At 39.7% G+C, this 121,896-nt stretch overlaps 4 protein-coding genes, 1 long non-coding RNA gene and 1 other non-coding gene across 14 annotated transcripts; 2 read left to right on the top strand and 4 right to left on the bottom strand.

The window, feature by feature from the left end:
* The first annotated feature begins 9,838 nt into the window (after positions 1–9,838).
* Positions 9,839–65,292, top strand: SGK3 (serum/glucocorticoid regulated kinase family member 3). 5 transcript variants are annotated; one of them, XM_071420436.1, is made up of 17 exons: positions 9,839–10,241; positions 39,309–39,513; positions 44,320–44,403; positions 46,300–46,372; positions 49,158–49,233; positions 54,951–55,038; positions 56,900–56,949; positions 58,001–58,058; positions 58,845–58,928; positions 59,026–59,157; positions 60,383–60,495; positions 60,706–60,742; positions 60,848–60,934; positions 61,697–61,792; positions 62,613–62,768; positions 63,819–63,908; positions 64,365–65,292. In XM_071420436.1, exons 2-17 carry the CDS (start codon positions 39,436–39,438, stop codon positions 64,533–64,535), a joined length of 1,473 nt encoding a protein of 490 aa, XP_071276537.1. In that variant the 5' UTR covers positions 9,839–10,241; positions 39,309–39,435; the 3' UTR covers positions 64,536–65,292. The 5 variants fall into 5 exon arrangements, with proteins under 5 accessions (XP_071276537.1, XP_071276547.1, XP_071276563.1 ...); XM_071420446.1 differs by lacking the exon at positions 9,839–10,241 and adding an exon at positions 31,873–32,231; XM_071420462.1 differs by lacking the exon at positions 9,839–10,241 and adding an exon at positions 32,263–32,387.
* A 1,157-nt stretch (positions 65,293–66,449) lies between these two features.
* LOC139586849 (uncharacterized) lies at positions 66,450–83,389 on the bottom strand. Of its 3 annotated transcripts, none has more exons than XR_011678037.1 (5): positions 83,232–83,389; positions 81,638–81,748; positions 80,736–80,828; positions 71,086–80,323; positions 66,450–69,438 (listed from the first exon to the last, which is right to left on the bottom strand). It is a non-coding gene; the product is annotated as an uncharacterized lncRNA (long non-coding RNA). The 3 variants fall into 3 exon arrangements; XR_011678036.1 differs by having other exon boundaries at positions 66,450–73,850; positions 75,631–80,323; positions 83,232–83,386; XR_011678038.1 differs by having other exon boundaries at positions 66,450–71,270; positions 73,652–80,323; positions 83,232–83,386.
* On the top strand, positions 69,432–78,916 carry MCMDC2 (minichromosome maintenance domain containing 2). The gene is made up of 14 exons (XM_071420502.1): positions 69,432–69,531; positions 69,618–69,748; positions 69,840–69,899; positions 70,217–70,412; positions 71,404–71,526; positions 71,691–71,798; positions 73,050–73,178; positions 73,699–73,930; positions 75,581–75,786; positions 76,098–76,264; positions 76,597–76,773; positions 77,509–77,651; positions 78,166–78,275; positions 78,750–78,916. The coding sequence occupies exons 1-14, from the start codon at positions 69,432–69,434 to the stop codon at positions 78,914–78,916; spliced, it is 2,049 nt and encodes a 682-aa protein (XP_071276603.1).
* LOC139587575 (small nucleolar RNA SNORD87) lies at positions 80,394–80,472 on the bottom strand. The gene has a single exon (XR_011678447.1). It is a non-coding gene; the product is annotated as a small nucleolar RNA SNORD87 (small nucleolar RNA).
* A 2,656-nt stretch (positions 83,390–86,045) lies between the features above and the next one.
* TCF24 (transcription factor 24) lies at positions 86,046–98,152 on the bottom strand. The gene is made up of 4 exons (XM_071420498.1): positions 91,731–98,152; positions 90,677–90,768; positions 89,330–89,782; positions 86,046–86,345 (listed from the first exon to the last, which is right to left on the bottom strand). The coding sequence occupies exons 3-4, from the start codon at positions 89,756–89,758 to the stop codon at positions 86,232–86,234; spliced, it is 543 nt and encodes a 180-aa protein (XP_071276599.1). The 5' UTR covers positions 89,759–89,782; positions 90,677–90,768; positions 91,731–98,152; the 3' UTR covers positions 86,046–86,231.
* Positions 98,153–98,292: 140 nt separating this feature from the next.
* PPP1R42 (protein phosphatase 1 regulatory subunit 42) lies at positions 98,293–120,284 on the bottom strand. Of its 3 annotated transcripts, XM_071420477.1 has the most exons (9): positions 120,058–120,284; positions 118,043–118,253; positions 116,642–116,808; positions 116,067–116,205; positions 113,307–113,423; positions 108,149–108,266; positions 106,728–106,856; positions 105,389–105,549; positions 98,293–98,539 (listed from the first exon to the last, which is right to left on the bottom strand). In XM_071420477.1, the coding sequence occupies exons 2-9, from the start codon at positions 118,169–118,171 to the stop codon at positions 98,507–98,509; spliced, it is 993 nt and encodes a 330-aa protein (XP_071276578.1). In that variant the 5' UTR covers positions 118,172–118,253; positions 120,058–120,284; the 3' UTR covers positions 98,293–98,506. The 3 variants fall into 3 exon arrangements, 2 of the variants coding, with proteins under 2 accessions (XP_071276578.1, XP_071276586.1); XM_071420485.1 differs by lacking the exon at positions 116,642–116,808 and having other exon boundaries at positions 118,098–118,253; XR_011678031.1 differs by lacking the exons at positions 98,293–98,539; positions 108,149–108,266 and having other exon boundaries at positions 105,412–105,549.
* Positions 120,285–121,896: the final 1,612 nt, after the last annotated feature.

Below are 121,896 nucleotides of genomic sequence, written 5' to 3' on the forward strand. Positions count from 1 at the left end.
AACGAAAAGCAGTGGGTCCGGCTGCATCCTTGTTTGCTCCACCGCAGCAAACAAGCAGGTGGGGCTTTGCTTACGCACTGATAATTCATTTGCATAGCGAGCGTGGTGGTTCACAAGACAGGTGCTGGTCTCGAAGAACATTTTGTGCTGGAGAATGACAGGACACCGAGATTTGCACATTGAGAGAACGTGAGTGCCTGTTCTGAGCTCCGGAACTCTTCAGAGGAGTGGATCAACTGCAGAGGAAAGATCCTCCTTGCGGTACGACTTTACTGTGGAGCACTGCATAAGGATGATTCAGAGCATAAAATTTTAAGGAGAGGTTTTTCAAATAAAATCGTACTAAGGGCAAGCTCACTACTTAGATTAAGAGCAAGAGAAAGCTCATTCACAGGTAGAAAGTTGGAGAGAGATTCTGTTGATATAGAGTATGCCAGGCATCCTATGGGGAAGGCTTCCTAGATTTAAATCAGGGCAAATCTAGATGAGTATAAAATAAAATGTCAAACAAGTTGCACAACTTGATGAAATAACAAGAGAGTGAAAGAAAGACAACTTCAATATAGCATCTTTGGAACTCTCCACATTTCTAGGTATTATTGAATGTGAGGGAAGTAAAAATCAAAAATCATTCAGAAAAAAATCTGAGGTTACATGTGCCCAAGCCATCTCGATCCAAGGAACAGCAAAGAGAAGAAAAATCACTTCAGTTAAACAATTACCTTGACTCCAAAACACAAAAAAACCACCAAAAGCCACATGGCAAAAATGTCCATTAAATCAAATTACCAAATAGAAAGCAGGATGGGGGAAAAAAAGTCCAATGATGCCAAAGCAGAAAGATGTAATAAAGGGGATATAAGGAGAACACTGCAAGTGCATTATTTCTGTTGGAATGTTTGACAATGCCAGCCCAATATGGTCACCTATTTTCTCTCAGTGAGGGCAGAGCACATACAGGAGAAGAAGTGATAGCTGTCTGATCTTGGCATTCATGAGTTTTTGTATCCTCTCACATTGCAGTTTACAATCAAGCTGGCAGAAAACATACTGATCCGATACTGCTGTGCTAGATAGAAAAGCCACAATTATAGCAAACTTACGTAACCACAGCATATGCAGAGCAGCTGGTCACTACCAAATTGCAAAACCATATCAAAATGAGGTTATGCAGGCATCTGTCCTCAGTCTGTTCATTAATTACATGCAAGATTATACTTATCAAACTTGTGGGAAACACCGAGCTGGAAAGAGTCGCAAGCAATTTGAGGGAGAAATGTATAGTTTAAAATTCTCTTGACAAGCCAGTGAAATAAATAAGATTGGAAATCAGCATATATAATTTTTTATTCTCACTTATAATCACAGGATAAAGGAGTACATTTATTGGAAACATTTTTCAGAAAGGATCAGGGCATGCAGTGAATCACAAACTGATTGTGAATCACAAACTGATTGTGAATCAGCCACGTCATATTGTTATGAAAAAGCAAAGCCTTTTAAAGGATTCAGTGAATGAGTGTCACAGGGATACAAAAGGATCAACATGGCAACCTGCAGCAAGCACAGTCTGTGTTAGTACCTAATTTCAAGAAACATGAGAACCAACAGGGAAAGGTCTAAGCTAAATCAACAATAAAATAATCATGATCTAGAAAAAATAAGGCTGAGAGAAAGAATGGAGGTTGTCATGTAAGCAAGCAAGAGCAAGGTGACTGAGGCAGGTAACACACAAACTGTGAATCAAGATCTCAGTAAAGAATGATGATACAGACATAGAGAAAATCAGAAAAATATGATAGAGATAATATGGCTTCATAAAAAATAGTCTGCTCTACTCACAACCCTTTCCTAGCTTTCTGTTTGTGAATATGATTGATAAATCCACTCCTCTGATGGATAAGCTTTGTTCACCTCCTGTTTACACCAGTAGCAGCCAGCCCAGCACTCAAGGTGAAATTTTGGGGAGTGCCCTTGACGAAGACAAACAAAACCATGTTACATTGAAAAGTAGAAAAAAAGCAAAATGATAGTTAGAGAAAAAGAGACTGAGGGATTACCTTCTGATATATGGGTTAGCAGAGCTGAAAGGTTTAGCTAGTGCTATAGTAACCTACAGAAGAATATTTGACTGAAGCTGTTACCCCTCCAAGAGCATTATTCCCAACTTGGCTCTTACAAAGCACTTCACTGGCTCTCTGTAGTGTGGGAAAAAGAAATGCATGTGGAACCTCTGATACAGGGGGACACCTAAGCTGTCTGGCAAAGTGGGAAACACCAGCTCCTCAGAAAGGGAATCCCAACAATCCCTTTTCCTTGCTGCACACTACCAGACCCCTCAAAGAAGGCCTTCCGCAGGTAAACCTACTACAGTTGCCAGAATAAGACAGAGAAGAAAGTAGAGGATTATGTAACTGCACCCAAAACATTGTCTCTCAAGTCTAGGTGTAGAAAGACAAATAGATCTTTAGGAACAGATAGGATCTGAAAATTCTCTGAAGTGGAGAACCAATTTTACCACTGGTTTAATACTGATTTAGGTTTATCTAATCCCTACTTTAATTATTGTGCCTCAGTCACTCCCTAGACTCCAGACTCTTTACAAACAGACTTTTTGTAAGCAGCCATCTCCTATTGTATGCCAAAGCATTTCTCATAAACTTCCAGCAGTTCCCACCAACAAATAAGCTACCTGAGCTGCAGAAAGCTACTGGTGTTTGAAATATGCTCTACTGACAGCAGATCCATGGACTGTTGGTAAGAACACCTGGGATGCTTTCTGGGTCTTCCCTGCTGGAGCTTGCAAAAGTTGATTACAAAGTGGATGCTTTTAGACTAGCGTTACAGCACACTGAAGACCCCAGAGTATTGTAGATATCTCTTACTCACTTGCACAGTTCAACTACCCTTTCATGGTATGCCCACTAAATTTCACTATGCTTATGTCTGTATGCAAGATTTAAAAAAAAAATAAAAATAAAAAATTAGTTACTTCAGTTCTTTCCGATTTTGCCCTATGGTAGAGATGTCATCAATTTCCTTAGTCTGGTTGCATTTGAATCGCATTACAGGGCAGAAAAGTTCATAGAACAGAAGACAGTAGAGATAAGACAGCAGAACAACAAAACCGAAGGAAAACAAACATTTTATTTCATTTTTAAGTTGTACTCTTGCTATCAGCAGAGCTGGAAAGACTGCCTGTTAATGATGAGTAAGCATTAAGTAACAACACTTCCAGTTGACACATATATAAAAGAATTCACATATAGAAACTTTAGTAACCCTTGCACATCACTTGGAGATGAATTACAGCTCCCTTACAGTCTTGTAATCTTGCCCACTCAAAGGGCTTATTCTCTTCTTTTAAAGGTTTTAGACCCTAACTCCTATACACATAGGAACACCTCCATGAATTTGTGGTAGGTTTTGAGATTTTGTATCTGTGAAAGCTATTGACTCATTGTTGCTACTTCCTGATAACTCATGGGAAACACATGAGGCAGGGGGTTTTCATGTTCCCCAAAAGGGCAACCACAGCTAGGACAGAAAGGAAAAAGGAGAAGAAACAAAAAAAAAAAACAACCATTTCATTAAATGAATTTGTTTTTTTCTAAGCAGGATATTTTCTTGAACTGAAACTTTGGTAAGTTAATTCAATTTAATCTTCTTGGAAACTTACATTGTTATATCACATGACACTTGTTTCCCCCCTATACCACTAAGATTTAGTCCCAATTCCCTTTTATACAACTGTGTTAAGAAGCAAAAGTAGACTTAGGGTCTCTAATTTATCATCTGCTTAATTTTTACTTTTTTTATTGGGTAAGATGATTATATGTCCTCTCTCTCTCTTTTTTTTTTTTTTTCTGTATTCTTTAGATTTCTATTTGGAGGGATCTTGATATAACAATTATGTTTCACCTTTTCAATACCTACCATACTGTCCTTTTTTCTTGTATCTTTTTGTAGAGAAATAGCTTATAATTCTTGTCTGGATGTTTAAGAATTGTTATTTAATATATTTAAAATAAATAGTTTCAAATTAAAAAAACTATTTTAAATTTAAAAATAATTTTAAAGAGCTTTTCACAGACTTGAAAAATATACTGTCTTCCATTATTTTAGCTAATTGTGCTTGCAGAGGTTGACTCTTAGATGCTGTAGCCAACACCACTGATGTTTCATATGATAAACAGTTCACAGCAGCAGGGATCCTGAATGCAAAAAACTTGCTCTGCTCTGTATGCAAAAATTTAACTGGATTGTGGTGTGCATGGGATGGGTGTTACAGTGCATCCAGCAAGAAAAGCTGAAGGGCAGCTAACCTTCTGGTCTAACTAACTTTGAACTTTACAGAGATCACACTAAAGTATGAAATAGCAACACAATATGTCACAACAGTTGAGTAAGAGGATATGATTGAGGAATAACAAATTTTGGTTTTGGAAGAAGGGAAAGAAAATAAAGTGTGATTACTACCTACCTAGACAGAGGATATGATGCTTAATTGCACACCTCTCACCATTCCAGGGAAAGAACTGCACTTACTCACTGGAAAGTTGCCCCTAGTTAGGGGAAAAGCAACAGTGCTTGCATGTCCTGAAGTATCACCCACAAACTTGCCAACATCTTGCACCAATGTTCATCATGTCTCAGGATCAAACAGCAAATTTTTTATTTAATTATTTAATAACATTTAATAACCATTATTTAATAATAGCTAGGACTAGGAAATATGTCTCTGTTTACACTCATCTGAATATCTGCCCATGAACTCCAATTCTGCAAAATCCGATCTAGATTTACTCACGACACTGACAAGTACAAACTAAAGTATAAAACTCCAAGCATGCAATAGTGGAAGAAACATAACAAACATAAAGTGGTGGCTATGAGAAGAGTGACTCTGTACCTGTTGTGACTTGGGTGTTGATGTAGAAGCCTAAATGGCAATGCTTTGGAGAAGATGATTTTTCCTTGAAGGCACAATGAGAGATAGGGACCCCCAGGTGTGATTTGGTAACTAAGTTCTTGGAACTCAATAAAGCATTTAAGTTTCTTTTTATTTGACATTTGTGTTAAACTTTCATCTCAATTGCTGTGGTCCATGTTTCAAATGTTCAATAAAATTTGTTATACTACCTTATTGGAGGAAAGCATTTTCAGCACTATACCTTGTAAATCTCTAAGCTAATTAGAAATATGAACTGTTAGCTAACCTCCTGAAGATGAACTTTATAATTCCTTCAGGAACTTGCTCTGAAAAGATGGGAATTTACATGCCTGAAGATAGGAGCCTGTTCATGAGCATGGATTCAGTGGCAGATGAAGCCATGTCACAACAAGCCTTTCTCGTGATACGTAATCATTGATTTATTGCCTGGTTAGTATATGGTTGTGGGGGATCTACCCAGCCTGAGCATGTACTGTCAGGTCTGCTGAACAGAAAGCCAAGGTAAAAGGTCACCTTATTTAACTCTGCTCTCTACTTCAAAACTTTTTAAACTTCTTTTATTCCACTTGTCCTTAGTCAATCTCTCTTTCTTTCATCCCTACTTTGGCTCATAGCCCATAGTGCTAGAGAGCTTGCTACAAGTCTACATCAGCTAACAACCATTTGTCTTTGCAATTCCCCTCTGAAGTTCAGCCTGTGCTATTACCTGGCTTCTTCATGTGGGAGGAGGCAGCAGTAGGATGTATGAAGGCAGAGTTGCTACAGGGAAAGAAGTGCAAAGGGATGAAAGGTGGAGACATGCAAATAGCTGAAGTAAGAAGGAAAATGAAAGAAAGTATGGCAAGAAGGCAGAAGTCCTGGTGACCTCACAAAAGATGTTTCTCCCCTTTGTTTGGCCTCTCATAATAAGATGACAATGCATCATATCCACAACAACTGAGTTTATTCAAAGGGTTTATTCTGACCTCAGTCTGTGCACCAGACTGTTGATATAGACAGTTTTGTTATGCTTTAAAAGCAGAATACCATCATCATAATCTGTTTTTCTACTGTTTTCTCCTTCTGTTTTGGTGGTGCTTTTAGGTGTGCTGTTCAGACATTGACCTGAGTGTAGTTAAACAAATCAACCTGTCTGGAAGGATATGCATAAGAGAAGAAAACAAACAATGGAGCAGACATGAGGAAACAAATGAGGCACATCTATTAGCTTTGTTTGCTCAGCAGCAAGCCTGAGACTGGTCTTTTAAAGATTTTCTAAGTTTAGTGCTTCCTAGTATAGAGGACATGGCATTAGGGACCTTGAGGGTGTACTTGTGTCCTCACAGTGGAATATCAGAGCAGGAGGAAAAAGCCATTCTTATGGGAAAACTAAGATGGAAGAAAAGGTTGGCTTTAGTGGCAAGTCACTTTTTCCTTTGTTTCCTTTTTTTAAAGAGGCTTTTACTGTATGTGAACTCTGCTTACATTGAAGTGGAGATGGTTAAGATTCTCTTTGATATTTAAGTTTCCTGCTGTGTCTGTACAGGAGTGCAATAGCCTGACTAGTAACAGAAAAGTCTCTGGAAGAGAGAAATAAACTTGGAAAGAGCATGAACTTGCAGTTGCTAAGGAACTCCACCACCATGGCTGCATCTGCTCATTGTGGTCTAGACTGGAAACTTTTCCCCAGGCTGTCAGCATGGCAACCCATCACCTGCAAGAGGACCATGTCTTTCCCCAGGTGCCTAGTTTGTGCCAATGTGAAGCAGGAAAAAGATAAATTATATCAGGCCAAAGAATTATTTGTAGTGTTTTTACACACACATGCACACAAAAAGGACTAGAAGAGACTTCCAGCACTTCAGACTCCTCAACTGATAAAATATTCTATTTACAGCTGACCTTTTGTGTTCCTCTGTGCTATCTCTGTGTTCTTTTAAGTGCCAGGAAAACTCTAGAAATAGTTTCTTGTTATTGTTAGTTAACTGAAGTGGATTTCACTCAAAATGGATAGTTTTAAAAATTTTTAATTTCTGGTAAGGAATAAACAATACAAGTGTGCCTGGTTAGACCTTTGGAAATAGGAATTCTGTAGGCATTTTATGAAGAGTTTAAGAAGCTAAATATGTTGAGATAATACATCAGGTTGTAGGGTACTTTGGGGTGGAACAGATTTTTCCTTCTTAGGAAGGGGAAAGAACATTTTTTGTTCTTAGTTTTGTCCTGATGTGGGAGAAGATCTTTCAAGACTTTTTCCTCATTCAGATTCTTTAGGAGTCAAGGGGAAGGAGGTAATGGTTACATCTATTATTCAGTACTGTCTCTGCTAATTTAATCCAATGCAGAAATAGGGTTCTGATACTGACAGATAAATTCCTGAAAATATAGGCCTTACAGGAAATGTTTAGTTTTGTTAATCAAACCCCTTCTCCAGAGTAATAATATAGCTAGAATCACTCATCACTTTTTAGCATTACTTCTGCATAACAGGGATGGGTCTCTTGAATGGGTCAAACTGCATAATCTTTTTGTCTGGAGATTTGCCTTTTGGAAGTTGTCCTGAAAATAGTTTTCTGTTTGACTGTATTCTAAATAATTACACATGCAAGATTATTATCAAGGACACCCACATGTGCTAACATTAAATGTGTGCAAGCCTTATGAGAAACAAGGTTGGGATGATCACAGAAACACAGAATCATGGAATAATTCAGGCTGGAAGGGACCTCTAAAGGCCATCTAGTCCAAACTGCCTGCAAAGAGCAGGGACATCTTCAGCTCAATCAGATTGCTTAAAGCCCCATCCAACCTGAACTTGAATGTTTCTACTGATGGGGAATCTACCACTCACAAACAGGCAGCCTGTTCCAGTGTTTCACCACTGCATTGTAAAATTTCTCTTCCTTATATCTAATCTAAACTTACCCTCTTTCAGTTTAAAGCCATTATCCCCTGTCCTATCGCTTCCTGCCTTTGTAAAAAGTACTCTCTTCAGCTCCCTTGTAGCTCCCCTTTAGGTACTGGAAGGTGCTATAAGGTCAACAACCTTCCTATAAGAACCCCAACTCTCAGCCTGTCTTCATAGGAGATGTGCTCCAGCCCTCTGAGCATCTTTAAGGACCTCCTTTGTCTGGACAAAGACTTGTTGCAACAGGTCCATATCTTTCCTGCGTTGGGGACCCCAGAGCTGGGTGCAGCACTGCAGGTGGGATCTCATCACAGCAAAGAAGTGGGCAGAATCCCTTCCCTCAATCTGCTGGCCCTGATGCTTTTGATGCAGCCCAGGATACAGTCAGCTTTCTGAACCACAGGCACATATTGCTGGGTCACATCCAGCTTTTCATCCACCCCAAGTCCTTCTCCACAGGTCTGCTCTCCATCCACTCATCCCCCACTTGTACTGATACCAAGGATTGCCCCAGGTATAGTGTCTTGCACTTGCTGAACCTCATGAGATTCCCATGGGCTCACTTCTGGAGCATGTCCAGGTCCATCTGGATGGCACCCTGTCCTTCAGGCCTGTCCACAGCACCACTTGGCTGGGTGTCAGCTGCAAAGTCACTGAGAGTGCACTCGATCCCTTTGTCCATGCCATTGGTGAGGACATTGAAGAGCATTGGTCCCAGTATGAATCCCTGAGGGACATCATTTGCCACTGATCTTCCCCTGGAGGTTGAACCATTGACCACTACCCTTGGGATGCAATGAATTTTAGGTGCAGTCGGGTGACTGGAGACAATGATGGGTTAAAACAGTATTTCCACTAAAACATGGTAGCAAAATCCCTGGATGAAGAGAGAAGTTTGCATGAAAACATGACCATCTTGGCAAGAACTGCTTATACCTAACTTTCCTCAAAGATGTGTACTTTTAGGTCTTTTAGGTGTACTTTTTCATCTCACTCCTTTGCTTCACTGAAAGCTGGGAAGGAAGGAACTATCCAAACTGTACTGAAGGGACATTGTAATTTAGGGATCATTCTTTCAAGATGTACTATGACAACAGATTAACTATACCAGACCATCACATTAAGTTCATTATCTGAGATTCACTTTTGTCCATACTATAGTGTCTGTCTTTCCAGCATCTCAGGATGCAAGAGGTGTTGCTGTCCTCAGCAGTCTCTTTCCTTCCTCTTACTTCCACTCAAAAAAATTCACTGGTGCCCTGGTTGTCCTTGGAAAAATCTCCCTCATCTCACATCATCTCACTGAGGCCTTCCTGGAAATTCCCATCATTTTGTGAAGTGTCTGAGCTGGTGCCATCTCCTAAGGTGTGCCATGTAGGGACCTCAGTTGGCCATACCCAGGACCATGAATCTGACAGAAGTGTTTTGAGGCTGGATTGCACAAATTAAGGGTGAGGTGAGTTTTGCTGTGCTGCATCCTGTGGTAACTTGTGGAGAAGAAAGTGTGCCAGGAAGCATAGAGCAGCAGCCAAAAGAGAGATAACAAATGTTGCTTGAGACAAACTGATAACTATTTTTACCACATCCTGCTGTGAGAAATGAGCACAAGGTGATTATTGAGAAAAAAGGAAAAATAATGCCTACAGAACAGAGTGGGAGGATGCTTCTGTACCCTAGCTGATGTCTCCTATGTCCCTCTCCTCCATACAGACCGATTGATCTACTTTTGCCGCCCAGGTGGATAAAATATCAGCATCTAAAATCATCGTTGCTTTCTGTGCCAGGGTGTGAGAGCTCTGCAGCGGACGGAGCGGCCCGGTGCTCGGCAGGCTCCGTGCATGTCCCCGTGGGGCACAGTCCCTGCCGGCGGCCTGGCAGCACCGTCGGCTCCCGGAGCCCGCTGGGTGCCGCCTGTGGGCAGGACGGCGTCGCCCTGGATTAGCTCCCGGTTTAGGGGGAGGATCGCGGTAATCCGCGCCTGGATCGCACATCCCGCGCTAGCCGGCAGCCGCAGGCTCTGCGGTCCCTCGGGCAGCGGCAGCCGCGGGGCCCCGGGCGGGAGCGGGGCCGGCTGCGCGTCCCCGCCTGACCCCGGCCGCCGCCGCCGCCCGGGGGGCGCTGCTCGGGGCGGGCCGGCGGCGGGGGCGGCACCGACAGCGACACCGACAGCGACAGCGGCCCCGCCTGCGCCGGCGGGGAGCGACGGTGGCCCGTGGCCGCCCCGGGGTGGGCGCAGCCCCGTGAGGGGAGCCCGTCATCCCGCGGCCGCGGCGGGAGGAGCGCGGCTGACGCGGCAGGGAGGAGGAAGCGGCAACTCCAGCGGGCGGACGAGCGGACGGACGGACGGACATCCCCGGCCCGCCCCAGCCGGCGGAGGGACGGAGGGTCGGAGGGAGGCAGGTACGCGGGATGCAGCCGTCCGGGGGTCCGTGACCCCTCCACGGCCGGGATAGAGGGAGCCCGTCCGGAGCCGCGGAGGTTCCGCGGCCGCGGGGACACGGGACTCATCCGGGGACACGGGACTCACCCGGGGCACGGGACTCGGGGACGTTTCGCTTCCCTTTTGTTGCCGCCCGCACCGCCCCACACGGCCGGCGGTCCCGAGCAGTGTTCGGCGCGGCCCTGGCCGGGTCCTGCGGAGGGGCCGGGGCTGGAAGCGCTCCCGCAGGAAAGCGCCGCTCCGCGTGGGCGTGCGGCTCCAGCCAGCGGCTGGGATCCGCTCACGGACAGGGGGCAAAGTGCTCGCAGGCGAGTAAACAAACAAACATGCAGAAACTTCTGCTCCCCCCGCCCCCGCCGCTGTAATTTTAGATATTGTATTTGCAAAGAAGTTTTAAAGTCATTTAGTATTTCACATTCTCCTCTCTTTTTTTTTTTTTTTTTTTTTTTTTTTTTAATTCCCACCCTTCTCCAGCAGTGTAACTGGCTCCTGCTAGTACTCTTGCCCTAATGTTTTTACTGCGTGTATATGTAGTTTTACACACTATGCTTTATTTTGCATGGCTGGCTCGGTGTGGGAGGGTTTACTTTCTGGGTTGCAACTACGGACACGACCAAACTCCATTTCAGTTCTGCTTCTTAGCTCCATAAGGACAGTAAAGCTATGCTGGAATCAGACATTTAAGACATGAAGAATGGCTGGGCATTTACATTTAGAGCAGGTGGAAGAGCCCTTTTCCAGATTCCTTTACCTCTGCCCCAGCAGGATGAGGAAACCCTGGTTAGCTTTGCTTTGTGCCTTGCAGAGGCAAAGCAGTGAATGCGGTTTGGGTCTGCAATCCCTCTGTCTTGTGGTCTCTGTGCCAGAGAGGCAAGGGCTGGAATTGTCTCTTTACTCGTTTAAACACTCTCAGCATGAGAGAAGGTTGGAGGCAGGGAGAGAATTAAAATAATGCTTCCTCCTCCTGTGCAGAAGTTGCAAAGTATTAGTGCTCCCTGCACAGATGTTTTATGGGAAGGTAAAATTCTGACTCAGACTTGAGGGATTTGAATTAAGGAGAGAAGTGGTCGAGCTTGAGGGAGTATCCAGTAATATTCACTTGCATGACTTTGTAACTTGCAGGATATCTGCCTCCGTGCTTCTGTGAGCATTGGTCAGAGCTCCTCGGCTTCCCCTTGCTGAAACTTACATGCTCCTGCAAAGCTTTTCTTTTTAAATCTGAATTCTGTCAGGCTCTTTCCCTTAATTTTTGAGATTGTATGAAGAGCAGAAGAGCTTTCAACTGTGCACTAGTTGGCAGCAAAAACCAGTTAGTGATCTCTGTATTTCTCTCCAGTAAGTGCTGCAGCCTCTTTATTATGTGCTCTAAGCATTGAAATAGCATTGACATTTATACTGGACACTCAAAATAGATGTTGACAGCCCTTGCATTTAATTTCTTTCATGCTAATCTAATAAATTCAGTATCTATTGTAATCTTCAAAGAGGATTAAACATTTCCTGAGGGAAAGTTATGCGGACTGGTGAATACATGGGCTGCATCCAGAGTGCTGCAAGATGTGTAATTCATTGGTTGTGTTGTTCTGAGGGGATCTTCATTCTGATAATCAACAACCCATAGGAGTTGTTGCTTTTTATGATCAGTGTGTGCATTCTCATTCTCCAGGGACAGGTATCTTTCTAAGAAGCCTGACAAATGATGTTCAAGTCTCATTGAACAGAAGTCTTCAAAAGACTTATGGGGATACAGTAGTTGGGTGGTTCCTAGTCCACTCTGCTTATAAAATAATGTATTGCAGGGAGCTAATAGTTCAAGTTTTAAGATGTGAGCACTTTAAAATCACTACTCTGTTCATTTTTTGACTTGTTTAAAGTCAATCCACAAGTAGGTGGATAATTTGACTGTAATGGCATGTGTTTAAAATAGTGATGGGTGGTTTTTAATATGCAGAGTTGCTTCAGCCTAGCTAGCTGGAGTAGCTGCAAGCCTCCAAAGCTGACTTGACCCAGCAACAAAATATTTCAGTAGGGTATGCTGAGGGCCAAAAATAAAGTATATTAAATAAAATGACCCAGGTATTAGCAAATAAAACTAGATGAAAAGCATCTCTTGTTTCTCTTGGGATCTAGGGTTTATGATGGAAATCATCTGTCAATCTGAAATGCCATGCATGCTAATTGCAGGTTCATGTTAATCATCACTGTATAAGAGGGTATGTCAAATCCTATTTTCCTTCCTATCCATACAGGATAAGCTGCTAATAAGCTGTGATCCTTCAGCCACATCCACACATCACTTCTCTCCTGGGTTGTCCTCCCTATATCCCAGATCATTCTCCAGATGGTTTCAGTTTTATAATTTGCATGCAAGTAACTAGGGCTTTTTTGTCCCATGGCTACAAGCCATTTCATACACAAATACCCTGCATTTCTGCATGGAAATAGAGCTCAGATTACACATATTTGCAGTTCCAAATTATGTTTTTGTTTTGGTTGTCTAAGTTGTCATTAAGAAGAATGTTATTTTGAAGGAATGTGCGCTTCCCAAAAGGAAAGTCATTGTTGGTTGGTTTTGTGACTTCATTTTTGGACATCTCTAAGTCATTGAAGAGTTACTCTGCTATGATTTTTTTTTTTTTTCTGTAGACCAAGGAACTAGAAACTACTGTAAATAATGTATGTACTTATATAGACTGAGCCATAGTAAAGCAATATGTTGTTTTTATTTGAAGTTAGCTCTTTGAGTGTTTGTATTGAAGGATTCGTTTTGTTTTAGTTTAAGTAGTATCCATATGCTAAAATGTCCTATAAAGAAAACACACTTTCCAAAGTAGAACTGAAGGGCTTCCACGTGCTGTGAGAACATTATAAAATATGTTAATCAGGTTCCTGCTTGCATTCCTAATTCTCAAACAGAATTTATTCCCCCAAAGTCTTCCAAACCACCTAACACTGTGTCTGCCTGACTCTTAAAGTGCCTTAAACATATTGGATCTCCCCTTTGAGCAGAAAGTTCTTAAGCATCTTATCTAGAGCTGCTGTAGTTGAGCATCAAAGCCCTGAGGAGATGAAGAAAGTAGGGCACTGGCAGGCAATTGTAAACACACGCGCTGATGGATCCGCCGTGTCTCGAAATGCAGCCGTGTGTTTCCTCTTGGGAGCACTGCCCTAAGAGGAGCCAGTGCTCAGCCTTCCCTGGGAGCTGCTGCTGCTGGGATTTGTCCGAGCAGCAGGCTGTGTTCTGGTAGGTGAAACCTGGGCTCCTGGTCCCTGTGCCTGAGGGGTTCAAACCCACATCTTCCGTTCTGAAGAAAAGTGAAGTTAAATCAAATTCTTCTTCCCAACCTCTGCAGCTGTTGGAGAGGCTGAAGGAGGCAAGCAGAAGGGGACACTTGGCTCCTTGTGTTCAGCCTAGGCCATCTGCTGGAAGATGCAGCAGGGTGCCCAAGGCTGGTACGAGGGAGCAGCAGAACCTTGACTGTGTCACAATGGAGCGTGTCCTGCTGGGAGGAGGGCTGGGATCTGGTGGTAGCTTGCTGATGATGATTATCAGAGGTGAGCATTTCCATGACATCCTCTGTGTTTGAAGAGAGGATCACCACTTGAGTAATTTCTCTAGGAGAGAAGTGGGCCCAGGAGAACAGGCTCAGAGGTCTGGAGTGGGTGGTGACAGCTGGTTGTAGTCCCAATTTAGAAGTTCCAACCTGCAAGCTGAAGTAGGGAAAGTGTCCAGTGTTTCCATCCAGAAAGCCCCATTTCCAGTGCAGGAATCCCCATCCGGGCCCAGCACTGTCACAAATGTCTCCCTGCCAGTTTTATATTATGCAGGTGTTCAGGTGGTGTTTTTCATGTTCTGTGTCACAGATTTGTGTGTTGGTGTCCTGACCTGTAACTCCATTCCCTTGCCCAGTTCTATGTTAGGATTCTTTCTCCCTGCTCTTTAGCAAAGGAAGAAGTAAGGTTGTATCTTCATGTGATCTTTTCACTCCAGTTTCTCAGACACCCTGTGAGCATCACCTGAGGAGGAGAGGGAACTTCCTTATTCCCTCATATTTGAAATGCTTTGCTTTGCAACTACAGTTTTTCTGTGGCTTAGGGCAGGAAAGCACCTGGGGGTTCGGGGAGTGTGGGTAAGCAAGATTGATGTCTAAATTTATTTCCCAGCTCCTTTATTCAAAGAGATGTCACATCTTACTTCTTGGCAGTCTTGTTTGAAACAGTGAGGGCAACTGGCAAGCTGCTAGTGCTGAGTGTCTTGCCAAATACTATTGCAAAATACTGCCAGTGCAGAAGTTGCATAGCTTTACAGACTGTTATGTTTCTCTGGGAGTAAACCAAAGGGGTACCAACTTCTGATCCTTTGCCTCTGAAGAGAAGCAGGACCAACATGTTTCCATTGCCTTATGAGGCACCATCATGCTACTTTGCTGCTGCTGTCTCTTCCAGCCCTTGGGATTAGTTTTCTTTCAATGGTACTTCTCCATCTCTTGCTCACTGTTGTGAAATAACCGAGGAAACAGAACTATTGAAAACATCTTCACTATATTGTTAGTTGCAAAGTATTTTGGAACAGACATTGGACCAAGGAAAGCTCTGCCTCCCATCCTGGACTCAATGTTGCAAATGCAGCAGGTGCATCAGAATAGATTTGCTGTGCTCCACGGAGTTATACCCCCTATGTGAGTGTTTTTTGAAGAGCCATGCAACTGAAGTAAATCCCAACTATTTATCTATAATATAGGATGCACGATCTGATATCTGAATATATGCAAACTGTGTGCCAATTATTGAGACCTTGTAACTTTGCTGTTAAAACAAGGCACGAGTTGGAAACACACATCTATTTTTCAGTAACTATCTTGATAGCTATTTTAGAGCTTTGCATAATTAATCTGTGCTCAAATTGGTATTTTAGTGAGAAAATGGGCATCTGTGAAGATTATTGTCCCATGGTATTGTACATAATATTGCATTTCAGTGATATTTCTGAATTCAGCTAGGAAGATAAGCTGGAGGGGTAAGTGCTGCTCATGGCTAAACATCTTAAATCATGCTTCTATTCTGGTTAGAAGGAACCTTGGAAGGTGGTGAGTTAACTCCTCACCCTGAGTGTTCAGACAGGGCTGCTCAGGGCTGTGTTTGCCTGGGTTTTGAAAGCCTCCAAAGACAGAGGCTCCACAGCCCCCCTGGACACCCTGTCCTAGTGGTCAGTTATCCTTGTGGGGATTTTCCTTCTCATGCAATGCACCAGCAAGTCTGGCTTCTTCTCCAAGACACTGGGAGGCTGCTGTTAGGTGCCCCTCAAGCCTCTTCTCAAGGTTCACAAAACAAGTCCAGTTGCCTCCAACTCACCTAGAGAATAAGCTGCAGCCCTTGACTGGCTGTGTTTTGGCCTCTTCCATACCCTGTGTAGTTCCTGCTTAGGTGAAGGAATGTTGGATGCATTAGGATGCAAGTGTACCTGGTCTGCATGACTCTGAACTACTGTGTGTTTATATTATAATAGTTTAGGTTTAGATTTTTGTTTGTTTGTTTGTAAATTCCTAGTGTTAGGTATTTATGAACTGGGATCACTATCAAACCCTAAAATATGTTTTATACTAAATTTAGTAAATAAGTAAGGACTGAGCATTCAGAAAATGAATGCTTTTAGTCAGCCATGGTAGAATTTCCAGTTTATGGTATGTGTTTTCCTTTAATGCTGGAAAGAGTATAGAAGAGGGACAGGAGGTAATTAAAGAAGAAAATAACTCCTGTACTCCCTTTGGATGGGACTTTGCATACTTTGCAAAAGCAAGATGCATAAAGTCTACAAGTTTGGAATGCTGCCAAAAATTACAAAACTGAGAAAACTTAGGGCAATTCAGAAATAAAAACTACCTGGCAAAAGTACCCAGACTATCAAATGCCTTGAAGACAAGTGCATCAAAGAACTAGGAGACTTCTGCTTCCTTCCTGCCATAGCAGTGGCGCAACTTGAATTTATTAAAGTGGGGGGGGTGGGGGAGAAAAAAAAAAGCTATGTTTTCATTAAAAGATAAGTAAAAAGAGAATGTAGCATTAAGGACTATATAGCAATGTTTTATGAGAGGTAAGAAGTGAAACAGAAGGGGGTTATTTGGGGTCATAGTGGATCCTGATAGCCTAGAATCCAATTATCCAATTAGCCTCCTGATTTTTTCTTTTTTTTCAAATACTAGACCCTCCTGTTTCATTTAAGCAATAAATGTAAAGCTGTTAATTTAATCTCCCAGTACTCATGGTAAATATCTTGTAAATAATTAACTTTCATCGATTGCTCTTTAAAAGGGGTCATGGATTTTTCAGACTAGTGAAAAAGCAGCATTTTAATATTTTAATTTCTAAATTTCATCTTCCCAAATCAGCCTTTGGTAAGAGAATATCTCTTGGTTTGGGAGTTTTTGGGACTAACAATTCTTTCCTGCAATCCTTCTGTTTTCAGAGCCCTGATAATAAACAGATAGAGTTTCTCTGTCAGGGAACCCCAAAACTGTCCTTTAGTTGTGTCCCTTGAAAATAATGTGACACTTTGAGCAGTGACAAAAACCAGACAATTACTGTGCTCTGGTGAGAGAATGTATGCTACAAAATTTTCAGCTGTCTTGGTGTAAAGTGTTTGTATCAAGAATGAACAGTGCTGTTTGCAATGAGGTTTTACATCTTGTGTGTGTGTCCACACACATTATATGTAACTCCAAAGGCATATGCCACATAGGTTGATTTAACTTCACTTTTCTTCAGAATTTTTTGGAGGTTGGCTGCCTCTTTGGTGCTCTTTTCATGTTAACTAATAGGTTATGTGGTGGATGAATAGGATTCTTTATAGAATTATCTAAAACCAGGCACTGATTTATTTGAAAACAAAGGGTTTCTTTAGAGCTAAGTTTAAGCTGGCATTGCCATGAATCCTAGAATTATTCTACATTTAAATGAGGGAACAGTGATGCACTTGTACTTGGGCTTTGAACAGCACAGAGCTGTTGACCAGAGACTTGGAGACTGCTGAGCAAATCTGTTTAGGTTCCTTTGCCCAAGTTTCCAAGCCTACTCTTCTCTCCTTACAGATGATGAGAAGCAAAGCTAAAAAGACACTATAAGTTGCATTGATCAATTTGTTTGGAGGAAGGCAAGTTGTTTGCTGGTGTGTGACCAAAAAATGTATAAAATCCTGCCCTGTAGCAATCTGAACACGTACTTTTTCTCTGTTTTGCTTTGGGGTGTGTGGGGTCTAGAGCACAGCAGTTAAACAATACCTCACTTGTTTATGAAAAACCTTGGGAAGAAGGGGTGAGAAAGAAGAAAATATTTACAGTAGCTTTCTACCCAATTAAAATCAGAAGGCAGACTAAAAAGGAAAGAGTTCATCTATGGTCCAAGCCAATTAAAAGTAAATTTTGCTGCTTGGATGTTAATTTACACATCCAAGGCAATATAAATTTAAACTAGAAACTTGACTTAACCTCGCCAGTTCAGATGAACTTCAGATTTATTACTCATTTAGTTTTGGTCATAGCATCTGGGTGTTTAAGCACATTTTATGTGAATTGACATTAGAAATTCATGAACTGCCTTAAAATGTTAAATCTGTGGAGTACTTCACCAGAATGTGTAAATAATGCCTGTCTGCAACACAAGCTGGCTCAGATCCTCAGTTAAGATATTCTTATGTTTTATGCCCTCAGCCATTTATCCCCTTGTTTAATTATCTGGGAATAAAACCAGATTTCTGTAGCTTCTCTCATGTATTAAAAGGTATCTTGAATTTCTCTGCAAATGCTTTAATTGTATTTGTTGATATTAGTTGAGATTGTTAGTGGTGTTTTACACATAAAATGTGGGTTTATTTATAAAGAATGGAAATAGAGGTAGAAGGAGGAATCTCATAACCTTTACAGGGTTTTACTCAAAAATTAAACTGCAGACTTGTCAATGCATGCACAAATCAGTTTACTGTTTTACATAGGAGCGTCACTTGAAATGACCTGAAAGCAATTTCATCATCAACCACCCAATCAAATCCTGGATAATTATTCAGGGAACCATGTTGGATTTGTGATGTGCCCAGAGTTAGAAAAAAGACAGTCCTTGAGAAGGAATCTGAAGGGGCGGAATATTTCAGAAGCTACAGAGCATGAGGAACAGAGGACAGCCTTGAAGCTCAGAATCTAAACAGAGACAGGGGACACACACAGACATGTGCACAATTTGACAGTTCTTTAGGAAAAGAAAGTTTATGAAATGAAAATATGTTGATATTAGGAAGTGACAAGGAGAAGCTAGAACATTCTTTGTCTTGGTTACTGCTCTATGACTCTGCAGCTGGAAAAGATTGACGACTTGGGTGCTTGGCCCTTTGTTTTGGTTTTGCTGTTTTAATTTATGAGTCAGAAAGCCCCTAGATATAGGTCCTCATTTAAAGAAAAGAAAGAAAAATAAGACAGATTATTAGCAATGTTATTTCAAAGCAAATGCAGTTGCTAAGTTAAAATATTGTGATAGTTGTGGCAGTGTATTTACAGATCTACCCAAGTTGTCCATATGTCACATCAGATGTCAGTAAATCGTCAATATGTTGTCTCAAATCAGTCAGTGCCTGGTGTCTAGAGAGTGAACACTGTCACTCCAGTCATGCTTGTTGCTGCAAAGCATTTAGATCAATTTAACAGTGGAGGAGAGCACTGTTGTTCTGCTCTGCTGTGGCTGGTGTGTCCTGCTTTGGTCTCTGCCACATAGGTGTCATTGGTCCCTGGATTCCTCTGGCTTGGCTTCAGATGAGTCTCTCTCACATTATTAGTTCTGTTCAGGAGCGAGCTTTTGGAGTACATCCCTGGTGCTTCACTCTGCTGGGGGATCCTGGGGAGCATGAGCTGGATTCCTTTCAGGTGAAATAAGATTGGAAGATGTTCTTCCAGCCTGCTCTTAGCACTGAACCAGGCACAGGACCAGGCTAAAACTGGGTTGAAGCAAAACACACAGCCTGCCATGCCAACATGGGTCATGTGGTGCTGCATCTTCAGCATCTCTGGATATGCTTTTCTTCCACTGCATTATTTGCTAAGGTAGACATTGAAACAAAATCTGCAGCAAGAGTAGATGCAAGCACCTGGAGGCCATCTTTTCTCTTGACTTCAGCTGCATCCTTGTAAGTCATTGCTCATAAAAGTATAACACACCTCTGAAATGACTCTCCCTGCAAATGGCAGTCTTGTTTTTAATCTTCGTTTTTCCCAGCTTCCCTTCCTGTCACCTGACTTCCCTCAGTGCTTCTCTCTGTGTTTCTAAACAACTTTTTCCTCCCCTCACTTCTGGTTTGCCACCATGGCATTCCTCAACCATTGCTCCCAGCCATAAGGTCTCAGTCTCAAGTGGTCCCTGCCCCAAAGATGCAATCTGTGTTTTATGAAGAAGTGTTTGCTTCAGCTCTTTTTAAAGCTCTTTCCTGGTGAAATATCTTCCATTGCTTCACTACCTTTCCAATAGTTTTTTCATGTTCTTGTCTCTCCTCATCCAGTGCTTATTAACCTGAACCTTTTCTGTGCTCTTTCTAAGCTCATTAGGACTTGTCCTGAAGAGACAATTCCCTTCTCTTTGAAGCAGTCTTCCAAGGTAACAGCCACCCCTCAAGTGGGTTCCCCCCACCCCATCCCACCCCACACTAGCTTGTTCATTCCACTTCCCCATAAGCCACATTTTCCAGACCAGTTTTCATTCTTATTTCTGTTCCCCAGACCCACACAGGTAGGACAACCATGCCCTCGGTATTCAGACAAAAACAGAGTGAAGTAGAATGACTTTTCTGAGTTCAGCAGATTATGCTCAGGCTTTCTACTCTTTTTTTATATCTCACAGCAATATTTGTCTTAGAACAGCATGACATTTGTCTTTATGACCTGCTGTAGTCTGAGGCCTTGTTTCCCATCCTGTATTTCCATATTAGATGTTTCCTGCCTGTGGGCAATATTTTGCATATAACCTGCTACATTTCACTCCATTCTTCAAGATCACTACCCTGTCCTGATGATGATATATTTAACCTCTGTTTCTCACATCTAGAATTAATATTTATTCTTCCTGCTTCTGTAACCTGGTTGTTAAAATATTTCAAGGCAGTTTCAAAGCTTTTCTAAAGGGAAGGTGTGACATCTGTGATTTCTCTTCTACCTCTCTGGAAGGCTGTCAGAGGAAGTTAGCAATCTGATTTAACAAATCTCTTTTGTCTATTACTTAGGATTATCTTCCAGGTGCTGCTAATTGATCTGTTTTGGATTGTTTTCCCCAGGAATTTGAAGCTAAACTGACTCACTGGGTCTTTAATATTCTTACCTGGTATTTGTTGCTTTGGTTTGTTTACTTGGGGTTTTTTCCATTGTGCAGATGTGCACACACTTCCATTCACATTCTCTGTCTCTCTCCTGTTCTTCCTGAAACCTTACCTGTCATTACTGTTATTTATGCCAATCACTGCTTGCATTTGACCCCCTTGGTGTAGACTGATGTCCTAGACATGATGGTCTTCTGGGTGTCATCTCTCATCAGCTTTTCTCTCTGTAGGGCCAGAAGGTTTTTCTTGCTCTTAGGCTATAAACATATTGATAATAAGGATCTCTTTTTGTTGCTAGTATTTTTTTTTGCATTATAATTCTACCTTAACCATGTTGATTCTCATAACTATGTACTTTTGCAGATTTTATATTTATTGCTAGCAATTTGACAATGTTTTTACATTCTGTACCTGTCTCGACAAATAAATCTTGTGCTGCTTTTGTTTATTTTTACAGGGTACAAGCACAGATTATCATGTTGTATTGTTTTGTAGAGGAATTGCTGCTTCTTTCTTGTCTCCCCCCTTGGTGTCTCTTGTGTTCACATTCTCTTAGCTTCATTATTGGGCTCTACCACCTCCCATTTAATGACATTTAGTCAACTTTTCTTCTGAACTGGTTGCTTTCCATTTGTCTAGAAACAAATCTAAAGGATCCACTGCCTTTTTTAAATGTAAAAAAAAATCTAATTTTGAATAAAAGAACTTTAAGTCTAAACTAAACTAAAGTGCTGTCAATTCACAGGCCTTTGCTCCTTATGCCATGTGACTGCTGAGATACCACATGGTAGTAGATTCCCTGTTCAGGCTCTTTGGTTTTACTTCCAAGTTGCTAGCTGTTTGATGTGTAGATTTGAGATATCAAACAAATAACCCTGGTGCTGTAGGTGGTTTTTAATGGCTTTGTTGTTGTTTAAACTGATTAGCCCTGTCAGTGCAAATGGCTTGTTTTTGCAAGGCTTCAGATTCTGCTGGCTGTCATTGTACTTGTTGTCTGTCATTGTGCTGTGACAATGGATCTACCATAGTGGGAAACCTCAATTTAAAGCCTAAGGAGAGTGTATCCTTTCAGATTTACAGAATGACAGAATGGTTTGGATTGGAAGGGACCTCAAAGATCATCTAGTCTCCATTTCTGGTCTGTAATGTCAGCCCATTCATGGGATGGTCCAGATTTTGTTTCACAAGTTGTTGACACTGTACAGAGGTCAGATGGTGGATCCAGACTCTTCCAACCATGGATTTCTCTCCATGGCTCATTACAGCAGTGACAGTAGAACATTTTAACTGAACCATTCCATCAGGATGAGCGGCTGCTTGCTGTGGGTGACCTCAGCAATGAACCGAAATACCTCCCCTTGCTGTTTTGAATAGGGAATGCTGTGCTGCATTCAACTCCCAGGAGACAAATGAACCTTTGGGTGTTCACCCTTGGTGACAGCAGTGATGCTAAAGGATTACCATTGACTTGTTTCACATCCAGGGTGAGTGGCAAAGGCACCCACCCTGCTGTGGGAAGCCCGTCAGTTTGGAACTTCCTCTGAATTAAGCTGTGACATGTGCTGCCACCCTTGGAAAAGAATAGGATCTGGTTAAAATGTAAGACAAATTATGTGTTCAGAAGATACTAACAATTATTCTATGGAATAATCTTTTGTTAGTATCTGATTTACTTACTTTTTTAGTAAATTTGTCCCCGCTGTCCTCCCCCACCATATAAATTTGGGGTTTTTTGGTGGGTGGTTTCTTTCTTTTCAAAGAAAATCTCAAAATAATAACTATTATTTTAGTTATAAAGTAAAGGAGTGTGAGTTCTGCATGTTTTCCTCTCTCCTTCCAGACACTACAGGAGGTCATGGTCTCCCCTCTCAACTTTCCTGGACACACAGTAAAACAAAACTGAATATAATCCCATGTAAATTAAATAAGTAATCCCAACATCTTGTTTTCATACTTCCACAATTCTAATGGCCATACAAGTATAGTTTGGCTCTATCTGTCCACCATGGTAGGCATATTAATGCTTTCAAATTTTCTTTTATGTGAAATGTCCAAAATGTATTTTTCTTTAGTGTTTGATGTTTTATTTGTTCACTTTTTGTGTCACTCAACCACTGGTCCTTTTGTTAGTTGATAGAAGTTCTACTGCCTCTTGTTTATCCAGTAAATTGCTGTGACTTGTGTGACTTGGGACATCCTTCCAATAAAACAGATTTGAAAACGTGGTACAAGTTTAACTATGCAGGTTCATGTTATGGTTCAACCCCAGGAGGCAACAGCCCCTCGCTCACTCCACCGTCCTGGTGGGATGCAGGGGAGAATTGGAAAAAGGTACAGCCCACAGGTTGAGGTGAGAAAAGTTTAAGAATTTAAATAAATAAATAAATAAATAAATAAATAAATAAATAATAATAATAATAATAATAATAAATAATGGAGAAAATGGCAATAGCGGAATAAAACCCAAGAGAAAGAAGTGACGGACAATACAATTGCTCACCACACCCTGATGCCCAGCCCATCCCTGATCAGGGATTGGTGGCTCCTGGCCAACTCCCCTGGTTTGTATGCTGAGTGTGATGTTCTAAGGTATGGAATATCCCTTTGGCCAGTTCAGGTCAGCTGTCCCAGCTGTGATCCCTCCCAGATTCTTGTGCACCTGCTCAGTGGCAGAGGATGGGAACCTGAAAAGCCCTTGACTTAGGGTAAACACTGCTTAGCAACAACTAAAACATCAATGTGTTATCAACACTGTTCTCATACTGCATCCAAAACACAGCACTGTACCAACTAATAGAAAGAAAATGAACTCTCTCCCAGCTGAAACCAGGACAGTTCATAATGTATGCAATAAAGTGTATATGAAAAACTTTGTTTAGCATTATGTGTATAGGAAAGCTGGAAATAGGAGTCAGCAGTAGAAACAGCCAACCTCCTTACTGTGACTTTAAAAAAATCCTGATTACTTCTGCATTTCTCTTCTCAAAATTAGTCATCATTCCTGTAAGAGTGAGAAATAAACAATGGTTGTATTTTCTGACTTTGGACTCTCTTCTACATCAATCAGGGGAGGTAGATGGGTGAAGGATGAAGATGTCCACAATTATCCTGACTTTATTTTAACAGAGGTGTGTGGTGAGGACCCCTTGGCTGGATGTTCCCGGCTCCCCAGGGGAGGTGACCGCAGGTTCCGAGGTTCCCTGAGGTTCTGGTGTGGCAACAGCTGCTTTCGGGAAGGCATGAGTTGGTGACAAACAAATCAAAAAAAAGAGCAGCGTAGGCCTGGGAGAACCACAATTACATAAAGGTGAACAATGAAACATTATTTCTCAAGTGGGTATTTTGAAGGGCTGTTACCGCAACACTTTTTAAATAAATGCAAGGTACATTTGAATCGGAAGCAATTTGGTGTAGCAAACTGCTACTGACTCATCCCAGACCTGAGGGAAAACAGAGCTGCTGTGACATGGAGAGATTTTTGAGTGCTTGTATGGGATGTGCTTCAGACCATCTAAGAGAGAGAGATATTAGTACCCTCCTCCAACACTGCTTCTGTTAGCATCCACTAGCATGGTGCATATTCCAGTTAGGAGATCCTCACTGGCACTGCAATTGCATCCAAACAGAGATTGATTGTTGGTAGCTTCTTGAATGCTATACAGATTCCATACATAGCCCATATTTTAATACCAATGCAAAACCAATGTATTTATCAAGAGCTACAGTGCAGGAGATGTATGTCTTGAGTTCTCATGACTTTACAAAATCTTTTATCTTCTTTCTAGAAAAAAAAAATTTTCTTCAATTCAAAGATTTATAAAAACATTTTATGAACCAGGTTGACACAAAGATTGCCATGTAATTAGAAAACTCTGACATTCTGCTCTTTTGTGTTCTTGTGCAAACTTAGAATTGTGCTGTCATCTACAAAAGCTACTTTAATTTGTACAGCATTGTTGGAGAAAACTGTAGTTGGAATAAGACTTGCTCTTGATACATCCAAGAGTGGCTTGGATTGTGTGCAGGGACATTTTCATGTGAAACATTTAAGTAATTTGAACAATGACTTCAAGAAAATACCATATTTTTAAAATAATCTGGTTCTTACTGTCCCTTTTAAAATGGCTGTATGTACACGAAAGCTAAATGTCAATAGATACAATTTTGTGGTAATTTCTCCTACCTAGTAGTCAAGCTCCATGCTGTAATCTACAATATCTTGCCTCATTCCATGTGGTCCCTACCCTGCAACACCACAACACCTAACATCAAAAAATTGTTGACCTCAAATATTAAATACTGCCAATGTTCCTTTTTAAAGCTGCAAAATGGAACAGTGTCTTGAATTAGTATTGAGATTAGATGGATTTATTTACTTGTTGCTTATGCTCCACACTTAGATTTACAATATTCCATTACCTGGCTTCTGCTAGATTGCCATGTTATAAAAAAAAAGGTAAGTTAAAGAAAAAATTAATTTACTGGAGTCCAGAAGATGATCATCTGTACCTACTTCTTGTTGTATTGATTTTACCTGGTATAAGAGGACCATATGCATATTTAAGTAAAATATTGCTGATGTGTCTTTATATAAATCCTTTCTGAAACTCATTTAAAAGTTCAGACTCACATGTACCTTCAAACACTGACCCATAGTTCCCATGACAGAAAATGTGAAAATGAAAATGTTCTTGGAGAACAAAAATCAGACTCTCTGGCTGGTGGATGAATGTACATCTACTCCATGGGTCAGGAATAGCATTGGAAATCTGGAAAACCTGGGAAATGACTAGGTAAATAAGTAAGCAAAGTAAGGTCAGCAAATAATAAACTCTTGAAACAGATTTGTCTTAAATCTGTGTCCTTTTTGGATTTTAAGATACATCTTCCTGCTTTGGTAGGTTGGGTTTTTTGCATTGTTGCTACCTTTTTTCTACTCTGAGTTGGTGCATAACAGTGCTTTAGTGGAATTGATGTGTCTTTTGCCATAAACAGTTTGTTGGAAATATTAATAGAATAGCAAAAACAAATCTGGCCGATTCTGTAGATCCTAGGCTGCCTTTAAAATGTTTTCCTTTTTGGAAAAAGCCTGTGAGCCTTTTGTGAGGGGACGTACACACCCCAAACCAAAGCCCTTGTTCAGTTTCTTTTGACTAGAATACCAGTAAATAGCTTGGAAATGCAAACGGGGTGCTTGTGTTCTTGCTCATCTCTACAATTTGAGGAAGAGCTCTTGACATTCTGGGTAGACCCCACCTACATAACATTGTGTGCCAGAGAACTTGTTTACCAAAGCATGTTTGTTCACCCCAGCCTGTATTTGCAATTCTAGGAGAACGTGCTGTAGCTGGGATTCAGGAGGCTGAAATAAGAAACATCCATACAGAATTACCACTTAGAGAGATTTTTTTTTCTTTTATACATAGCTTTGCTATACCTTCCTGCACAAACCGCTCAGATCTCCTGGAAACTCAGAGACTTGACCTATTTTATAGAACTGTATTTATAAATGGAATTCCAAAGAGTCTTTGTTGAGAGCAAAATGCGGGTCATACAGTGCTGTTAGTTGGGAGGGGCTTTTGACAATTTATACTTTATGGGCTGTATTTGATAACTTCAGCTTCACAGTGTTTACCAGTGCAGTAATTTTTTACTGTTTTTAATGCATGTCTGCTGAAACTAGTCCCAGAACATGTCAGCATGTACCAATAAGCTGGATATGTGACATGTCAAGCACATGTGTTGCTATATGCATATAAAGCAGCTGGGTATCTTTGTCCTTTTGTTATCTATATATTCCCTTTTGTTATGTGTGTATTCACCCTTGGTGGGAAGCCAGGTCCAATGTGCTTCTCTTTTTCCTCATATTCTTGGAACCCATGTAAATCTTTTGTGCTTCCATGTGAGCAAGTGGAGGTGGCTTGAGGCAGCATCCACACTGTGGGTCTCTGAGATAATTGATACCTAAGGTAAACTAGGCTATCAGGAACTCAGCATTCACACTGTTCTTCTTCTGGGAGCTGAACTGGTTTGTGGAGGTTTCACCTGGGCACGCTTGCAGTGAGTGAGGGCAGCTGCAGGGCGAAAGGAGATACAGGGACCATGTGCCTTCTGATAGTTCTGCTTCTCCTAAGGACACAGCTATGGTTGGGTAATATCTCCTGGTTGAACCCTGCCAGCTCTTGGAGTGATAAGTGAACAGGATGTAAACAGCAGGGTTTCGGTCAGACAGTTCATGTGTACGGAATTCACCATTCACTTTAAATGCCTTACATGCTAAGCAATTTTCAGAAACTAATCATTGAAAAAAGTGAAAATAACCTGAGAAAAAGTACTCCATATACAGTAGCAATAATACATTTTGGTGTGTGCATGAGGAAAGTACTTGAGGATGAAATCAGGAAAACAGAGATATATGTATTGAAATTGCAGATATGGTATTTCACTGCCCAATTTTGCATTTTTACTTTGAAATTCCATCATTCATTTATGCTATTGGCAGAATGCTTGCTTGTGTACTAGTGTTCCTTTAGTATGCTTCAGTTGATTTAAGCCAGTTTTCTTCTGAGCTTCTGTGAAGAATTTCTTTGATGTGGTGCTGCTGTCATTTTTCTGGTTCATGTTATACACACTCTGTGATGTTCACGAAATGATGCAGTTTATTACGGTTTGTCTATAGTTTTCCATCATTTTGATTTGTGGTGTTTGCTATGCTGAGGAAGAGTCCATGTGGTGTTGTTGCAGATCGTGGTTTGGATGTTCATTAACCTCTGTGCTCCAGGACATTCTTCTTGTAATACTCATGGATCATCATCTTTGTGTCTGGAGTGCTGGAAAACTGGCAGTTCACTATGTCACTATGAATGAAACCTCCTTTTACTTGCCAAATTCTTATGCTTTGTCAAAAGATAATACTAAATCTCTCAGCCGTGTTTAGGAGGCTTGGGGTGGTTTCTGGTGGGTTGGTTAGTTTGCTTGGGAGAAGGGGTTGAAGTATATGTTTGCAGTGAATCAGTCTTTTAAGTATTCATTTCATTCCTTCAGATTGAAAGACTGTCATTTGAAGACATTCTGTAGCTGATCTAGCGTACAAAAAGAAAGTAGGGAAAAAACCATTTCCTCTGTGCAGCTCATGTAAAACTGAACCATTACTCAGACTCCTCTAATAAGCACATCCATGCAACTGTGAAAATGAGTTAAATGAAATCTATTAATATGCATACATTCATTAAGTGTTACAAAACCAGCTTTGGTAAAGAACAGTTACCTGGTGATACTGTTGCTTGCACCTGCATTGTGAGCTTTAAATCTTGCCAGCTGGCGTTTCTTCCACAGTTTTAACTCTCAGGCTTTCAGCTGGTTCACTTTCCCACCCAGTGGCTTCTTTTGCCTGATGTTGTCCATGTAGCCTGTGTTTCCTGGTAATCTCATGAGCCCAGAGAGTCTCTCAGGATGCTGTTTTCTCCAGTACACAGCTCTCAGGTGCCACGCTTTGCAGGGCTGAAGGCCGGGTCCCCACTGGCCCATGCCCAAACCTCTTCTGTTCCTAATCAGGCAGTGGGGTATGAGCATGGCCTAATTAGCTGCCAGACAAGATGGCTGGAAAGCAGTGTGAGAGTAACCCATAGAACAGGGCAGGTGCATATCTGTCTTCATGCATTTATGGGGTCTTTGTGGCAGCCAGAATCCCTGGTGTTAGACAGCATTTGCCTGTGTCTTTGTGAGGCCCATCCATTGCAGCCCGAGGCCTTTCTGAAGGGCAATGTCCTCAGACTGCTCAGTGCTGTGCAGGTGGGTACAGCCTGCTGGAACTTGGGCTCTTTGATTAAAACAATTGGCACATGTGATGTTAACTGCAGTGGCCATGAGTTGTTTCCTGAATGAAGTCTAAGTCCAGGGCTTGATGGGCTAAAGGCTAACAATAATTATTTAAAAGATTGTTTCATATCTATTACCGTATCATGTTTGGAGGGTTTTGAACAGACACATTTGGTTTAACTGGAGTTAACAGTTGGCAAGGTACTGCCACAGAAGAAGCTTTAATTCCAGACACCATCTCATCTTTGTGTCCAAATCTCTTGACTATTAACAGTCTGTTCTGGGGCAAGGAGGTTGTGTTTTCCTTTGTGTGAGGATACAAAGCTTGGTGTTAACCGAGATAGGCTTAGATATTCCTTTGAAGATGCAAGAACTGAAATGGAGAGCTGTGGTGTTAATGCTTGAAGCTGATAGTGAAGTAATGATTTTGTTGCTCAATGACCTGCTGTCTTTTAGAAGTAACTAAAATTCTTGGACTACGCTTGTCAAGTGGTTTAGGCTGTGCTTTTTGTGTGAATATTTGAATGCATACAAAAGTTTCACATGGTATATTCAAATGGAACAGTATTCACTAGCAAAACTCCTGGCTGCATTTAAACAAGTCATCTGTATTCCTGCTTGTCTTTGTCTTAAAATGTTTTTTTATGCTCTGGTTTCTTCTATATAGGTCTCTTGATGTTATAAAATGAGACTTGATCTTTGGTCAGGGACAAGGTTTTCATACTAATTTAAGGACATTTGCAGTAAAACCAGAATTTAATAGTTCATATTGTTGCTTCCTGCTCTTCCTGGGCTTGGGGTAACATGTTAAAGGTACTCTGCATTCCTGTGACCTCTCACATTTGCTGTGGGTTGAGATGGGTCCTTCATTTCTCTTCTCTCATATTTTCCACCCCCACCACCCAATCACTGATATTCCTTGAGCAAAGGCTTAAAATAGTTGGGATGGCAGCACACTACATGGATTTGTAACATTCCTTAGAAGCAAAGTACTGCAAAGCGGTGGAAATGAGGTTCTTTGTGTGTATTACTGCCCAGAAAACATAAATGGGGAATGCAAGGGAGTTCCTGGGGACAAAAATGTCAGAGTGAATGCTGACCTTTAACTTCACTAAAAGGCAAGCTGAGTTCCATGCATTTCTCTGTGTGCTATGCAGTTAACCACCAGGTATCCACCTTAACATTAGAATATTAGCCTTTAAAAGCTCATCAAGCAAATCTGTAAATTACAATTTATTTAAATTTTAGGACCTTAACAGTGTTTTGCATAGCATGATGCACTAGACAGATGAATGTACTGTGGAATTCGTTCAGGCAAATTACAATTTAAGGATATGTACCGTGTTGCTAATCTCTAATTACCTACTCCAGAATAGGGAGAAGAACTGCATAAAATTAACTGCTCGACAGCCCAGTCTTCAGAGGGATGTTCAGTGTGAGGAAGGACAAAAAGCTGCTCTTTAGTCAAAAGTTTAGGGCTTAGACTGTGAGACAGAGTTAAATTATCTCCAAGCCAGGGTCATCTTCTCACCTTTCCTGGGTTGAGGCTGTACTGTAAATCAGTCCAATAGCTCCATTTAACTGATCTGCTGACAAGTGAATGATTAACTGAAAACTATCAAGCAGACAGAAGCAGAACACTGCTCAACAACTGCAAAGTAAAATAGCTCTTGAATACAGATTACCTGACTAAATTATTTGCCAATGAGTTATTCTAGCTGACTGAAGTTCAGAAGCATTCTGGTCTGGGGCTCACCATGAGAAGTCCTAACAAAGCCTCTTTAAATCCTCTCCGTGAATGCAGAGGCAAATACCTTGGCAGATCCAAAGGAGCAGAGAAGGCTGTTGCTACAATGCCAAGTCTCAATATCTAGCAGTACCTATCCAAAACCACAAAACTCCAAAATCAGGAAAGGGCAGGTTAGGATGGTAAAATTCCTCATTTCTTCCTGTGTGGACTCTACTGAAATGGAAGCTTGTGATCCAGTTGAGTTGTAGCTTGTGTGGACACAGCTACAACACACTAATCCAAACACTGACGTATTTTAAAAACTGCCAGACTGCTTCTCTGATTTGTTTTTGGAGAATGCTTGGATCACTGTCAGTGCCTGACACATGAGTGTAGTATTATGCAGGAATACTTCAGCAGCAGCACTGTTCAGAAACAGGATCTCCTGAATTGCTGCTTGCCAGATACTTGCCAATACCTGTGACTGTTGAAATGAGCACCGTCATGTCCTGTCAGGCCCAAATACAAGTCTTGTGAAGGCAGGCCTGTAGAACATGGGGCTTCTCCATAATCAATGGAACAGTTCCTCATGACAGCTTGTGGGGTTTTGGGGACACCCTTGTGTTACAGTGGTAATACAGTGGAGTGGGCTGCAGTATTTTCACACTTGTGTTCATTCTCTACATTGCCTTTGAAATCCCAAGAAACATTTCAGGTATTTATAGGGAGGAAGCTAAAATGGCATAGGCTGTTAACTCATGCTGAGTGTTACCATTTGCATTAGATATTCCCTGCCTCTTAAGCCTTCTCTGAATGTTTGAAAGCATAGCAGATCCTCAGTAAACATGAGGCTTTACGTTAATGGGTGTGGTGGTCTTTTCTGTTAAACAGAATCCATGCTAACTCCTGTTTGTCTCACACTTTTAGATCTCGTTAACAAAATAAAGTGAGGAGTGATACTGTCATTAGAGGAGCTTTTTCCCCCCCCCCCCCTATAATTTTTATTTTTATAACTGTTTTATGGCCTCAATTTGCTCAGAAGAACTTAGCAAGTTACAGATCATTTTAAGACATCTGGTTGAATTTTAGTGGGGGTGTTGAAACTTACCCCTGAAATTTCAGAGGTTGCAGAAATAGTTCCCTAAACAGTGCTAGATATCATACAAACCTATCTCATTTCCCCTGTGTTATTTCAAACCTGTCTCATTTCTGTGGGCTCTTGCCCATACAGCAGGAGAGCCGTCATTACAGCGGCTGGTTGGCTTAATGACGGCCTTGCCGGTGGATTGTGGGCACCCCTGGGCACACTGAAGAGTTAAACTGACACCCCTCGTGTGCGCAGGGGTGTTTTAAAGTTATTTTTACCCGAGCGTTGCTGTTTTTCCAGAGTTTCTGTGGGGAGCCGCCCAGCAGAAGCAGGAATATCCCCCTAGGGGCTGGGGAGGGGAGAGGGGACTGAAGCCTTGGGATTAGGGGAAGTAAAAACTTGCCCCTAAAACAAAATATGGTTTTAAAAGTGTTTTATTTTAGTGTGGCTATATGGATATAGGGCGGGAGGGGGAGAGGATCTCGCCTCCCGGCCCCGTCCCACAGCTCGGGGCAGGCCGGGCTCCGCGCTCCGCGGAGCGCTGCGCGGGCGGGCGGGCAGCCTGGCGCCGCGGGCGGGGAGGGGCGGGAGGCGGCAAGGAGAGAGGGAGGGGGAGAGAGAGAGAGAGAGAGAGGGAGGGCGGCCGCAGCCTCGGCGCCCAGGCGGAGCCGCCTTTCCCTTTCCCTTTCGCCGCCGAGCCCCGAGCGCGTTACCCTGCGGGGGCGGGCGATGGCTGCGCGGGGCAGCGGCGGCGGGCGCTGGGCCGGGAGCCGGAGGAACAACGCCTGAACTTCCTAGAAGTCGAGGAGCCCAGAAATAGTTGCTGGGGTGAAGGCGAGAGACGCTGGATTTCCTTCCCGAGGTCCTCGCGGTGCGGCGAAGCCGGTGGCTGCGCCCGTGAGGAGGAGGAGGAGGAGGAGGAGGGGGAGGAAGAGCAGCAGCATCAGGAGGAGGTAGAGGAGGAGGAGGAGGAGGTAGGTGCGGGTCCGTGGTACCCAGGGAGGGGAACCGGAGCGGCCTCGGCGCCGTCGTTCTCCTCCTTCTCCGAGTGGTTCGCAGCCAGGACGTGCTGCTGTTTCGGAAGAGCAGCACTGAAGCGTCTTAGGCAACGCTGCTTTGTCGAAATTCAGGTACCCTTGAGGAATTCAATTTTGTGGAGGTTAATTAAAAGGCTGTTGTACAGTATTATGGCTAAAGCTCTTTTGACAGCTCGTCCTTTCTTTTTTTTTTTTTTTTTGTGTGTGTTTATGTGTGTTTTCCTCCTCTAGCAGCTCATAAAGGTGTTACTGCTGTTTCTGAACGTGCAGTAGTTTTGCAGAATGGAATGCGCCTTTCTTGTTCCCCATTAAACTTAGGATACGTTGTCATGTGGGTAGTGCATTTCATCACAGCACAGCAGTGTCACCTGAATGGCCTTACGGTTCTTCTTGCACTGAAGGATTCTGTGAATATCACTTGCTGCAGTGTCCTTGTAGCTAAGGTTTGTTTATAACTTTTTTCAGACATTCCAAGTGGTTTTATAGACACACACAGAATGAGACTGTATTTTTAAGGTTTGATCTTACTCTATTTTGGAGTCTTCTAACATTAGTGTTGTTTCAGTCTCAGTGTCTAAATATAGTTCTGACCTTTTTTTTTTCTTCACCTGCACATCAGTCTCTTCAATGACTGTAATATGAACTAATGGTAAAAACAGAAGCTGCATATGGAGGAGTATTTTCCTGAAGGCTTTATGATACTTTAGATTTCAGGAAAAATTGTTACTAGCTTTTGGAAAGCATGTTGGAAAGTTCAGTGTTGTTAAGGTAATCTCCATGCATGGTATTTCTTGTAACATAAAGCTAGAAAACTGACCTATTTCTTAAAGGATACTTTGAGATTCTCGTTTAGATCAGAAATGCAGCACAATTGACTTGCCCATGTCAGTGAGAAGTACTGGTTGTTTTAAAAACCTTGGCAAAGCTGAAGAAGTAGGCACTAGTGATTACATGATAATGTAACATAATAATAATAACAACATAATGTGTTAAAATTGCTTTCCAGCCTCAAATTCCCACCTGTGATGTAAATTACAGCCTCACCACATCTGATGCTATTGCACTAAATTCTGTTTTCTGTACATAAGCCACTAATCTGTGAATCCTTATGAACTGAACCTTCTCATTCTCGGTGCAGTGCAGAAATATGTGAGAGTTCAGTGTATGCTCTCACCTGTGGGAGTCTGTAGACTGTCCCTGAAGAATGGATGTAGAATACTTGTGGTTGCACTGATGTAACACAATGAATCAACTGGTGGTGAACTGGATGGGCAGTTTGTATATTGCTAAAGGGTCTTTCTCCTGCTTGCTTTTTATATTCCAGTGTTTAATTTGTTGCCTTTTTATTATCCAACAGATTTATAGTTCTAGGCAGCCATCAGTTCTGTAAAGCCCAGACTTCAAAAGTGATTTCTGGATTGTGGCCTGTAACTTGGATTTACATATCCATTATGTTATTATCCAGCTATATTCTGTTATATGGATTTTACCTTTTGCTGATTACAGTACATAAAACCCTGGAACTCTCTCCATGTTCCATGTGTTAGCACTAACATCCCTCTTAAACAGATTGGAATTCTGTATTTATGTAGTGAAACTGAGGGAGAGCCATTGGTGACTTCTGTTGAAGGTCATGTAAGAACATGTCCAGTATATCTGGAATTGAAGTGTGGTGTTCTCTCATTTCATTTTCATCCAGAGGGGTACAGTGAGGCTGGATTGTTTGCCTGGTGTTTACTGAAGTCTGACTGCCCTCTTATGTAGAGCCGACTATGTTGCAGGTGGCTGCTGTCAGCTGTCTGTAAGAGCTCTTCAAAGTAGTTTATGGTGCTGTTGCTGCAACTCCTGAGCTGTGCTATCCTTAGGCATCTACATTTAAAATTTAATTGGACCTGGTGTATAGGCAGACTGAGAAAGCACACCAAGAAATGTGCAGGTAGCAAGTGTGGATTTTTTTAATATATATTCTGTTGTTTGTGTAAGTTGTACCATCTGAGACACAGTGATCCTTGTGGGTACTATGGACACAGGCTAAATGGAATTACTGGAGAATGGAATTACTAAGGAGATGTGTTCAGGATTAAAAGACAGCTTCCTCTTACGGGCAGTATTTGTTCTTAAGACCTGTTTTATTACTCAGGGTTTGCTTACCACAGCAGAGAACCTGTGTTCCATCATGTAATAAATATGAATGCAAATAGGTCTAATCCAAGCCATGAATCTTGTTATAGACCAGTTAAGAGTAATTTATGGGAGCTTCTTTTGGGAGGTGGGGCAGAAGGGATGTTCTTGGGTGCAGTACAGTCATGGGAAGGTAATGTTTGCCTGACTTCTTCAAAGTAAATTTGATAGAGACAGAAAGAGGGTAATTACTTATTTCATTCCTTTGGCTGCATTTTCACTTCACTTGCAGTCCTTTCCTGTAACTAGAAAGATTCAGTTGAATTGGACTTTGCCCATGTTGCTGCAGAGGAGTGGTGCTACTAGAAATTTTTAAAACTGTTAGGTAGTGGGTGGATGTGTAAACAGGGAGCTTTTTCCTTTATAGTAGTGGCTGAGTTCTCAACTCTCTCAAATTATACTCTAGAAAGGATTGTGGAGTTAAGCCAGGGATTGACTAGAGTATTTTGGTTAGTGCTATGTTTTTTAATTCAGGTGAAGTCTTGCTAGAGGTCTACCATGGTGTCTAGTGTTACTGTATTAAAAATTGTATGTAATGTGATATTTAAAAGGATGTATTTTTGTGAATGAAACCTGTTTTCTCCAGAACCTTGTTATTAAACAGCTTCTGGCCATCCCTTTCTCTTTAGAGATTAGCAATCTGTGTTTTGCCTTTGACTTTTTATGAACCACTTGACTTCACATGCAGTGCCTCATCCTGTATTTCTGTTGCACTGGATTCTGAATATCTTGTCTCCCATTTCCTGTGTGTCAGCTGCTCTCTGGTAACAAGAATGGGACACTATTTCTCCATAGAGAAGTTGAGAAAAAGTTGACTTTCTGGGTTTTCTACAAGATTGTGTAAGGCCCAGTGATATGTTGAGCCATTATCAGTGCATTTGTGGAGAAGACTGAGGAAGTGATGAAAAGCATGCCAAAGGTGATACTTTTTCTAAAGTTAGAAGAAATAGGGTAGTGTTAATAGTGAATCATAGGAGTGCCTCCTGTGCCTTGCTTTCAGTTTTTTTATATGCAGACTCCTTCTGTAATTGGAATCACAGGTGAGATTTTCAGCAGCTGGCTTAATGATGGTTCAGTCCCAAACTAAGTCCTTCAGGGCAGATGATTAGTGTATAGGGAAGTGCCTATATGCTGTTCCAGTGGATATGGATCCTGGTGATGCCTCCAAACATGCTTGCAGGGAGAGTCTCTTGGGGGTTTTGTCTGTTCTTGTCCCTGCTTCCCTTGTCTTACTCAAAGAGTGAGTGTAATTTGCCCTGGCCTTAGAGGTATTTAAGGCAATGTGGCAGCAGCTGGAGAGGCACCAGATGAGTACACAATTACCTGATCTAGCCTTGGATATTCTAGGCAGAGGTTGAAGCATAAGCACCCAGGAAAAGGATCTTTTGATTATAGTGCTACCATCGTTAGGCCATTACCATTTTAAAAAGAAGAGAAAATGTTTCAGTCCAGAATAAAACAGTCTGATTAAACTTCAGAAACCTTTTCTAATACAGTTTGCTTATGCAGAAGAGAGTAAAAGGAGGATGCCACGCACTGCTAAACTATGTTGTATTTGCCTGTTGCATGCAGCTATGAGGAAGCTGTACTGAATATTTTATAGTCAGGTATTCATTTGTGGGTGTCGTAGATTTGTGTATGCTCTCATGGTGTCAGGGTTCTGCTATTGCCATGCTCTTTCTTTACTGCAGGCAAGGGTCAGCCTGAAAATTGATGTTGTTGTGGCTTCCTGCAGGAAACAGTGAAAATACTGCTGGCTTGTATAAATCCATGGAGAGAATGGACAGTGTAGCTGTTGATAGGCTTGAAACTGTGCCAGGAGGACTGGTGACTTCTGATCTACTCTTAACTTTTTCTGTGCTTTCTCCTGTTCCAGGCCTCCGTAAGCCTGTTTAAGTTTCAGCTTTTTCTGGACAACACTGGTTTCAGCATTAATCTGTCTTGCAGGTTATCTACATTATCTACATCTTTCACTAGTGGCCAAGTTTGATTTGAGGGGACTTACTTTGATATGTGGTTTTCTGAAGTTCCCTTCCCCTTTGGTCTGTTATCAAAGTTGAGCCAAGAGGCTGCTTGTTTTTAGTTCCAGGAAATGCTGCAACCAGAGGTAGAGATCCTCTGCTGACTGTATCTGTTAAACTCACTTGTACCTGGCATCCTTTAAAATTCTGCAATTTCCACTTTTGAAGCTGTGGATTAAAATGTCTCTACTGTTTTCTCTCCATTACTACTTCATGTAGTTATCACAGCATTAGTGATTTTACCTGCTGTTTAAACTACAGCTGTGTTCTTAACTGCAGGGTGGTAAAGATTAAGGCAAGTCTGTCCCTATTTCTGTAGTCAGACCTACAGATGTAAGAAGCTCTCAAGAGCTGATATGCTCAAGGCAAATAGAAATTGAAAGAAAGCTCTGATCCTCTGGAGCTTAGTGGCAGAGTGAAAATGCAGTTCTTCCAAGTTTGTCAGTTCAGCTTAGTGTTGGTGACCCAGGCACGGCTCAGAGGAGATGCCTCAGGGAAAGAAAATAATCACAGCCAGTGATCTTCCAGGCAGCTTAAAGAACAAAATGTGAACATTACAGTTTTGGTTTCTCAGATGATTTATTTTTCATCTCCCCAGTAAGATGAATAAATTCTTCCTGAATTAATCTGGTTGACACTTCCTCCTTTTGTTTTTCAGAGGTCTTTCAGCTTCAGATATGAAATAAAGCTCAGTCTTCCAAGACTACAGCTTTTAATCCATACAGCTCCTGTACTGGCATTTAAAACTCTGACACTAAAAATAAGAAACTGAAGGGATGAGAGAAATACAGCCTGTATTGTGAAATTGAGTACAGGCATCTTGGAAACCTTTGTAACAAACATTGGTTTATAAGAGGAGAAGGACAGTGAGTGATATTAATCAGGGAACACCTAATCCATTTTAAAGCTTTACTTGTTTTTCTGTGATGAGCAGTAAGACAGATAAAACACAGGGGCTTATGCTCAGTTCCTGACACTGGACCTGAAGTAGATAAAGGTTGACACAAGTGCTTAGTAAAGTCTAAGCTTAGTGAAACACTTACTGGAAGTGGTGCCTGTTGACTGTTTTAGTGGACCTGTTATGATGGGGAAGAGCTCAGTTAACCTTTACATCTCAGTTTTAGTGTGTGGCAATGGGAAAGCACTCTTAATCTCATGCTGGTATAAAATTGTGGAAGGTGTGCCTTGCAACAAAGCTTTTAACAGTAGCTTTCCAAAGGAAAAGGGAAACCAATTTGAAACCCATGGTCTGTGTAACTGTGTTGAATGAACTGTGTTGTAGTCAAATAAAGGTGGGGAGAAACTTAACCCTGCTCAACACTGTAATTACCTAATTGGTGAAGTAGGGAACAATCAAATTAAAGTAAATGCAGTTTACTAAAAATAATTTTCTGAATATCTTGCAGTATGGGATGATCTGTCACTTAGCTGTGATTATAGTGGTTGTAAACATTCCTTTTTGTTCAGGTCATCAGATAGATCTTTGAAAATTAACTTAATTTTAAATGGCAAAAAAAGAAATAACAACATGAAGTTTGATGATCTGGCTTTTGAGAGCAAGAAAAATAGTGAGTTGACTGACTGAGACTAGTTGAGTATCGAGAATAAATCTTTTCACTGGATTCCAGGAGCTTTGGCCTTTGTGCCAACATAAATATGGGTGTCTCTCTAATAGCAGAATTGCATGGGATTAGTTTGTGCTTTTTGGAAATTTATGATATGAAATATAGAGTTTACTTTTATACTTCCCTGTTTTAAGAAAATAGGGAGTCAGTGTTGAACTGGGCACTCCTTTTTCCTCTGGCTATTTTGAAGAGATGAGGTCTCCCTCTTTCTAAGCCACTTCTCTCATGTTTGTGAGTTGATCAGACACATCTTGCTCTAAAGCTGTGCTGCATTCAGTGAAGCAGTTCAGATGGCTGTGCTGTGCTGGCCCAAACAGAGGTGTGTAGCTATGCAACATTAATTTTGGCTGCTATAAGCGCTTCTGAAGCTCCTGTTGTTATCAGTGGGGTCCAGTAAATAATGTGCTAGTTCTCAGGGCAGGTGTGGGAAATGCTGTCCTTCTGTGAGTAAAGAGGCATCTAGTTGACACTAAGCATTCTGCCTTTTTGATGGCTTTATTCTCAGTCTCTTGTGTTGTGCCCTTCTCACATTCTGCAAGGAAACTTAACTGTTACTGAAGGGAAGGGATGACCTTACACCCTGTGTTCTGCCAAACACAAAGCATGCCTGGTAAGGGGAAGGAGGGGCAGAGAAGGTAAATATTCAGACAGACACATGATGCTGCCTCTGTCCCTCTCTAAAATTCAGATGAAAAATTCGTTTTCCTCATGTCGTCTTTGATCTCTGATGTGACATTTAAATGCGCTCAGCACGTTCTGACAAATCTGAAGTGCCCTCTGGTAGAGATTCATGCAGTTGAAAACCTTTGGTATTGAAATAAATTGTTCTGAATGTAAGAGTTGGTGGCATTTCTCAGATGTCTGATACCAGGTTGTCATCTTCAATTATTTCTTCATGCCCTTTGTTCCTACAAAGTATTCTCTGTAGTGGGCCCAAATCTGTTTCCAGTATGTCTACATAGCTCAATGAGCTTTTGGATGCACTTGTGTCTTTGGAGAATGTGAGCGATTTCAGTGAAACAACAAAGAACTACAAGCATGAAAGTTTATAAAATAGCCATGATTGTGGCTTTTTATGTACATATTAATGTGCATTTCCTGCCAGCAAAAGTTCTTGTCACACAGGTTTTCAGCAATGTGAGTTAAGAGCTCCTGTACTTAAATTTTCCTTCTATGTTCACTTTAAGATAACATGATGGAATTCAGATTTTCTCAAGAAAACCTGCAGATCTTGGACCAGTACCGTTGACGAGACCTCCTGATTGCAACACCCAGAGCAGGGTCCTGGAACGAATTTGCCACAAGAAGCACACAATGGATCTCAAAGAGAGCTGCCCAAGCGTTAGCATTCCCAGCTCTGATGAACACAGAGAGAAGAAAAAGAGATTTACTGTAAGTATGTAGGAGAGTAAGCACTGTGAGCCAAGGCATAGACTATTGGTGCCTAGCAGTGCTGCTTTCTTCTGCTACTAAGCTTGGTATAATTTTCAATAGGTTTATGGAAATCAGATTCCTTGCTCTTGTGAGCAGTGGCCATGGTCCAGTGTGAAAAGTTGTGAATATTTTACAGTGTTTACCTGTATTGCTTTCTGCATAAAGAACTTACCTTTACAATTTTCTGCTGATTTTATCCCAAAATAGCTGCATTTGCTTGTATAAAATATTTAAGTATCCAAGTACAGGGAGAATATTCTGGTACCATTTTTGGCATTCTACATGATTTTTCATGAAGACATTTATTTTATAAAGGGATAAAGTGTGAATTTGGTTCTCTGTGGGGGCTTGTTTTTTGTTTTAACATCCATTCTTTCACAGATATCCTATTATACTATTGTAATTTTTTTGTGTAAAATGAAAAAAAAAATATAAACCATCAAAAAAATATAAACCAAAAAAAAAAAAGTTTTTTTCAAAACCTTTTTTTCTGTCTTCCTTCCTGTTTCTGATTCTAATGCTTATGAGTTTTTTCCTATCCTGTTCCCATTTCCTTGTCATTTCTCTCCCTCTTCCTTTCTTTACCTTCTAGTTTGACTTTCTGGTTGTGAAGTCTTCCTATTGTGTGGGAAATTCTTTGCATTGCATAGTGAAAAATAAAGTAGTGTGGTATGGATTTTTGTTTGTCTTCTATATAACCCTAAATGGCAAGATCAAAATACTTCCTTTAGAAGGCTCAAACTGTTTCGTTGCTCTTGTGCAACTTCCTCTAAGATTTTTTTTTTCATTGAGTGAGTTAGTCACTCTTCAGATGAGGAATGCAAACACTGTGGAAACAATATGGAGTTGCTGTCTGAAGAATACCACAAAGCAACATTTTACTAGGACTTATGTTGTCTCCTTTTCCTCTTCACCTCCCTTTTTTGGAGAATAACAGTGCTCTTTGATTCTATAAGTGTGTCAAGATGTAGCTTGGGGAAGGAGTGTTCCAGTAAAGGGAACTTTAAAAAGAGAACTTTACTAATTCATTAAACCTCTGCATTCATGTGAAACTCAGGTGAGCAGAAAAACCTTTGTAAAAGTCTAAACTTGAGCAGAGCAGTTCTGTTGCCTCAGTGCTGGCAGTTCTGCAGTTAAAATTTGCCAGTGTGGTACATTGAGTATGTACTAACATTGTGGTGTCCAGGTCATTTTACCTGAAGGTCTGTGAGACAGCCTGGGCAGTGTAAAGGCACTTTCTTGGGGAGTGCCCTTGAGAAAACAGTATGGAATACCAGAAATGAGAGGCAGAGAGAGGAGGGGGGAAGGAATCCAGCCTAGATTACACTGTGCAGAGGTCCTGCTGTCTTCTGCTTTCTGTGCCAGGGAGTAATTAGCAGCTTGACAAGAAGTGCTTTCACAACCAAGCTTTCAAATATTATCACATATATTTTAGGATTTGGTAACAGAAGTGAGGGTCATACTAAACTTCATGGTAGAAACTGTGAATTCCAGCATGTGTCAGTACTGTTACTGTTTCCCCTGTTCTGTAGCTGTGTTTAATGATGGGATCCCATCAGTACTTTGACAGGGAGTGAGAAAGGGGTACAGGGAGAAGAAGCTCTTAGCAAATTTGTAGGTATAGCTGCCTTTTGATGGCCACACTAGTGCCATTTCTGTAAGGAGCAGTAAGAAGGGTTTTCACTTGGAGTGAGAAGAAAGGTCAGAGTCATAAAGGCAAGGAAAGATTTCAGATGTCTGCATAGTCTTCACCTTACCATTGCTCACAGTGTTTCACTGCTGCTTCTGAGACTCTTCTAGAATCTAACTGGTCTGAACAGAAACTGATTTTCAGCTCAAACCTTTCAATGCCTTACTTAATGCTGGCATGGAAACAAGACAAGTATGTGCAACTTAGCTTTTGCTAGCTCTACTTTTTCCCCTCACACTTACTCTGATAAAGCATTTTTAAAAACAATGATGTCTCTGAGCAGGTATCATTCTGATAATTAAATGAGCTTTTCAGTTTTGTCTCTGGAAGTGAACTTCTCATACCTCCTGAGCATTTTCATGATCTTTTATTGAATATTTGATTTGATTTTGTTAAATACTGTATACTTTTGATATATTTACTAGTAATATTTTTTTTCTCTTTTTTCAAATGATTACATGTTTGCATTTTTTGGGCTCTGGCAGGGAACCTTTTTTGTTCCCATTTAATGCATGGCAACCAGCCTCTGTGTAAATCCACACTAGTTTGCTGTCCCTCATTTTTCAGAAGATTCAGCATTCACTTTCTCCATAAAAGGAGTAAAGTATTTCCTTGTTTTGGACCATATCTAGCCTATATTAATTGCTTTCTGTCCTTGCTGCATATTAGGTCATTCTTTTGCCTGTTTTGACAAATAGCTTTGTTTTGGGTTTCTCATTTTTTTCCGTATGCTGTTTGATGTCTGAGGCTTAATTTTCTCTTCTGACCTGTTCTCATCTCCCTTTACACCCAGATCATATACAGGCTTATTAAAAAATCTCTTTCAAGGATGCTGTTTGTCTGATTAAATCTGAAAACTTTGTCTCAGACCTGTGATGTGTAATATTAGTCCCCAGCCCTGTGGAAATTGGGAGGTTTTTTGTTTGGTTTTTTTTTTTTTTTTATTTGTTGACAGTAAATAGTTTCCTTACTTTCTCAATGATTGCCCTCTCAAAATTGGAAAACAGCCTACCTTTTTTTTTTCTTTGTTTAGTAAAAATCAAGCATTTAATCCAGGAGCAAGAGCTACCACAAACAGTTGAAGGCTTTTAATTTCAGTGACTTCTTTTGTGAAGAAATTCTACTGCATCCAGAAATAGCTGGATCCTGTCCTGTCTGTATCTAGGAAGACATTTTATGCTGATGTTTTCAAGAATTCTGTTTATTTTTCTTCCTTTTTATTTTTCTCAAAATTTTGTGGTTTTTACCCACATACTATGAGTTGTGATGCATCATATCTATGTTTAAGGAGTTTTCTAAGACCAAATTGGATTAGGAATAATTAGACTTGAAAATATTATTATCTAAGTAAGTCTGCATTCCTCCCCCCCACCTTTCTAGAAATAAGCATTGCAGATCTCTCTAATCATTACATAGATGTAGCTGAGAGTAGTAAGACAGCCCTGACATGCCATGGTTTTAGTTTTTATCAGAGTCTTAGTGGATATTGTGTGTTTTCTTACCACTCAGTGTGCCTATAACTGTTGGACTTGAAGCTGTTCCTTGGTTAAGGTGTGCAAGAGCTTTGTTGTGTGAACTGGATGACCTCATACAGGTTTTTCTATGCTCTCTTGTGTAAAAAATGTTGATTGTGTCATTGTTCTGCAGCTACTCTGAGAACAAAACTGTTTAAATTTAGCAGTTGCCAAAGAGGTGGATATCATCTCGTATCCTGAATTCTGCTTGCCTGTGCACTCTGCTCTCTGTGCTTCTGCCCAGCTACCTTGGCCCTCTGCTCATGTGTGTTGGCATTGATGTGCTGTGCAGTCATGGGGAGCAGAGGTATTTTGTGTTTGAACATTGCTTGCAGGATTTGGTTGCTGTAGAAGAGACCCAGTTCCTGAGGACAGTGCTCAAGTTTTGCAGCTGAAGCTTTTGCTGCCTACAGCGTAGGGAGGCTCTAGAGGGGGAGTGGGTTGGTTTTATGCTAACACTTGTTTAGCAGTATGAGGCAAAGTGGGTTTTCTTAGAAAGTCTCATCAGCATTCTGCTGGATGCTTCCATTCAGCTTCCTGTGTTCCCCAGGGCCAGGAACTGAGAACAGCTTATGTGAGCAGTTAGCACAGCCTGACTGCAACCCTCAGGCTGAGGAACCGATGATGGTGACTGCCACTTCCACTGTGGGAGTTAGAGAGGGAGCCAAGGTGCTGTTGCAGGGCAGAATGGGGACTGGGGCATTGGTCCAGTAGTCTGCTTTGGGAATTAGCACCGCTCTGCACTCATTTCCTTGCTGTGCCCATCCTCCTCCCTGAAGGAATAGCTGAGCTCCTTCTGGAAGTACAAGAAAGTAGAGAAGTGAAGACAGCTAATTGCCTGAGAGACAGGAGAAGCCTGCTGGACACACAGCTGCCAGCCAGGTTCATGAATCCAGGGACTGACAATCTGTCTAGTTACTGAAGTCCTCTGTGATGTGGCTTTTGAAAGGCCTGAAGTGTGCAGTGGGTTCCAGCTATACCTCCCTTCATCCCAGTGCTGTGTATTATGTTAAATAGGCTGTATTTCAGCCACAGCACCACTTCTTCCTCCCTGAACAATTGTGCCATCAGCCAGGATTCTTCTGTATTCAAGGTGTTCAAATGAACAGTTATCTTCATACCTTCCATATGTACTTTCTCTTTAGGTTTTGGTGAAGGCAGTCTTCGGTATTTTTAAATGTTTGCTTCTTTAGCATTCGTCTTTATTATGAATTATTGAGTTGTTAACAGATTTCATATTAAATTTTAATAGATGACTATCTGATGGTCAGGTGCTCTTTTTGGATATTAACTGATTTATGAAACTCCACTAAATCAATTTTGGTGTTACTTTTCGCTTACCTCGTGTTCAAAAAATTTTCTACAAAGTACCAGATTCTTTTAGTTGTTCTTTTAATCATTTCTGTTGATGTCTGTGTGACTTAGCTATAAGAAATACATGGTTTGATAAGTGCATTTACAGAATAAATTTAACAACCTGCCCTTACTTTCACCACGAGATTAAACCTGAGAAGTTTTATTAAGCTTTGTGGCCGTAACACTGTCTCCTTGTTCCTACAGGTTTACAAAGTGTTGGTCTCTGTTGGCAGAAATGAGTGGTTTGTCTTTCGACGGTATGCAGAGTTTGATAAACTCTACAACACGGTAAGCAAAAAGCAAGCTATGAAATCATGCCAGAATAGCAGAGTAATGCTTGCAGTGTTATGGTTTGAGTTAATCCTCTCTTGAGGAGTTTGAGTCAACATTTAATAACCATAGGAGTCTAATTAAAGATGATGGAGTGGGTTTTTTAAACTTCGGTTTGTTTGAATTTCAGACTCAAAATCCACTTATTTGTCACGTTTTTTATAGTTCCTTGGCATCATAGCTTAATGAAACTTCCAGCTTGGTTGTTGTCAAAACATATAAAATGTGCTTTTGTTCATGATAAAAAACCCTGCAAAACATCTAGATAGATACGTTCCTCCTAAGCAAGTGTTTTTCTTTGAAGTACTGAAAGCAATGAACAAATCCTTGTTTCTTAATAGAAATTTGGTAGTCAGTCATTGATGGCAGTTCATACCTGCAGTTTCATAGCAGGTATGATTTTTTGCACAAAAAAAATGTGGTCAGTGTTCCTAAAAAATAGCCCCCTTCAGCAACTAAGTATGGATTTCTTGGGTTTGTTGCTAGAAGAGGGTTTTGCTGTTTTTATGTAGTGGGCAAGTGGGGTAAATACCTGTTTAGATGTGAGTATGAGTTATGTGTGCTGTGTCCATACTGTCCTCCAGTTCTTTGTGTTTAGAGACCATAATTTTTGCTTTAACAAAAGAGGAAATAATTCCCCTCTGATTCCCATACTAAAATATTACCAGCTGCTTATTTGTGCCTTCCCTTCCCCTGTCTCTCTGGGAAGTAGTCAGGCCTTCTCTCTTCTGCCTCCCTGGGCATGGATTTGCATGTGGCAGTGGTCTTAAAACACCGGCTGTGAGCTTGGAAATGTTTGAGCTGAAATGCCCCTGGATTCCCTGTGCTGTTCTTTGCCTGCATGTAGCAGGGATAAACCTGTAAGGGATGTGAAAACAGAAAATCCTCCTTTCAGAGGGAATGTTGGAGATCCTGTTCCTTTGCCATGTTCTCTTGCCATTAGAATTGGCCTTGTTCTGCTGAAATTTGTTCAGCCCTGGTCTCTCTAACGTGGGCAGAGGTGAGGTCCTGGGGAAGCATAACCAGGAGGACATTTCCAGTTTCTGTTCAGAAATTTGTACAATATATACACCAAAAAGAACTTGTGCTGCTAACTGAAAGGAATACTGGTGTTGCTAAGGGAAGAATTGCCAGCTATTGTATTAGAAAACTACTCTCTTAAAAAAGATGAGAGTAAGATTGCTCTTCTGGAGCACTTGAAGGTGAAGTGAATGTAGTCGAGGCTTGATTAGTGCCAGGTTTGGGGTTTTTTTAATACATAATTCACTGTTGTTGTGTATGATCTTCTGGTCAGTTTATCAAGTGTAATAATAATTGAATTATCAAGTGCAGGATCCTAAAATAGACTGTTTATCTGCTTGTAATTTTGATGTAGGGGTAGACCACCTGTGATTTCTAAAGCTTAAAGAATGTAATTTGGACAAAACCCAGATGGCTGTATCCCCTCTATCCCATCGTAAACCTCATGCATAGAGCCCTGTGCAAGCAAGCAAATAAGAGAAAAACAAACCCAAAAGAGATAAAGAATTGATGGAGGAAGGAAGAAAAACAACACTGAAATTTGGTTTTATAACCTGGGGCAAATAATTTTGCACTGTTGCTCTAGTAGTCTGTAAAATGAAGATGAAATGGCCTTTGAATTTAAAAGGGTATGTCTATTGCAAACAAACTGAGTACAGATTGTTCTGGGTATGTTTTCTTCCCCCTTGTGTACAAGCAGAGGAAATGGCATAGTGGAGCAGAATTACTAATAATCAGGTGTTCAAACTGTTCATCAGAAAACAAACAAAATGCAATTATTTCTAGGTACTTTAATATCTAAGCACAATCCAATTTTATGTGTTTTGTTTTCAGCTAAAGAAGCAATTTCCCACCATGAACCTGAAGATTCCAGCTAAAAGAATATTTGGAGATAATTTTGATCCTGGTATGTCATCATCTTGTTATTCATTTTGTCAGTTTCTTTATATGAAAATTGATCTATTCCAGCCTACAAGAAGCTGTCTTAGATGAGTTTTGCAGCGGTCCTCAAAACAGTGACTAAAGCAAAGTTTAGTCATGCTTCAGTCAAGAGCAGGAACTAGCGTGGGTAGGTGTTTTACCTTGTGATAGTGAACGAAGCATTGCTTGCTCGCCCAGTGCCTCTCTTGCACTGAAGGCTATAGCTCCTCCCAGCCCTCCCATATTCAGGATTCTCATTCTGAACTGTCACATGTGACCTCTCTCCTATAAAAGCAAAAGCCAAACCCCAGACTCTTCCTTAGAATTATGCATAGTCCATTTTAAACTTTCTTTGTGTTACATGCCTCACAGCCATCTCTGAAAAATGAAAGAACTCAAGGATTTATCTTTGAGACTTTTGACCTCTCTGTATCTGAATGTGCTTCCTTGTACAGCTCAGGTGAAAATAAACTTCTTCTATAAGTGGAACAACAACAGGAAGCTTGTCTGATATGAGCGTGTTGTGCGCGAGATACCAGTGATAGGTGGCCATTTAGCTTGCTCTGTACACAGTGAAATACTAATGAAAGTCACTTGAAAATTCCCTTGAAGTAACCTGGGTGGCACCATGGATGAATTAATAAAAAGGCAAATGGGAAGGCCAGGCCATTGCTCTGTGTGTTTGTACTGTTCATTCAAGCCATTTTCACTTCAGGCTTTTCCCTTTGGACCCCTCCCAGCCTCCCCTGGCTTGCTGATGTGGTCAGACTGTAGTTTGATCTCCTCCTGCACCTGTTTCAATTGTTCATTTTCTCCTTTGCTGAAGAACAAATTGATCCAAAGCAGTTGAACTCTTAGGATGTGTATGTTTGGGTTTTTTAAAGTTCTGACAAACAAACCTAGTTTTTGGCAGTTGCAGTTAATCATCTGGATCCTGATGTGAAACACTGTTCTATTTTTTATTAGAATAATCAAATACAAGTATCCAAGCTCTGATGTTCTCTTCTGATAAAGATGTAAATGATTGCCAAAATTTCTACATGTATTTTGTCTACAGGGACAAAATACATGTAGAAATTTTTGTTTAGTTCTGGTTCCTTTTCTCTGACCTTGGGATCCTCAGAGCTGGCTGAAGACCAGAGAATGCCATGCAGTCTGGTTTGCACAGGCAAATATGCAGGTGGATTTCTTGGAGCCAAATTTAGGAAACTGAAGTTTTAAAGGGGGAAAAAACCTCAACTAGAACTTTATTAAAATTATATATGTAAAACAAAGCCCTCAAACTTGTTTTAAATTTCCGTGAACTACACTGAAATCCTTGAAGCATGAGAAACCAAATAGTTCTCAAGATGTTTCTTGCTGGGAGGCAGGGTGGAGATGGAGCCATGATGCTTATGTAAATAATTCTTTTTCTTAACACTGATTTATTGAAGCTTTGATGTAATGTTTCTGCTGGCTCCTGAAACAAGCTACATATTTTACAAATATTGAAAAGGTATTTTATTTCTGTAATCCATCCATGGGTATGCAGCATTGTACTGTTGCATTGAAATGCAGCAGAGTGAGACCTTTAAATCTTTTTACCCAAAACTACCAAAAATACTGTCATTTAAATTGTCATTTAAATGCTCCAATTTTATTGGCACTTAGGTTATTTTAAAATTAATCTTGTTTTAACTTGAAAGAAATGGAACAGAAACTAGTCAGAATATAGAACCTGAAAATTTCAGATGTTACAGGTGTTTTATCTTCACCAGCATGGAAAGCCCTATAGGCTTAGAGTGACTGATGACACTGTACATCTGCCACACTGAAACTGCTGATGTTGTTCACTCCCATAATATCTGCATGCAAATTTACCTTTCTGTTAGATGTCAGTAATTTGGGATTATTAAATACCCTAGGAAGGGTTCAGGGATTATATCCCTGAAAAATATGGAGATTTTTCTTAATATTTTAAGTACAGCTGTTAATTAAAACCTAATTTTAATTTAAAATTTTAATAATTGTCAGTAAGCTGGATATCACAGTCATTGAAATGCCTTAAAAGTTAGTGCTGGAGTTAAATATTCTTTTTTCCATACAAATTTTCATTGATATGAGTGAATGAAAGATAGGATTATTCCATTTTACACTTTAGTTTATGTTAGAACTCAATTTCTATTCCAAATTCTTTGTGTGTCTTTCCATGTTACTACAGAATAGTTACATGTCTTAAGCTTTAGACAAGGGAAGGGATTCTGAGGATTATCTTTTTTTAATGTTGGAGATGATGTCCAAAATCTAGAGGAAAGTATTTTATTTTATCTTCGATGGCTTTATCTGAGTGCCTGCTGGCAGGATGAATTGTGCAATTTTCCCCCTGCCATACATATATTATGGAAATATGCTGCTTGGTGGGACTGTTCATGTAAAAACTTGACTTGTGTAACTGATGGCAGGTTTTGCCTGTGGCTTCTTGGGGTTTTTATTTCTGTGGAATCAGGTGCTGAAGGGCTGTGCAGCTTTCACTGCAGTTACACATTGTTCTAGGGTGGCACTTCTAATCCACCTGGCTTTCAACATTTTTAAGTAGCGTTACAGAGACTCAGCTCAGTTCAATGTTTAAAGCTTGCAGTTTTCATACGTAGAACCAATCTTGTTCTAAATTAGTCATGGGCCAGTCTCCTTTTAACTGCTGTTTTAAATCCTAAAAAACCTGAATAAGAAAATAAGCTGACTGATGATTCTAATAAGCTGACTGATGATTCTAACAAATCTGTTTTTTTCAGATTTTATTAAACAGAGAAGAGCAGGACTGAATGAATTCATTCAAAATTTAGTTAGACAGCCAGAGCTATGCAACCAGTAAGTAGTTTCATTTCTGTTTTATAAGGGCTGTTGAAAAGACATGAGATGAAAAGATATGTTAAATACAAAATTGCAAATTAGTATTTAACCAGAAAATATATTTTACCTATTCAGAGCTCTTCAATATAAAAAAAAAAAACACCTTTATATGGCCATCCATTCAGGAAAAATCTACAGACTGAAGAGTATAAAAGTGTTTTTGCTTTCTGAAAACCAACCTACAAATCAATTTATAGGCAATTAACTGATCTTAATTCCAGGGGTGGAGATTCCACTGTAAACTATTGCTGTGCTGGGCAGGTGTTTGTTTTGCCAGTGGCTATACTGTTTGAGGGCCCTGCTGTCACTTGCTGCTGTGTTGCTGGCAGTCAGTCACTGCCTGCATCCCTTTTTTAAGAGCAGTTCATGTTTAAAGCACGGCAACCAAGTGCCTTAATTGGCTTGCTGAGATGGTTTGGCACAACCAAGCTGAGCTGCCTGAAGGAAATGATGGATAAGCTTGTACCTAAACTCTTCCCAGCAGGATAAGCTTGTACTTAAACTCTTCCCAGCAGAGGAACTGCAGGTGTGTTCATCACTACCAGTGGTGACTGGGAGGTGCTGTTAGGACAGAGTCAGCTCCAGTTAAATCTGGAGAGCAGCACTTTGTGCATGAACTCACTGCAGGGCAAACAGGCACCTTCTCTCAGTCCAAAGCTGTAATCAGTTTCTGCTAAATCCATGCAGCTTTCTAGGTTGCTTGAACTGGTGAAATGATAAAGCTCTATGCTTAGCTTTAGTGTTGAGTAAATGTCTTTAATAAATATGCTTTGTTGAATTAGCCTATTTGTACAGCCTGTGAAATTGCCCAGTTCCCACAGGAAAAAAGTAACTCTAACAGAATATCACTGCAGTTTGCAGCATGCAGTCAGATTTTCTTTTTTCACAACAAATGAACTATTTAATGTCCTATCAACCTGAAATATGTACTTCCTTTCCTTTCTAGAAAAATAAAAATAGGAGCATTTTATATATACTTCCTTTGATTAGTGAAAAAAAAATTAGTAACAAAGTCTTTACGGAAGGATACCTTTCCACCAGAGCAAACACTATCAGGTTTTTGTTCATGGTACTTATTCTTGGGGAAATAAGAAAAATGACTTTAATATAACAAATTACTGAAAATCGATCTATTTTGTTTCATTGGGAAAGGATACTGGTTTATTTAGGCCAGTCTCCTCCTCTGGCTCTCAATATATTCAACGACCAAATATTTTTGTTTCAAAACATACAATATTTGTTCTCCAGAGGTAAAATGGTGCTTTTTTTTTTTTTTTTTTTTGTTATGGACAGTGTAAAATGATGTGCTTAAAAAAAAAAAAAGTCATCAAACCTCAAAATCACCTGCCTTCCTAAATTTTTGTGAGCTTTTAAAATTGTTTGATGCTTTAATGTGACTGTAGAAGAACCAATGTTCTTTAATATGTCACCTGATCCATTAAACTGACTTAAACCAGGGTTAAGACATAGGCCTGATAGTGTTTGGTGCTGATGAGAGTGTGTTGAATAATAAGCTTATTAAACAGAGTTCTACAATAAAAACAATAAATAGAGACCAAAGTTTGTCTTTTACTATTCTCCTCTCCCCCACCCTTAAAGAAATACTGAATTAAGCAGGAGAAAAATCTGTACACAGCTTTTTAATCCACAGTTCAGTGCAAAAGCATTTAATTTTGTAGTAATTTTTGTCTTGTTTCTCTTTTAATCACTGCAAGGTGATTGTTTTTCTGAAGTTAGCTTTTACTTTTTGCCGTGTTGCATTGCAACAAATCATATTAATAATTATGTAATCTGTCACCTTTTCTGTTGTGCCAGTGAATTTGGACTAAATTGTTATAGAAGAAATACCAAATCTTTGATCTTGGTGCTTGGAATTTTTTATAAAATCTGATGGAAGCTACTCAAGGGATATGTGGTGACTGAGTCTTCACAGATAGTCCATCCTTGCTTTCTTAGTTTTGCTTTAATGTGCTAATTAGATTTGAAACTAGGTCAAAAAACTTATGTAAAGTTAGTGATGTGCAAAGAAGACTTAGTGGGTTGTGCATCCTCACAGAACCATTAGGAAATCCACCTTCCATGGCATCTTTTAAGTATTAAAACCAATGTCAGAATGTCACATATTTTAAGTCCTGCTTAGGAGAATTGTTTCACTAAAAGCTTAAGGATGATTCAGTATGTTCTCATTCCTAAGGATGGGAAGGCACCTGAACATCTGAAGTGAAAAGCACAAATGTCAGATTCAGTGTGTCCAAGATGGTAATATTTACATTATTCTTTGAAACGTGCAGCACTATGTTCTTATTTTCCATTGGTGGATTTTTTTTTTCTTGGGTCTGACACATTTCTTGAATATTGTATCAAAGCCAGACCTTTTTGCTCAATAAAAAATCCAAGAAAAGCCCAAGGTATATTGGAGTGCTTAGAGAGAGACCCTGTGACAGTTTTTCCTACAGTCACTGCCAGGTGGAATACAGGGTGAGATCACTGGCTTAGTCCAAATTGAGAATTAAGTGGATGAGCTTCAAGCTGCATTTCCTCAAACTTACTGTGATAGACAGCTTGCTCTCACAGGTGGAATGCAGGTGTTCCAAGAAAAGGTAGGGATAGAAAGGGCAGAAAGGATAGAGGTCTGACAATGTGTCCCCCTTGCTGACTGCTGTCCTTAATAGGAGCTGAGAGTTTGTTCCTAGTGAGCACTGGGAGCCTCCCTAAAACACTGCACAGCTCCTGCAGGTGGGCTGCTCGCCCCCTCAAATGTAGGCCTTCACTGAAGTATTAATGCATTTAATTGCTGTCTATCAGAACATGTCCAAAGAAAACCTGTTTGAAAAACTGTATAATAGAGGATGCATTAAAGATGTAATGCAGTTATTTTTAAATAGTCCAAAGTAGCTCCTTAATGAGAATGAGAACATTTGCATAACACTTGAAGAACTCAAGGATGACAATGCTCTGCAACCTGTGGGGAAATGAGTTATCAGTTTTGTAAGTGAGAAGCGGGGTCTGAATGTGTTCCTTAGAAGAAAATCAGTCACAGTTTTTCTCTGATTTCAAAATCTGATGAATATAAAAGTAAATGTGAAACCCCTGAATTGTAGAATCTTGCAGTCCATGCTGGGGAAAGCAAACCTTGCACTATATTATTGTCCTCTTTTAAAGTGTTACTGTGCTTTATTGTATTAGGGCTTTTTGAACCTTGCTTTCTGAAAGAAAGATAAAAGTGGTTTACTTTTTAAGAAAATGTGGTAAGAACAGGGAGGAGTGGACACTGTTACTTAAATAAAGTGTGTCTTAAATGTTAAGTTTCTGTCAGTGGCTATTAATTTTACCATTTTGCTTCAAAATTTGTGTGACCTTTTGGGTTTGTTCATATTTCTGTGTGCATCCAAAATTTTTGTGTGGTATTATATTGTTTTTGCAGGAAAACTAATGCAGAATGACTATTACATAAGCAACAGTATTAAGCAGAGCTTGACATTCTTTTGTGTGTTTGAGAGATAATCCACAAAATAAAATTATTCAGTCAATCATAAAAATCCAGACAAAACCAACTTTTGCTGGTAGTATATGTACAATGTATACTGAGTATCCCTTTTGAAGTGGTTTTGTCAACCCTTTTGATTTCATAGGTGAGGTTATTTTAGGTATAGTTTCCATGTATTCTTAATACATTGAGTTAATCTGTGTGAATTAATAGCATAAAAGTCGTATCAATCTGTATAGCATTTTGCATAACATGCTGCAATCTTCCCTAAGAAATTGGTACATAATTTTTTTTTATTTTTAATCAGTAGTTCTTTGCAGTGCTTTTAGAATTGTAAATGTGAACACTGTAACATCAGTTACAATTCTGGCTGTTGTGGAGTTGTGGGATACTCTGCAACTGTACAGCAGCCTTTTCCTGTGAAGTGGTATTTTTATGTTTTTCCTGTTGTGGATTCAGTCATGAACAAAGTTACTGTAGTAACTATTTGGATGTATGACAACATGCTCTATTTAATCAGCCACTTGTCCAGAATAATTAATACTGAAAGGTAATAAAGGTCTGTTTCTGTTTTTCTGTCTAGTGAAAAGCATTAACCATAACTTTTTAGTCTTGATTTTATGATATCCAAATGTTCTGCAACTTAAATTGTTGCATCATGACCCAGTGTTACTACAGTGTTCAAACCACTGTGATTTTTGTCTTCCTGGCCTCAGGATACAAGACAGATGCTGAAATAGACCAGAATTTGGAGTTCATATAAAATGGAAAGTATTAAACTGAAATAATTATGAGAAGTTATGTGAACAGTCTTGTTGCTGTGCTTTAAACCTGAAAGGCTGAAGGTAACTGAAACATATTTCAAATAGGACTTAGGAGTACAGAATGTAGGTGATGAAAACTGGGAGCCTCAGATAGCCTGGGATATGAGGTAGGTTCAGTAGTGCTGACAGGAAATTACAGGAGCTGGAGAAGTGTCAGAAACAGCTCATCTCTTACTTCTGATCCTCACTGATCAGAGATGTGGAGGGTCAATGGATTGAAAATAGGGAGTACATTTGTTTCTTACTTAAAATTACCCTATTTTATATATTCTAGGGACAGATTAAAAGAGCGGCTCCATAGTAAGCTAGTGCTTTTTTTGTACTGAATGGCTTATGTGGAGTTTCCTGTCAGTGACTGCCCTGAGTCCTTCTCAAACAACTTTGTGTCTGAAATGCAGGAAAGATTTATTCCTTGATAAGAAGGTTGCCTTTTAGTGAACTGAAGGAACTTGAAAGATTCAAATGATCTCTTGAAGTGGTTTATACAGGATATACACAATACCCATCCTTTAGGAATTAATTTTTCCTCAGTTGTATTTCATTATTCTTTACTTGCACTGTCCTGTGGTTCAGTAAGTTCATTCTTTTGATCTGTTGGAAAAGCCTTTCTTTCTGGAAGAAGAAATACTTGGAATTCTCTTACTTCCCCATCTTTCTCTCATTCCTTGTCCCCCAGCCCCACCAAGAGAGAGCTTGAAAATGCTGCTGAAGATAAAATGCATGTCTTTAGGTACTGTGGGAGGCCTGTTGCTACTTCCTGAAGCATTTGTGTCCTTCAGCTGATTGAAAGGATTTCTGAACACTGATTTGACAGTGTCCAGCCAGAAGGAATTCTGAAAACAGGATCACCATCTTCTGCTTTAAAGTGAATGGGGAGAGGAACGTTACTGCTGTGTATTTCTTGGAACACATGTCTTCCCTTGGGACACAGATGATGTATTTCATTCCCTATTGTATTGGACAATTCAGTTCATTTTAGAAAACAAAAATTTAAACTCTTTGGCTTTTGGGAAGAAAGTTGGTTTCTTGGTGTCTGCTAGCCAGTTAGAACACATGCTTTCTTCTGATAATTATCTTTAAATGCAGTTCTGCAGGGTTTCCTTCTGAAGTTTTCATATACCTATACTTTACCATGTCAGATTTTTGCAAGTGAAAAGGTTTGTACTGTATAACACACTTGGCAGTTGAATTATGTTGCTGTAAAAGAAAGTATTGCTTGTACACAGTTCTTAATTACCAGAACTTAAATATAAAACTTAGTGATGAGTAACTCCTCTGTATGCTGCTGTTCAATCCTATGCTCTGTTTATGGCTGAAAATCATGCAAATTATTGGTGTGCTAATGAAATTAACTGTGTTTCTAGCCCAGATGTCAGAGCATTTCTTCAGATGGATAACCCAAAACACCAGTCAGATCCATCTGAAGATGAAGATGAAAGGAGCAGTCGGAAGGTAATAAAACAGAAGTAGAACAGTCTTCTAAATTTTAGCTTCTTGAGGGCAATCTTCTTAGGTATATTATTTACTGAAAACTACTGGTACATTTTGCAATAAATCCCCCCCTGTTCTTTTAAACAACTCAGTTCCACTGTGGGCTGTAAGCTATTTTTCTGTCAGGTGTGAACTGCAGAGAGGAGTAAAAGTGATTGCTGGCTTTGTCTTGCTGATTCCCCCCTTACTATACGGGTTAAAGAAATACAACTTTAGTCATAGCTTAGCTGTCAGTTTATGCAGTCTGTTCAAAAGCTCTTGCTAAGAACATCTGGCAAGGAGCAGGGGAGATTGAATGTTTAATTGTCTTTTTGTTTGCTTGTGTGTTCTTCTTTTTTAAAGATGAGGAGAAATAGAATTCTCTCAGGGGAAAAAATGCAATCTTTCTAAAATTCACTTAGGAGGAAGGATGGATTTAATTTCATTTCACATATAACACTGTGTGAGGTCTTTTTTGTTTCTTTTGTCAAGAAAGCCACTATATAGCTGGATATATTCCCTGAAAATTAGTTTGCAGCCTCCAGAAACAGTGCTGTTTGAAAAAAGTATTTCTAGGAAGGCAGAAGTGCCATATTAATCTTGTCCTCTCTATTACTTACTACTTGGCATAAAATGTGATATTAGTACTTCTTTTCTTACTCAGCCCCTGTTAAAAATGTAAGATTTGTTTCAGTTTGTGTGTGATCCACAGGAGATTTAGTGCATTATGAAAGTTTCATTTTAAAGTCACTAGTTTAAGATACAGGTTTCCTCCTCCTATGAAAGGTATTTTAAGTAATGTGGAATGATATAAACCATCTCTGGAAAATTAATGATGTGTCATACCACAACAAATTCCAAAAAGAGAGCTACTGCATAATGGCCTGGACCCCGTATTTTTGGTGGAAAATTCCCCTTATGGTTACTGTAAATGATGAAGCCAAACAACAAGAAACAAAAAAAAACTCTAAAAAAAAGAGTATTTTTTACAGTAGCTCTTTCAAAACTGTCCAGCACCACTGGCTCATTTCAGTGAGTAGTGGCATCCAGTGCTGCTGTCAGACCATTTTCCACTTCTGAAGTACTGCTTTGTGCTGCCTGGCAGCCTGTCCCCAGGTAACTTGTATTTGTGTGCAGTTTATTCTTCTCTAGTAAATTCCAGAATCACAATGAGAGTACAAATACTGCTTTTCTGAATCAAAAACAAAATGGAGAAAATCGCCTAAATGACAGTGGCTTCCTCTGCTCCCTGTAATTTACAAATTCTGCCTGGGTGTGTACCAGTAAGATTCATGGAATTCCAGGAATTGAATTATTTAACCTTTAATGTCAGGATAGAAAAGGTTGGTAATGTTTTTCTTGGGGTTGAAAGAATGTTCACTTCCATGTTTTTAAAAGCACTGTGTCTTTCATTAATTACTCTTATATAAACAGTGTGGGTTTAAAATTATTGTATTAGTAAGATCTTGAAGAATTTGGAATAAAAGGTAGGAAATATGTTCATGAAGCAAGTACATAAAGTGTTAAGTTCTGAAAGAGGAGCAGTTTGTTTGTTGAAATACTCTTCAATTTTTATTTCTGATCTTTTCCTCTCTGAATGAACACAGATATTTTATTACCTTCATCTTGGAACAGGATGTGTGTAGAAAGAATTTGTGACAAGGTGATGATGGCCAGGTATTTCAGTTCCCAATCTAGATGTTAGATCTTTTTAAAATTCTAATGTAACAAGTGTAAAAGTATGGATTGATCAGATCAGTAGAGTATTTTGAAATTAAGATTGGTTGAAAGATAAGAGAAAAGAAGAAGTATTACAAGTATACCGCTTTGTTTCTCCCAACAGTTAAACTCTACCTCACAGAATATCAACCTGGGACCATCTGGAAATCCTCAGTAGGTTTCAATTAAATTGATTTTAATGTAATTCAATTTAATGTAAATTTTAAACTTAATTAAATGGGATTAAAATTAATATGAAAACCTGAAAAGTTAGACTGACCTGGGGAGTGGTCCCACAGCTTCTGAAAACAAGTTTGCTTTATTGCATGCCAAAGGAGCAGCTTGCCTCATTGGTGCTATGACCCAGTTACTGCACTGATAACTTGTGTCTCTGTTTGGTGTTTTCTGCAGAGTTTCTGTTCTCAGTTCTGTGTGAATTTGCTTTTCTCCTCTAGGAGATAACTGCTATTTTGGTTTTGCTTTCCTCACAGATTTGTTCTGGGCTAGCAGGAGGAAGTGGTTAATAGATTGCAGTAAGAAATGAAATACAAGAGTCCTTCCCTTTGGGGGCAATAAATAGAGAGGTGTATGGTGATGTAACTTGTTTTGCAATTTGAAAACACAGATAATTGTTTTGCTGACAGAATTGTATTCAGGAAAGAGTAAGGGAATCCTGGGAAAAACTAAAAGGAGTGGTGATGTGGGAAATGGAAAAACTGAGAGTGAATTCATACCAACAGCAAGAAGAGGCAGGTGTTAGGACCTCCCTCCTCTTACTGAAATTTAAAATGAGGGAGGATTGGATGGAGGGAAGAATGGAACAAATAAGAGGGAATAGATAACAAACTTGGTCTTTCCTTTCCTCGTGTAAACTTTAGAATCCATTTGGACCGCTGGAAATAAGCTCCAGGAGATGTCATGGGGAAATGGAGACTTAAAAATTACAAAAATCTAGACCATGGAGAATGAAAAAATGGTCTTGCCTCTCCTTTACATCATAAGGTTAAACTTAGTAAATAAAATAAACTCAGAGGATGCAACTTGAACACTTCCCCTAGAGGAAAATGGAATTGCAAAATGAAGAGGAGTTGTGTCTGAGTACAGGTCTGCAGAAGCAGTGCTGGGTGGAGCAAAGAAAAGGAGGGTGCTGCACTACATTGCTGTACAGCTGTAAGGCTTGTCATTTCTACCCAGATGACCTGTCTCCTTCCTAAATATCTTTCAGTGCTAAACCAACAGACTTTGATTTCCTCAAAGTTATTGGGAAAGGCAGCTTTGGCAAGGTGAGCTTTTATTCCTGTGTCTTATGGTGGTGCAAGGATGCTCTCTGGTTTCTCATGCACAGTGACTTGGCCAGAGGTTCCAGATGTGGTGTTGCTCTAGGGTGGCCCATAAACTGTTCTGTTGGATCCTCATTGCTGCTGATTTGTGGCCCTGCCATTTTTTCCCTGGTGCAGCTGTTGGCTGCCTCAGCCACTTGTTGGGACTCAAAAAGGGGAGATTTTCCCTTTCTTGTTACGGGCAATTGGGATCCTCTGTTTCCCCAGGGAGGAAGGGAGGATACCCCTATGCTTATGCAGCAGCTGGAGTACAAATTGTGCTTTTCCTCTTGTTGTCAGGGTCTATTTTGTGAAACCTCTAAAACTGTGGAGCAGTGTAAGCAACAGCACATTGAACAGTGATGTATTGATATTTTACAAAGATGCGAAGGAAAATCCCTTTTGACATCTCCATTTCCAAATTATTATTCATGTTGTTGTTTTTCATTCAATTATCTTTGCAATTTATCCCCAAAAAGCTGGAATTAATCTTGATAGAGATTTAGCAGGTCATGGAAAACAAATGTTATAATTCAGTCTTTCATGATACCACTGTTGTGATCAGTTTTTACTGAACTGTAAGCTCACTCTATTGGAATTACATTGTTGACTGACTGAATTAAAAGCAAATAAACTGTATTGCAAAAAAATAGCATGAACCCCTTCCAGTTAGGCCAAAATGATAAAATATTACCCATAGTATGTGAACTGCAACAATCAAATTTCTTCCTTTTCTTTTGAATTTCACAGGTTCTTCTTGCAAAACGAAAACTGGATGGGAAATACTATGCTGTCAAAGTCTTGCAGAAAAAAATTGTTCTCAATAGGAAAGAGGTTAAGAGAAATAGTCTTTTTTTCACCCACCTCCCTTGTTTTTTCCCTCAATAACAAAGTAATTTCTGTTCACTTATTGATCTCTTACTTCTTGCAGCAAAAACATATTATGGCTGAGCGTAATGTGCTTTTGAAAAATGTGAAACATCCATTTTTGGTTGGACTACATTACTCATTCCAAACAACAGAAAAGCTTTACTTTGTCCTGGATTTTGTTAATGGAGGAGAGGTATGTGGTGGTTTTGTTTGCACTGTAGTCTGTCTATTCTGCTAATTCTAGGTGGGAAGAGTGAAGTGATCCTTTACAATGGGCTGTGATCCACATTCTCCCAATTTTGAAAATTCTGTTATTATCTGCTGTTGCTACAGACTTCTGTAGCTATTTGGACCCTGTTCTTGTTCTTATTGACAACTTCAATCCAAATTTATTCATGCTTGTCAGATACAAATACTGTATTTTACAGTTACTTTTTAAAGTAATAAAATTACTTTAACTACAAATTAATCTTATGTTTACATTTTTCACCGTGGAACACTGGCTTCCTCTTGCATGTGCATTAACCGAGATGCTGATATTTCAAAAAGGGAAGAAAGGAAACTGACAGCTGAATTTATTATATTGCATCAGAGCTGGAACAAGATGGCCATTTCTCTTGTCTAATGTACCTTAGTTAGACTGTATTATGAAAATCCTGGTTTGCTCTGAATTGTGGTCAGAACTTAGTTTTTATTGTTTCAGGCAAACTAAAATACAGTTCAAAGCAGCTTTCAAATTTGAATGGAAAGCTTGGGAAGCTGGGGTGGCTTTTTATTTTTCCTGAACTTTGTAAGCAGGAACCAGAAAACTTCATTTTTCTTAAAATCTTTACAAGTTGAGTGTGTACTGTAGTTGAATCTATAAATATAATCTATATATTTAATCTTTGTCTAGACTTCTGTATCTGCTCAAATTATTTGCAGCCAGACAATTCTCTATAGTGGAGAGAACTGGTGGATCAGCTTGGAATATACATCTCACACAGTGATCTACATCTAGGTTATTTCAGAATACAATTCTATAAATAATTATGCAAATCTTCAAATACACACATTTTCAGAAATGAAAGATGACTTATTTGACACCAGGTTATATATTCTACTTGGAGGCAATCTTGCATGATTTAGTCTTACCAGCTTCTATTCACAGCTTAGTGATTTACTCTAGCTCCTTTTGACTAGTCCTGGTTTTAAGGGAATGTGTTTGAGTAACCTGTCTATCTGAGCCACAAAAGAGAAGCAGGGAAGAGAGTAAAGTAATGACGACGTCATGCAGAAAAACCAATTCTATTTCATTGTGCTTTTAAAAAAAAAAAGTGGACAGCGAAATAAATTACTCTTTACTGTAAAATTACATGTTATTAACCTGACTTGTTTTGTCTGTGTAATGTTCTTATTTCCTATTTGCATATTTACAGCTGTTCTTTCACTTACAAAGAGAACGTTCCTTTCCTGAGCACAGAGCCAGATTTTATGCTGCTGAAATAGCCAGTGCACTGGGCTACTTACACTCCATAAATATAGTCTACAGGTAAGTTTCTGAAAGGTATCCATGTCCTGCAGAAATTCAAAATAGGACAAATTACCAAATAAAAAACTCTACAAGAAATCATCTTACAGGAAACCTGAACATAACACTTTCATCAAAACTTGAAGCTTTTAGCTGAAGAATAATAAAACCCCTTGCCTCTGAAGCACTTGTGACTGCTGTTTTGATTTACTGCCTTTTCTTTTTTAATAGGGATTTAAAACCAGAAAACATTCTCCTAGATTCACTAGTAAGTATGCAAGATTTTTTCTGTGTTCTCTCACAAGATTGACACTTCTGTGTATTCACATGTTGAGCATGTTCTCTTTTTAACTTATCACTCTTTCTTAAACAGGGTCATGTTGTCTTGACAGACTTTGGACTTTGTAAAGAAGGGATTGCAACTTCTGATACCACTGCAACTTTCTGTGGGACCCCAGAAGTATGTTGACAGCTTTCATGGGTTTTTTATCAGTAATTAAATGACTGTTGATCACTATTAATATTTGTGTAGCTGGAAGGTCAGATACTGTGTTTTGTACTGCTGGGAGATTTGCATTCTTTGAACAAGATGAAACCAACCCAAAGACAAGCTCCCTACACATCTATTTGTTGTTCTTCTTACTAATATGCAGTGTCTGCTGCTTGCTACCCACATGGCTATGTTTTTCCAGCCCTTTTGAAATACTGTTTTCTTCCATGTCTCCTAACTGCTGGGTAGACACAAGACTTAGCTTGTGTAACAGCTGCTACAGATTTGTCAGTATGAATCTACTTACTCTATAAACTTACTAAGAATCCTGCCACTGATTCTTAGTAAGTTTATAGGGAATTAATATCTGTGCCTCAATCAAATTATTGCATATGCACAAAACTTTGAACTTCCTAGACTGAGTTATTGGACTCTGTTGTCTTTTTACTGGGAAAACTGCACTGGAAAACTTAGAATGTGAAAGGCTTGAACACATATGAGGGATTCACCAAACAGAGGATTAGAAACTTTGGTAACTTGATAAACATACTTTAAATTACAGGAAAGACCTTTGAATACAGTGAAAGATGAGTGAGGTGTAGTATTTAGCTGAAACATTTGATTGTTACGAAGCAATTTTTCTTGAAAATGTTTACTGTGAAGTGACTAAACCCCTAGGTTTTATCCATGCTAGCCTAAATCTCTAAAGAACTTTTTTTTTATTCATTTCAGTATCTTGCACCAGAAGTCATTAAAAAGCAGCCCTATGACAACACAGTAGACTGGTGGTGCCTTGGTGCAGTTCTTTATGAAATGCTTTATGGGCTGGTATGTACCTGATATGTAAAGGTTGTTTTCCTCCCCTCTCCCCTTTTATTTGAAGTAACCTCTGAGTGTTGTTAAAAATGTTAACTTTTTCATAATATTGGAATACTCCATTTAAGGAGATTAACAGATTGTCTTGTACTTACATAGCACTTGTTTTTCTCTTTTGGATTTTACTTTGCCCCCTGGTATCTGACAGTTCATGGAAAAGTAAAATCGGAGACATCAGCAAAATCAGTAGTCATCACTTTGAGGGACTGTGAGAGTAAACTGAATCAACAATGATAATACACAAAAAAACCCAAAACAACTTATAAGTAAAATTTTGTCAAATTAAAATACTTTTCTTTTACTTAGGTATCCCAGGTTTTCTCCTAGTTTTTGACAGCATTAGAATAAAAAAATACTACTACGCTTCTTCTAGTCATATGTAATTACTCCAGTAAGAATCTGTTCTTCTACTTCCCTTGAGTTTCTGTCTCTTCCCATAGGACCTTAAATAGGGAGATGGATTTGTTTTGCCATTCTCAGGTTCTTTTCAGCAAAGTTCAGTGGGAGCTTTGAAGCTGGATGGCATCTATGGCTACTTATTAGTGTGAGAACACTAATAGGAGTAGAGGAGGCGGGTGGTAGGAAGTTACCAAGTGTAAAGTTCTGGCAGTGGTGATGACTGAATTAGAAGTTAGCAGTGCATAAAAAGGAGATTTCTGCTTCACTGCTAGCAGTCTTGCATGTCTTAGAGAATCATTTACTGATCATACATAACAATGAGACAATGTTGCATGTGGCTTCAAGTTCATGTAGAACTTGTATTTTTTTTTAGCCTCCTTTTTACTGCCGTGATGTTGCTGAGATGTACGATAATATTCTTCATAAGCCCCTGGTTTTGCGCCCAGGAATCAGTCTTACAGCCTGGTCTATCCTGGAGGAACTTCTGGAGAAAGATCGGCAAAGCAGACTTGGAGCTAAGGAAGACTTTGTAAGTAATGTCCTAATTTATCAAGCCTTACTTCATTTAAAGGGACTCACCAAATAAATGTGCACAGCACAGGATTCATAGTTGGAGATAGGAACTGCATTGCTGCATCTGTCTCTGTTTTCCTCTTTTTTATTTCTTCAGTAAAGACACCAGTGGAGTCTATCCCTGGAAGTTGCTGGGAATAAGAGAGCAATGATTGTTGTGGGGTATTTTGAGCTTGGTTGCTGCTGTACCTGCCAGCAAAGGAAAAACACTGGCTGGTGTAGAAGTTGCTAAGGTGCACAGAAGTAGATTTCACTGTTCATAGTGAAACTGGGAAATAATCAAAAGAAAAGGCTGTCCTGTGGTAATACTAGTGATTTGGAAACCAGTCTTCAGGTAAAGAGGAACACTAGTTCCATGCAAACAGCAGCTTTTTTTTTTAGCCTTAAAATCACGGCAGACATTTCCCCACTGTAGCAACAAAACCTTTGTTGACAAAAAGTTGATGTGAGAAAGTTACACGTGTCTTCAGAACTGTGCAGTATGAGGAATGATCTAGAGGATGTCCTCCATCCATTAGGGGTGGGATCGTTGTAGTCTTTGGTTTGCAGTCCTTATGTTAGTCTGTGGACCTTGTAACTGAGCAAGATGCAAGGATTTAGCATAGCTGTTTGCTGCTTCTTAAATAGTAAGTATATTGCAGAGCTGTTGAAGCAGCTGCTTCTCAGACACTGATATGCTTTACGAAAACTAACAAAACTTTAAGGCAGGAAGAGATATCAACAGAAGACATTCTTGTTCTGGAGTAGACTTCAGGGTTGTTGATTTTATGGCTTAAAAGCAGAAAGCATGATTTTAGAAGGAAAACCATTTATAGAGGCCGTCTCACAAATTTTAATTGCTGTTTTTACCAACTACAACTTTTGTTGCAAAGTAAATTGTGAATAAACAAACTGATAAGGATGTGCACATAAGAACTTCCCTATGTACATGTAGTATGAAGTAATGTTTACTACGATGCACAGGATGGAGTTATGAAATATCTAAAATCTTTATTGTTTGCTACAGCTTGAAATTCAAAAGCACCCATTCTTTGAATCTCTCAGCTGGACTGATCTTCTTCAGAAGAAGATTCCGCCACCATTTAATCCTAATGTGGTAGGTGCCTGGGGAGTGGTGATGGTGGTAACGTTTGCATGTCAGATCACACATCACAGAATATTCTGAGTTGAAAGGGACCCACAAGGATCATCAAGTCCAGCTTTTAAGTGAATGCCCCATATGGGGACTGAACCCATAAACTTGGTGCTCCTAGCACCATGCTCTAACCAACTGAGCTAATCTCCCTAAGAGAGACTTTTTTCATATTTTTTAGGTTTATTGGATCATTAAGAATATAGGGTTTGGTCAAAACTCCAATCTCAATGAAAAAAACCCAGCATTTTAATACCTATTTTCAGAGACAGAGTGATGTGCTTCCTTAAATTTATTCACTTAAATAGAATATAACAACAAAATAGATAGCTTTGAGAGTTAAATTTGGAATCTCAAGGACAAGCACAAGTTTAAAACACTGTAATAATTTGATGACTGACAGATCCTTCTATTCTCTAGGTTGGACCAGATGATATTGGGAATTTTGATGCAGTGTTCACAGAAGAAATGGTCCCATACTCAGTTTGTGTTTCTTCTGACTACAACATTGTTAATGCCAGTGTCCTGGAGGCAGATGATGCATTTGTTGGATTTTCTTACGCACCACCTTCTGAAGATGGGTTTTCCTAGGGACTTAGAAGTAAAGAGTGGTTTGGAAGTCTTGGGTTGGACTGAAATGTTAGGGTATGGACACATTCCAAAATAGCGTAAATAGTGCCTCGTCTTGTATGTAGGTTTGAAACCTATGAACAAACTTTCTCTGCTGTATAGGAAGAATTTGGGCATTTTGGATGGCTTTTTTTGGGGTTTGAACTGTTTGTTCCTGCTGCAGAAAATATTTTTTAAAACCTTTAAAAAGCATTCTCTATGTATTTTTTAAGCAAAAACACTGACTGTTCTCCTCAATCCCTTTGAGTTTACATTCATACCTATCTAATTTGACTGGCACAAACAGCAGCAAATTTAGTAAATTTATAAATGCTTTTGTACTTATTTACAGTGACTTTGTGCTTGAATTGTAACTATGCAAATTGTCTTTTGTATATCCTGGTTTAAAAAAAGGTAAATGTTTTCCCTGTTACCAGTTTGGAATATGTGTTAATTTACCTGTCAGCACTTAAATGATACATGTTAAGGACCAAGATTCTTAAAGAACTTCTGCAGAATGAAAACTTGGTCACATAAAACTGGATTGTTACTCTTGTACTTGCTGAAGTATCCACTGACTCAACTGGATTATCTGAGGTATGGGGGATTACTCAAAGCAAGGACAGAAAAAATTAACTGGATTGATTTGATAACATTACTTATTACTTGTTCTACTTTTCTTTCTTCCTAAGCTAAGTATGTCTATATTTCAACTACATTAAAAATATTTTTGGTTAAAGCTCTGCTTCTCCAAAGATCTAATATGCAATAATCATGATTACTTTAAAAGTAAGTCAATTAGCTTTGACATTTTGGGGGTGGGTGGTGAGATGATCATGCCAAATATTAGGGATTTTTCTCACAGATTGGTAGTTTAAAACACTCTTATGTTCCAAATTAATTGTATTTCAGCGCTCATAGCTACTTGTCTTTGTGTTTCAGTTTGCACCATTTTAAAATCTTCACTTGATATTGGGGGAAAAATGTAAATTACACTGATAATTTAAAAAATGTGAAAAGCTATTGTATTTCTCATAACATACACGTGTATGGACAAACATAATTCTGAACAATTTCTGTTTAAGGAAATTTTTTTTAATGCAAAAATTGACTGCAGTTACAGTGTATAAAAGGCATATAATGGTAGTAGTTTTATTATATATATTACTTGTAAATAACAACTTATTTTTGTCTGTTACTCCAAAAATGTTCAGCGTTTTTTGTTCACAAACAGATTCAGTTAAATGCCTTGATTTGAGAGAAGTCTGGTTAGATACTGATGCATCATAATGATACATAAATTGAATGAATATTACATAAATTTCAGTATCTAAGTCACCTTGGTTTTGGCAAAATAAGCAGTAAAATAAATATACTGTGTCCAGATCTGATAAGAATTGTGAACCTAGGGGGAGAGAGTGTATCAAATCATAAGTCTTTTGAAATAAATGTTTTGTCAATACATTAGAAAAGTGGAAAGTAAAACAGGATTTATTGCTTATCTCCTAGAGCACAGTCTCCTGCATAGTGGTTAAGTGATGCTTAGCAGTTGCTACATGAGGTTTTGAAAGGAGTGATTGGGTAAAAAGTAAGAATTGACATTGGCAGGGGTGGAAGGAAGGAACTGTATCATTTGTGGGAGCAGAATGGTGGTTTGGGACTTATTTTCCATAGTTCTCTTCTGCAAGGGTTGAAAAAAGCTGTTCAGGACAACGGACAACTATGTGATTAGTTTCTCTGGCATTAATATAATTTGGAAGTACAAGCCCTGGGGTTTTTGGTTGGGGGTGGGGGGAGGCGGTTGTCAGTTGTTTTGATTCTGGGGTTTTTTGAGTTTTTGTTTATTGGTTTGTTTGGTTGGTTAGGTGATTTTTTTGTTTGGTTTTTGTGTTTTGGTTTTGTTGTTTTTTTTTTTAACATGGCTTGCTAATGGACTGGGAAACAAATTGGTAGTATGAAAGGAAGTATCCATTCTCGTACTGAATTTTTAGTCTGTATGCTCCTGAAATTATTGTGTAATTATATGGCTACTGTAACTACCTTCTCTTTGTGGCAAGGAGGTACAGGGCTGTAGAGGGATGGGAAGGAGAGTAAATACTTCAGAAATTGTTGTGGGAACTAGCACCCTTTTTAATTTTTGCCTTGAATTCTAAGATGTTCATAGCTAGCTGCCTGACTGGATGAAGGGTTTTGTTATTGCTGTTTTTTGGGTTTTGTTGGGGTTTTTTTTTTTTGGTCAGAATTCAGCAGTTCTTAAAAAATAGTGTGGCAGTTGAAGTTATTTTTGGAAGAGCAGCTTAAAAATTGGCAAAGTGTGAATGAAGTACTTAAGTTCTTTGAACTAAAGGTTAACAGACTGTTTAACATCAGGCAATAAAGCCTCACGGTATTTCTGTACCCCAGTGCTCTTGTTCCACATCTCTGTGCATCCCATGAGGATGGTTTCCAAGTAATTCGTGTGTTTGGAGTGTTGTAGCTGCCTCACCGGAGGCTGAGCTCTGACAAGTAATACCCAAAACAGGTGGTAAAGCCTAGAGAGGAGAGTGGACCTGCACAGAAACCACCTGTGCTACTCCTTTCCTGGTTTGGTAATAGAGGGAGGCAAAATTTGGGCTTTTGTTCTGCGTTCTGGAGCAGAAGGGGATTGATTGTTGCTCCCCTTGTAGAGATGGAGCCAAAGCACCCCATGAGAAGCAGGCCTTTCTCTGTGCTGCTGCTGTGGTCTCCGATCTTTTGGCCTGAGGGGGGAACGAGAGACCGTAGGAAAGATGGACTGACTGAAAAGCACGATGGTTGTAAAAATGTGAACTCAAATACGACACAAATAAGAGTTCAGAGGTGCTCTCCCGGAGAGCTAAGTTTGGGAGTGCCTGCCATTGCTAAAGGCAACAATTAAATATGCAATGAGATAAAATGGTTCTGTAAGTAGGTTGCCGCAGTGCTTTGCACGCTGACAGAGCCATGGCCCGTGCCCAGTGCCCTGCCCGAGGGTGAAGGCAGGAGCTGTGTGGGGCCGAGGCGCCAGTCCCGGCGGTGGCCGCGGGGCTGGGGCAGCTGTGGGTGTGGCATGGGCTGGGAATTGCCTTCCCTGAGGGCTCGCACTGAAGACGGGCGCTGCCCCTGCCCGGCCGAGCCCTGCGGGTCGTGGCCCTCCCCGCGCCGCCGGCTGAGGGGGAGGCGCCGGGAGCGCCGTCCCGCCGCTGCTGTGCCCTCGCTGCCGAGCTCTCGCTGCTGGGCCCCCCGCTGCCGCTCCGTGCAGGGCAGCCTTGCCTCTGCGGCGGGCACAGGGAGCGGCGTCGCGGCCCCGCGGGGCCCCGCGGTGCCCGCTGCTGCCGACCCGGCAGCGCCAGGGGAGGACGGGGCTCAGGAAGCCTGGTGAACAGCTGGTGGGGAGGTCTGTGAAGCAGAGGTGCCGGTGGCATGGAGTGAAGAGAGGCAGGAGTTGCTGAGGTGCCGAGTCACACCTGGAGTGGGGTTAGCTGGCTGTGGGGACACTGGTGAACGCCATCACCCTGGTCAGGCTTTATTTTCCGAAGCTTAGGTGCTGGCTGCTCAGTGCACAATGAGCGGGGCCATAGCTCAGTCCTTCCTATCATATGTGGTGTCCTGCGTGTCCAGTCTGGGTAACACAGGATCCAGGGAGATACAGTGGATCTATGTGTGTACATTTCTTTTAGCCCTTCTTGCTGAATATTCAAGGGATGGAGTAATAATCGTGCAGGAGTAATCCCAAAGATTACTCTTTGAGGGGTGGGGGCGGGGGGGATCCCTATTATAAATTGTCTTTTAACTTGTGCCTTTGTTACTTCAGGCATTAAACACGTTTCAGCCCACAGTGTACAGGTCTCAGGCCACAGGGTTTATGCTGCTGCCACACTGCATTTGTGCTGGAATCCAGTTACTCCTTTTGGATGTTCATCTGTTTGTTCTCCCAAAGTAATTTCTGTGAACTCCTACAAGGAATCTCTCATATGCTGTGAGCTTTGATCCCTCATCAGCTCAGTAATTCCATGTCCTATCCTTAACCAGGTAGCTAAGTCTTATTTTTGAAGATTTGAGTGTTGTTTCATATTGGTCATCTACAGAGAGAACTAAGGACATTTTGCAGAAGAAAATATGAAAGACATTGAAACAGATGCATATATACAAAATAGCATATTTTGGCCTTAGTAATTTTCCTTCTAAATTCTGCAAAGTAGTGCTTCATGGTACAAGACTCTACTCTTTAAAAAAAAAAAAAAATTGAAAGAGATGTGGGTAATACACAATGAAAACCTCACTGAAGAGCAAGGTCAGCTTCCAAACCAAAACTGTAGTTGTAAAAGCTTTGCCAGTGGGAATCAGAATTGAACATCTGTGTACATGCATGGAAGTAAGGGCAAGATCAGCACCTTAAGTAGGTGCTACAGGAGATCACAGCAGGGTAGGAAAGTCAGATTTTAAGAAAAGGGATGTTGCCCAGTTTCACACTTTTAACAGCTATGACAGACTTCTCAAATAAGGGAGATACAATTTTAAGTCTTACTTTTGATAGACTGATTATAAAATCTACAGGGGAGGTTAAATTAAACAGAGACTTTAATTTCATGGGTTGCGGAATTAGGAGAGTGAAATAATTCACCAAGGAAATGAAAATACTAGAGCATTCTTCAGAAATTTACTCTAGAAATAGAGTATGTGTCAGTCATTGCAAAGAGCTTTGAACTGAATTTTAAAAATCCTTCAAGAATTGCCTAGCTTCAAAAAGGGACTATTTTAATTTTGTGTGGCTTTGTTAGTATGTACCTTTATTATTACTGTTACAGCATGGCCAGTGCTACCATCATTTCTTCATGGTTTATTCCCACAGCTGGGTAAAGTGTGCAAACATCTTGGAAGATGGATCCTGAAATACAGAAAATGAGGGAAGTTGTCCTTGTCTACCTTGACAGAAGTGGTGGCCTTCAGAAATTTGTACATGATTGCAAAAAATATAATGGTATTACTCAATACATAGTCTGTTGAATTGATACATAATGTTATGTTAACAAATCCATTATTTTAAAAAAGTTTTTGCTCTTACAGACTCAAAACAAAGTTATGCTGTTTATCGTTTCATTATTTCAATTAATCCTTCTGACATTGCTGAATTGGATGCAACTCTTGGAAACTATATTCTTCATAATCCCCTACAAGCTGCACAGATTTTTCAGTCAGTAAGTGTATAACAGATGAATAGGCAAAAGTGCATCCTCTAAATTTTAACAAGATTTTCCTTTCTTAAATGAAGTTATTTTTCCATCACAGGTATGCTTTGTAGCCATTAAGACACTATCATTAATTGAACAATTGCAGACAGAAGCCCAGGTGAGTCTCCATTGGTTTTCTCCATTTAGATCTTGAATCTTCTAAGTATAGTGAAATATTAGCAAATATTATTGTGTTAAGTTTTCATTTTCCCTTTGGTTGCAGTATTATTTAAATTATTAATAATTGAAAATAGCTGGAAGTCTCACCCTACCACATTGCAATTGTGAGATGAATTAATATGAAACCTAGTTACCCTTCATGTGTTTCTGAAATTTTTAACAGTTATGTATCACATTGTGTGTTTGTCCATAAAAAGTAAAGCAGTTTTAAATAAAAATATGTTTTTATGTCAATGCTATTGTGTCTCTTGCTAGATCAGTATATTGCTGAAACCAACCCATTTGCCACCTTTACCGAGTTATGTTCTGAGTCTTTCTGCATATCCCTTTAATTACACATCTCAAAGATTTTATATGTCTGAAGGGATAGTGATTGCAATGGGAACTGTAACAAAATACACACAAGGAGCAAGATTTCTTTGTACTGAGGAAACCTGTCCATTCTCTGAAGGTAGTAAAAAATATAAAAATTATTCTGTACTATTTCAAAAGCTTTTAAATAAATTTGGTAATAAGACATTAAGCCTAGCCTAACAAAGGTATTTTCCTATATAGTTTTGTTGCATATGCATACATTTTTGCAATGAACACAGCAGGACTTTTGTTAATTGAAAGGAGTGGACTTGCTCAGCATTGTTAAATGTTTTGGAAGAACAGCTATGCCAGCAATCCTTTTTCCTAATGCTGAAGATAGTTTATAGAAGAAAACATAAGTCACCCATTTAACTTGAACATATTTAATATCTTAAATAACTTAATACTTAAATATCTTAAATAACAATAAAATATCTCAAAAGTAAATAAGCTAAACTATTAACATACCTTTTTCTTGGAAACTGTTTGTCTATAAAAAAACACCACAGGACAATATGTTTTAGGTGGCTGGCAAAAGCTTCTAGCATAGAACAAGTGGTGCTTTGATGAGTAGTTGACTTCTGTGGAACTACTGCTTTGGGTAGTGTTACTGAACTGCTTGCCTCATTCCCGAGAGAGGCCCTAAGTACTTTAAGGCTGTTTTTTGCTTCTTCTGTAAGAGAGTCCATACAGTTATAAAAGAGATGCAAAATCCCAGAGTTTGGAGGCTGCAGATTAAGTCACACAGACATCTTTATGAGGACACGTACCTCTAATAGTGACTGTCCATGTCCCATGCCATTCCCACGGCAGGCAGAAGCCGCAGTGGCTCGCTCCCCAAGAAAGCCCGGCCCAGCCGTTCATCTTGGGAATGTGCAGTGGGAAACTGCCATCTCGTGGCCAAACACGATGAATCACATGGATTATTTTAGTGCCATATGTAAGGGAGGCTCATCTGAAGAAACACATAATAAATTTAGAATTTCACTGTCCAGTATTTTAATTGCTTCTGTTCTCCATGGGAAATTTAAAACTAGAACTATGTCTTCCTTTTAAATGGTTGGTAAATTATTATCTTTTTTTTTTAGGGTTTAGGTGCATCAGAGTGCATTGCCCTGGAGCTACAGAGTCTGCTACAGTGAGGACTGATTTTGTGTGTAGCTTGTGTTCTTCACCACTGCAGGAAGACATGAAATTTAGAGTACTTGGTGGTAGGATCTATGTAACCTTACTTTTAGATCTGGTAGTTTCCTACTTCTGTTATACAATAAGCAAATAAAATATTTAAGTGGAAAAAGCCCACTTAAAATACACCAGTCTTTTAAAAAGATGTTTTCAAGAGAATTAACCTTTTTCTTTGCCTTTGTTTTGAAAGATAAACAAATAGTTGAAATGATTGATGCTAAAATTCTGAATGCTTTGAAAGGATATTCCATTGATAAATCACATTTTAGGATTCAGGCATTTACATTGTTCTTGAGAGGTAAGCTGAACTTTGGAGTTCTGTCAAAAATGTTTTAGAATTGATCTATAAGAATCCCTTGCAATTGTAGTTTTGGGGTTTTTTTGCTAAAATGGTGAAAGTCATTATTTATATTGCAGTTCTTTCTGTACTCCCCCCTCTAATTTTATAAAAAGTAGCTAGGTGACAAAGCAGTGTGCAGAGGTGATTGCAGAGTGTACATAGCAAAATTCTTGTGTCACTTTTACACCTCTGTTTAATTAAAATCCCCTGGCCAGCTCGGCAGTGTTATTATAAGTTGCTTGTTTTTTCCTCCTTTCTACTTCCTTTGGTCATGCTGTTCTGTACTAACTTCATGTATATTTAACATCCTTACTCAATCTAGCTGTTTTCCACATTCCAGCAGGATTTTTGGTTTCTACTACCACTACCATCCACCACGAACATTAAGTGATTTCTAATGTTAATATCCAACTAAAATCACAACTCAGCAACGTACTTCCATTAATTCTTAAAAATACCCCAAACAAACACAGAAACAAGCAACAAAAAATCCTCATCCATTCCAATAGTCTAGGGAATTATATGGTTCATTTATTGAAAACTACATAGAAAGAACTAGTAGTACTAAAATTATAATAAAAATTTATAGAACAATCTATGGTTAAGATACTGAGAGTTGCATGCAGTAAATTTCTGCTAGCTATAGTGCTCTGTGTGGTTACAGTGTTTCTCAGGCTGAGATTGAGATCTGGTTGGATCTAATTCTCATTTTCAAAAAATCAATGGGATTTGGTTTCCTAAGGTGCACAAGAATATAAAGGTTCACAAAGCTATTTGTGGGTCTTTTTGAAATCTGTGTAGTTTGTATCTCCTTTTTATTGTGTTGGGGTTTTTTTCTGACATTTTATAGGACAGTGACTGATAGTGGTAATGCCACAAACTTCAGAGTAGGAAATATACTTGCAAAAAACTATTCATTTTATTTTCAATGCACGACTAGTGCATTGTTCATTTTCTTTATCATGAAATCTATTTTCCCTAACCTGGTGTGCCTTCCTTATCTTTTGCACTAAATAATTAAAATTGTATGTTTCATTTTATTCTAGTCCATTATCAATCTGGCCTCCAGCTGTTTTGTGCCAATGTTAAATCATAAAATCAAACATTCAGAATGTGTAGAAGTTTTCTGACCATGTCTTTAAAACTGTTTCTATGTGCTAACATATCCGTAGCTTTGCCCCCCTGCACTTAGTTTTTTATTATTTGCAGATGAACTGGCCAATAAAATGACAATAGGAAACCACTACAGGATTATAGGAATTCCAGCTTGTGTACAAAATGGCTTACAAATGACTGCATGTATAGAAGTCAATAGTGTACAGCTCTATAAACCAAATGGTAAGAAAGTTCCATTAAAAATTTACTTAAACCCTGGAAAACCTCTTAGAAAAAAAATCTTGATAATTGATACATTTTTTTATTATCTAGAGGTCTAGTGTTCAAAACTACTCAGGGACTTTCCTCGTACAGCCTGAAATCTGTACTTGCTGTTATTTGAGAATATCTGCTTTTGCCTGATATCCATGCATTGAGAAACTCCCTAATTATGTAGTAGTTCTTCAACTTCTCCTCCATCTTCTATCCATTAGAAAGTACTTTGTAATCATATAAAATGAACCTGATATTTCAGTTTGTTTTTCCTTTCTTATTGCATCAATTCTAACAGATCATGTCTGCCACCTTTTTAAAAGTAATATTAAGTGTCAGATGCTTACATTCTGAATTTGTGCTTAATATAAAGATATATTTGTTCTTGGTAAGTTTTTGTATCAAGACTCCTGTATCAAGACTGGTGATTTGTACTAACTTACCTGCATAGGTCTCCTTGATGTGTTCACCTGTACTTTGTTTCTATTAGGTCCTTCTTTTGTCAGTGACAATTTTAAGTATCTGCTCTCACTGACTTCAAGTTCATGCTGGAGGTTTACTGCTGTCCTGGCCAACATCTTTGCTTCTCAAGTTGTTCCACCAGGCACTTACAATACTCTTAAACTTGCAATATTGCTGAGTCTAGTACAGACATGTGAAAAAGAAAATTCAGATTATCTGGATCTCTTGATTATGACAAGTGACCCACTAGTAATTGACAGGTAAAGAGATTCCATTTTTTCCACAGAAATTAGAACTTAAAATCTAGTCTTTTTAAAGATAATAGGATTGGTCTGACATGAAAAGCTACAGACTTCATTTTAAAAGAATATACAAGGCTCCAACTTAGTTAAATACTCAATTTTTATCCCTTGGACATTTTTCTCTCACATGGTAACTCTAGATCAGAACTTCATTAATTATAAAACTTTTTAAAACTCTCATAAGATTATGATAAAAATTTAACACTAACTAGCACTGTTTTGCAGAGTTCAGATAAAAGCTCATTCCTCTAAAATCAAAACTGAAGGCTGTCCCAGAAGCTGGTAACAAAAACAAAGGGCTCAACTTTTCAAACCTTGTGTCAATGTAAGCTCTCTCATCACTGATTCCCAGCTACTGGCCTTTGAATAAATAACCAGTGTATAAATAGATACTTACATTTTTATCTCTTTTTCATAAAAACCATTCAAATAGGGTATCAGAACTCACATGCATCTTTACACATAATCATAAATCTGTTTGTTGTTGCCTTTAAGTATTTTTCACTATGCATTTTATCCATTTACCTATTCATGCAACAATAAACTGTTAATACAATTTTACATACACTGCAGAAAAGTACAATATGCTCAGATTTACATTAATTTAAGCAAAATCACTTTCTCCTGTCATAACTCAAGATCTCTGAAAGGGGCATGAATTTTATTTTCATTTGGAAGTTATTCAACCAATTCACTAATATTTTTTGTTGTGAAAAAAATGCCAAAACTTTGACCTTTTAAAAATTTAGTTGTAGGAATTAGTTCAAATTTTTAAAAACGTGAACTGCAAGATTTCTTTTTTCACAGGTTAAATTTCTTAAGACAAACAGCAGTTCTGTGTTTTAAGAATCAAAACATCTGGTTAATATTAAAACACTTGCACACTGTAAATCATGGTTGATATTGTAATTTGTACTATTTTGCATTAGCACAGTGTTCACTATCAGCAGCCTGTCAAAGTAGGCATTCCCTACATATTTCCATTGCTGCAATACCCTAGTTACTACTTTTTACTAATTTTACTTAGTAATTTTCTTCCAGGTCATTATAGTGGGGCAAACCATGCTCTGACATCTTAAAATCATTAAGAAGCTTTGATTGTGGAACCAGACAGACAATCTGCAACCTCTCTGTGCCAAAGAACATAGCACAGGGGATGAAAAAGAATTTTTATACCCTATTTCTCCAAAAGAATTGGAGGGGAGTGTGTAACTCAGGAAGGCAGAGCTTACAAGTTCCAGCCTTTTCATTTTTCCCAGATGGCCAGAATTACTAATCCTCTAAAATTTTAAATCACTGGAAAAGTTTCTGTAGAATAAAAAGAGGAGTTAACAATGTGAGGTTAAATTATGAGATGTCTTTGATTTCTTAGGATTTACTTCTGCAACCCATGATTTGCCTCATGTTTAATCCATAAGAAAGTGTCTTGATGACAGTTGTTAGAAAGCAGGCTTGAACCTTTTGTATTTAAACATTTAGTTTTGATGCTGGTTTCATGTTAAGGACTTTTGTTGTTGTTGTTTCTAAGTGAGTCTAAATACTTATCAAGTTTTTTTAGAAGTTAATAATTTAACAATTTATGACTGACAGAATTATTTAATCCTCCAGGCTTCTGAATTACAGTTTATGTCTTCTGCCCCGTGGCGTACGACACCCACCTTCCAGTGACCTTTTCCCTTCTGTGTCCAAAGATAAACACGGAACTGGAAGTGCCAGTATTCAAGCCTGCAGTGCTGTGCTGGCCAAGGGTGGCATCTGTTACATAGGAGACTTAAGTTCATATAAAAAGGATAAACTTGAACTTCTACAGTCTGGTAATCTCCTACCTCCTAACAAATGAGGGGACGGAACTAAATAAAAATGCAAATTTAAGGCTAGGTTTGTTCCCCAGCTTATGGCCCTCAAATGCTGCAAAAATCTGTACACTGTTTTTAATGGGTCTGTGTAGGACACAAGGACAAAAAAGCCAAGGCCCTGTAAACTTAAATCTGCTACATTACAGACGTTCATTATTCATAACAATTCAGCAAAATCATAATCATTACTGATTTCAGATGTGTGTGGGACTAGAATTTATAGCTAAGCTAAATCCATCACATAACTGATGAATTTTGTCTTATCCTAGTGCTAGAGAGCAGAACAACAACAGTATTTATTCCTGGGAAGAAGTATGGAGAAGAGGCTGACCAACAAGTCACTGTTTCAGTTCAGACCAACTTTTGGTCCTTTGTAGATGTGGACTCTTCCTCAAAGAAACATATACAAAAGGAGAACTTTCTAATAGGACAGATGGTAAAGCACATGCCTTTTTCTGAGAGGAACTGTGCTATAGCTGTCACTGGTGTTTATTTCCACCAATAAAATAATGAAAGCATTAAAACTTGTTAGTCGTTCCCAGAAAGTCACAACTTTAATAACTTTAAATCAAGTATCTTCTAAAATGAGATAGCTTTCCCAAAAAAGTAGGTGTCATTCAAACAACATACAGTACAGGTAATTCATTAGATAATCTTGCAGTATAAGTGGATACACGATATTTCAGATATAAAACACTGTGATGCTTCTACAAGTCAAAAGCCCAAAATAAATATGTAATGTTTTCTTTCTGTGGATCTTTTCCTTAGGATGTGAGTTTGATTCCAGTTAACCTTGTAGATGGCTTTGGGCTCTTGATCTACAATGAGTTTCCTTCCTGTCGCCTGTCTTCTCCTGTTGCACATCACACCTTGAAAAAAGCCATTAATCCTGAAGCCATGCTGTACAAAGTTTCACAGCAGTTCAGAACACAGGATTATGAGGAGGTAACAAATTATACACAATAATTTAGAAATGCATTATATTTGTGAATATCATACTGGGTTTGGCATCAGAAAGTTCTCTCTGCTGTCTGCTTACTTTTAATACTCACTTCCTGCCCTTTCCCCCACCATATTTCCACTAGCACTATTAGGATCGTTGACAAAAACAGCTTCAGATCTTGAAAAGGGTCAGTTATAATACAGTTTGAACGTGTTTCTGGAAAATATACTACGTTAACATTCACATGAGAACAGATGTCCAGTATCTATTTTTGACCAAAAAGTTTACAACCACCAGTAGAAGTTAACATTGAATTCTAATTAAATTGTCAATAGCTGTAGCATAACTAACAGATGATTCCCCCTTGAAGTGCTCAAGGCTAGGGTGGATGGGGCTCTGAGCAACCCTGTCTAGTGGAAAGTAAAGTTGGAACGGGAGTTCCAACGGGCAATGGGAGTCCATTGGAATAAAGTTGGAATGGGATGACCTTTAAGATCCCTTTGAACGCAAACCATTCCATAATTTTGTTTACTATCCAAGATGTGTCCTTATTATTATCCTTCATATTTTTCTTATTCAGTATAGCCAAATGGTGACAACTGTCTTTACTAGTAAAGCTATTTGTAGAATATATTGTCCAGCCTGTATGACTATGCCACTGGTGTATTAAAAGGTGTGAAAAAAGGGTAATTCTTTCTTTTCCTGGTAAATATTTAAAGTTCATGCCCTCTCTCTAGTTTATTTTGTTTGCTAGGAATCTTCATGTTGAACTGAGTTCAGAAGCAGAAAGTCTCATTCAGGGCTATTATCTTGCAAGTCGCAGGGTGAGAAGAGATTCCATTCATGGATCAACATTATCAGCCTCTGCTCTAAAAATTCTGTATGTCCTACTTTCCATTTTCAAAGAGAAATTGTGCTAATCTGCACAGGAGCTTGTTTAATAAAAAGCTACAAGAGATTCATGTTTTGAAAAGTTCAAGCATAAATAATCTATTTATGAATGCCATTTATTTTATATATTGACACTGCTAAAAGAAACCCAAGTTCAAACAGCTTTGCCAGGCAAAATAAAACCAAAAACCCCAGCTATTTACAAAACATTTCATTATTAAAGCTATCTAGAAAAAAAAAAAAGGATTTAAATATGTACAGCTTTATTATGGAAGCAAAAAAAGTATTAATGGATAACGTGGCAAGTTCCACTTTTTAGCACAAGAAGTTCATGCATAGTATGTATTTTGTCAGTGGTAGACGTAACTGCAGAGCTGAAGTATGAAAAAAAACACCCCAGTGTTAACTTGTAATTCACACAAGTGCTTGATACAGGGCAGTACACATTGCATTCATGCCTGCAGTTATTTTTTATTTCTGACATGCTTATATTGATCTCTTAGGATTTCACTGGCTAAGGCTCATGCCAAGCTCAGTTTAAGGCAGAGAGTACTTGAGGAAGATGCAGTGATTGCCATCTTGTTACTTGAGTCATCGCTGACCCTAAAACATGGTAAATAATGCAGGACAGTTCCTTAGACTTTGGTACATCACTGTCACATCTGCCAGTCTGAACAAATTCTACATCCATTGATTGCAATAGCAGGTAATTTCAAATCAAAATCTAGAACTTCCACTGCTGAAGACTGGTACTGGAGGAGTCTGTCAGTTTGTCTCAGTGCTGTATGTAATGAGGCCACAGGCCAGCACCAAGTCTGTCCTTCATACCGGTTTATTTAAGGAATTGCTCTTCTAACACTGGCTCAGGTTAAGCTAAGGACAGACTTCCCTCCCTGGGCAAACAAAAAACATTGGACTTGTTTTGTTTATTAAGCACCAGTCATTATTTGTTCACACACAGATTTGGAAGCAAGGTAAGAATTATGATCTAGGATTGCATTGCTACATAATTTGCATCACAGCTCTTTTTTCCCCCCAAAGTACTGGCAAATATCAAGTCTTACAGCTTAATTTCTTCTTTGCCTAGGCATATCTCCACTATGTGTGGCACCAAATCCTGTATTTCCATTTGACCTCAGTGATGAAAACTCCCTGCAACAGAGAGATATTTACCTCATGCAGTGTCACCATCAGCTCCTGAAGTTTATTTCTGCCTATAGCCCAGGAATTCACATTAACACTAATGAAGAGTAAAAACGCCACTCTAAGTAAAGGTAAAGCCTGAGGCTTTGGCTTTTTTGAGAGGTTACAGTTAGAAATCCAAAATTACTAAAAATTTAGAGGACAGTTTAGTGATGCTTTAGCAAGGAATACAGCATAGCTGACAGGACTTGAATTACAAGTTTTGTCAGTTATTTGAAGGCAGGAGGGATATCCTGGAAAGCCATGGCTTCAGAACACAGCCCCAACCAGAACTTCTCCTCCTGGCTACCATTCACAGCTAAGCAAGGAGTAATTTAGGGTTCAGGATTTTTAATAAGAGGACAACTATAAATTAAACCACCAGTTCAGATTTTGATGTTTCATTTCAGCTACCTGAATTCTGCAGTTTCTCTTGTTGCTTCCTTTCAAATGTATCACCCAAATGGTTAAGGAGTTTTAAGAACATAAGAAATCTTCTCTTCATAGTTTAAGTCAGTCTTTACTTATTCATGGTGTATAGATTTTGAAAGGTATAAAAGTATTATCATACTTCTTCATGTTGTGTGTCTTTTTTTACATTACAGCAATATGAGATTAAACAAGGATGCCAGATGCTCCTGAAACCAAAATCCAAACAAAACAAAAAAGCCCGCAAAACAAACCACAAAAGAAACCCACCAAACCACCCCAATCTGCAAAACCCAATGTTTCTACATTATTTTATATAGACTGCAAGGGATAGTAGAGTGCTACAGTTAGGTAAAAGAAAATTAGACAACCTGGTAAGCAGGTAACTCAATGAGTTCAGCTCTACCTCACTGTAAAAACAAATGAAGAACATGTGATAGGAGATGAGTTGTTTGGAGCACCCTATGGTTCCCCAGTATGGGCCTTCCTGTGTTTGATGTTCCTATAGGATATAGCACTAGGCATAATCCTCAGCAAGCCTTGCAGCTAAGAAATACACCTTAAATAAAAAAGCTGCAGTAAAATTGTCCAGACTTCTGTCAAATCTGGACAAGCTGAATAGTTAAGGCTTGTGTTACTCCCACCCAGGATGCCATCCAGCAGGATCGGTGCTACTGCTCCCATCGCCTCAACAAAAAAATAAGCTACTGAAAACAGAAATCCAAGACTTTATTCATACCCACTACTAACACTGTAAACACTTATTTAGACGGCACAAATTTTCCCACATTTTAATCTTTGCCTTATTCACTTTTGATCCATTTATTTGATACACTCAAAAATTGATACTGTTCTCAGACTGCCCAGAAGGCCACTTCTCTTTCCAGAGTGACACTCTACCCTGAATTTCGTTCCAAGATTATTCATTTTCAGTGAACAGCTACTCCCCGCCGTACTATGGAACCAAGCAGGATTTCTGATGAGCAGGAAGGACAATGGAAGCATTTCCAAGTGCATTAGAACTCCACATTCCAGGCTGTTGTTTTCAAACTAAGAACAATAACAATAATGAGTTAGTTTCCTGTACCCTTAATTAATCTTACACAAAGGTATTACTGTCACTGGCATTTCAGATCTCAAGATACACATCAAAAAACATTCAGATGGGTAAACGGCAAAAGTCTCATCATTATGCCAGAAAAATTACTCTTTAAGGGTAGACTGAAATAGAATTCCTTTATAAATCACTGGTTTTGAGAAGCAATATTAAGGGGTTTTCTGCAGAAAGAGCACAACATTTTATCCTTGCTTCTCCCCAGCTTCTCCCATGAGCTCTTGAAAACTGGAAGGCTTGTAGCAGTACAAGGATAGTAGTAGCCAACATGGCCAGTACAGGCTTTCCCTGGGTGGCAGTACAGCCTGCAGGAGCCTGAGCACTGTGACAGTAAAAAAAACAACTGACCTCCTTTAACACCCACACTTCTACAAGTGGGTGGACTCTCCTGCTGGCACAAGGCTGGAAGACAGTGGAGGTGGTCATCTGATGTCACAGAGCCTTGGGAAAAAAGATATAAAATCAGAAATGACAGGAGCAAATCAAAGTGGAAAACCCTACTGATTAGCTGGCACATCAGATATACAACACTGCTCATCACAACATTCAGTTGGGTAAACGGCAAAGGGTCATCATCACCATGCCAGCAATTTCCTGCCTATATAAGGCTGCTTTTTCCAGGTACTAAATACAAGGGAATTGGTTAAGTTTGTCTCAAGAGCTGTACTTCCACGAGCTGAAGCAGAGCCTTCATTTTAACTGCTAAGCACAGAACAGACTGAGTACAACCAAGAGAAAAACAGCTCTGTTTGGGCACAAAAATGCAGATTCCTCTCTTACATTCAAGCCCCAGATGGTGATTATCTTTCTACAGGTAAATCTCACTACCACAGCCACCTTTCCCTGTGGAATATATTCCAAGATGACACAGTTGTAGTGCCAGCATGGATTGTCATCTGAACATACTGTTGTTCACTTAATTCTCTCCGTGTCAGTTAACATCCATGAATTCTTCCAATCAGAAGTTTCCCCACTTAAAAACTAGGTTCTCTGATACAAGCCTCTCCCTCTTGACTCCTTTGGGATTCTTGGATTGCACCTGCTTTGTTCTGGGGAGCAAGTCTTAGGAGATTTTATAGCTGCCATAATACCTTTTGTTAAGATTTTAACCTCTTAACCCTACATACAATCAAATTTCTCTTTTTCCCATCTGTAAGGGACTTTGCAAGCCATTAACCAGTTTCAGAACTCTTGTCCTGGATTTCATGATGCTTCCCTCAACATCTTTGAGTACAGTAAGAAATACTTACTTCTGTAGTTCCAGAATTCACGTGGCATCTTTCTGCTTGCAAGGCATGGCAGAGTCCAGACTAAGGATTCCCAAAGCCAGCAACAAACTCATCTTGAGCTTCACTTCTTGCCTAAAACAATGAAGATATTTGATTCAGAGAGCTCCACTGCTAAGCCAGTAGCAGAAAACATTAACACTTCTTTGGGAACATTAAGCCCATGCTCTCCTTGTTATTACCTGGGACAGAGCATCAGCTGAGATCAAGGTTAAGCAGAGGCATGACCATTTTCATAAAAGCTCCAATGATTAATTGCAGGACAAGTACAGTGCTCCTAATGATCAGCCAGGCTGGGGAGAGGAGCACCCTGGCAGGGTACAGCCTTTAACCCCAGCTCACGTGTGACACTCTGGGGAACTCACTGATGTTTTGCCACAAGTTGAACTGAGGTCAGCACTCACACCACAGTCTGTAATGCAGGAGAACATTATCCCAGAGGCTGCTGAGACTCCTGGGGCCCTGTCCCTGCCAGACCCCAGCAGTTTGGATCCGTGCCTATAACCCAAACAAGGGCATAGTCTGGGTCACCTCACAGCCCTTGCCCAATTCCCCGAAGGAAAAAAAAAAAGGAAATTTATCTTTTGAATTATGACAGGCATTTGCTGATGAAAACGATCTGTCAGCAAAACCAACTATCTCTGAATGTCCAAGCTGTCATTCCTTTCAGGACTTGATGAGCCAAGAGACAGCTTCAAGTAGCCACCACGTGGCACACAGTAATTAGGCCCATCGCGGTCTCCCACAGCACCGGCTCTCCTGGGCATCCTGTGGCTGGAGTGTCAGCCTGAACTGCGCCACCCCAGCGCCCAGGGGAACACAGGCACAGCCACGGCAGCGTGACGATCACTCCTCGTTCAAGTGACAGCTCCGGCTGTTTAGAAAAGCACCTGAAACCATCCCTGCAGTTCCTGAGATTAGTCATTACTTTGACCTGCCATGTCAAAAAATCCCGATTTCCCACATTAAACACCCGGGAGCATTTCTAATTCCTCGGAGAAGGGCAGAAATCACTCGACTGTTCAGACGAGCACATGTCTGGACTGCCGGGCAGGACTTGCTCCAAGGAGCACGGCGGGGGTCGGGCGGCTGAGGAATCACACGGATCGCTGCGGATCCACACGGCGGGATCACTGAACCACAGGATGTTAAAGGCGTGGAACGGACCTCAGCGATCATCCAGTCCCAGCCCTTTCCTGCCACGGGCAGGGACACCGCCCACTAGACCAGACTGCTCAAGGCCCCATCCAGCCTGGCTTTACACGCCGCCATGCCTTGGGGCGCTCACAATCTTCCTGTTCCAGAGGCCTCACCACCCTCACAGTAAGGAATTTCCTCCAATACCCAACCCAAACTTCCCCTCTTTCAATTTGTACTCATCAGACTCGTCGGCCGCTCCCACGCCCGAGGCACGGCAGGACGGCTCCCAAGCCACGGATCAGCACGGGCACGTCCCACGCCCGGGCATTCCCCCTTCCCAACCACCGCCTGCGGCTCCTCCGCCAAAGGGAGCCCTACAGACACAGCCAGGCCCCGCCACATCCATCCAAGCACCCACCGAGGCACGCACGCCGAACGGAGGCGGGCAGGCGCGGCCACTCCAGTTCCGTACCCGTTGGAAAGGGAAAGGGCGATTCCCGCCGGGACCCCGCTAAATACGCGCGGCGCACCGGGGCGGGGCGGGAGCGGCGCCTTCCGGCTGCGCGCGCAGAGGGACGCGGGGAGAGCGCAGCGGGCGGGATTGGGATGGGAAGGGGGATGATCTGGGTCTGCAGGCGCTGCTGGAGTTCCGGCTGCGAACAGCCCGGAGGGGAGGTCCCTGCGCCAAAAGGGCAGCTCCTCTGCTGTGGCCGCGGGAAATTCACCTGTGCCATCCCTCCGAGGGAACGGCTGTGATGATAATGACCGAAGTTTGCTGGGATCTTTTAACTTCCTCCATGAAGAATGCCAGCTTTTGATAGCAGTGTATAAGCATTTTACAACTGTGTTCCTAAGTACGTGCATATTCCTAGGGTTAAATGCCAAACTCTTGTTTCAGTATACGAGGGTATGAGTTGTTCCTAGGAAATGTAGCACTGGAACCAAACATCAGGTTTGAAGCAAGCAGGTTCAGAGGATCTGTTGCTATCCTGCTGTGTAAATTTCTAGAAGATAAAAGCTCTTGCCCTGCTCAAAGGGAGCGTGTTGCCTAAGCTGGTGTCTTCTGGAAGGAAAAGCATATTTCTGATGCAGAATAAGCTGTCTCAAGGGAAAAAAGATCCTCATTCATAAATATGGGTAACTCTTCTTTGTCATGGATATATTTTATGAAAAATCCTTTTGCTAGGATCTTTTCTCCTGAGAAGCTGAGAGGCCTCAGAAACCAAATGTAAACAATAACTATCTGCCGCTGTGGAAGGCAACAGGTGCATCCTTGATTGGTCTCATGTGGTTGTTTTTAATTAATGGCCAGTCTTGGACTCTCTGGTCAGTCACAAGATTTTATTATCATTCCTTTCTATTCCTTTCCTTGCTAGCCTTCTGATGAAATCCTTTCTTCTACTCTTTAGTATAGTTATAATATCATTTTCTCTTAATATAATATATATCACAAAATAAATCAGCCTTCTGAAACATGGAGTCAAGATTCTCGTCTCTTCCCTCGTCCTGGGACCCCTGCAAACACCACCACACTTCTTAAGTGAAAAACTGCTGTTGAAATTTTACATGTTTTTACAGGCCTATAATAATTCCATAAAATGCTGGAAAAGTCTTAGGGATACAGCTACAGTAAGTAGCTACAGTGCTTGCTGCTCTGATTCTCTGGCTGCCTGCAGAGCATTGTAAATATTTAGTTGTAAATACTGCAGGGGTTGTGGAGAACTCTACCTTTTACCATACGTTTTTAACAAAAGTTGTTCTTGGTAGTGTTTTTGTTTTCCCTTTTTCCTAAATGTAATTTTAAAGTCTTCAGAAAGAAGACAACATCTATAAATTCACAATATTATCATGTACAATGAGAAACTGATACAGGTCTTGCAGCTTGCTTGAGTCTGAGATGTACTCCCTGTGCCATCCATTAATAACTTTCCATGTTTTTAACTCTTATTGCAAAAGCATTTTTCATTCTTACAAATTCAACTAGGTTGGAAAAGACTACTGACCTCCTTTGACTTATCACCACCTTGTCATTTTGATCAACCTACTAAGTGGCATTTCCTGACTTTCCTTGAACAGCTCCAGGAACAGTGACTCCACCACCTCCCCGGGCAGCCCATTCCAATGCTTAGCAGCCCTTTCTTTGAAGAAATTCTTCCTGATGTCCAACTGACCCCCTTGCTTCTTGGTTAAGCAGTCAGAATCTTTCAATGCCATTTAAAGGAATAAGCCTTTTAAAAACACTGAGGAATCTTTTTTTTTTTTTCCCCCTGTTCTTGAATACTGTCCCTTCCAGGTATATTGTCTTGTTAAAAGCTCAGAATGCTGCAGGGGCAGTTGAGAGCTCCAGATTTTACCATACTGTTTTTATGAAAGTTGTTTTGGCTAATAATTTCATTTTTCTAAATACAATTTTTAAATTTAAACCATGAAGCTTTCAGAAAGGAGACAGCATCTATAAATTTAGAATATTATCGTGTACAATGGGAAACCGATAACAGATTTTGCTACTCAAAGTATATGATATTCACTGAATAATATTTAATAGAACATTTACCTCAGCAATAACAAACCATATGAGAAGTACAGTGTTTTACAGAACAGATAGAAAGGATGACATTTGTGCATTTAGTTTGAACTTTTCTTGCCTAAATACAGATGTTTAAGTGAACAAGCCAACAGTTTGGGTTCACCTGCTCCAGCACATGAACCCCTTAAATGAAATGAGCCGTGGTGTGGTGAGCAGACACGTGGTTGTGCCGGGGGAGCAAACACAGCCTGAGCCCTGTGTAACATGCAGCACAGTCCTGGGGTGGGTACAAGCAGTGCCCAAACAGCAGCACTCTGTGCAGGAGGAACGGGTCTCTCAGCACATTTTTACTCCATGAACGTGCATCCATATTCCCAGCAATAGCTACAAACGTGTAGGACTCTCCGATGGCTGGAGCCCTGACCTGACAGCTGTGGTCAGGGGATTTCTGCCATCCGCTTTAAGCAGTGGAGAAAGTCTGTGTGGGATTACAGTTGCTATTTTTAGCCTTGCCCTTCTCTTTTCACCCAAGCCTGTTTTGCCCTGTACTTGGTCATTAGTACATAACTCCTCCTCTCTTTTCTTTCAGCGCTTGTCCCAGAGAGGACAAGGATCCTTGACTCTGCTGGCAGCTCTTTGCTGCTGCTGCTGCTCGGATTGGTGCTGGCTGCAGCCACCACCGGCTCCCCCTCATTCAGATTGCAGCAGTGACAGAAACCAATGAAGTGTCACGTTTACTTAATGAGGTATTAATTACATTTAAGAATCAATTCCTTCTCCTCTACAAACAGCATTTCAGAAATTACAGTTTGTCTGTAGATACTGTTTTTTAAACTTAAATATATATTTATATAAGGTGTAATAAATAACCTTTTTTTTTTTCAAGGGAGGTTAGATCTGTGAAGATGTTGATGTTTCCCCATGGTTTGCGCTGTCTCCTTGTGCCGAGTGAGTCAGAAACTGTCCCGTGGCTCCAATGTACAGCCTGGAACGCATGGGCCACTTCTGCAAGAGAGGAGACAAGCACAGCACTGAGACACCCGGGATCTCTGCACTCCAGCTGCAGTTCTCAGCAGAGATTTGATGGAATCACAGTGCAAGAAAATAGGAAACTCTTGCTATCACCACACAGTTACATTTTTGTCATTCAATGGAAAAATGTTTGGAGCTTCTTTGGAGCTCAGCCTGGGTATTTGCTTTGGTAATTAATTGTGAGGCACAGCTCCCAACAGCATGGGCAAGTCCCGTGCCCCAGCAGATGGGACCAGGCCAGTCAGCCAAGCTCAGTTTGAGTCATAGATGAATAAAACAAAGAATTCCTTCTCAAGGCACCAGGGATGCTACAGGGATACACCTGCACCTGCAGGGATTGCAGCCCCATGTGCTCAGCCATCCCTGCTGGCTGGGCCCCACAACACCACAGGGGCTGCTGCTGAAGGCTGTGAGTCTAAGGGAATTTAATGTAACTGCACCTTGGCAGTCTTCAGCACTCTCAGCATCTTGTTCTTGTCAGCTCCAGCTATATCAGATGACACTTTAAGCTCATCTTTACACTCACTGGTTTTTGGAATCATTCGTTAGTCTTGGTGTTAAATATTTATTCTGACAGCTTGAGTTTCTAACCCCAGCAGGTTTCTCACTGCAAGCAGCCCTGTGGTGCAGGTGGCTGCAGCTGGGCACCCAGAACTTGGGAGGGAGCATCCAGCTCCGTTTGCTGTGCCAAGGTCACTATTACAGATGTGGATGCTTGAAGAGACAACTTGTTACACACACTGGATGCAAAACTACCTGAAATGCAGCCAGCACATTGTTCCAAAAGAATGCAGTTTTTTAAAGACTCCTTTGAGTACAGACTGGCACCTTTCCTGTGGGTAAAGGGCACTTAATAATAATGCAGATAAATCTCAGCTCTTCTGTTCAAAGACCTAAAGCACCAGCATATCCACACTTAAACTGTGCGATCTCATTCAGCATTTCATTTCAAGTGTGATGTTAAGAGTTTGTCACTAATAAACCATCCAAGTTCAAAGTCATTAACCATACTTTTCAATCAGTGTACACACAACTGTACTTGAATATTTAACTTCCCTCACTATTTGCAATGCTTCCCTCACTATGCTTAATCTATCAGCTTAGTTAAAGATTTTATCTCTAAAGGTTGTCTCATATCCTGTGTTTTGGGGTTTTTGAAACACATATTAAGATTTGACTGTGACACATTCATCAAATATATTCATTAAAAAATAATTGCTTAAGTGAATCCAGTATTACTCTCTTCCAGTAGCCTGGGAAATGGGCATCTGGATCATTTAACTGCTGTAATAACTATTCAAAAGTATTTTTTTGCCAGTAGTAGTTGGCAGCTGAATAAAAAGTACCATGAGAGACCTGTGTCCTTTCACTCTGACTGAGGGAAGTAACAGACGCTATTTTGAACTTATTTTGAAATACATCACAGTATTTTTTTACTTAAATTATAGCCATCTTCTAATTGATATAGAGGTTTTGCTTTCTTTATGAGTCTGCTAATCATTTAAATGGCCTCAGAAGCCTACGTTCACATCATACTGTAAAATATAGCAACCAACACTGTGAACAAGGAACTCTCTGTGAATTAGGCACTTTTTAGAAATTAGAGATTACTTCACAAATTAATCTTAATTAAATCATTCTGAATTCAGACTCTTAAAAAGAAAAGCAAACATCCCAGTGCTCTAGCTCACTCCCTGTGAGCAGAGCCAAAGAAAACACCCTGCGGTGTCTGAGCCCCATCAGTCAGTGAGCGCTGCATTTGGAAACAGTTTCCAGCCCACTCCTCTCCAAGAGCAGTTCCCCTTTCTCATCCCTTCTGTATCGCTGTGATTTTTGTTTGACAAAGGGAGGAGCATACACCAACCAGAGAAATGCTTCGGTAGAGCACTTTCATGGAGTAATTAACACGTGGCTGGTAATTAACACCGCTGTGGGCACTGGGCTGCCGGGGCAGCAGAACCAAAGCAGGCCCAGCCACGCTGGGTCACCTCTGTGGGACAGTGTTGGGACAGTGTCACCTCCCTGCATACACCCCCTCACGGCTCTGGGACAGTGTTGGGACAGTGTCACCTCAGCACATACACCCCTCACGGCTGTGGGACAGTGTTGGGACAGTGTCACCTCAGCGCATACACCCCTCACGGCTCTGGGACAGTGTCACCTCAGCACATACACCCCTCACGGCTGTGGGACAGTGTCACCTCAGCACATACACCCCTCACAGCTGTGGGACAGTGTCACCTCACCACACACACCCCTCACGGCTGTGGGACAGTGTCACCTCACTGCATACACCCCCCACAGCTGTGGGACAGTGTTGGGACAGTGTCAGCTCAACGCATACACCCCTCACAGCTGTGGGACAGTGTCACCTCACTGCATACACCCCTCACAGCTGTGGGACAGTGTCACCTCACTGCATACACCCCTCACAGCTGTGGGACAGTGTCACCTCAGCACATACAGCCCTCACAGCTGTGGGACAGTGTTGGGATAGTGTCACCTCACTGTATACACCCCCCACAGCTGTGGGACAGTGTCACCTCAGCACATACAGCCCTCACAGCTGTGGGACAGTGTTGGGATAGTGTCACCTCACCACATACACCCCCTCACAGCAGGATCCATTGGGTCCCTCAGGATCACCAAGGTTTCCACACAAGGACCAAGAAGATGCAAGGACTCCTGTGGTGCTGATCTTCATTTCCAACAACCAGGTTTGGATCTACATGAGATTTGATATTTTGGTGCAAAGTTCCTGAAGCTGGAGGAACAAAGCTCCAAGGTATTTCCAACAGACCCCTAAGACCTAGGCACAGTGGTTAGTCCAGGCAGAACTTCTATGTAATACCTCTAGGCAAGGTCCAGGGACATTAAATCTTTAGTTTCAATTACCTGTCTAAGGCCAGTGCACTCACTCAGTGACACAAGGTGGTGGCTGTCCCTCAGCTCCCTACCTTGACAGGGTGCAGGTACCCATCCCCGCGCAGGGCGCCCAAGGCCTCTCCCGGTGACTCCTCCTCATCCTGAAGGCTGCGGGTGAGGTGCGCGATGTAGGTGGTGGCCAGGAGGAGCACATCCAGCTTGGAGAGCTTGGTGTCGGGCGGCACGGAGGGCAGGGTTTTCTGCAGCTGGAGGAAGGCGTGCCGCAGGGTCTGCACCCGGCTGCGCTCCCGGGCCGCGTTGGCGGCGGCGGGGCGGCCCGGAGCGGCACCGGGAGCGGGAGCGGCACCGGGAGCGGGAGCGGCACCGGGAGCGGCACCGGGAGCGGGAGCAGCCCCGGCCGTCAGCGGCGGGCAGCAAGTGCTGCTGCCGGCAGAGGAATCGGGCTCTGCCCCCGGGCTGGAGATCTCCTCGCTGCTCTCTGCTAAGTGTCCACAGTCCATCCCCGGCAGGGAGGGAGGGGGGTCCTGCAAGTAGAAGAGCATCTCCAAAGTAAGATGCCGCGGTGAGCTGGAGCCAGCACGTTCTGAAAATAAGGATGGTCAGAAAGGCAGGCACTGCCTGTGCTAGGAAAAGCTGGAATGCAGCTCTGTGAACTGCTTTTCCACTCCCTGCTTACAAATTCAGCATCACCCAGGGGTACAGAACAGAAGTTAAAATCTTTGCAATGATCGGTATTTGACTTTTTTGGCAGTATTACACAGAGCAACTTTTTTGAGTCACTCATAGCCCAGAGATAACTTCTGAGAAAACCCAACAGGCACTACCCAGAGGCACTGCCACAGTGGTTTCCTTTTATAATCAACTAAAAATTAGGCTAAAGGCAATTTTTAAAACTCTATGATTTGGGATGTGGAACTGTTAGTATATTTTCTATTTTCACTGCAATCATTTTATGAACAGTCTTATAGGTGATCAGTGCTTCAAGGACTATGGAAAGAAAAATATTATTTTCAAATGCATCAGTAAGTGAAGACAGAGCACGGACTCAGTTTTTGAAGGGCAAAATTTGGCCCAGCATTTTAAAGGATCAGGAACCGACTTCTGTCTTCCCACCCCTAACCTTACTAAAGAAATTGCGTGCTTATCCTTTCTCATCTACATTTTCAAACTTCAAAAGAATTTTGTAAGATGTATTTTGGCCATTGGGGGGCAAAATAACCTTTTGAAAACATCAAAAAAATGATTTAAAGAAAAGCTGAAAACAGTGACCTTAAGGTCTTTTTTCAGCTTTTTGTGAGGATGGTCTGTCAGCTCTGCCTGTAATACAACTTACAATCCTTTAATTCATTCAGTTCCATAGAAAAATGCAATTCAATCAATATTCCCCAAAGTGCAGCACTTCTTAGCTGGAATAATACCTGATCCTGTGGTCCTCAACCAAGCAGCCCTCGTGGGTGTCCCAGATCCTGGTTTTCACGTGTTAGGAGTGTCTGTTCCTGTGACAGCCTGGCTAGACAAGGGTAGGAACAAGTTATGAAACCTTTTAATTTCATCCAAATACCGTGTAATTAATAGTTTAAATAACATTGATGCACATAAATGACTGAATATATACATTTACAGGAATTAGCTCTTGATTTTGCAGAGCATTTCAAGCACACACTGAGGTTAAAGATTTCTATCAAAGACAAGGAAAAGTTTCTAAATAAATCTTTTTGCAGTGTTATAATTTGATGATATTTAGAAAACTTTTTTACTGTTATTATTTTGGGTAATTAATTGTCATTAATTTGCTATTAATGTGGCTCACAGAATAGTATCATGTAATGGTCTCTTCAGTAGCAGTACAGTTTAGACTGAAATTATTTGTGAAATATTCTATGCACATTATAACTCTAAACCAAAGGGAAAAAACCCCAATATTCTTTTTATTGTGGCGTTTGTGATCAGTATAAAATAAATCTTACATTAGGACTCCACGAGCTCATCTTGATTGAGGGCTGAAAATGGTCTTTACATTGGCTATTGTCTCTAACCTTAAAAAAAAATCATTATATACTTTTTTGTTGGTGTTTGTGCTAAGGCATAGTCAGACCTGGATGCAGTTTAAAAAAAAAATCATCATTGTGGAAATGGACATCAAGACATTCATTTAAGATAATTACAATGATCTTCACTGGCAGAAGAATCTAAAGATTTATGTTTAACAGCAGGATTTCTCACTGCCATCCCATCAAAATCCCACTGGTAGGAGGAAGCCTTCCCCAGTTACTGGAGAATTCTGGATGACTCAAGGATAGGGACAGACTGGGTTAGCAAAAATACCTGCTCCTCTACTGAAATGCAGGACTAGGGCTGGTTTACACACATTTTGATTTTGCTGTGCTGGTGTATAATCACATTTAGAACTGAAATTACATTGAGTGACATACAGTACATAGTAATGTAAAAAAAACCCAAAAAACTAAAAACCTCATCTCCTTGGGTGCCCTTGGAAATAGAAGTTTCTGGTTTAGGAGCTTCTCATCTATATCTGATAAAATCCTGTGGGAAAAAAAAGTACAAAATTTCAGCTGTGGAAATGAGAGATTTCACTCTGAATTAAATTCCTCTGCTGTCAGATTTCCCATCAAACACAAACAGCAAATGGCCTGGGAAAATCTGCTACACCAAACGAAGGATTTGCTGTAGGTATGTACATATGTGTAGCCAAATCATGATGGTTCCTGGATCCACAGCCAGGATCACTTCTGTTACACACTGGGACTGGGCAGCATCACTCTTCTCCCCGGAGTAATCAGGACATCCATTCCAGGTGCTTCAAACTCAGGCATCGCCAAAACCTCACAGTCCAAAAAATGCTGCTAAAAACTAAAGTAAATGAAAAGCCTCTGGGCAACAGTCATTTTCCCTTTTAAAATTTTACAAGAAAAATGTTTAGTTTATAAATAATCGCAGTAATTTTTGCAAGCACCCACTTGCCACCTGGTATGCTGAGAGAGTTGAGGACAGGGCTGTGAAAGTAAGTTAAAGTATTTATGTTGTTTCTAAAGCACTTCTAGTGCAGTATTTCTAATGCATGCAGATGCATTTGTATTTTTACATGACACTACAAAGACATGATTGGTTTGACATCTTTTACAAAAAAAAACCCCCAGCACAACATTTATTCTAGTCTTATATTCTGTGTGAATGAAATGGCGATGAAGGCAACCTGCCCACACAGACAAGGAAAAGATGGAAAATGCCAGAGCAGAGCGCACAAATTGAAAACAAACAGGTGGAAACCTTAGATAAACTTTTCCGTTGCTCCTTAGAGGGCAAAACACGGTGAATCGGAATTATTTTGCATCGCTTTTAAAAAGGCGTTGCCCTCCGTGTAACTCCGGTAACAAGTACCGAAAGCCCTTTCCCGGAGCAGAGAAATTGGAACTTGCCTGTCGGTGTGCGGGGGCAGCACCGGCGCTCACGGCCCCGCCGGCCCGCGGCGGCTGCTGCGTCCCGGTCCCGCATCCCGGTCCCGCATCCCGCCTGCCCGGCACCCGGCAGGACCCCGCGGTGCCCGCCCGGGATGAACTTACCGCTCCCGCCCGGACGGAGGTTCCGGCACCTCCGTCGCGTCCCGTCCCGTCCCGTCCGGCCGGGGTGTTTTTAAGCCGTCGCGGCCGGTGGGTGCGGCGGGGCTGTGTCGCACCTGGGCTCCGGGCTCCCCCCTCCAGCCTGGGCGACAGCGACCGCCCCTTCCCGGGCGGGTGGGTCATCAATCACGGAGCTGTCGGGGCGGCATCGCCTCCCGCTCGCCTCGACCTCCGCCCTCCCCCGCGCCCGGCCCCGGCTCCGTGCGGGTCCCGCCGCCGCTCGCCCCGCTCGCGCTGTTTTTCTTAGGATAAAGTAACGGTTTTGCTGGAGGAGAGAAATTTAATCGCTGGGCTGGGAGCTCAGGCGGTGCCCTGTTAAAAGCGAGCCCTTTCTCTTCGCTCCGCCGCCGCATCTCCGGCTCGCGGATGTTCCCGGTCGGAGCGGGTTCCCCCGGGCGAGGCTCCGGCCGCAGCCGCGGGGGCAGCGGGTCGCGGCTGACGGGCACCGCTCCGGGCACCGCTCCGGGCACCGACACACACGGGATGGAAACGCGAACGGGATGGAAGAGGCGAGCCGGGGCGGGCAGAGAGGGGATTTAACAGGGAACGGGGAGCGATTAAAAATCAGTAACGCTAATGAGAAGGGACAGTCAAAATAAATACCGGGGTATGGAATTAGCCCAGAATAACATTTTGAACGAAGCCCGATTGTGCGATAAGAGAGACACAATAAATCAAGCCTCGGGAGCAGTGGAAAAACAAAGTCTGAGCGATTCGTTACCGGGTTTGCAGCCAAGAAAACTAAGGACTGAAAGTTTAGCGATAATTTGAAGTCCCGGGAAGGTAGGAGCCCGGTGAGGACCCGGCGGGGCGGGAGCGGCGCAGAGGGAGCCGGACACCTGCCTGCAGCCCCGCCCGGCCCGGCAGCAGCCGCACGTCCCAGCCAAACTGCCCGGCCCGAGAATTCCACCAGCGCCGCGCTGGGAAACGGGCCGGGGCTGCCCGCGGGCGGGACCCTGCCCTGCCCGGCCCCGCCGCCATTTCTGCCCCTGGCTGACATCCACGGCCCTGAGGAGCCTCCTCCGCCGGTCCGGAGAGGGCTGGATGGCAAGGAGTGGTGTCGGTTCTGAACTGAAGCACTAAATTCTAAGTTAAGTACTTAATTCATCTGTAAATCTAAGTACTGAAACTGTGCCTCAACGTTTACCTTTCCCTGGTGCTGGCAGCCTCGGTGGGGGTTTCCCTTCAGCCATGAGGAGCTACTCTGACAAAAGCTACACTTGTCAGTATGTACAGGGGCACGATGATGGACTTCACCGGCACCACAGACCATCCTTTGGCTTCCAGGATGCAAAGGAATGAAGACACTGCTTCTCTGGAGGACAGTGGAGGAGCCTCCAAGCAGCCCTGCTAAGCCATGGTTTTTTTGGCCCCAAGTTTTCCAGGGCTGCCGCTAGCCCAAGTGAGCATTGCTGAATCCTTTCTACAGTCAAAACCTCTTAAAAATGTACTCGACAGACATCCCTCTGCTCAATCAGCTTCTGGGGCTCCATCAAGCAGTTCTTGCTTAAGGAACATATCCTTAAGCTTGTACTGAAAACACTCTGACTCTGTGATGTGATGTGGAAGAACTGATCCCAGACTCCCTAGGGAGCAGGGAGATTTGCCTTCCAGCACACAACTCTGGGGACCAGCTCTCCCACACCCCAAGGAGGTTTCTTGGTCTGCCCAGAAAATGCCTCCTAAGGAGGACTAAGAAATGCCTGCTCAAGGAGGACTTCTCCTCACTAGGCCATGGGATGCTCAGCTATGTCACTGACAGAGAACTCAACAGCAGGTGTCCCAACACCCTGAGACTTCCCAGCCACCCTAAATTAGCAGATTGTGAGTGCTGTGCTCCTCTCTGCTCTGATTGGATTAATGACACAGTATTTTTTTGAGTTTCCCGCTGTACACAGAGTTCTGCCTCAGTGCAGGAAATCCAGTGGAAGGCATTGGAAGAGAAGTGGTGGTGGAACTCCCATTACCATCTTTAGACAACACCAAATCCACGTTACTGCAGACTGTGATTAGGGAGATTGCACAGTAAGAAACTGAGCAGTGTTTGGAGACACCACTCTGGCTGCTAGCCTTGTTACCAAAAAAGGGGTGCTTTAAACACATTTTAAAATGTGATAGAAGGGATAGAAATAGAGATAGAAAGAGATAGAAATATAGAAATAGTTGTTCTTTGCTCCATCAAGACTTTCTCCCATCAGATGACACCTCCTCTGTTAAAAGCACAAAGACATCCAGTGATTATTTTCTTGTACCAACCCACTGTTTAAATCTAAAGCTGTAACAAATGGCTGCAGCTGTTTCTTCTTCTTTTTTCCTAGACAAATGACTGAGAATTACTTTTCCTGCCTTACCTTCCACAGTATATCTCGAATCTGAAAACTGCCAGAGTCACAGATTTCCAGTGTGATTTAGGTAAGAAGAAGTTCTACCAGAGACAGAACGATGTTTTTCCAGGTACACTCTGCTCCCTTTATCTCAAATTAGTTTCTGGTTTTATGGCTACAATTCAGCACAAACATTCAGGGTATTTCTTTCCAATTTGTTAATTTTCTCCCATTCCCATTTCTGTATAAGGATTTCTCAAGTGTCCTTGCCTGCTGGTACGGTGCAGCAGCTATTGGTGCTTCTGACAGAAACTAAGAGAAGCATTGCTTGTCTGAGTAAAACAGCTCCGGCAGGAAGCCACACACAGATTGTATCTGGTCAGGTCCCACAGATTCCAGCTGTAGCCTGGGAGCAAATCAAAGGCAGGACACAGCCAAAGGAGAATGAAAATAAGTTGTAGTTCACAATTTTTGCTTCTTGAGGAAATCTTAGCATAATGGATTCCAAATCCAAACAAATATTTTTAAGATTTCCAATTAAATACTTCTCCCCCCTTATTTCAAATGCCATGTTGATAATGTACTGTAGAACCATAGCATATTCCACAGTTATGTTAAATGTGCCATATTACAGTGTGTCAATACACTTCTTATAGCATTTTCTCTCAGCATTTCTTATACTTTAAAAATATATTTAAAATATGTAGTATCAAAAGGGGTCCATTCTATGTGTGTGTGTGTGTGTGTGTACATAAGTGTTAGACCAGGGTATCAAGACTTTCTTAGAGCTTTGCTTTGTGTATTTTGACTTGAGTTGCTTGGGTGTGGGACTCTCTGTGAAACCCCATGGCACATGTTGCATTGGGAGTAGTTAATTCAGGTCTTCAATGTTTTATTTATCATACAAGAAGTTAAAATCTTTAATCCAGAAATACTCAGAACCTATGAAAAGTATGTGATGCTCCAGGTGGCTTACACAGCATAACCCACATTAAAAATAGTCACAAACCATTAAATAGTTTTAAATGGGTGTGTGTAAGGCAGAGGGAAGTGTAAGATGCAAAGGTAACACCATGATATAGAGATCAGGCAGTGACTTCCTCATGTGCTGCTTTGAGTCAGCAATCAGCAGCTGACACTGTGAACGTGCTTATCAACACTATTGACATTCTTCTTTGGAAATTACTTAAAGGATCAACTTTTTTTTTATGTATGCTTTTCTGTCCTTCTCAACCTGAATATCATTGTGACTACAGCTAGAACAAGAAGTATCAGTACTTGGTTAGTACTGATTTCAGTAAGGGACTAACAGCTACACATCTGAGCTTTATTTCATGTTTGGAATGTTCTAATTTTGTAGGCAAATGACTCACCAGCCTTATATGCTGCTTTGGACTGGGGTAGAGTTAATTTTCTTCACAGTGGCTGGTATGGGGCTGTATTTTGGATTAGTACTGAACAGAGGGTTGACAATCTAGAGATGTTTTTGTTATTGCTGAGCAGAGCTAACACAGAGATGAGGCCTTTTCTGCTTTTCATACTGCCCTGCTGGTGAGGAGACTGGGGACGTGGGAACTGACAACGTGGCAAGTTGGGACAGGTGACCCCAACTGACCAAAGGAATATTCCATTCCATATGACATCATGTTCAGTATCTGAACTAGGGGGAGAAGGAGGAAGCAGGGGAATGTTTGGATGTTTGTTGTTTGCCTTCCCAAGTATAGCATGTGATGAGCCCCTGGTTTCCTGGCAATGGCTGAACACCTGCCTGCCCATGGGAAGTGGTGACTAAATTCCTTGGTTTGCTCTGCTTACATGTGTGGCTTTTGCTTTCCCTAATATACTGTCCTTATATCAATCCATGAGTTTTCCAGCTTCTACCCTTCCTATTCTTTTCCCAGTCCCAATGGGGGAGGGGGGGTGAGTGAGTGGCTGTGTGGGGTTTGGATAAACCACAGCACTTTAACAGAAACACTGGCACCTCAGAGTTACAGCACCACTCATTTACTGTCTTAGCTTTGGAAATCTTGTTCTTTATAATGAAGATCTTGTTTTTCAAGAGATGCATGCAGGAGTTAAATGTATTTTAATCATCTCTACCAAATTATCTTTTTAAATGTTCACAAAATACACAAAACATTCCATGCAAAAAGACAGATCCTGATTTCCTTATTCAGGATAAATTCCTTTCTTATTTCAGAGAGGGCTGTAAGCACAAGCTGCTGAGCTGCCATTCACTCAGGGAAACTGCATTAGGAAAGGTCTTTTCCCACGGGCAATTTGTAATCCGGGCTTTCCTTTCCTTACCTGTAGGATTGGAATTTTCCTATATCTCTCAAGTCTCAAGCATTTATTTAATTACTCAAACTAGTCCAAAGCTGCCAAACAAGCAGAATTTGAAGTTAAATTAATGAATGATATTCCAAATCAAAAAATTAATCGGCACAAACATCATTAATCTTTTCACGCCTCCTATGCTAAGTGCTCCACAATATTCACCAGAACTTGGAAAAATCCAAATGATGGAAATTAGTTTTTAGGACTACAGATCTTCTCAAAAATCATGTGCTAATAGCTTTTTTTCTGCTTGAAAGGAGGTTGTAGACAGGTGGGGGCTGTTTTTTTCTCTGAAGTAACAAGTAACAGGACAAGAGGAAATGGCCTGAAGTTGCACCAGGGAGGATTTAGGGCTGTTGAGAAAAAATTCTTTTTGGAAGGGTGGTCAAGCATTGGAACAGGCTGTCCAGGGAAATGGTGGAATTACCATCCCTGGAAATGTGAAAAAAGGTGTAGATGTGTGGTTTGGTGTTCACCACACCATGGTTTAGTGGTGAATATGGCAGTTTTAGGTTTACAGTTGGACTGCATGATCCTAGAGGTCTTTTTCAACCTTAAAGACTCCATGACTCTGCTGTGAACACGTCTCTGCACAACTGCTGAGTGCCATGTAGGGAAAGAAGCATCTGCTAGGCACTGGCTAAAACCAGTTCATTTCTTGAGGCAGCTTAAGAATTAGGCAACCAGTTTAACCTAGCATGTGCTGATGTTTTTACATGCTTTTGAGACAAAGCGTTGCTTCTAAATTTTTATTATTTTTCCCAATGTTCTTAGAAAGCATAAGAATACTTCATTTTGTCTGGTTTTGAGATTAAAAAGACACAGGCAACATATCCAAAGGGACACCAGTACCTTTCTTTGTAAGCTTTGAGGGAGAAAAAGGAAAAAGAAAATCAATAATGGCCAAATCTTCACATCCTGTAACTTCTGGCTTTTAAAATTCAAACAATTATGTTGTTGTTGCTTCAGATTCCTCCTCAACCTACATCAGAGAGATCAGAGGAGACAGGTGAGATCTTCATGTCACAGCCCCACGAAAGCACCTATTGCTCCTGTTGTCATTAACACTTCCTGGGAGCACTCGACATTTCTATAAAAATGATAAGCAATGTTATCAAATGCTGCTGATTCGAAAAAAAGATCTTTAACTGTTGTAAGATTATTGGCTGCTGCAGTGAAAGCCCTTTTGTTTTTCTTTCCAATGCCAAACCTGAAACCAGAATATTCTGAATTGACAGAATCTGTCTATTTGGGGTATTGTACATCCCTTTATTACAAAAATGACTTTTTCCATAGACAGAGATGGTATTAACGTTTTTTCCTACATAAATGTGTATCAAATACTTTAATTTTCAAGTCCTATAAGAAAAAAAACTTATTAATAATCAAAGCAATTTCTCATATAAGTGAAATCAGATAAGAGTCAGTCTTTTATTCCCAAATATTTTCCTACAAACTAAGTGTAACTGATTATACCCAACTTTACTGGACATGTAATCAGTGGTTACTATGGCAGTCTAACATATTAACTCTCCAAGAAAGGAAGAGCTTATTGATTAAAAACTCTTTTTGATTTAAAGTATTAGTCTATTACATGGATCATTTCACAGCTGGCTTGAATTTATCTTGGTTTTGATGCAGCAATTAATTCTGCTCAGAATTAAGAGAACAGAAAGATGTAGTCAGTCATTTCTGTAGTGTCTGGTTACAGTGTAGTTTGATTGAAGAGGTAAGGCTTAAATACAACTCTTTTAGCAGTGAATTCCTGGAATTCTTCAAGGCCAAGTGACTTAAAATAACAAAAAAATTCACTGGGTTTTTTTTCCTAGCAAAGTAAAAAGTATTGTTTCCAGTTACAATATATAGCATTTATAATTTTGTGACTGTAAATAATCAGGTTCACATAATTAATAATTTTGCCTCAGAGCTCTGTTAGTCACGATAGCTACTTTGCACACCACACTGAGATAAAAATAATAAAAACAGGGAAGAGAGCCTTTCAGTTGCACTTAACTTTTACCAGTTACACTCTGAATACAATCACATAACTATCCCATATTAATAGATCATGTCTGAATCCTCATCCTGAAAAATCAATGGGCACATCTTGAACACTGACAGCTTTCTGGCTATTTTTTCCCCTGTCTATCTGAGGACCTTTGAACTGTATGGTTTTAAAGCTGTATCACAGGCAGTGCTGTGTACTGCTTTATACCTGCATATAGAAACAAATAATACAGCATTAGAAAAAAATAGGATTTTTTTCATTGGCTATGGGGTGAAAGTTCAAATATGAGCTTTAGATCAGTAACTCAAACACTGTGTGTTTACATACATTCTGATTATGGTAATAGCATTATCAAGGGAAGGTATTTGGGCAGTGATGTCTATATTTTTTTCTTTTGGTACTTCTAACACAGTGACACACTAACAGTACTGTGGAAGCTCTAAAAGCATCGGAATCTTTACTGGTAAGGCCTGGTCTCACACCCCTTAGGTCCTAGTTTCTGGTGGGGGGAAATTCTACCAACACTAGATGATGACTGATTTAGGAACCACTAAGGTAAATCTGACATATCCAAGTCTTTGCAATCAGATGGGATGCATCCCAAGGTGTTGGAAGTGAGTTTGAGGAGGTATGGCTGCTATGAAGGAATTAGTGGTTGCAGTGCTGTCCTCCAAAATGTAGCAGCTCATCTTGCTAGATGAGGGCACAGTGACTGTGTTTTCACCTCAGCTTTGTTAAAGCAGCTGCTTTCAACTTTTCAGAGAGGGGAGTGTGCCTACATAATGTGTGACAGGGTACAGGAAGGCAAATATTGAAAGAGTGTTTCTATTATTGCACTAAATTAGATTATTGGAACTGACTTCAACAGAATTATACTGAAATGACAGAATTTATTTATATATTCCTATTCAAGCAGCAAATTTAAACCTCAAATTACTTTTTCCAACTCCCATGCAGTTATGTATTTTAAGAACCTAAAAACACAGCATTACTTCTTTAACAATTTTCTAATTAGATTCATATTTTTGTTATTAAAGTGATATTTATAATTTTGTCAGTTGCACAATAAAAAATGTGCAATGCTAATGCAGCAGACCAAAAATGTTATGAAGTTTTGAGGTTTTATCTCAACAGTACTGACAACAAAGATTTAAGGATGGGGAAAAACTAAATACTGCATACTGAATGTTTCATTTATCTAGTAGCTATTAGGGTGAGCATGTAGACCTGAAAAATAGATAGGCAAAGATCTGAGTTTGCTTTTTGTTTATCATCCTAAAACAGTATTTAATTCCTGATACAGTCTTGATGGACCCAGTTACAAGACACAACTCACACTAACATCACAAAGTAGTCCCCTCTCATTCTGCATTCTGTTTAAAATGTTACTGACTTATGGTTGGACTCAGTGATCTTCCAACCTACAGCATTCTAAATATTCATGTATTTTATGCAGAAGGCTTCAGACAGTCTGGGTTTCAATGTTCTTGAGAGCCTCTGACAGCCTGCAGCCCCAGATGTGCCCTGGTAAGTTGCTGACAGGTCACATATGCCATTTGGTCTTCTAAACATCCAGGAAACAGCCCCTATCTCCTGGCAGAGGGAGCAGACTATTGCAAGCAAATGTGCTGCTGCCAGATTGCCCTGCAAGATCGTGTCTATGCTCTATCTGGTCAGCCAGACGTGTAGGAGTATGCACAGTCTAGCTGGCAATCTGCTCACCAGCAAATGGCTGCTTTGAAAGAATGTACTCTTCTCAAGGGCACGGGGGGTCTGTGCACGTGTTCTGCCAGCAAAGTTTAGATCCTTACTCCTCCTTAGCTTTGGGCACAGGCACAGCACAGAGAGCTGGAGTGGGGCACAGGAAAAAGGGATGCCTTTTATCACTGCCTTTAGGACACTGGATGACATGGCAGTGCTAAGTACTACAGTTTTAGCATATAGTAGACCTACTTTTTCTTGTTTTTTTTTTTTTAAATTATCACTACTGGAAGTAGTTTAGACAGAAGACAATGCCATTGTTTGTGTCTTGTATGTTTGTGATGGCAGTTATATTTTTGCTTCTAAACAGAGTATGAATGATCATGGGGAGAATCATCCAGCACCATATTCAGCAAGGATGTAAATATGGATACCAAAAATACCACTAGGCTGCAGATTACCATAATATTAATTATGTCTCTACAAAAGTATTTACACTCACTTTTACAGGTAGTGCATATTCTCCACAAAAAAAAAAAAAAAAAGGAAAAAAAAGAGGGAACCAACCACTAAAACTGGCTGAATTGCCTGCTGAGACCTTACATGGGCCACAGTAACCAGAAACTTCTAATAGTTGACCTTCATTCAAACGGCTCTGCTTCAGCAATCCTATTTAATTTCAGAACTTCACTTAATCTCTTTATCCTTACACTTTATCTAGCATTGTGGTGACTCCTTTCACATCCTATGTCATGGCTGAATAATTCAACGGCAAGTAAATTCCTTACATTTCTCTTCCACTGCCCTCAGCACTAAATGCTGATTGGTACTTTGTAGACCTCACTAAGAAGATGTTTACATTTTTCCTTCAACACCATCACCAAGGAAGGGCAGTGGGAGGGCTGCTGGAAAAGGCACTCCCTGTCTGTTCCAAGGATGCTCTCAGTGCTGGCCAAGTGCTGCAGCTGGTATCTCTAAGTACTTAATGCACCTAATTCTGAATACATTTGGAGTGCTTGTAAGCTCTTTGCTGCTAAAACCAACTCGAAGGTGCACAGATAAAACTACCCTAGTTTATATCTTAACTCTGTATTTCTCTTTCTCCTGCAGCTAAGACTGAGGATATTTTTTTTATTTTTGAATTTTCAGATGTTTGCTGAAATTGATATTCAGTAAGCAAACAAGAATTAGGTCATCCAGAGGTAACGTATTTCCCCACCTCCCTCTCAAATAAGAGAGCTCCATTCTGTAATGCAAAGTGTATGATTGCAAAGCTTATGTTTTGGGTATGCATCATTATAGTATTGGTATCATTTCACCCCAAAAACCTGTCATATAATAGGCTGTAATAATTCTATTTATTATAATGTTAGTTAGATTCATATAAACTAAAGCCCAGTATACATGCAGAACATCCACATTCCTACCTGTTATCAAATATACATTATCCTGTGTAGATTTCAGACCATACACATCACTGCAACTCAGAGCATTGATAAATATTTAATTAATTAAATACAATGTTCATACAAGCATCTAAAAAGAGGGAGAACTAACACTGTTCACTGCAAGTTCCTTCCTTTTGGACTACAACTTGAAATATACATGATGTGCATGGTAGCAGCAGAGTGGTTTATGATTAGTTACCACAATCCAGCATATTTATTACATGCTGACTGTATAATTTAAAGATATTTCCACATTGCTAATCCCATAACATACAATGGAGGGACAAAAGGTGACTTTCCCACCACATTCTGAATTGCTGCAAATACCTACCACAATATTTAATTCCATGACTAAGGCAATGTGGGCAGAAATTGCTGGTTACAGATTAAGTTTACAACATCAAAATTTCAACAACTTCTCTACTCAGGGAACATTAATAATGGTGTATCCCATTGGAAGGTATTAGGTATCTTTAAAATGGTTAAGTGATTTGGTTTCTTTTAATTACTTCCTGCCAATATCCATAATTTTCTCTGAATGTCCAAAACTAACTTAAAATTCAATATAAAATTGCTATTGTTTTCATATCATCCAAAAGGAAAGATTAATGACATATTTTAGTAATCTAGTAATAAGTGGCTTTTTTCATTGTTCAAGCTACATGCAATCCTCAGTGGATCTTAGATGTATGTTAGAAAGGTATTTAATGCCTATTTTTCAGTTGCCAAGGTCAAACATCACCTAGTATGTATAGGAAAAGAGGAAACATCTGTTGGAATAATTTATTTGACTAACACAGAGGTTAGGATTAAAACCCAGTAATTTCTTTGGTCCAATACTGAATTTCAATTAAACAATACAGGTACTTGTTCAGTTTGAAAAAAACTCCTTCCTTTACTTTTGAGCACATTCTTGTATATCCCTAATTAGTGGATATGGCAAGGGATTACTATGATTTATCATTTTTTCGTATCTGCATAAGCTCTGAGAATGAATATTTCTATTTTTTGAGGTTTTGGGGTTTTTTTCCCAATATATGTTCTAAAGAATTGACAAAACCTTAAAACTTTGGTTTCTATGGAATTCCTCTACTAACAAGATTAGAATACATCTCAGGATCAGTGATTGCATGTGAAATTGTAAGGTACAACAACCTTCAGCATCTAAGATAAAAGTCCCATTTTGAAGTTTTTAGAAAATACTGAATGCATGTCATCTGACTGCAGTTTCTTCTAACCTTTCTGTGAAATCAGGCTAAAATCTTCTAGATTACCAGTAAAAAAATCACTTAAATTGTTTAATTTACAAATATAAATTAATAAAAATATAGACATTTTATTTCAATCAAGTATGGAAGGTGCTCTCTTTGCCTTTCCAGGGTCAAAAGGGATTTCAACAGAGCTGTGATTGTATGAATACTGAGAAAATATTTGCTAAGCAAAGAAGCTCAACAATTGGCCAGCTTTTTACCATTGTAAAGCAGAGTCAGAAAGCTTTGTCTCAAAGGGAATAGAAGAAGGTCTTACAGGAGAAAAGATATTGTACACACATGTTCCATTCTTTTTTAGGACTAAAGGGAATGGTAAATGCAAAGCACAGTTTTGCTCAGCCTGGCCAAAAAGACAGGATACTAATAGAGATGACATGCAAGCTGACAGAACACTGAGCATGCAGACAAACCCATCTTACAATTAAAAAATCCCAACATTTATATGGTATGAGTATTAGTCTGTATCCCTCCAAATTTCAGAAGCCTGTACTATTCACTGGAAAATAATAGTGTGTAACTACAGTAGTACTAAAAATATTACTTTTTATAATAATGAGTACATTGTTCCTGCAGTTCTTGTTTTTAACTGCTCCACTGGTTTGTGCTTTCTGAGAAAGAAAAAAAGTTCAATAACGGGTACATATTTGACAAATTCAATTTCTCCTTTAGACCGGAATATATCCATTGCCTGTGATGAACAAAAATTATTATTTGAAAGAGAGGAGCTTTGTGATTTGCAATTCTTCTTCTCAACAGAAAGGCAGCTATTTTTAATCAGAACAAATAATCAGAATAAACAAAACTCTAGAATGGAAAGTGGCAAGGTGTCAAAAATAAAGTAGCATTATATGTTGCTCAGTTAAATTGTCAGACATACTAATAAATTCTAACTTGAATGCAAAATAGAATACTATATTTACTAATTTAATTACAAAAAATGCCCATGTCAGTTGCATGCATTTATTTATTTTATCAACAGCATTGTATAAATGATGTGGTTTTTTGTTGGCTAGTTCAGGTGAACTAGCTACACAGGGGAAACTGGAGCATGGCTGTTAGAAGTAAGCTGTAATGATGAAAGCTGATTGTTTCTCCTTCTCCAGATAATTCTATCCACAGCATCACCCTTCACCAATGGTCCTCACACCTCAACTTACTTCTGAGAATTAACTTCAACATTATTTTATCCTTGTGGAAAATGATTACAATTAAATGCATATGATAGAAACTAGTAACCTTAAAGTTACTGCTATTAGCTAGTCCACTGCTTTGTAACCAGAAACTGAGATCTATTATCCTGTCTTTCAAAGAAATAAAGACAATAAATATAACATAGTTTAAAAAAATTATTTTAGACAAGCAATAACCAACATAACTAAAAGGAACTTGTTTGAGAAACACACCTGAGTTTTCATCTGACTTCTTCTTTCATGGATTCTTGGCAGAGGTTTTCTTTCACCTTTCTGCTTGTGAGCCAAATCTAAAAAATCTGGTTTTTCTTTTTTTTCTTTCACAGAGCAACTGGGGTGAAGAGGAATTGTGAAATTAGGTGCTTCAAAGTCAGCTGCAGAAAACAAGCAAAAAAAAAGGATTAATTCAATATCCCAAGTCAAACCATATATATTCAGTGTAATTGATCACAGGTTCCAATATATCTCATTATAGAAAACAATGTAATGAACCTTAAGGTATAATACCTCAAATTTGAAAACTGAGAACAGAAAACTTTGAATGGAGTTATAGAAGGTGCTGAAAACACTGATGAAGGTGAATATTAAAACAGGTATTCCCATTCAGGTAGAGTTAATTGGAAGGGAGTAAACTCAATTACATAGCACCTCCTTATATCAGCAGTTATTCAGAAGACCATTTCAGAATCATTGCCTTTTACATATGGCTTCCAAACAATGAGCAGACTCCAAGTATTTTAGAGCTGGTGCTGGCATGCAGAGCATCAGCCTTCATGTCTCAAAAATAACATATTAATTGATTTTCTGAAAGCAACAGTGTAAATGCCCCCAGTTTTATTTTATAAATGTGGTAATTCAAACCATATTGAATAATTTCAAGTCAAATGTCTGTATCCAAGTCCTGCAAGACAGCAAGACATGCTGTTAAGTCATTTATGTTTTAACCTGCAGCCAACTCTGTAACAACCACCACCTTCCCACCATTTTTAGAAAACCTCAAAGTTTATTTCAGGTTTTGCTTGAGTTTCAAAACTAATTTGTTTTCCCACTTGAAGAACAGGTTGCCTTTAAACCTCAAAAAGGGTTTAAGGCTATTTTACCTCCCAGCCTTTTTTTTTTCCAAGTTAAAAACTTGGACTTCTGCTAGACATGTATCTTGCAAAGGCCTTTAAAGGACTGACAATATACAGAAATCAAATAAATATAAGCAAATAGATTTTAAAAGTCTGATATATTTTATGCATATTTATTCTAGAATGCCCAACATTTTTAAAATATGGATGTAAATGTGAATATTTACACAATCAAAATGCACTAGCTACCCCTTTCCATAATTCTGGGTGATTGGGATGTGAGGGGAAAAAAAACTATATATGAACTAGTGCTAAAATTAAATTTTATATTTAAAAATCTCCATTTCTACTCAAGTCTTTTGGACTCATCACTGGTACAAGTGTCTTATAAACAATTCTTAGTATATTTATTTTTAGCTGTAATTTTATGATTTCTGTAAGTTTTAAATAAGCATGAAGTAATTGATTAGTTTGCTTACAAAATTCTACATTGGCTGCCTGTTCATCAGTCTTTCTTTCATTGCTTTTTTTCCTGGCAGCTCTGGAGGCTTTCCAATTCATTAAGAAACGTCTTTCCATTTCTTGAATTTCTTTCCCATCCAGGGATTCTGCAAAAGAGAACATTTTCTGTGATACAAAGTGAATTAAAGGACTATACAAAGTTGTAGGTAATGTGTATTGGCTCTATATTAATTCTCTTGAAATCTTTTTTCCTTTTTCTAGTATTTTGGTAAAGAAAAGAATACGCAATAAAGACTGATATCCATATTCAAGCTGCAAGAGAGAGTTAACATGTCTTAATTACAAAAAAAAAGAATCTACTGTTTTTATAAATTTCAAGGGAAATATACATATTTCACATTGGGTTAACATGCAAGACTTTCTATAATGTTCTATAATGTTATAATAATAACAGAAAAGTTATGCTCTTACACAGGGTTTAGATAGAAGCGGAAATCCAGGTGGAGAGGGAAACTGCATGTCTCAGCAATTAAGGAATTCTACTGATCATGGAGACACAGTCACACAGATTTGCCTCTCTAAGGTTAACTTTACTCACTTAAGTGCCATAAGCCTTATGGTCTATGATTCATTTGTTGCATCTGCATGTTTGAGTCAGCCCAAATGAAATATCTCATGTGCCCACAAATTTAGGTTGCATTAGAACTGTCCTAAGGCACTGTTATTTTCATTGTACAGATAGGCTTTTTCTTTTTCTAAATGGCCAATATTTTGTGCTCTGAGAAAAACCAAGTTCTGTAATTATAACTTTAAAAATAATTGCCACATTTATCCAAAAAAAGGAAAAAATTAGCAGATTTTTTTACTTATTTCTACAGTATAAATATTTAGATATAGAGGAATCAGTTTCTTCCTTTCTTGCTAAAATTTTATGCAAAATAATAATAAAAACTGCACCATAAGTGTTAAGATTAACAAATACACTCTCAACATAAGTGTGAACTACTTATAAGTTTAAGGATGAATGTTATGACAAATTCAAACACAGTAAGGTGGGATCTGCACAACTGGCACTGTACAACAAAAACACTTTAGCAACTACAACAAATTGATAGGGGAATACATAAAATGATCTTTGAAAATCAGTTTCACATCTGGAATATGAACACAAAAAACTGTCTTGTAACAATCTCACCAATCATCTATTATAAAACAAATTATTACTATGACTAATACCAAAAGCTAAGCAAGATAGCTTGTGAAGCTGATTACATAAGCCATTTTAGCTTTCTACATAAATTAAAAGTTCATGATTTGACATAAATATCTATAGCAGTAACTGTGTTTACATGCAGAGTGCTACTCAAGAACAATTAATTTTTCAGTTGTTTCCTAAAAGATTGGGGGTTATGGGTGGGCTATTGATTGAATTTTTTACCTAAAGTCAGAGACTGTACTATAATCCTATCCTTGTACTTCGGTTTTTGGCAGATGGGGTTTCCTGTAAGATCTATTCTGCGTAGCTTTGTCCATTTTTTTAATACACCCTCCAAATCCTGCAATTGGAACAACAACAGAACATTGTGATTATGTTTCCCCCTCCAGAGTAAAATTCAACAGTAATGTGATTTGTTCAGCCAGGCCCAAATCCTGCACACAGAAATAACTTCAATGAGACTATTCACATGTATTATGCACATTAAGAATGTGCATTTTCAAACAGAGTGGTTCACAGCATCCCCTGAATATATCAAAATTGCACAGAAGAAACAGTGATGTTGGAAGATGCTGAATTTTTAGGGATACAGTAATGCCAGCTATGGAAAATTACCACTTCAATCCCACTGATAAGCACCCAAGGCCTAGGAACTAGCAATGAAAAAATTTGTATTATACACAATGTCTGTTGGTGCATCCCCAAGGTCTTACAGAGCCCTTAAGAGTATCATTGTGTGGAAGAATAAATACCTTATACAGATAAAGTACAGACTAAAAAAAAAGCTAAAAATCATGCAATTCACAGTGGACTGCCTCTCTCTTTTTATATATGTAGAACTGTATTTTACAGGAGAAACAGTAATCCCCCCCTACCTAACTGTGGGTGGTCAGTTACAGTATTGGCCTACAGAGTGAAATTAGTGAAATATACCTTTCTCCATCTCTGTTTCTGTCTGCTTACCCAGGGGCAGTGTGACCTAGATGAAACTACTCTGTCTTTCAAATACAATAAATCCAAGTTGAAAACATGCAAACTTTATCAGATTGCTCCTTTCTACTAGACACCTTACTTTCTGAAATACTTTCTTTCCAAAATTTCATTTAACTTTCACTCTTGACAGGTTTTCCTTGTATGTTTGAAAAGCTGCAGGAGGGATCCAAGACAATAGGTATAAATAGGAGAGAGGATTTATGTTCTAATGTTGTAATAATTTGGAAAATTCTACTGATCATGCTGTGATGGATTCTAAACCACAGAGGGTGTAAAACTTTGTAGCTTGCTGCCAACAAAGAAGTCTCTAGCAATGTAGATTTCTCTTAGCTCCTTCAAATCTAGAAATTTGCTTGGGTAGCACAAGCAGGGAGAATTCTGCTTTTGCTGGCTCATCTCCCATAGTAGAAAATCCTCTTGGAAATATTCTTTCAGTTATATAATACATGTTTAGAAAAATCATGTGGAAGACAAAGTGGCAGCACAGCCTCATACCTCCAAACCATATAATTTTTGGTCTATCTATGATGATGGTGATATCATCTATTGTTATTCAGTGATACAAATGTATTTTTATAAAACTAGAGAGCAAAAGTCTGGTTCTGTGAGGATCAAGACTGATAAAACAATGCAAGAAACTCTGAGGACTGGTCCACATGAAGAAATGTTAATAATTCTTGTAATGTTATTCAACAAAGCTTAATCAGTATGTATCAGGATAGCAACATGATAACCCCCACAGTTTAGGTGCTAACACTTAATCACAAACATAATTTAGGGGCAAAATATTTTAGGCTAGACTTACTAAAAAAAAAAAAAAATCATTTAGCAAGTATATTTATTTATCCTTACCTAAGCATTCAGATACTATCATTGAAGTCTATAAGGTGTTCTAGATTTCATTAGAAAGAATTTTCCCAAGTAATAGTTTTGCAACACGAAGTTGGCTATGACTGAAACAAAATGTATACAGTTTAACTTTGATGAATGTATACAGAGTCCTGTAGATTTTTGTTAGCTGTTACTTACTTGATAAATGACCCTGAACATGCTTACTCCAGTGTATGTTTATCTAAGAGCACACTAATCCTGTGCTGAAATATGATTACCCTTTCGATACGCTCTAGTTGTTCATTGCCTTCCTGTCTCTAATAAAGTGCTTTCACTTCCCAGCCTTTCAATAAGCTGTACTAAAGGGACCAGACACTCTTGTGGGCAGGCTCCGTTTGATAAATGATCATGTCATGCTATCACTTTGAGGTCTGCTGCAAAATACTGACGAGCAAATTATATTCCATTGGGGAGGGTGGGAGGGGGAAGGGCAAGTGCCTGAGTAGGCAGCTGTAGTGCTGGCAATAACTTTCTTCCCAATTAACAGTGGCCATTTAAGAATTGGTATTTGACCAGTATGCTCCAGTTTTTATTGGAAACGTCTAATCCAACTGCCCCAGCCACATCTACAGACAGCCATTTGTCACCAGTTTGATTACCTGTCATAATCTATTTGAGAAAATCTATAATTTTTCTCTTGTTCCTGACTCAATTCTAAAGTGAATGAATTCATCTTTTGTGATATCTCTTGTCATAATCAATACTGGGCAGAGGTTGAATAAATTAAAGAGTTGGGAAATACAGATTTTTTCCAGGAATTTCTAGCTATATTTTTCTCTATCTATCAAAAGACTCACACAACTCATAATATTTCCAAAACTAATGAACTTAAGAAATAAATTATATTCTGGCTTTCTGTAAAAAGGAATAGTTGTGGGGTTTTTTTTAATATACATAGTGTTTTAAAAAATTTCCTTAATTCTAACCCAAGTACACTGCAGTTTAGAAGACCTTGTGACCCTGACTAAAGCAAACCAGAACCTCAATACGATAAATAAATGAAGTAGCGAGCAATAGAAAACAAATAAAAGCCACTTCTATTAAAATCAATTATATTTTTGATAACTGACCTGAGACTTTTTGCATGTGGTAGCTAGTCATAGTTGTTTTGCATGAATTCAGAAAAATTACTTGATTTTCATCTGTCTACTGTTCAGACTGAATTATATAAACTTCAGTCAAGTGAAACAAGGTCATATGCCTTGATGTCTGTTAATTATGCTAACAAAGCCCTGTATTAGCCACGAACTTAAATGCTTGAATTTATTGAATTAATTAGTCCTAATTTTTAACTATGCTGAAATCAAAGTGGCATAGGTAAGAAATCAAAGGAATATGGGTTTTCATAATAAAAGTGAAAAAACTGAAATTTTAAAATATAAAATAATTCTACTAAGTACACAAAAGTGAGAAAAGTCTACATAAGATTGTATTTCATGATTTCTTATGCCCTTCCTATCTTCCTCTTTCTCAAAGATTCCGTGTTATTCCTGCAGTTCACCAGACCTGCTCAGACACAGGTAGCTCCCCTACAGCTTCTCTTCCCACCAGGTGAAGCACAGCTGGGTACAGAGCTCTCTGACACTTCCCTGTCATGTGGCACTGCCACAATCTCTGATCAATGCCAGACTTTCCTGGGGAAGTTCTTGATGGCAAAGCAAGAAAGGGAAAGCAGAGGATATAGTGCTTTTGGCATGAAAAAGAGGTATACATCAGAGTTTTGATAACAGAAGGGCAAGAGGGAGGAGAAGGGAGGCAGCTTGTGTGGGAATGAAAGAGCCTTTGCTGCATGTAACAAGTTCAGCCAGCAGAACCAATTAAGTGTATAAAACTGTATACCCCTAAAGTCCTTGCAGCTTTCACAGCTGTAGAATAATGTATGCTGTGAAATCATGAAATTCGGGGATGCAAAAAATATTGAAATATACTCAAAACTTCCCTCAGCTATTTCTTTGAACAGTCAGTGGCTGTGTAAGATTGTTCTCCTGCTAGATGTCCACTGTGAGCTAAAGCCTTACACAGAGTTAAAACTGACTTTTTAAAAAATACTTTTCATGGCTTACTGCTTTTTTGAACAGTTTGGTTTTTATTTATTTAAGAATTTATATTTAGTGATAAGTAGAGACTACCAAAATGCAATCCCTTAAAACTCAGTAATTGTAGCTGGAAAGTTGAATATCCACCTGCATTACAATGTATATTAAACACATTTGATATGTTCATTAATTTTATATGGACATATCTGCAAAGATATGAATAGAAACACTTTCCCTGTTCCATATATTTCAAAACTTGGAGATTGTTTAGAAAACGCACAGAACAGTCACTGTCAAAATATACTGGAGCTTAGTACAAGTGTAAGGGATAGCAAACTCAAATGCTAATAGGAAAATTTTTCAACAGTTTAACTATATAGAAATCTTCAGGTCTAACTGGTTTGGGTAAATGTAATTCTGGTTTTCCTGATGATTAAATAATGAAATTTAATAAAGAATAAATAACATATACACAGTTACTGGATAATGCAGTCATTTTGTCCTCTCCCTATTCTGTTTCAGAGGATAGTGGTTTTTCCTCTAAGATACTGAAAATGCTGTCTCCAAACTGGCATCCTCATTCTTAAAATTAATTGGTTCTTTGGCTATGACAATTTTCTTTTAAGATCGTCACAACAGAAGAATATTTTATTTATAAGAAAGAAAGAACCAATAGAAATTTTTTTGTAGTATGTTTTATTCAGAAATTGATTCCTTTAAAAAAGGGAAGATTTGTGGAGATTGCCTATTTAAAAAAAGCTTTTTGCTATTTTGATGTAACCAACATATTCAATGTGAATTTAATTACTCAGGAAAAACCTACATGAATTATATTTTGATGTAAATTCAATCACAACTGCCAGCCAGGACTTGAAATACAAAGCATTATTAGTTCTGTAGTAAAAAAGAAGGGCATAATTCAACATTTTTTAATATTATAGTGTAAAAAAATGAAGAGTCCAAATAGAGTAAATTCATCTAGGTAACTGATAGGTTATGCATACAAAACACTGCAATCTCCTCATTAGTAAAGAGAATTGCCAAATTCTCTCAATAATCTGTTAAAAATATGTTGTGTTCTCAAATGTAATAAGAATAGTTATTTTAATAATTACTAACCAATGAAAGTAAAGTTTACTAAGGAAATAAAATTATTACACAAACCAGAAAATAAAGAGTTTATTTCAATCAAGACTTTGTCTTGGTGATTTCGGTTATTATTTAAGCCAATTAATTTCAGTATTAATTAATAAAATTATAAATTTTTACACCCTAGGTAAATGTTTCTCCATTTTTACTCTCTGTAAGATTTTTATATGAGAAAAGAGAGCATGCTTGACAAGCCAGATTTAGTAACTGCAGAAGTAAAATTCCTTTTTACTTATATATTTAGTGATAAGGATGAATGTGGCTAATTCCTGAACACCCATACTTAAAATAACAAATATTTACTTTAATACCTCCATATGTTTAAGTCGATTGTCGACTGCTTTAAGATAAGAGAGATTTTCCAAAACTGCCAGTTCTTCTAATTCATCAATGTTGTTATTGCTGATATTCAGTACAGACAAAGATTTCTGAAGGAAGAAAAGCAGAAAAATAATCATTTTTTTCTATGCCATGTGTGGGTTAAGTTGTAAATTATTACAGAAAATTATCTTAAAATATGAACAAACATATGAAGAAGAAACATGCAAACACCACCTCCACACACCATACAGTTTGTTTTATGGTGGTGTCCCACCTTGTCCTAAAATGTAATTTATTTTGGTTTTGAAGTAAAACCAAAGTAAGATTGTTTCTCAATTATTTCAGAAATTCTTAGTAAATCCAGAATTTTTGAGTTTTTTAAAACACGCTCAAATTCTTTACAGAGTTCTGCAAGTGCTACAAACTCAACTTTTGAAGTATGAAACATACATTGAAACTGACTGCATTTTTATAGAATCATGGAATGGTTTGGGTTGGAAGGGACCTTAAAGATCATTTAGTTCCAACCCCCTGCCATGAGCAGGGACACCTTCCCCTGGACCAAGTTGTTCAGAGCTCCACCCAACCTGGCCTTGAACACTTCCAGGGATGGGGCATCCACAACTTCTCTGTGCAATCTGTTCCAGTGCCTCACCACAGTCACAAGCAGAGAATTTCTTCCTAATAGCTGCCTAATCTAAACCTGCCCTTGATCAGCTTCAGGCCATTATCCTGTGTCCTCTCACAACACACCCTTGTAAAAAGTGCCTCTCCAGCTTTCCTATAAGCCCCCTTTAGGTACTGGAATGCTGATATAAGGTGTCCTTGGAACCTTCTCTTCTCTGGGCTGAACAACCCCAACTCCCTCAGCCTGTCTTTATAAGAGAGATGCTCCAGCCCTCTGATCCTCTCTGAGCCCTCTCTGGACTTGCTGCAGCACGTCCATGTTCTTCTTATACTGTGGGCCCCAAGACTGCATCTGAACTGCAGAGCTGAAGCCCATATGTGCTATCCACATAGTCTCATTTAACAGCTGGACTACACTGCTTTTCTCTCAGGCTTGATCCTACAAACCTCTTGGTATCCATACCTCTGATCCTTACCCCTTCTCTGGAACACTACTGAGCCACATATTGCACTTTGCCATTTGTAACAGACAGTAGTTACAGAGATCTTTACATTTTAGATAAAAATCTAAATGTGTTTTAGTTGTTTATCCTGGGAAATACTAATGTAGTTTCACATAAAAGGAAAAAGTTTATATGTCTAGAAAATGACAAGGGACTCCTAATCCAATGAGTTTAGAATTATACAAGAAATAAGATTTACCATGATTTGGAAAAATCTCTATTTCAGCAGTTTATACAGTTTATACTTCAAAAATTTGACCAAAACCTACATTGCAGATGGAAATTACCAGTATCATCCTGATAAACACAGTTCATAAATTTAATCTTCTCAGTCAGATTCATGACATTGTCATCATCCAAACATTTGCCTGTGGTACACACAGAGCTATACAGCCTCATGATTTTATCTCTTTTATCTCTGACACCATTAAAAGAGCCAGAAACAGATTAAGAAGTAAAAAGCAATGCCTTAAAAAGGCTCCAAGCACTTAGCACTTAAAGGATAAAAGAGAATATTTTTACATTTAGCCTCCACAAAAGATGTTGCATCATCAAGAATGCAAAGTTGTTTCATAGAAAACAAAAAAACCCAAACCCAAACCCAAACCAAGACATCAAAAGGCCTTAAAAGCCACAAAGAACAAAATCTAGACCAGGCTGCTGAAAAAGATGGAAGAATTTATTATACATTATTATCCTGGGAAGATTACAGCTGTAAAACTTCCCTTTACTTTGATAATTTCTCCAATATAGAAGGAACAAAGTACAAATGCTCTCACAGAAATGACTCATCTCTATTAAAGAAAAACAGCAATGCATGTCTTGGATTACATAATCTCAAAACAGGAAAAAAATAGAGCTAGGTCAAATATTTATGATATACATGTGAACAAAAGAACTCACTTTTTAGTGAGTTTTTCATCTTCACAAAAAAAGGCTTATCAAGCCCTGACTACACTATGGGAGATACAGCAAGAGGAATTTTTATAGTACAGAACTACATCCATTAGCAAATAAATCCTACTTTTTAACCTTTTCAACTATATGTTTTATGAGCAATTAACATGTTGAAAGACAACTTCAAAGAGATTTCCTGAACTCTTGACATAACACAACATAGAAGAACTGCAGAACTAAAACTGAATGCTTTTGATTGTGTTGTTCTTAATACCCAGGAAGAAAAATCTGTTTGTGCCTTTTTTTTCCATTCCATTTTTCTACAGAAATACAAAAGGCAATAAATAAACAACTATACCAATGAAATCACTGAAATATCAACAAACTAATTCACTACAAATGAAACAGACTAAGAAAACTAAGTGATGAATTCCAACCCCTTTTTTAGTTAATTCACATTCTGTTGGTATAGGGCATCCACATACTTCCTTATTTCCTCTCTCTCTTGATTCTCATTTTCATTCTTCATAAAGGAAAAAAGATGAAGTAGACTTTCAGGGACACCTTATAAGAGAATTAGGGTGGGAGTCTCTTGGTAGAATTTCAAATAATGCCACCAGTTGGCAAAGGAGGAAAACACAGAATGATCAACTCATAATAATTTCTCCTAAAAATACTGATCTCCTGATAATTGGCTCATTGCAATTCTCAAGATATACTTACTGCCAGGGAGTTAAGAGATACTGGATCAAACAGAAGCTTTTCACCAGGAGGGAGATGTTGACTTTCAATATGTAGCTCCCGCAGTTCTCCTACTTTATCCAAACCCTCTACTACAGTGATATAGTTGCCTCCTAAATACCTACAGAACAGAACACAAAATAGATTTAATATCCTTTGAAAGTAAGAGCAAACACAAGGCTTCAATATATAGAGAAAAATATTTTCCAAGCATTATTGAATAATACTTGGAAATTATGATAGCTAAGGTAAATAACCTAGCACACAAGTAGAATATACACTTAACTGATTCAAGCAGTTTTTTGCAGTTTTATCTACTGCTATTTTTATTAGTATTACTAGACTGAAAAAATAAAATCATTTAAATGTAAATATATGTCAAGATGATATTACTTTTATCACAGAACATCTCATAAAAAAACAGTAAGCAATTACTTCTATTGGAAAAGCAAATTTTAAGAGCTGAAAGGACTTTAATGATGCATAATTTTAAAAATTTCTTAAGTGTCATAACTATTCTTTTTACTAGTGAAGTAAATACATTATTTTCAACTTACAGTTTTTCAAGTTTTTTCAGTGGTGAGAGATTTTCTATACTTGAAATACGATTGTTCTGAAGGTAAAGGTGAGTTATGTTTGAAGCAAAGTCCAAGTTCTGGATTTGGTTGATTTGGTTATCATATAAATACAGAACTCTCAGATTTTTACAAAAAGAGAGGTCACCCTAAAATAAACAATAAAATGCTACTTAACATTCAGTCACTGCCTGCTTCTGGAAGCTATTGATTGTTCTTATATTTAAATTCTGATGCATGATTTATAAATTTTCACGTTTAGTAAACATTTCATAAAACTATTTTTCCTAGAAAACCAGAGTTATTATATATTATCAGGTGTCTACAGATTGAAAGTCAGTTATCTAAAGGCTGAAATCTGTCATTACCATTTTGCCCTACAGAACCTACAGAGGACTACAGACATCACCAGCAAATACACCACCATCCAGTGTGACTTCATTCCCTTCCCTGTCTTCATCAGATGGATTTCAGAAAAGCACAATTCTTTGTGTAGTTGTCTCCATTAAACTGCACTGATGTAACTGGAAACCAGTTCTTGGCAAAGAATTATTGGTTTTTACAAAACCTTGCACTTCAATCTGTTTTAATATGTTTCTGAACTCAAGTTTACACTCAAATGTTGAGTTTCTTTGAACATTTTCCTATGAAACAACTAAAAGACCACTCTCCATGAAGGTTTCTGTAAAACTTTGCTGTGGCAGCTGATGAAGCAGACCCCATCAAATGGACTGATCCAATTATTAACTTGCTATGGCTGTGCATAGGAGTGGGCTGAATAAACCTGTTTGTTTGCAGCATCTGTTCACACAGAACAAACAGTTTCTTGACTGAAATCACACTTTTAGAGCAGAAATTGAAATTCACCACATTCAACAATGCAGTTGTTCAGGGCTCAGCAGTTTCAAAACTTACTCAGTATCTTGAGGGGATCTGAATTAACTCAGAACTTATTGAAACCTGTATACATTTCCTATTATTAAACTCAGAGGAAGGAGGACTGGGCTAGGTTTGCAGGTTTAGTCTTTGAAAACGAAAAGCTCATGGATTATTTTTTAAATGAGTAAGCCCCAGGGAGCAATTAAAAAAAAAAAAACTATATTTTTAACCTGGCTAATTTGAAAAAGCCACTACACCAGTCCTAATTTGTTAACCTCACTTAGGTTATTTCCTGTTCCTGAACTCTCCTTTCCTTTCTCAGACTTCCTCTGAAATTTAAGGAATAAATCACAGATAGATTGAAAAGATTATGCTGTGAGTTAACAAATTTGTAAAACTTGGCTTTCCATGTTTATCTCTCCAACAATGAACACCTCATCTTAACAGTAACTACAAAACATTAGAGTAGCCAGTTTAAAAAGAATAATAAAAAATAAATCTTACAATTGAATCTATATTTTTATCTGATAAATTCAGATGAGTTAATTTTTGCACATACTGTCCAAAATCCTCTTCACTACGGTTCTTGTGACCAGCATTTTTAGCAATTAGGTCCATTGTTAGTCGAACCATAGTTCTGTAATAGGTCAAGCTTCTCCACTGCTTCTTTTAATACTGTATTCCACGTGCTCTTCTAAGTAGTATTAAAGAATGCCTTAAAAACAAAAAGGAAAATGTTGTGTTACTTGTATCCCAGATCTTCAACAAAGCTTTCATGTGTACTTCAAATCTGACATAACCTCACCAACACTCTTTTCATTTACAGTGATACTACGTTGCTTATAAAATCCTACCCCTTTATTGCTGATATTTTATCAAGTTTTTGGTGTATTAATAAATATTTAAAACAATTTTTCTATTTGATTTGTTGATTCAGTTCGCTTAAGAATATTATATCCTAGTTTTTTGTCTTTTTCACATAGAAATATGAGCACAATGCTCCACAGCAGGCATAATTCTCACACATAGAAGCCAGTTAATGGAAGCTCATAATCTGATTATAAATTAGAAAATAGAGGAGACTCTGTTACAGGTTTTACAGGTTGTGAGAGGTGGTATTAAGCTAGAGAACTCTTTATATATCTGCACAGCATTTTTGTCATGCACACAACTGCATGTTCTGCACAGTCAAAAACTGTGAGTTTTTCCCACTAAGGCATATTATAGAGGCTCTCACAATACCAATTTTTTTTTCCAAACTCCGGCACATATAAGTGAGCTTATAAATGACAGAATGGGGGAGAGGGAAGAAGGCAAGTGGCTAATATTGAACGGGAGGCATAAACAATCTGGGGATAAAGATACCCTAATGGATATAACTTAATGACTCAGAATAGAAAGGCCACCTGTTTAGCCAGTGTGAAAACCACCAATCAATTGTTTTTAAAATTTTAAAAGTTTGATAGTAAGAAAATAGTTATAAAAGTAGTAATACAATTAGAGTAATAATAATTTGGACAAATTGAATTAGGACAATATGAGACAATAGAGACAAAGAGTTATGGACATCCGGGTACCTTTTTCTGGGCAGCATAAGCCCGAAAAAGGACCCCCGTTAACAAAGGATTAACCCTTAAAAGCAATAGCCTGTTGCATATTCATACATCTCATACATGATGCATAAATTCCATTCAAAGACAGGATTCTGTCTGGTCATCGTCAGCTTCTTCCTCTGAATCGTAACAGCACCTTCGAGGCGGGAAGAAGTTCATTTCTTCTGATAAGAGGTCAATAAATTCTTTTTCTCTGAAAGATTTAGGTGTCCTGTGGCTGTTATTTCACTGCAAGACCTCTCTTTTAAAAAAGAGTATCCTACATAGCATAGTTTCTATTTTAACTTTTTTTTTATACCCCAGAACTATATTTAACACACTACTTAAGAGAATTAATACAGCATAACTTTCTAACACAACACATATAATATTAATTTTAATATTTGCGAAAAGCCAGTCATAAATATGCATTTTTCACAGCCAGTAAATATACCTTTGTATATTATGTATTATAGCTTATACACAAAAGCCCTACATTATAGCTTATACACAAAAGCCCTACATTAGTGTATCAGAACAACTGAGGAGACAGCAAAAAGGATCCCAGTGCTAAACCTCGCATAGAGAATCCTCTCTGCCAGCATTACAATTAGGAGAAACTGAAGAAAAGCCAAGATCGAGGCTATGAAGGCAGAAGAAACTTCCTTTCTCAGTAAACAAATCTGAAGCTCAGTAGCTTTCCTTTAGCCATACGGGATTTGCTTTTTACTTTTATTTTTAAAAGTGGGGATGAAGAAGAGCTGAAAGGACATTGTGGGTTGCCTGTTTTTCTACTGTGAGTTTCTTGCTTTTTATTTAAAAAACACCTTTCAGAGCCCCTTCTCAGACCTTTTTCCAAACCCAGCAGAATAAGCGAGGGGCAGCCGGGCAGGTCTCCCCTCCCTCGGTTCCCCAGCTCCTTCCTACCTACAGCCGCACGATTTCACACCGCCCTCCCCGTCCCGCGGCCCCGCCACCCAGCGCCTCCCAGCACGGCGGGTGGGAAGGCGGCTCTGATGGCGGAATCGGGCCGAGACCCGCTCCAGGCTCCTTCCCGGTAGGAAGCGCCTCCGGCTCCGGCTCCGGCTCCGGCTCCGGCTCCGGCTCCGGCTCCGCTCTCCCCTCAGCTCCCGGCCCGCGCGCGCCACCCGCCCCTGGTTGCCGCGGCAACCGCACGCCAGCGGCCGAGGGGCGGGGCGCTCCTCTACCGGCTGCGGCGCGCGCCCCGCGAACCAATCAGCGCCGAGGAACGAGAAAGAAGGGGCGGGGCCTTTCTGCACACCCGGCTTGTCGCGGGCCGGCTGCGCTGGCGGCCATGTTGGGGGAGGTGGGGAATGTTCCAGCAAGGGTCATCGGTTCCCCCCCCTGCACGGGGCACCTCAAAAGTTACACCTTGTGCCTGGGAAAAACGCGTATTTTATGATTGGCTCTTCGCAAATATTAAAATGAATATTATATGTTTTGTGTTAGGAAGTTATGCTGTATTATTTCTCTTGAGTAGTGTGTTAAATATAGCTTTAGGTTATAACAAAATGTTGTAATATATGCTAGAAATAATTCATGCTATAAAAGAAAGTATTTTATAAAGATCGTGAAATCCAAACGAGTCTCTGACCACAAGCAGCCTGAGGGACGGATGTCTCTTCAAACTCCGAAATTCCTGGAGTCGGCTGGATAACGATCGGCATTTTAGCCCAAGAATAGACAGCACCCAACACAATGATCACCGGTATCTCGAGTCATCGAGTCATCGGAAATCGAGCAATCATCACGAGGAGTCGTCGTCCTGTTGATAACATCGATTAAGATAGCCGAAGTGCCAGAAAGATACATGTGAATACGCGACTTCCGGGGATTCGATCAACGCTGGCTATCAACCAGGAAACGGCCTTTGTCCAGCTCTGCACAGTGAAAGAACCAACTATGAATATGCAGAGTTACAAAAGAAACTTTGCCTCGGGCATAATAAACTGTATAAAACATCCCCACTAGAAGCGGCTCTTGTGAACGAGGGGGAATTCGATGTGATAGAGGTCGGATCCAGGTTCACCCAGCGCCGATCCCGGGCTCGATGCTGTCTCTCTGGTTGTGGTGGTTTTGAGGACCGTATTTTGGTCGCGGAAAAAGATAAATAAATCTTTTCACATTTTTGATAATTTGTCTTTCGATTGATCATTTATAACAATGTTAAAATAGAAACTATGCTATGTAGGATACTTTTTTTTCCTAAGGAAAGGACTCGCACAGAGATAGCGGTCACAGGACACCTAAATCTTTCAGAGAAAGAGAATTTATTGCTCCATTATCAGGACAACCTTCTGCCCACCTCTCTAAGGCAGAATGACACCGTTAGAATTCAGAGGAAGAAGTTCACAATGACCAGACAGAATCCCGTGTTTGGATGGAATTTATGCATCATGTATGAGATGTACGAATATGCAACAGGTTATTGTTTTTAAGGGTTAATCCTCTGTTAACAGGTGTCCTTTTTTGGGCTTATGCTGCACAGAAAAAGATACCTGGACGTTCGTAACTCTTTGTTTCTATTGTCTCATATTGTCCTAATTCAAATTGTCCAAGTTATTGTTACTCTAATTGTATTACTATTTTTATAACCATTTTATTACTATTAAACTTTTAAAATTTTTAAAAACAAGTGACTGGCATTTTTCACATGCCTGAGTGCATTGCTCTGATGCTTCTCAAACTCTTATTACCCTTGGTGTTGTGATCACTTCCCCAGAGAGCCTGTTCCAGGGCCCAACC

Source organism: Agelaius tricolor, unplaced genomic scaffold (assembly GCF_023055355.1).
Source record: "Agelaius tricolor isolate 1412-34295 unplaced genomic scaffold, bAgeTri1.0.p SCAF_2, whole genome shotgun sequence".
Lineage (NCBI taxonomy): Eukaryota > Metazoa > Chordata > Aves > Passeriformes > Icteridae > Agelaius > Agelaius tricolor.

Bases quoted from the DNA above. Each gene is read 5' to 3' on its own strand.
- SGK3 (XM_071420436.1), top strand. From the start codon at position 39,436: ATGGATCTCAAAGAGAGCTGCCCAAGCGTTAGCATTCCCAGCTCTGAT. The intron at 49,234-54,950 runs GTAAGTAGTTTC...CTGTGTTTCTAG, and splicing joins CAGCCAGAGCTATGCAACCA to CCCAGATGTCAGAGCATTTC. The intron at 56,950-58,000 runs GTAGGTTTCAAT...AATATCTTTCAG, and splicing joins GGACCATCTGGAAATCCTCA to TGCTAAACCAACAGACTTTG.
- MCMDC2 (XM_071420502.1), top strand. From the start codon at position 69,432: ATGGATCCTGAAATACAGAAAATGAGGGAAGTTGTCCTTGTCTACCTT. The intron at 69,749-69,839 runs GTAAGTGTATAA...TTTCCATCACAG, and splicing joins CTGCACAGATTTTTCAGTCA to GTATGCTTTGTAGCCATTAA. The intron at 70,413-71,403 runs GTAGTAAAAAAT...TTTTTTTTTTAG, and splicing joins AACCTGTCCATTCTCTGAAG to GGTTTAGGTGCATCAGAGTG.
- TCF24 (XM_071420498.1), bottom strand. From the start codon at position 89,758: ATGGACTGTGGACACTTAGCAGAGAGCAGCGAGGAGATCTCCAGCCCG. The intron at 86,346-89,329 runs GTAGGGAGCTGA...CCTCTCTTGCAG, and splicing joins GGTACCTGCACCCTGTCAAG to AAGTGGCCCATGCGTTCCAG.
- PPP1R42 (XM_071420477.1), bottom strand. From the start codon at position 118,171: ATGGTTCGACTAACAATGGACCTAATTGCTAAAAATGCTGGTCACAAG. The intron at 108,267-113,306 runs GTATTAAAGTAA...TTCCAATTGCAG, and splicing joins ATCGACTTAAACATATGGAG to GATTTGGAGGGTGTATTAAA. The intron at 105,550-106,727 runs GTAAGCAAACTA...TGTTTTCTGCAG, and splicing joins GGCAGCCAATGTAGAATTTT to CTGACTTTGAAGCACCTAAT.